Source organism: Lygodium microphyllum, chromosome 3 (genome assembly GCF_053477565.2).
Source record: "Lygodium microphyllum isolate KBCC chromosome 3, Lygodium_microphyllum_v1.1.10, whole genome shotgun sequence".
Lineage (NCBI taxonomy): Eukaryota > Viridiplantae > Streptophyta > Polypodiopsida > Schizaeales > Lygodiaceae > Lygodium > Lygodium microphyllum.
The window spans coordinates 72,087,557-72,231,735 of record NC_141137.1 but is presented as its reverse complement, the minus strand read 5'-3'; the positions used below and the strand labels follow the sequence as shown (position 1 = coordinate 72,231,735).

General features: G+C 40.4%; 2 protein-coding genes across 3 annotated transcripts; one reads left to right on the top strand and one right to left on the bottom strand.

The window, feature by feature from the left end:
- Window positions 1-11,477: 11,477 nt before the first annotated feature.
- On the top strand, window positions 11,478-12,391 carry LOC148038495 (Small nuclear ribonucleoprotein family protein). Its single transcript, XM_087672801.1, has one exon. It carries the CDS (start codon window positions 11,572-11,574, stop codon window positions 11,971-11,973), a length of 402 nt encoding a protein of 133 aa, XP_087528927.1. The 5' UTR covers window positions 11,478-11,571; the 3' UTR covers window positions 11,974-12,391.
- Window positions 12,392-71,278: 58,887 nt separating this feature from the next.
- On the bottom strand, window positions 71,279-133,487 carry LOC148038494 (Cysteine proteinases superfamily protein). 2 transcript variants are annotated; one of them, XM_087672789.1, is made up of 11 exons: window positions 133,088-133,487; window positions 132,758-133,001; window positions 108,759-108,832; window positions 108,579-108,633; window positions 108,379-108,453; window positions 105,535-105,608; window positions 83,819-83,867; window positions 83,634-83,718; window positions 72,481-72,546; window positions 72,141-72,366; window positions 71,279-72,005 (listed from the first exon to the last, which is right to left on the bottom strand). In XM_087672789.1, exons 2-10 carry the CDS (start codon window positions 132,947-132,949, stop codon window positions 72,314-72,316), a joined length of 723 nt encoding a protein of 240 aa, XP_087528915.1. In that variant the 5' UTR covers window positions 132,950-133,001; window positions 133,088-133,487; the 3' UTR covers window positions 71,279-72,005; window positions 72,141-72,313. The 2 variants fall into 2 exon arrangements, with proteins under 2 accessions (XP_087528915.1, XP_087528908.1); XM_087672782.1 differs by having other exon boundaries at window positions 71,281-72,002.
- Window positions 133,488-144,179: the final 10,692 nt, after the last annotated feature.

Genomic DNA, 144,179 nt, shown 5'->3' with positions numbered 1-144,179 from the left:
ACACCGCCCATGAATAATAGCTAGATGATAGCTATCCTTATCTACTCTAGTTCGTGGCTCAGTTCGTATGCCACCTTATTTAGTTGAGTTTGGTTTGAGACCCATATATAGGGTTCTTCTATTTCTTTGTACTAGAGTTCTTTTTTGGCTTACACAACTAAGAAGAGGAAAATTGTTTTCAGCCTCCACCTGTGTGTGTATTCCCCCATTGTGCAAGCAAGAAAGCTACAAGTGAGACTCCTTCCTTCTCTCCCACAATCTTGACAGGCTTAGCCTAGCCAGGGACGACACCAGTCCTAAGGACAAAATCACCATCTGATCTACATCCACCAGGGGAGAGTACCTCTTCTAGCGAAGACGGGGAGTTCGACTCTTAGTCGGAGGTTAGTTCGGACAGTGATCTAGAAATCCCTAGGCCGCCCACGACTAGACGCACAAAGGGGAACCTACCCGTCCACCTGAGGCGCAGATGGTTAAGGCAGGAAAAGGCAAAACAACCCAGGGATATGCGAATGGAAGAACAGCGAAAACCGCAGGACCTCCCTAAGCGCTTCACGAAATTCAAAAAAGGGAATAGGATAGTAGTTATGTTAGGTGCCAAACGTCAAGGACAAACCAATGAACCAATTGAGGGACTAGCCAAGGTCAAGGAGGTGAATCTGGGCCAGGAAGGGGAAACACCCTGACCAGTCTTCATTACTGACGACTTGACTGAGGAAGAAGAAACTAGTCTTGTCGCTCTCTTGTGAGAGTACATAGACGTATTCGCCTGGTCCTTGGAAGAGCTTAAGGGGGTAGATCCGAGTGTCGTGACTCACAACATACCCATGACGCTAGACGCAACACCGCCTAGGAGTCGACGCCCCTATCCTCATACGACCAAAAACTCTAAACCTAGGAGGCCAAGACACAGTCACAGAAAGCGCTACATGATCAAGCAAAGATGGGTCCCTAAAGCCCTCTTACGTGCGCAAGGCTACTACAAGGGAAATACCTGGCTGTGGATCCCTAAGGCCCACACGGCCAAGGGAACCATTCATACACCGCCCTCAAGCTTGATCAAACCACGTTCCATCAACCCTCAAAACCACAAGCCGCAGTGCTCTCCTGAACCATAACCATCCGCCTCATCCACGCCTAGGCCCAAGAGAGTCCCACAAGCCTATCGGCCCAAACCGCAAGCTCCATCACAAGAGTCATCACTTGCCGAAGTCAATCGGCCTCCCCAACTCCAACTTGAATGCAGCAGCCCATCCGTCGTGGCTGCTCCTAATCCACTCAACATCCAAGCGGCCCAACCACAAACTCACGAACCCTCCCAATTGCCCATCTTCGCTGTCAAAAGCTCTTGTTCTGTCAAACCTCAACCACCTGTCGGCCTTACGCCCTCCTATGAACGAAAATCCTTTTTAGCACTAGCCGCTGACCTCGCTGAGGACACCGGGGATGACGTGGTGGATTGTATCAAAAGACTAGATGACACTTTTGTGTCGCTCGCGCTAAGCTACGACCGCTTGGACTTAGGTCTATTAGAAGAACCCTTTGCAACTGAAGTGCAAAATATGCCTTGCTCTTGGGAAACCTTTGAATTCGCGTTCGCAAAAGCTTCTCGCTTCGCAGCTGAGTTGCTTAACAGTGAAATCTCTAAGGAGCAAGCCATCAAATAGCACCTTATCACGTCATACGATCCACAAACCACTTCTGCCTATCACTGACCAAGAAATCGCAGAGTTATCACAACTCGCTGATACTGGCTCACCCTTCTTGAGGCAATGGTACGCTCTTAGGTTGCAATGGGAAGTTAATGGATGTCGCATAATGACCAACGCTGAGCAACGCGGTGCCATCAAAACAGCAGAGTATGATCCCACTTATGTCGCGCCCACCTCATATAGAGTGTTAACCACTCTTCGGGGCTGACCCATGGAAGAACACCTCAAAGGACACCCCTACCTCGATCGCTTGTTGACTGAGGAAGAGCTACACATTACTAGCCGTATCGACTCTGGTGACTTCCTCACAGATGTTCTCACATACATCACGCACGTGGGAATTCGACCCTTTGATTTGGACTGCGAAGCTCAATTGGAGTACAATTCAAATTTCTATACTTGGCTCCTTCACAAGTAACTCCTACACCAACATGCCGAAAGCCCTTAACCTTTTGACCCTCAATCCTAGGAAGGATTCTTCTCAAGATGGAAGGGGAGGGGGTAAGGTGAAATGAATCAGATGAGAAATGAATCAAAGGGGGTAAATCAAAGCAAAATTAGTGAAAAACATAAACATATATTATGAAAAAACGGATGGGGTAGGAAAATGGGCATGAAAAGGAAAATGGGCATGAAAACTTTGAAGTAAAGGGCAAAAAGTCCAAGTCTAAAAAGGAAAATCTACATTACTTCTTAATGAATTCATCCAAAAAGCATAGAGTTTTTCTTTTCTAGCAATCAGCAAACTAATATGTGGAAAGCACTAATGAAAGTTACGATTTATGGCAGGAACATAAAATGTCGCAGCAAGACCGCGCCCACCGACTCCCGTTCACAGACGAGGAAAGGGAGCAATACCGCATCCACCTAGATAACCGCGCCTTCAATCAGCTTAAATTTCGAACCATCCACAACATAGAAGTTGTGGTGGCCAAGGAGGAAGCAGCTAGGAGGGTGGTTGAACAATGCAACCTCATGAAGTATCTTGAAAAGTTCTCACAGGAGCCGGACCACCTGCAGTGCGTGGAGTTCCTCAAAACGTACAACCCAGATCAAGAATGTGGCACTGTGACAGTGGGCAGAGGAGAAAATGCAAAGCAGGTACATGTCCGCTTAGACCCAGCCTTGGTGGAGAAGGCTTTGGGGTTGGTGCCAAAGACGGAGAGGAAATAGAAAAGGGATGTTTATGCCATGCTTAAAATGAAGAAGGAAGATGTGCTCACAATTGACGGCATAAGCATCCAAGATATCCCCAACGCGGAAGCCAGGATGCAAGCCAAGCTGATACATGTGCTCTTCTCCAGCCAGTGCTACAATTCATTGATGCATCGAATTAGCGTACCTGTGCTAGAGAATGTAGCAGCCCGTACCCTAGATGAAGTGGACTGGAACGGGTATGTGCGAAAAACGATCGACCAGGTAGCCAAAGCATTGGCCCTAGGAAGTGTGCCAGTAGGAGGAGAATCTCCAGCCTCTAAAGCTACAGAAAGAAAGAAAGCCTCCTCCAAAGCCTCCTTCATCGGGTATGGAGATGTCTTGACTGCGCTCATCTAGGAGACAGTGAAGGAAGCACATGATGTAGAAGAAGGAGAAGGAGAAACGCTAGAAAGGTCGCCTCCTCACCAGGACAAGGATAGGTCCACCGATAGAACTGAGACAAAAGAAGAAGGGGAAGGACAGACAAGCAAAAAGACAACCAAGAAGCCCAAGAAGAAGACAACGCAGAGAAAGAAGAAGGATGACGAAGGCAGAAAGAAGGAGAGAGAAGACTTGGAAAGGGCAAAGAAAGAGTCCCTAAAAGAGGCCAAGGAGAGAGAGAGGAAGAAGAGATAGGAGGAAGAGAAGGAAAAAAAAGAATTACAGAAACAAAGAAGGCATCGAAACAGGAAGCAGAGGAGAAGAAAAGAAAGGAAAAAGAAGAAAAAGAGAAAAAGAAGGAAGAGCAGAGAAAAGCAGAGGAGGAAAGGAGAAGAAAGGCGGATGAGGAAGAGGAAGAACTAAGAAGGAAGGAGGAAGAGGATCTGGCTGAAGCCACACGCTGGTCCATCAAGCAACAAAGCTGAGCTGATGAATTGGGGAACTGGAGCCCACATAGAGAAGAAAGGCCAGGGTCTAGCACTCAGGTGCCGGAGATCCTGCCACCTGCAGTCACTGAGGGCAAGGGCAAAGCCCCAATTCATCCAATTCCTACCCTCCTTGTGCCTTCCACTGAACCCACCACCATCACCCCTAGCATCCCGACCAGTGCTGACGTGTCAAATTTCGTGGCATGGATGCAATACTTCATCAACAAAGAGATGGCCCAGGGACAGAGCACAGGACCCATGGCCACAGGACAAAAGAGGCCAGCTACTGATGCGGAATCCAGGCAAGATCCTAAAAGGCAGAAGGTAGAAGCCTCAACCTCACCCATCCACACAACGATGACGCCATCGACTAACTACGACGAGTACGTCGTCGAGCTGCTCTCCCAATTGGAGAAAGCTAAGGAGGAACCCAAGATAGCTGGCTGAGTTGGCATCAATAGCTGCCTTCCAGCTGGATAAAACGAGGATGATAGCCATGCAGTAAAGGGAGATCGCAGATCTCAAGCAAGAAATGAAGGCTAAGGATGACAGGGAGGAGCACTGGAGACAGCAGCTTGAAAATGAAACATAAGAGCTAGTGAAGATGCAAAGAGAGCACAAGCTCCTGATAGTATAATACCAGGAGCTCGTTACGAAATCTGCTCAGGTTGATGCGCTTGTGGCCGAGCTGAATGCTAGAGATGAGGAGAGAAAACAAGACATAGAGGAGCAGCAAGAGGAGATTGAGCGCCTGACAGATCAACTAAACTCTGAAAAAGAAGAGCAAGAGAGGCTGGTCAGGGAGTTGGAGGACCAAGAGCAGAAACTCATGATACTAACCCTAAAGCAAGGAGAGAGCTTGGAAGAAATGAATAAAAGAGCAGAGGAGTGGGCTGTGCACAATGAAAAGAGGATGAAGACACTGGCACGGCACCTTGCTCTAGTAGAGAAGGAGAAAATCATTGCAAAGAGCAAGGCAGAAGCCGCCCAAGTGGCCTTCGGTGCCCAACAAAAAGCCTTCCTCGACACCATCATGGACACCACCCGCTCAGCACAAGGAGAGTTGTTGGAGGTGACGCAAAGAAAGCTCAACATCGCACACAAAGCCTTACTTGCTGGATTGCAGATGCCACCCCTACCTACGGAGGTTAGGCTGAGCTTGGACGAGCAACGAAAATACCTATTGCTGGCCGGCCTAACCCCCCAGGAAATCAACGCCCTTGGATTCGAAGAGGAAGCACCACAGGGAGAATGGCAGGGGGAGGAAGCAGAACTTGAAATTGACATGAACTGATTCAGGGAGAATGTAGTCCCACAACCCCCCTCGCCGCAGTCTCAAGAGCCACCACAAGAGGACCCATCTGCGGAAAGACAAGCCGCATCTAGGAAAGACACAGAAAGCTAGTAGAGGAAGCCAGGAAACAGCTGAGAGCCAAACCAGCCGTGCTGCCGTCCCACCTTGCCCTGATGATATCCTCACGGGATTCCACGCAGAACTGGTGCTGTGGGAGATACAAGAACAAGGAAGGGATCCATTCACCTTTAGTTTTCTCCTACCCAACAGTCTGCGAAGGTTCTTGCCGCTCAAGGTGATGGATGAGGTGATCGCGATCGGTTGCCGGTTGGGGCAAAGATGGCTAGAAGAGCAAGAAAAAACCCCAACCTCTTAGGGCACAAAAGCAGCTGATTACTAGCAGAACTAAGTTTTTGAAGTCCCACACACTGTACAGGGCTACAAAAGCCAACCCCTGTGGAGGAGGCGAGTATGCGATATCAATATGCTATCCTGGATGGCATTTTGTAACACCCTGCCATTCGAGCGGAACAACCCCACCTACATGGCATACCCTCGAAGGGTAGGTGTGGATTTTGATGCCACCCTCCACGGGCGGTACGACTTCCCTATTATTTATAACTCTAATGTAGTATCCTTCGAGCATGCCCTTCTCTTTACCTCCGAAAGCCTAGATGATTCTATGACACACTTTCTTGCGGATTTCTCCTCATGCCCTGACCCTGCCTTTGTAACAACTTGTAATTATCTTAGGTTACTTAAGCTACTCCTAAGCAGAACCCGACTCCACAAGAGTGCGGCCTACCTCCCCTCTTCTTTGACCATAATGCTATTGACAGCTGCACCATGGCTCGTCTTATGATGAGGGCTAGTCTCCTCCCCTCTTTTTGCCTAGCCCTCCTAGAAGATATGAATGACAGGCAATTCACTAGGTGCAATCACCCTTTCCTCTCCACCACTTCTCTCCACATCCGCATGAATCTGAAAGGATACATGCAAAGCCACCCGTTTTTGAGCAAATCCATCCGACCCCCTTCCCCTCCTTATTCAAATGAAGACAATTAGGCCTGGCTGTCATTCCACAACTGTTAAAAAAAAAAAATCAAAGCAAAGAAAAGAATATTTGAAAGGAAAAGCACACAAGCACTCACTTGTTGCAGAAGCACTTAAACACCACATCGAGCACTATCACTGCACCTAAGGGTTCTCAAGTTAGGCGTGCTTGATGGCTTCGGTCGGCCGGCTCCGCTCCTAACCCCCTAGCCAAACATCAGTTTCCACATGCACCTGAATCTACATGTGGCCCTTCTCTTTACACCACCATTGCCCAAGTGCCTACCACCTTACAACAACACAGAAGTGCCATGGGGCTGGCACCCGTCTCGGAGGGGGGTAATGTTAACCCCAAGTTGAGATGGCGGAAAATGGCGGAAAATGAAGGAAAAAGCGAAAAAAGCATGGAAGAATAGCAAAGACACGCAGGCGACAGCCGAGACCAAAGGCGCAATTTTAAATGAAAGGCGCCTCAAAAAACTTGGAAAACTCTTATAAAAGAGCGCCAGGCTCCCTCCTGTGCCAATTGTAAAATATTAGATGGGCATAGGCTAGAGACCTAAGGCTAGAAGAGGGAAATGGAAAAAAGACCTTGCCACAATGGCCGGTCATGTAAAAAAGGGGATGGGTGTCCATGGGATTTTAGGGTTTGTATATAAAGTTCAAAAAGTGAATGGAAGCTTATTCTTTGGTGTGTGGCTACAAGAGCTCTCTTCTTCTTCTCTTCTTCTTCTTGCTTGTGTGTGCTCTTGAGAGAGGGAGTGTGAGAGTGTGAGGGAGTGAGTGTGTGGGAGTGAGGGATCAAGAGGGTGAAGCTCTTCACCATCTCCTCTTCTCTTCTTTCTCTTCTCTTCACTCGTGCGCACGGCTATGGAGGATGGAGCTTGGAGACGGAGGAGGCTTGAGGATGCTTGAGCTAGCATCAAGAATCGTGGAGCTACCGAGGTGTGTGGGGGAGGAGGCTACTCACATTGGTATCAAGGTAAGCTCATTACACTCGTAGGATCGACGGCGCGTTGGCTAGGTGAGAGATAGCCATTAGAGCTTGCTTGAAACGCTTGAAGCAATAAGCGGTCCGTGAGTCTTGGCGGTTGAGCGTGAGCTCCCACTACAACTCTATCATGAATGTTCTATCTCTTTAGTAGAAACTCTTTCAAAGCAGTTGCATGAAGGAGAATGGCTGTAGATTGAAAAATATTTGAGTACCTTGACAAGAAGGGAAGGATAGTCAAATGATGAGTTCAAGAGGATCAAAAGAAATACATATGGCTACTCTCTAAATAATGGCTTCTTTAGAAACACCTAAAGTATAAAAGAGGTATCTCACTGAGTGATGTGCGACATGGATACTTAGCTATACTTTATATGAGAGTTTCATGAGAGCTTATGGGCTAGTTATAGAGGACTTTGGGCTATATTCGAAAAGATAAAAGAGAGATATTAGTGAAAAGTGATGTACAAGGATGTCTTACACTTTGTTGAGACTTGTAGTATATGTCAGATGTATTCTTCTATGAGACACAATGATGGTTTACATCCTACTTACCCTCTCCCTATGTATTACAAGTGGGTTGTGAATTTAGTGATCATGCCAATGGGATTATGGAGGATCAGATATATTGTACTTGCATGAGAGGATCTTACAAATAAAATTGAAGGCTGAGGACAAAAGATAAGAGTGTTGTATGTAGGTTCTTCTTGTAAGATGTGATATATTGTTGAATTTTTTTCTTTGATCTACCTTGAATTTGTGTTTGAAAATTGCTCTTGGCTGTCTCGAATAGAGGGATATTGAAGATTGTTTTGATGTTTCTTGGCCTACAACTATAGCAAGTTGAAAGACATAATATTTGGTCTAAAAGAATGATATTTCGAAGCTCCAAAGTAGGGTATTATAGGTCTACATGGGTTGCATAGGTGCCAGACTATTCTAATGCATGTATGGTGTCACGTAGTTCCATGTCTATGTATAGGAATCTTATATGATGATTGTTGGTGACTAGATTTCACATGTGAGCCAATGGGACTAGTCTATCAATGTATATGCTGAAATTTACCTTGACTATGGTTAGATTTCAGTTTGATTGAAGTCAATTTACACCTAAATGTTCATTACCAAGTGATAGGACCTTTTTGAACAAGTGATCATATCCAATAACCCTAGACAAAGTTTAGTGTCACTTGGATGTGGCAAGAGCACCCTATAGGGTAGCCCCATAAAATGTGATGCAAAAAGTGGGCTTGAACTAGGAACCTTCAGCTTGAGTAAGATCATTAGGAAAAGAATTAGTTTTTTTGTGGAAGATAACTAAAGAAAACATGGCATAACTAAATGTGATCAAGGCAAGACTAATTGTGGATGGTTGATGCATGTAGAAGGATTGATATGGGATTTTTTGAACTACTATGGATTGCTCTATTTAGAGATTTCAAGCTATTCATTGATATTCACTACTTAGTTCATTGTGATTCAGGATGATTCTATTGTATGTTATACTCTTGATTGAGGGCTTTCGTGGAAAATATCGAGTTTTTTTTTTCCCACTACCATAGGTAAATGAAAACAAGGATTCTATGCTGAAAATAGGGAATCTTTTGAAGGGAAGAATAGGATATTTTGACAAATGATGGCTCCAATGGTTCAGGTCTAATTTATGCATGTCTGAAGCCTTTTGGGATAGATATACATTGTTTTGAGCTTGGATTAATGTATAGCAAACTATAGATCTTTTAGGTTGAATTAAGTTAGGTTCCTTTGAGCTACCATCTCACATCAATCATCTGTAAGAGATTTTATATGTTGTATTGAATTCAAGCCAAAGCTTGAATATCATAAGTATAGATTACAATTGAGATCTTGATAATTCCTTATGTTTCAATTATTTCAATTGTTTCTTGTCTTGTTCTTTTGTGGATTTTCTTGCTTTCCTTTTGTGAACTCTTCTTGCCAGAACCCCAATGGATTAGGCTGATCACATTTATTCTCTCAACATCTTTGGTGAACTTGATGGGAAAGCTTGCATAAGATTTTAGCAAGATGGGTGATGCTTTAAGTTCTACAAATGACGTTATGTTAGGTGATTCTTGTAGACTTTTATTGCCTATTTGTAGCAAAAATTGGATTTTGTTTCCAAGCATATATCTATTGTCATTAAAACTTGCAGGTTGTGGAAAGCTAGCTGAAATTGTTTGATGGCAAAAATGTTTCCAATTATCTGAAGGTCTATGCAAAAGATATGGATTTTATGGGATTGCTCCACACATATGAGCCAATACTTTCTACAACTTGAAGTGCATGAACTAAAGGCACACATAAATGAAATTTATGTGAAAGATGCCAATTGGGATGGGTTCAAGAAAGCTTTAAAAGTTTAGTTTTTTATTGAAGACAGAGGTTTGGTGACTCAAATGACTTTTAGGGAGTGGGTTATGGAACTCAATAAAGGACTTATAGCTCTACAGAGCTTTTATGGGAATTTGAGTGTAGATTTGGATGGTTGGATACATAAAGTAGCAAGCTCTTGAAATTAAGAAGACAAAGTTGTTATTACATACATGTTGCAGATTTCGCTTTGCAGTTAAGCTTAGAAGAACTTTTGGAAGACGAGACTACTAAAAAGGGCTTAAAGATTGGTTGACATGAAGTTAAGGATGATGTCTCTATGCTAGTTAAGAGATAAAGGAGATGAGCTCCACATGTTGGGCCTATGTTTATGGCCACTAGTAAGGTTATAGACCTTGCTAGAAAGTAATTTGTTTCTATGACTACTCCAATCAAGGAGGATGTTATGGATGAATTGGTTAAGCACATGTGCAACCTATAGTTGAAATTTGCAAACATAAAAGAAAAGGGTTGGTGTGTTGCATCAAGATCCTTAGTGCAAGAGGGATTTGTATGTCGATGTATTTTGTGTGATAGTATAGAATAGGAGCATAGGGATTACAAAAATTTCAAGGATGCACGGGAAAAAAACTTGATTTTCTTTAAAGATGGTAAGATCCACTTTTCATGAGGCTTGTCTACCACTTACTTTTCAAAATTTGGGAAGGGTGGGATGAAAAAGTTAGTGGATTTGCTAAGAAAAGCCAAAACTTGGTCTCATACAATGCATGCAATAGAAAGGAAAAAACCCATAGGATTGAATTAAATGATGTAGGAAAACGTATCCATGAGATGACTAGTTAAGATACACTGGTAGACTCTTTCTCTATTTATGTATATCTTTCTAGATCATCATATATTGATCTAATTGTAGAATAGAAAAGAAAGTGGGATGATGGTAATCCCGGTACTTCTAAAAGGGTTACCAAAGGGAATGGTAGGTCTAATTCATCCACCTCCTACACTTTCTTGCATGTATGGAAGATATTACAAAAGAGAAAAAGCAGGAAAATGTGATCCCTAATAGGAAATAGCTAGGATACAAATTGCAATCAAATATTGAAACTCCAGCAAATCTGAAAAAGGTACTTGAGGAGCTCATCCTAAATAGCAAAGTTGAATTTACCCTTGTTGAGATTATTAGCATTGCCAAGAGGGATACCAAATCACAAGGCTCTTTTAGGAAAAGGAAAACTATAGCTTCAAGAAAGACATCACTAAAACCATGTGCCGCAAGTTGGTATGATATATACAAATCGACTTGGGAAATCAAATGTGTAAGCATCATTGGCACACTCACAATATGCACAACTTATAGAGTAATTGCAATGAAAACATTAGGACACCATTTCAAAAAGGAGTGATAAATGTACATACAAATGCACATTATGATTGCTATGTCGAGTACAATCCTTATCCTTGCATGTTAGTGCCATAGGATCGATGTTATAATAACAAAATGTGGATCATGCCATGCAAATAACGAGCAGAGCAAGCATATGGTCGTCTTATTACCAAACTATAAAAAAGAAAAGAAACTCCTCTACATCACTCAAAAACAACCACTTACACGGAAAAAAAGACTACTATGTAAGTTTGGATGCATGTGTATAGGGTAAGGGGGCCAATAAGGTAGCGGCCCCCATAAAGACTACCTTTTGCGTTCACTTTCTAGTCCTTGTGGGCAACCCAGAATTTTTGAATGGGAGACCTTTGATTCCTTCCACCATTTTTCAAAGGAAAATTTTTGCTACTTCTCTCATGTTTAGGGATTGTATTTTGCGCCGAAATCTAGTTACATCTTGCAATGAAGAAGATCGAAGAGGTCATTGTTTCGTGACACTATTCTGGCTCCTTTATCGTACCTAGTTTTTTTTTGTTATAGCAATACCACTTACCCATTTCACAATTGCCCCTTACCCTATTCCACTTACCCCTTCCACAATCGCCCTCTACCCTATACAATAAGAGGGGCACCCCGGTAAAGATATCATACCTCGAGACTCTGCAATCTGACTCGTTTAACCCCCGTACTTAAAACTGATTATAACGACAGAGCAAAACATGGGAATGGCCGAGGAGCTTGCGAATCTGGCCATGGCGGCCTTGGACGACATGGCCGTGGACGCGCCTGCAGCTCCTCCTCCCCCTCCCCTTAAGCCACTTGTCAGGCGGTGCCACCTCCTCCTGCACCGCCGCATGCGAGTCGGTGTCTCCGATGGCCGCATCTTCATTGGCAAGTTCCATTGCCTCGACAAGCAAGGCAACATCATCCTCTACGATGCGATCGAGTACAGGGACACGGATTCCCCTCCTCCGTCGTCATCCTCGGTTCCTTTGCCGCCTCCATCCGACCAGCAGCGCAGCCTTGGCCTTGTCCTGATACCCTTGCGATGCCGCACATCCTGCTTAGTCGAAGGAACTTTGGACGAGCAGCTTTCTTTACTGTCCTTGCAGCAAGATTGAGATGCTGGCAGGTACTTCCTCGAGGATTTATGCTACAGGCTTTTACCTTCATGTGAGTCTTTAATACCGTGATCATCTTGCGCGGAAGTTCAGTGTTACTTAAACGTGCAGTTCCCGCTTTACTCTCAAGCCAAAGGTATGTACCCAAGACATGTCAATAGATGTAGTTCTATTCCAGGGCGAACATGCTGAAATCCTACACTGCGTTGTCAGATCCATGATAAGGCCACTGGAATCTGATGTTTGTCTCCTTGATATGGTCTTACTTTCAAAGGTTGTACTTAGTGATCGTGAATCATGTTATCGTTGAGATACGTCCAGTTCTCTCATTTTGTATCTATTTTAGCGCAAAATGATTCTTGTTATATTCTGTTCTTGTCAAGTACCACATTTTGATACAGGTGTTTCATTTTACTAATCTGATCATCTGCTAAGAATGATCATGATTGATACCGGTTCGTCAAGCTGGTTGCCATGTTGTATGATAATTGCTGTAGTCAATATGATGTATTTCTGAATGTGTATCTGTCTTATAGGGAATTGTGTCTTGGGAACTGCAGAAGCTTCTAATTTTTAGCAATATATTTTGCCTTTCCCCATTGTCTTTTTGCACTTTGTAGATGTATTGTATTTGTCTCTATGGTGGAAGCTTTGATTTTTCAAGTCAAGCTGTTATTTGGCATGATACCTGCGATCCTTCCTCGCATTCCTGCTAGCAGTCAACGTGTTTCTGCTGTGATCTCCTGGTTATGAGCTCTGTCAGAGTTTGATGGAGCTGTCAGATATGGGCACCAGCTCTTGGGATGCAAGTGTGGCTCGTATGCTGCTGGTCCCAGGCTAGGTGTGAGCTTGTTTGGCTGCACAGTTCGAAGGTGAGTTTGATTCTCCATTTGCTTATGGTTCACACATTGCTGGCATGGCTTGTTTATTGATGGGTCATTGCTATCAAAGTGGCAACGTGCTCTCTAGTGCAAGATTCAATGACATGCACAAAACCTTCCTTGCTCAAAGGACCATGATGGTCTGTGTTCTCATAGGTACGCTTTTGTCTCAAATAGTGTGGTATGGGATGCTACTAGCAAGATGGGTGAACATGGGAGGCATGTGTTGCATGTGGTAGATGTGATGAGAAGTTGTTCTTGTCTGGTACTCATGCTGGGGATGATGTGAATGGTCTTTTTTTTGTCTTAAGTTCTTGGACATGTTATGTGTATTAGCAATTGGGGCTTGAGGAGTTACAGCCCCATGGCCACAGCATAACATTGTCAAGAGTTGAGGACCCTCTTGAACAGATAAGTGTTAAAAAGTTTAATTCTTTTACATTTTTAGTGATTGTGATGTTGAGTAGAAAGGTCATGTCGAAGTAAAAAAATGATGTTGATGTTGGTGAAAGAAGGGCATGTCGAGGAGAGAATATTTTGAAGAGAGAAGAAAAATGTGTTGAAAGAGTTCATCGACGGGAGCTTGCAAATGTAGATAGACTAGGCAGGTAGTGTTGAAATGATCAAAAAATGCCTAAATAACTTAGTAATCCTTGGCAGATCCCAGACTCACACATGAGCTGACTGCAAAAACAGGGAAGAGAGATGGATTACAGCCAACAAACAGTGTTAAAGGCTGGATACTGCTGTCGCTCAGCTTGCAAGGCATTAAATGCAGTAAAGGCAGTAGCTGTACAGAAAAACACAGACTTGTTAGCTGAACCAAAAATGCAGCCAGCAGAGGGTAGGGGACAAGGCGTTTGTCAGCAGATAGGTGTTGTCCGGCTGTAAGGAGGTGGCAACAGTTAGGGGAAATCAGTGGTCAGCAGAAAACAGCACTAAGAACAGAGATTCTGAAATTTGATACCGTGTCAGAAGTGGATGCAGCATGGAAGCATGAAAGAATGCTGGAATAAACTGCTGAACACAAGACAGAAGAGAGGAGAGAACACTCAAGAACATTGCAAAAGAGAACTCAGAGATGTGCTCGGGAAATGGAATTCATATACCAAACACGAGACAAAACGTCAACAGTGAGTTATTGGCTGTGTGGGCATTGGCATTGGTTCCCTCTCTCCAATAGAGCATGCATTGGAATCTGCAAGTGATAATTGACTGACTGTGTTGGAGGGAGCAAACACATATAGTAGAAAAGAATGCCAAAAATGGCATCAGGTCAGCCAGCATAAAATGCTAAAAGAATCACTAAGAAGAAATTTGATACCGTGTCAGAAGTGGATGCAGCATGGAAGCATGAAAGAATGCTGGAATAAACTGCTGAACACAAGACAGAAGAGAGGAGAGAACACACAAGAACATTGCAAAAGAGAACTCAGAGATGTGCTCGGGAAATGGAATTCATATACCAAACACGAGACAAAACGTCAACAGTGAGTTATTGGCTGTGTGGGCATTGGCATTGGTTCCCTCTCTCCAATAGAGCATGCATTGGAATCTGCAAGTGATAATTGACTGACTGTGTTGGAGGGAGCAAACACATATAGTAGAAAAGAATGCCAAAAATGGCATCAGGTCAGCCAGCATAAAATGCTAAAAGAATCACCTGAATGACCACTAAAAAATACCTAAATAGCTCAATAATGCCTGGCACATTCCAGACTCACACATGAGCTGACTATACTGCTAACATATGAAAGGGGAGATTGGAACCTGGGTTTGTGGGAAAAGTAACACTCATGAGTCACGAGCATGATCCATGCATGTACATATGCATACATATGTATTATGTACACAAATTTATGTATATACATATATTATTATTAAAAGGTGACAAGATAGCCTTGCTCAAAACATAAGAGGTGACAAATTCTGAAGGTGACAAGATCTGGAGTAACAAGCTTCCCTCAAAACATATCCTTCTTCAAGTCTGTAAATAAAAGTGAGGGTGATAATCGTGTTCGTCAAGCATCTTATCAGGACCAGGCCAGCATGTTCCAAGTGTTCTGATGGAATATGTTCTGATTTCTAATAGGGCATAAGGTCTGAAATACTAAGAATATTCATCTAATTGATGGTAATTCTTTAAGTCTTTTTTGGGAAGGGGTGTGCTTGTTCTACATTGAGGTGTGACAGCTCAGTCATTTATCATTGATCAACTGTGTGAATTGAGACATGGCGTTTTTCAATGGGATTTCAGCTGTTTGTTGGCTGGTCAAAAGCAAGTCAGCCAAATCATATGTTTCCAACTGTTCTGTAACAGCAACCAATGACCAATAACAGCCCTGATGAGGAGCAGCCTCATACAATTGTTTATCTCAAAATAGCGTTAGCATTTTCTGACTGAAATTTGGTTCCAGGTTTGCTTGGCATGGGTTATGTGCTACCTCCCTACAAAACTGGGCATAGATTCTTAGATTTGGAAATCAGATATACTGGCAACCGTTAACAATGAGTAGTAGGGATATGATCCTAAACGTGGGAGCAGAAAGCATGATGGTGATCCAGACAAAAAACTGTATATGTATATATTCCTTTGGAGCAGAGGGCTTGATGGGTATGTTAGATGTCTGTACAAACAGCTTGTTGGCCTGCACATTGAAGTTGGTTAGCAAGAACTGTTACTTAGCATACTGGCACCTTCCAAGTTTGGGTAGTAGAAGTCCATTGTTCGAGTCAGCTTTTGACTTCTGCAAAGGTGGTTTTAAGTTAAATAGTTGGTTTGTCGATTTTATTGCCACACTGAACTGATGTTTTGAACAGCAACTCTTTGCTAATCTATAGTGCATATTCGTACCTCTTAGATTAAAAATAATGGTAGTTTTCTGTTTCTAGAAGGTATGGTTTGGGTAAATACACGGGTTACTCTCCAAGATAAGACGGTAGCAGCACATATATGTCTCTAAGCTGTAGTATAGACTCTCCTGACTTATTTTACCTTTTACATTTTTCGGAGATGTGTGTTGGATTATAGAACGAGACTAAGTCTCTCGATGATCTAACTTATTTCCCAGCTTGGATGGTTAGTTTGTATTTTGTACAATAGTACTCTGTGTGTAGTGGGTTTTATAGGGACGTTTAAAGATTATATTTGGGTGCAGTACTAGGGGCTATGCCACATCTAGGTGGAGAGCTTAACTAGGCATGGTGTAGACCGAAGGAGAGATGCCACATGGGAGTTAAATGATTGTGGTGAAACAGGTTCCCAAATCCTTGGAAGGATGTCACCCAAGCCCTCGCCGTTTTGGGGTAGAGGTGGTTCACACTACTATCCTAGTAGTCTTTGTTTGGTAGTACCCATAGAGAAACGATCCCACTTGTATCATATATCCAAAAGAAGAAGGGAATAAAGAAATCTACTATAGTTTACGAGTTTTGGTAAATAGTATTTTGCAGCCGTAAGAGTGTTATTGAATCAAACTCTAATGAACATCTAAGCGCAAATGGTGTCATTAGCATCAACCAATATTAGAACCATGTATGGTGGTGTCATTCATGTTGGTTTTACTCTTTCTTGGAATGGAACCTCCCCTATGCCATTTCCTATTCCTAGTGGCTATGGTTGTAAGTTGCCTAGGAGATGTATATTATTACACACACCCAACCCTCTTGATTGTCCTCGGTATTAAGGAAAGTTATTAACCTTCCTTAAAACGGTTCGGAGCTGAAATAAAACCCTGTAGATGTTGCAAAAACGTGCCTCCAGTTGAAGTCTACCATCAAGTAAGGCAAACCGCTGCTTTAAAACTTGATCCACGCATAGTATTAACTGTTTTAAGCCTCTGTGTTCCGAAGGGAAAAGCTTATCCCTCCTCCCTCAAGAAAAGACGGTTGTACGGATAAACATCGCGATTCCCTTTAACTCTCAACTCCACAACACACACAATCTGACCTTAAATTAGAGATGCAAGAAAGGAGCACCTTGCTAGGTGTTGGTTGCGAGAGGAAAGTGAGACGAGGATGCTCCTACGATCAGTGAGTCCACTTTCATCTTGCTACATTGCCTCCCCATCGAAACTACTGTCATCTTTTATTGGTTGGGTAGTAACCTTAGATTAGTGTTGGATTGCTTTTAGATGAGGTGACCATCCAACTTTTTCCATATTGAGTACGACTGTTCAACTAACTCTATCATTCCTTGAAGGGGGGTTGGATGATGTTGCTCATGGAACTAGGAGATTAGCGTGACCACAAAATAGCTCCTGCAAGGATACAATGAGGTGTACCTTATGTATGGTATCAAAGCTAAAAAAATCAAAGCAAGCAATGGGTTAATAGAAGGCTATGAGAAATCAAGAGCTGGAAAAAATTCAAAATATCCATAGAATTATTTGAGACTATTAGTTTATTGACACTTCGATTTTACATGCCTATATGATCTAGATATTGAGTACCAAAAAACCATGGTGTTCCTAGTTATGCATTGGAATGCTTGTTGCTCTTCTGATAATGGATTTAGAGAAATGATATTAGGGATAATGGACAAGATATATCTCCCATGTGTGCACCAAGTGGTGCTTCTCTAAGCATGACATGGCATTGATTGACTACATATGCTTACATTATCCAAGTTGGATTGAGTATATAAAACTCGACCTTAAAAGACAAACATTGATTGGGGAAACTTGTGTGATTTTTACTCTCTCAAAGGATTTTTCAAAACCACAAAATGGGCAAATAGAATTAAATAATTACTTGGATGTATTAGCAAGTTATTATGGTGATCCATGTAGATAGGCTAGTTGTGTCTAGAAAATTGAAGAGACACCATTATGAACTTATGAATTTCTTGTGTTGCCAAACAAATATGGGAACTCTTGATACCTTTCCATTCCAATCATATTTATTGATATTCTTGTTGAGAATCATGATCATTAGATGCAATAAGATTTTATACTCATGGTAACTTCTTGTCTTAGTTGAGGCTTTTGTAATTCTTATATTTCACAAATAAAAGTTTTTTAAATCCATGGGTGTGTATCAAATGTTAGATTCACCTAATTGATAAGTCAAGGCTTTTGTAATCCTTACATCCCACGGATAATTTTTTTGTGTGGAGATTATTAGTATCAAATTCTAGATTCACCTAACTTAATAATTGTGTATATGCCAGCATGAAGTGAGATACTAGTATAAGAATTTTATAGTTTTTTGAGATCGTGTATCATATTCCATGCAAATCTTTGCTAGGAGATTTCTTGTGAATATGAAAAAAATCCTAGAGGGCATGATGGATCACCATCCCTCATATATCTAAAGTGGATGGTCTAGGGATATTTCCATGGAGGGGTATGTACTCCTATTTCTACAAGGGATTTTTTCCATGGAGGGGTATGTACTCCTATTTCTACATTGATACACAAGAAGTTAACCTCACTATGGATCTCAAGAGAATTTGATGGGTTGAAAGAGTTATAAAGTTGGTAGAGCTTTTTCTCTTCAATGGCCTTAACACTAATGTGACAGTCACAATTTGAGGAGAAACTATGTTATTGCATCGTTGACTATACAACCAAGTGATGAGTATCATACTTGCTAATAGGATTGTGTTCACGGGAAGGAAGCGCAACGACTATCACTTAAAAGGTTATCTAGATCGTTCCTCATATGCCCTAGTGTTGGACATTGATAAGAAATTGCCTTAGATTTCTCAGAAAGATCATAGAGGAAGCTTTTGGGTGGGGTGAATATCCATATATTCTAAGGTCATTCAATCTTATTGTAGAAAAAGATAGAATTATTATTAATGGAAAAGCTGAAATGAGGACTTGGTTTACAAGTTGTAGAGATATCTATCTCACCAATCCAATTAAGCCAAGATAAGTTTCCTTAGTTAAATAAGACTTGTATTGTATGCAATCTAAATATTATCTATGATTTTTTCACAAACTAATGCTATGATTTTTTGACAAACTAATACCTTCTATATGGAGATTCAAGAGAAGAAGCTGCTTCTCAAGTTGATGTAGGCACCTTCCTTTAATGGGGAAGGATCCAATGTAGAAAAAAAATGTGGAAGTTGGCTAGATGCCATAAATGCTAATTTTTCCACCATAACTAGCTTTATGACCAATAAATCCATGCTTGCTAGATTTCACCTTACATGTGATGCAAAGCTCTAGTAGAAACAATGTTACAAGGATGATGGCATAATGAAAGATTCTCAGACTTAGGAGGATATAAAGATAGTGGTAAGGGGATGCTACCTTCCACTTCTCACCAATCAATCAAGATGAACAAATTTTTATCTTAAAGAAAAATAGGTTATCATTGGAACATTACTATCCAAGTTATAACCTTAAGGTAGTATGTACCCATCTTGACGTTGAACAAGAAGTGGCTTGGTTTTGTCAAGGCCTCAACGCACCCTTGGGTACTTGCTTGGAGACAATATGCCCCTCTTTCCTTCAAGATGCTCTTATTATGACTAAACCTCTTTGTCTCCAGAGAGGTGCAAATTCAATCGAGAAGAGAGAGAGAGGTGGAAATTCAATTGAGAAGAGAGGCAACCTTGAGATATCTTCCAAGTGCGAGTATTTTATGAAGCAATATTATGGAAACCAAGGCAAGGTTGTGAGAAGGGTAGGAAGGCTCCCTAGCTTTCATGTTTATTATTGCATTGCTTAGGATAAAATAAAGGTCCTTCATGGGCAATGAATCTAGACACTACACAACAAATTGTTTGAAGCTTAATGTGAGATTACCACCTACGTGCTTTAATCCTAGCGAAGCATGAAACCTCAAGAATAACTGCCCAAGGCTCAAGACTCTTTTCCAAGAAAACTCAAGAGGAGGGTATGGAAATGGAGGTTGACCAAATGTTAATAATGGAGGATATCGATGATGTAATGTAGTTGTTGCCCCATGCGAAAGCAAAACCAAAAAAGGTATTACCCTTTCACCATGCTTATAAGCTTTGGCAAAGGGAGCAAGTGTTCCTTCTTGACTTCTTTGAATTGAGTATCTAAGATTCATTATTTCCAAGGATTATACATCAATAGATCATGTTAAGGTTAAAGCTATAGTACAATTGCTAGTAACTAAGATTACCAAGGAAGTTCCTATGATATTGAATTTTCATTCAAGTCCATGCCCTTATAGTAGTACCATTGACTAGAACTTTTAAAGAAAATAACAAGATAATATGGACATCATTGCAATAGGCCAACTCTGATAAGCTCAATTGTATTCTCACCAAGGCAGTGCTTCTTAAATTCGTTGACTTTATTAAAGGTTTAGAGTCGTTTGTGATGCAAGTAAGCTTGTGCTTGGTGGTATCCTAGTGCAAGCGAGGAGACTAGTAGCCTATGCCTCTTGTAAGTTAAAGTCATATGAAGTGAATTATGCTACTCATGACTTGGAATTAGTAGTGGTGTGCACTATTTCTAGTTATGGAGACATTTCACCTCCAAATTTTGAAAATTCCCTATTCCAAGTGATAGGGATACAATTTTGCTATAGTACCACCTATCATCCTCAAAAGGATAGACAAATAGAGTGGGTGAACCATGTCACTGAGGATATACTTAGGGCTTACTATGAAAGAGAATTGCAAAGATTGGATTTAATGCTTATCTTGGTGGAATTTTCCTCCTTTGCCATAGCATAATAATATCATTGTTCAAGGCATTATATGTTAGGAATGCTTATCCCCTTTAAACTTCTCTATCTCTATCATTAGGGTGGAGGTTTGTAAATCTATACTTGAAGAACTAGAGTAGACAAGGGCTATCATCCAATATAATGTGGCCTTGCAGGATTTCTAGATGTACTATGACGATTCATAGAGATTCGAAAGGGTTTTCAAGGAGGGACACATGGTTTTCCTTCGTGCACTGCTTAATAAGGGTTCTTTACTACTTGGAAAGAACAAGAAGTGTGCCCTTGATATTGTGAACATTACAAGATTGTCAAATGTTTAGGGACCCATGTCTATAAGTTGGTGCTTTCATCCTATATAATGATTCATAATGTATTCCATTTAAGCTTATTGAAGCCATATATACCTAATGCTAATCACATCTAGATGATCAAGAAGTAGTAATATCCAAGTAAGGAGTTCTTGAAATGCAATCCAATAGGTCCTTAGACTCCAAGAGCAAATATCTTTGCAATTGTACCATCACCAAATAGTTTTGGAGCAATGGAAGGACCACTTAGAAGAGGAGGCACCATGTGTTGATAAAACCTCCCTTGCATAAGAATACCCCCAATTCCTATTGAGATGAGTTCATATCAAGTTCTTCAAGGGGAGTGGGATATGATATTCCCATTTTCTCTCAATGAGATGTTGCAGTTGTGAATCACCCTTAAGTGCCTAAAAGTTAAACCAATTCAAAGCTAAAATAGACATTGTCGATGTTGTAGAGGCACATTATAGGATCAAGGGTGACATTGCCATAAATACCATCAAATTTGAGAGCTCATGAATCAATCAAACTCAAAAGCACATCGCTTTATGCATCAAGACATCTGAAGTTCTTCAAGGGGAGTGGATATAATATTTCCATTTCCTTTCAATGAAATGTTGCAACTTGTGAATCACCTCAAAGTTGAAATAAACATCATTGATGTTGCAAGATCAATGGATGATATTGCTACAAATATTGTCAAATCTAAGAGCTCACAAATAAGTCAAAATCAAAAGCACAACATTGCTTTATGCATCAATTTTAGGCTTAAAAATTGAAAATATTAATAAATAAGAAAAAGCAAAATACTATCAAATACATGAATCCTACTCGAATGCCATCAAGTAAAGAAAAACATTGCTTTTAAAACATAGATGATATTAATAATAAATAGTATGCTTAGCTTGTTAAAATAGTCATTGATCAAAACATAACCATTACTTTGCAGATGTTTGTATTGAAAAAGAAAAATCTTATCCCCTCCCTTCTCCTCCCTTGAAATTTTCCTTAGCATGTGGGCTCTAAGAGCCATTTAAAACACCCCATGATTCGCTAGGACACAACTCACAACCCCATAACAACACATAACATACAACACATGCAACTCACCTCCACTTAAGCATGAGAGGCACAAGAACGAGAGGAGCACCTTGACTAGAACTATCATGATAGGAGATGGAGATAAGGACACTCCTACAACGAGCAAAACAAGAATTGCCCACTCTTGCCCTGTTACACTATCTCCTTAGTCAAAACTCTTTATGGAGTGAGGAGTCTAATCTCTAGATGTACCACTAATGCTAGCTAAACTCAACAACTAGTGACTTCATGGTTCTAAAATATTGTTCAAATGTTGTCACCATCATTGCTCTAGATGCAAGTAACAATACATATACAAACTTGAGTGAAGAGATGACAATTATGGCTTTTTGTTTGGCAAGAAAATTCTCATGCCTCAAAACCAAATTATTATAGGTCAAGTTTATATTATTTGTTGCGATTAAATATTAATCAATAAATTACTTATTATTTAGAAAAGGATGGTTTCATATGTGATGGTTTCATATGTCAAAAGATACATAAACTTGGCTAGCATGCTGAAGCTGTGGTGAAAATTTGTATTGTTATTATTATTTAAACTAAATTCCTTCATCATGCTTGTGTAATGTAGGAAGGCCCATCATAGAAGCATGGAACAATGGGGCAATACAATATTTACTTCAAGGATTTATGGCTGCTTCTAATAGCGTGATCTCTAGTTGACAGTCATTATGATATTCAAGTTTTGTTGGCTTTAGTTCACGAATGCAACAAGAATCATATTTGCTAAAAAATCTAATATGTAAACACATTTAAGATGCTTCTACAAATATTATTAATGCCTCCATTTCTTCTCTAGACAACACATGAAATCCCCTATATATACAATCACAACATTGTTGATAAGTAATGTAAGGTATCCCTCATTGAAACCTTAGAGGGACCCTTAGTACCATGAGCAACACTATCTAGTACCCCTTTTGGGAACAACAAACTTTGTTGAATGTGAAAGTTATGGCTCTACTCCATAAGAAAAATGAAAGGAGAGAAGGATCGAAGCTTGGACTCGAGGGCTATGGCGGGAGAGCAAGAGCAAATAAGAGAGAGACAAGAAATGGGAACTCCAACAGTCACAATGTGTGACCGGGCCTTCCTTTATTTAAATTGTCATTAAAAGAATAAAGAATAAAGTGAACGTGATCGGCGTCCGCCACCTGCAGTGTGCAGTGGCGGTGATTGTCAGTGTAGTAATACACGGGCGGCTAGGCAGAGGCGCCTTTACTCCCAACAACCTCCCACTTAAAGGCGAATCTGCCCTAGTGAGGAGTGAAAAGAAAAAGAAAAAGACATTACAACATGTACACATGTACAACAGGATGAGGAAAGATGTCATCTCATCCCACGCCCGTCAACCTCTTGAGGAAGGCAAAGCGCTCTGTAGAGAGGCTTTTTGTGAGCAGATCTGTAGGATTCTGGTTAGTCGAGATCTTGACAAGATCAACAGACTTGTCCTCAACGACCCCACGTATGAAGTGATACCTCACCTCAATGTGTTTCGTCTTCGCATGGAAGACTGGATTCTTGGCTAACTAAATAGCACTCATAGAATTTGAATGCAGTGTAGGGATAGCATCAATACAAAGGTCAGCAACCAAACAACCCAACCAAATGGCCTCCTTGCAAGCCTCAGTGGTTGCAACATACTTGGCCTCTGTAGTAGAAAGGGCCGTGCATTTCTGTACCCTGGACATCCAAGAAACAGCACCTCCAGCATAGGTGAATACATAGTCAGAAGTGGACTTTCTACTATTTGCATGTCTTGCATAATCAGAGTCAGTGTACCCCACGACTCCTGTATCCTGGCTGCCATAGCATATGCACATATCTGCAGTGCCCTTTAGGTACCTCATGATACCCTTCACGGCATCCCAATGCTTCTTGCCAGGTGTAGCCATATAGCGTGCCACAACTGCAAAGGCAATATCTGGACGAGTGGCTATCATGGCATACATAAGACTGCCCACTGCGGATGCATAGGGAATCTTGGCCATCTCGGCTCTCTGCTCATCTGTCTGCGGACAATCAGTTTGTGATACCTTCACATAAGAAGGCAATGGACAGCTAATAGGCTTTACGTCCTGTATGTGGAAACACTGAAGGACTTTATGAATGCACTCCCTCTGTGACAAGTAGAAGAGTCCTTGATGCCTGTCACATCTAATGCGCATACCAAGTATGTGAGCAGCTTGTCCCAGATTTTTCATCTCAAAGCTCTTCTTGAGCTGAGCCTTAAGAGCATCTAGCTTATCATGAGCTTTTCCTGCTATTAGCATATAACTGTCATAGCATGCGACACACGAGAGGCATCCAAATTCTTACGGTTAACCTCTTCCTGCAGAAGAGCACTCTCAACATCAGATAATTTCAAGGTAGCAGTAGAGGCACATAATGCAGTGCGGAATACATCCCATGACTCATTAAGAGTACCAAGCAAGAAAAGAGGAGTGATATCCTCTGCAAAAGTGATGTCCTGCGAAGTCAAGTTCTTGAGTATAGCATGGAACTGGCTCAAGTGAGCAGACATGGTCACATTCTCCTTCATGCGGCGCAGATCCATAAGTTGCTTCAGCCAGTACATCTGAGTCGCTGGACTTTTCTTGTCATAGAGATTCTTGATTTTATCCCACAACTGCCAAGCACTCTGTTCTTCCTCAAATACATTGTAGTGAACCTGTTTTGTGAGAGATAATACAATAGTGGACTTGCATAACTCATCAAGCTCAAGCCATTCCTCATGTGGCATAGTTGCAGGCGGATGCCCGCTCAACCTCAAAGGTTTGATCTGCTATTTCTGCACCAACACTTGTCAAATCTGGCTCTTCCAATAAGAGTAATTCGTATCATTAAGCTTAGTGATGTTGAAAATAGCATGATCAGTGGACGAACTCGCCATAATGCAGGTTGGAAGAGTGTAGACAGTTCAAAACTGCTTGATGTTTACTGCAGAAAATGACAAAAAAATCACTAAAATCGAGAGAAAATGGCGAGAAAAGTGTAACCAAAGTTGCTGTCCACCAAGTACTAGTGAAAGTATATCATTTCAGAATATTTTAGCATGAAAAATTCATGTCAGTCCATACATATATGCTTGCTGTAATAAATTACAGATTTCAGTAAATGAGAGCTAACAATGCCAAAATCGGATCCCAAGGCAATCAGATACTGCCAAGATCAAAGTCGGTATCATGCGGGCATAACATAAGCATATGACGGTCAATAAGCATGAATCCAACACCCAAGTATGTTATACAAACATCTGCCAGTGAATAGGCACACCCCCCAGTCAACCAGGCAAAGTGTTCCTGTCACTACCAAAACTTGACACAAGTAGGTGTCAGCTCACAAAGAGGATCCAAATCTGAGACTCAGCTCATAAGCATACAGTGAACCAAGACATATAATGTATCATCCCAAAGGGTAAGAAATCCCAAAGCCTCAAGTGTCTATAACTGCTCAATGCATAAAAGCACCAGCTGCTCAATGTCTGATAAGCATTTAAGAATGCTCCCACTGGTACAAAAGCCATATGTACGAGCTCAAGAGCTCAAACCAAGGCAAGAAACAGTGCCAATGATATAAGTCCAAGACAATACATCAATAGTACATCCCGAACATGTAGGTGGTAGAGCATCCGTATGTAGCATCCATAAGGATGTAAGACATCAAATACATCCCAATCTAAACTCTAACAAGCCAAGTAATATCCAAGGCAACTCCAGATAATCCAAAATGCATCCAAGGTAGAGCTTCAATGAGCACTCAAGCTCAACGTATGCATAGGGTAATCAATTGGGACATGAGCATCAAGCCGTAGGCAACGGTTATGCATAAATCCAAGGAGCATCACTGTCAAAGCATATACCACTGTCAAGCATGAACCATGTCAATGAGTGCGTAATGTCAAAGCTCTTCCAAAAGCATCCGGAATGAAATCCAAGCTCGAAGTCGTACCCCGAAGATCAATACTTCATGGCATATATCCAAGACATAGGCCTGAACCAATAGGCATAACCCAAGGCATGTGTAATAGCTTCAGCCCATTTTATTACATCAGTGATTCATTACTCAAAACTGAGTATTTGTAGACCCAAATGAGTGCCAAACTGATGGCAAACCATCAACATAGCATCCACCAACAATATGTAGGCATCCAATGGCATACATAGGCATGAGATGCAGGTTGGCTGCTCTGTATTACAGCAGGTATACCTGTAAACAGTGTGAAGCTCAGCCAAGATCTGAATGTAGGGAGCTTAAAGCTCAATGCCAAGTGAAGGGGGGCCCACACAAGGAGTCAAAGGGTAAAGCCCAATAGATAGAAGGCTACCCAAGAGCCTACAACAAAGCCAAGGGCTGAAAACATGCTGTGGGAATGGCCTGGACTGGTGGCGCAAACTATTCAGCCAGCGTGGGCAGATTTACAGGCCCTCTTGGGCTCAAGGGGCCGGTAGGGTGGGCCTCAAGGGGCCCAAAGGGGCTAATGAAGGGCTTGAATCAAGCCTAAGTGGTAGAGAGAGCTTCAACTCCAATGAGAGGCTCAACCAATGGCTGCCCTTTTCTTGCTGTCCATTGTTTGACTTGTGAACTCAATGAAACCCTGAAGAAAATGAAGCAATACCTCTGATGTAATGCCCTAAAGGTGCCCAACAATGGGGAAGAAGCTCAGGAAGCCGGGGAGTGACGGGAGCTCGAGAGAGTCGGCTATGGCTGTCGGAAAGGAGACCCAATGTTGTAGGTATTCGAATGAATGCGAATGGAGTCACGAACCAAGTCGGAATGCAAAAGCACCCATGCTCTAATACCAGTTGAAAGGAGAGAATGATCGAAGATTGGACTCGAGAGCTATGGCGGGAGAGCAAGAGCAAGTAAGAGAGAGACAAGAAATGGGAACTCCAATAGTCATAATGTGTGACCGGGCCTTCCTTTATTCAAACTGTCACACTAAAAGAATAAAGAATAAAGTGATAGTGACGGGCGCCCGCCACCTGCAGTGTGCAGTGTCAGTGACTGTTAGTGTAGTAATACACGAGCGGCTAGGCAGAGGCGCCTTTACCCCCAACAAAAAACATCGACGATGATCACCTAATAGCAATCTAACACCTATCTAAGGTCACTTTTGAACTGATAAAAAATGAGAGTAGCTAACACTAGACTTAGTTCAACATTGGTAGTCTTTTACACTTCCATAGCTTCAAGGACTAGTACTCTACCACATTATTCCCTTAAAACAATGTTAGCTTGGATTCTAGCCTTTTACACAGGTAGTCACAATCATTTGGCTTTAATCCTAAAAATAATGTAGAAAACCATCTCTTAATCAAGTGCACTTGTCCATAGGATAGAGTAATCATGACCTCCATCCTCTTGCTTTCCACCCACTCACTCACCATTCTTTAGTTATTTGAGTATAATTAGACCATGTTTAATATATGCATTCCTTCATCGTAAACTTAGCATTAAAGCAATACCCTTAATTCAAAAAATATATAGAAAAAATGAATGTTTTATTATCACAATAATCTTTTATAAGATAATCATTGGTCAAAACAAAACTATTGGTAACCTAGGATGTGACCTACTAGTCCATCAACTAGCCTTTTAGCCCACAACTAGGAATGCCCTAAGGGACCACACATCTCATCCTAGGAAATTGGTAAGATGATGAGCTAGCTTGTAACTCACCCCATCAAATCTAACACTCAACCCTTCTAGACAACTGAGGGGTGTCACACTCCAAGGCTAGGCTTTATTATTACCTATCTCAAGCTCATGATGCTAGGCTATTTTTTTTATACACGACTTAGTGACCAGTGGTGGCTACATGGTCCATCCACCCATGGAAATCCTACCCCAAGGCTAGATATACACCTTGAGTACATCACAATCAACTTAGTGGGGCCACCTCACAATCGGAAATTGGAAGTTAGTTTTGCATATGCAATCAATTAGTGAATAATAATAGGGCTACCATTATGACCAATATATTCATAATGAATTGATATAATCCAAACAACATAATAGTATCATGAAAATCTGAAGGGTAAGCCTATCATATGACAACGACTAATCAGTTCGTATGGTAGACCTATTGATTTTAGGTGCTTACATACAACATGAGAATGCATAAGTGAATGTGGCTATAGCTCTATAAAATGTACATGTACTTTGATCATAATAGCATCTTAGTTATTAGTCATTAGCTATGACATAAGGAGTAAGCCTCATGAGTAAAGTATCATGGTGTATTTGATGATGTAGGAACACTTAGGTGCTTTAACATGTGCACAAGGATTAATTTGTTAATTTTTTATCTACACACTTATAATATTGATTATACTAATGTTTTAGGACCTTATATTACTAATTATACTAATGTTACAAGGCCTTTGTACATCTTACACCACTTGAACAATAGACTTGCATGACTTAACATAGCTCATATTGCCAATAATATGGTGGAGATAGAGTGTAGTACAGACCTGTATGTGTTGATTGAAATAACTAGTATGATTAGACACCATCATATGTGCCTTTTCTCATTATTTCAAAATGGACTTTAATGTGATTAAAGTTCTTTAAAGCTTCCATTACTAGGGAGAAAGACACATTATAATTTTGAGGAAGAAATTACGGATGTCGCTTGAGCAACATTTTAGTCATATTTCCAATAACAAGGTGGAGATAGAGTTCAGTACAGCCCTATATGTGTTGATTAAAATAACTAGTAAGATTAGTCACCATCACATGAGTCTTTTTTTCATTATTTCAAAAAAGGCTTTAATGCGATTCAAGTTCTTCAACGTTTTTATACTGGGGAGCAAGAAACATTATGACACTAATTTTGAGGAAAAAATTATGCGTGTTTGGTTCCACATCTGATCCTCAAACTACGTCATTTGTTGCAAAGGGCCAAAATGATCTCAAAACAGATAATGGTATCTACCTCAATTAGTGTAACGATATTGTACATTGATAGATCTAATGCTGTGTAGTCTCTACCTCTCTATCGCAAATTTGGCATATGAGGTCCGCTATCTCCATACCCTCCCATGTGGTAGTAAGCATCCATATAAGGGGAGCAATCCAAGTCCTTCATGTATCTAGTCTCAATATGTTTGCTCTAATGACATTGGTTTAGCTCATATTGGCTAAGCTTAAGTGTAGGGTAGTTCAAGCTATAATTATAGGGGGCTAATCTATCAATTTGCAAAGCATGCAGACTCATCCACGTACCCATCTAGGCCTACCAACAATGTTTGTCACCCTTCGTAGCTAACTATCTAGATGAAGCCAATGCTAGCTATGGGTATCTATCCTAGGGAAGTGGTGGGCATCTATCCTAAGGAGGGAACCCATAATCTATAAGAAAGTCACTACTTGGACTAGATCCTCAACCACCATATGTGTTGTCCCCATCTCTACTTGATGATCTTGTGTGTGGTTGAGCTCTTTGCTTGTATCATATTGAGAAAGTCACTACCTAGACTAGATTTTCAACCACCATATGTGCTATCCCTATCTCTACTTTGATGATCTCGTGTGGGGTTGAGCTCTTTGCTCATATCATATTGTGATATTATCATGAAAAATAGTCCCTCCATATGTTCCCATCCATCATAAAACTCCCTCTTTGGTCCATCATAATCTACCTACGGTTGTCTCCTTATATCATAAAGGCTTGGGCCCCAAATGGATACCCCATGGTGAGTCAAGGATTTCAAGCTCGAAGGACTAGGAAAAAAAATAAAAATGGTGCTTATACAAGATACATGTATGCACTTAGAACTCCACAAAATTGGCCCATTGACATGCCATGCCATAGACAAAATTGTAAGTTTATTGAAATATTTCAATAGGCTTCAAACTAGGTTTTATGTTTTAGGAATTTGCTAAATTTTATCTATGTTTGCAAATATATATCAAACCTTGAAGATTGGCAACCTATTGAAAGCATAGTTGAAATCTTAGATTGGATACCAAACCAATTTGAATTTTACTATAGAATGTTTGGATCAACTGCCTTGCTCATCTAGATGATGGTGACCCATTCTAGCTTTGTATCTTTCACAATTTGGCACTCATCAAGCTTGAGTATAGATTTTAGGACACCATCACATTCATCTAGAGTTACGTTAAATAATTGAACAGAGTATGACAATAATGCTCCAAGTTGTAAAATATATTTTTTATAAACCATAGCCTCCCATGTTGCTCCATAGTATGGATATTTGATATGAAATGGAGCTCTTAGACCTATAGAACTTCATAATTTAATTGTTTTTGCATTCTTTTGAGTGATTTTGGGTCTGGCAATAATGATATGTACAACTTAGATTTCTTCATCTTTGATTGAATGGATTTGTAAATAGCTATATATCCCTTGATGTATATACATGCCTCATTCAACAAGACCTGTAAATCACTTGAGTTAAGTTGGTTTCCTTTTAAGAAGGCCTCAATCTCTTATTTTGTAAGCCTTTGATAATTTGGATTCTTTGGGATGGTTTTGATAGCTTCCTTATTGAGAAGCACTTTAATGTGTGTAATTCATACCTCCATGCTTAAATCATTTTCTTCATTGGGTTGTAGGATGTCTCTGTATTCAAAATTAAAAATTTAGTTATCATAAAATACATGACAAATACTTTAAGAGATGGAGAACGAAGTAACAAACAACTTATTTACTTCAATACGTGTATCCTTTTCTTAATGCCATTGCAATTTTGAGCATTTGGCACTTAATTCCAAGTACTGACCTCTAGAATTTTAATTAGGGCTAATTAATGACTTAAAGGCTACATGCTGATTTGTGTATTTTGAAAAAGAGGAGAAAACTTTGAAATTGTTTACTTTTTGTCATTTTTGATGATTTTTGAATTATCTCTCTCTACGCTAAGGCGAATTTTCTTACAAAGCCCAAACTTAAGTTCGAATCTCCCCTAATGCACGTACTCTACCTATCACCTCTCACATAGAGCATAGGTACCTCCTCACAAGCATATATATATATATATATATATATAGAGAGAGAGAGAGAGCTTATGTTACCTAGCTAACAATTAGTCCCTTCACCACCACCTCGAAGTCACTTTCATCACATCCTAGACATTTCCTTTGATGACCACCATGTCTCTATCTATTGCCTTGCCACCTCCTTGACTCTTGGATTATCATGTAGATTTACTACCTCCTTGGCTCATAGGAAATTGGTAGCTATAATGCAACTTCCACAATTGCCATCCCATCCTTGACGATTTCTTTAACCTCAATGGACACTCTTATCACCCAAGAAGTCCAGGTGTACCCTTTCATCCTTAAGTGTTTAATAAAGTTCAATAGTAGACTTTCTAGTATAGTATAGAAATTCAAATTTGATTACCAAGGACATGTAACTTCTCTTGGAGGGGTGTTTCTTGATGAAAAGTGAACTTTTGAAAGGTTCTTATGAAAATGAACCAATTTCTAGCCACTAGGAAGCCTCACGGTTAAAGAGCAAGAATAATTAAGAGTATGATTAAGGATGAAATTCCCAAGTGAAAAGTGGTTTAAACCAATCCTTGTGGACACACTTGAGATAAAAATAAATAAGTCTTTCGAAGGATTTTTAGCCATCACAATGTCAATTCCGTTCGATGCATCCAAGCCAAGGAATCACCCACACAAGTTCTAATGTGGATTGTTTGCAAGATTAGATATGTTTCAAGGTTGAAAAGAGATCCAAGTTTCCCAAGAGAGGATAACAAAAAAATTGAGCTTTTTGAGAGCTTTTCAAGGGGTCATTTGAAAGCTTAACACTTTTTTTTGTTAGAGGTAGTCTCTACTAGATAAAAGCTTAATGTCATGAGGTTGAACTTGCTTTGGAAGAGGTGTTTAGAGCCCAAGACCATGGAACATATCATCGAGGGAAAATATGTCGAGGGTAATCCTTTAAGGAAAATGATTATTTTTTGAGCGAAACACAAGAGTCAACTTGAGGGTAATTCTTTAAGGAAAATGAGTATTTCTTGAGAGCAACATAAGAGTCAGCTTCTACTCAAGGTTTTAGCTTGTCTCTAATGATCCACCTATGAGGTGGACTTACATGGGGGCTCAAAAATCCAAAATTCCTACTTTATGGCTCAAGGAATGGCACCAAGATCTCATGCCCAAAATTCAAAGTAAAATAAGATCTAATTAGAAAGATACATCCACATGAGACTCATCTAGAAAGTAAGAGAATACTCGATAATCTAAGTGCATGTCTAAGTGCCTACTAGGTACTCATTCCAAGTACTTTCAATCAATCTCTAAACATTCAAAATAGGTGGTCTTAGACTTCAGGAGTAGGTCATGAGTATGTTTCGACTCTAAAAACCATAACCAACTCCATTTAAGCCCACAAACTTAGATATGATTATCCTACTAAAAGCCATAACTAGTAAAATTCTAGAACATTGTCAATGTATTCAAATATAAAAACTAATCAATAATTTATATTAAGAGGAAAAAAATAAAAAATTATAGGTTTTTGAGGCTCTTGAGGTCATTTGTAATAAAATTTTCCAAAATTCAAGCTTCTTATGTACTCTATTGGTAAGACACAACTTGGAGAAGAAGAAGCTTGAGAAAGCACAATACAATGTTAATTAAGAGCGTATCAATTGAGAAGGTTTGCAAGATTAAGTACACCCTAAAGTGAATAGGCATATATACAAGGCTTGAGTAAAAAAAAAAACCATCTAGAGAGGAAAAAAGTACCCCAAACTATTCTAAGTATAAACCTCACAGTCATGTATGGAAAAGTACCAATTTTAGTGGAGCTTAATCAATCCACAAGGAGGAGTAAGTCCAAAGCTTTACAAGGAGGAGTAAGTCCAAAAGGAGACTAAATTTATATAGTAATATCTAAACATACTTTGTTTAACACAAAGCACCACCTCCATCATACTACTTAACTTGAATGCCCAAATTTGACAGTGCAAAAGCTAAATTCAATCCAGCCTTAAGATCAACAATATATGTCTCATTAGGACCCATGTATAGCATGTCATTGACATAAACCACAATACTTAGAGGTATGACACCGTCATGTCTAACATATCAAGTGCTCTCAGTTGAACTATTCTAAAATCCACATGTGATCATCTAGAAATGAATCATTCACATTTGCATTAGAAATTTGTTAATTTATGAAATCATGAGCGGCCTAAATAGGCTAAAAACTAGTCTCATTTGGTACTAGATTTGAAAATACACACCAGTCAAAGGAGGCAACAAAGTGTAGTTACCTTGTAAGCATACCTCTTTGGTACATGAATGTAAAGGCTGAATAGCATCTTCCACAAGGATAACATCTCGATAGACCAAAATATGCTTAATGTGTGGATGGGATAACTTATATAACCTTTACTTTTAGTATTGTAATTTAAAAAATTGTATTTCACAATCTTATCTTCCAATTTTCTACATTATTATGTTGATACCAAATTATAAGCCAAGAAAACGAAATACACAAGTGAGAAATTGGAGCTCTCTAGAGAACATCATAGAAACATGTTAAGTATTGCAAGAAAATCTATCTTGTCACACCAACAAGCTGTTCTTCATACTTTCAAGAAACCACATGAAGGAAAAGAATACTAGGAACAACAAATATTCATGCATAATCATATGTAATATCTCCCATGGATTTATCATAATAAGACTTAACATATTCAATCTTGAATGGAATTGATCACATAATATTCATATTTCATAGTCTTTATAATCTTTTTCTCAATCTCTCTCATATAGATACAAGGTTTCTCCATAGAAATTGGCTATCTTCCATACACGTTCTCTCTCACATATTCTCTCTCTCAATAGTACATGAGAATAAAAAAGAATAACTCTCAATAATTCTCTCTTGGTTGTGGATACACCTCCCAAGAGGTATGCTTGATATGAAGAGGCATTAGGGCCACCACGATGACCCTTCAAAGCTCATCAATGTCATTATCACTTCATTCTTCACTTCAAGTCTTCAACAACTACTTTTTCCACTTGAACTAGCTAATTTGAGCTTATACTCTTCCCCTTCCAAGATTAGAAAACATCCCCAAGGTAAACATTTGTTCAACATGACACATACATAAGCAAACAGAAGACAATAGAAGGCATATAGAAGCTTACCAAAACACTACAAAAGGTCAAGAGAAAGCATAAAAAGCATAGAGCTCATAATAAAACCCATCCAATTCATTAAAAAACCATCCAACACACTCTTAATCATTCTTTAAACCACTTGTCTACTATCTCAATCTCTCAAACAAAAAAGAAACAAATCAAAACAAAGAAGAAAAAAATAGACCTAACAACACCAACTAGACACAACTACATAACCAATCAGAACATCATAACTCAACTAAAAAGCATCATAAGCTTCTCAAACCTACTCAACCCATCCACAAGCACTCCAAAACACTTTCAAAATCATAAAAAATAATCAATTGACCACAAAGCCAACCATTTAGTATTAAAAAAACACAAAAAATAGCCCAAAAAACCTAGTCACTTTAGCCCTCGACATATCTCCACACTTAGATAGGGAGCCTCCTTACGAGCTTGGAAAAGGAATAATACTAAGCTCAAAATCTAGCTAAATACTTTGATCTACAACATCAATCAATCAGCATACATGAACCAACCTTGACCCCATTAGGCTTCAAAATAACCTGGATCTCTTAAAAAGGCCGATGAAAGGAAAACATCTTGAATCTTGAACCAATTTTTATCTTGCAAAAGATAATAAAAAAAACTAGTAAAGGATAGAAGAGGCTCTTCAATTCCATTGTAGTTTTTCAAAACTTTGGCCATATTAAAAAATTAGTGTCTTTGAATCTCATTAGCTCGCTAGAACCATGTCTTCATAGGGATACAATTAAACAGACCCACTCACAAAAACCTAACATATAAGTCTAAATGACACCCCAATAAGGGAGAATGAAAAGAGATTTTGTTAAAGATTATCCACTAAACACATCTAAGAAAAAACCATCAATGAAGATGTTCTCTTTTAAATGCTTGATGATTTCTAAACCTATCCAAGGAATATGCCTCATCAACAAATGTCCTAGGATGGTTTTGCAAAAGCTACAAACAACACATTCTCTCTAGAAGTACAATGTAATGGCTAGCAAAAGAATGAGCATGAAAATACAAAATATCCAATTGTTAAAATTCAATATCAACATTGGGATTAAGGTATAGCTGTGGCATTGGCTTTGGATCATTATGAGAGTGTTTATGCATAAAAGCCAAATATTACGAAAAATGAGCAATTGCATGAAGAACTGAAGGATCTATTGATTGGCAATGCGTCTTGGAAAATTGAACATAATTATGAAATGCTTTTGAAGGAACATCCAATTCTCTTGGAATCACATGCCCATTAATTTAACCGATTAAACAATCTTTCTGACTCCATTGTATTCTTCCAGACACTTGTGAATCAAACATGGAGTATCCACTAAACAATTGAGGTGGATCTTAACAAGAGAAGTGGAGGAAGGAATGGGAACAAGAGTCAATGGATGAAGGAGAGGATAAGCAAAGTCATAGAAGGAAGGAAGTGATAGAGATAGTGTTTTAGGGAAACAAACAGAATTTGACAAAAATTGAGTAAGAGCATAAGATGGAAAGGTAGAAAGGACAAAAGTAGAAGATGACTGAAAGGAATGAGTGGGAGAAAACATACAATCAATAATGTACAGAAAATGTGTAAAGATAGGAATATGAGGATTAAAAGAGGGTTGAAATAAAAGAGAGGAAATAATAGAAGATGGATGACAAGGGAAGGATTTGAATTTATGGGAGAATTGTTGATAGCACATTAAGGAGGGAACGAAAGGTCCTAAAGCTAAACGATGGGAATAAGTATCAAAGAAAGAAGTTTTGAAAGGTAGATTTTGGGCAATGTAGGAAATAAGATCCGACCTCAATTTATTAGTATTTTGTACCAAAGTAGGGTGGTTGGAGCTTACAATAAACCACCAAGACCCTCAGATTGCTTATTCATTTAAGCATTTCAAGCGAGCACTAATGGCTACCTCTCACATAGCCAACACGCTCTCTCTCTCTCTCTACGAGTGTAGTGAGATTACCTCGATGCTGGAATGAGTTTCCTCCTCCCTCAAGCACACTGATAGCTCCATGACTCTTGATGCGAGCTCAAGCATCCTCAAGCCTCCACCTCCAAGATCTATCCTCCATAGCCACACATAAGACAAGAAAATAGAAGAGAAGAGAAGAAGAAGAGAGGAGATGGTGGAGAGCTTCACCTCCTTGATCCCTCACCCTCACACACTCACTCCCTCACTGTCTCACACTCCCTCTCTCAAGCACACATAAGCAAGTAGGAGGAGAGGAGAAGAGAAGAAGAAGAGTCTCTTGTTGCTATACACCAAAGAATGAGCTCTCATTCACTTTTTGAACTTTATATACATGCCCTAAGATCCCATGGGCACCCATCCCCCTTTTTTTTTACATGATTGGCCAGCCATTCCCTTCTACTTGGCCTATTTCTTTAGTTTATGCCCATCTATCCTTTTACAATTGCACAGGAGGAGGGAGCTTGGTGCTCTTTTACAAAAGTTTTGGGGCGCCTTTCACTTAAAAATGCACTTTTGCCTTTAATTTGATTTTAGAGGCCATCCTTGGGTCTTTTCTTGTTCTTTGTGTCTTGCTTCTTTCCTTGCCTTTGTATTTTACTCCTTTTCTTCCATCTCGAGTTGGGGTTAACATTACCCCCCTCCTAGCTTAGTGCCAATCCCATGGCACTAATGTGGAGTGGTTGGTAGGAGGGATGGGTGTAGCCGGGTGGCTGTTTTGAGTTGGTATACAAGCTCATGCAAGGGTTGGGTGGACCAACCCTTGAAATTGAAGATGAAGTTGGGGTGGGTTCTTTTTTGCTGCTGGTGTTGAGGGGACATGTTGTTTGAAATTGAATATCGTGTTGAACGGATCCCTGTGTGGAGAGAGGTTGATGGGCGGATCCATTTTCAAAATTGAAGATGGTTTTAGATGGATTCGTCTTTTGGTCCTCCACAGTTGCCTTCTCCTGCACTGTTCCAAATGAGCTTCTTCATTCCCTTTTTGACTGGGGCTACCTCAGTCTGTCTCTGTTTTGTTTCACCTACATGGTGATATTCTTGCAGAAGATGGCCTCATTTGTAAGAGGGTGTTGGTTCAAGGACACTTGCCTTTTTGAGTTGGCGAGGGATCGATGAGAAAGTGTGGATGTGTAAGTCGATGTTGATGGGGGTCCCAGGGGAATTGGGCTTGGGAAGAATGGATTACCTAGTGAAGGTGGTGGGGGTCATGGGCATATTGCATGGATGATGGGATTTTCAGAGCTAATGGTTGGGGCCTTTGTTTGTACTTGAAAAGAAAAGAAGGTGCACTACCTGGGGGTATGCTCAGTTTTCCGTGTGTGGTGCATTGTGCTCATGCTAGTGGGACTAGGAGCAAGCCTAGGTGCTGTCCCTCACTTGAGGACTTAGTTTGTGTATAAGAGAGGTGCAGTGTGTGTAGCTTAGGGTGACAGGTCTAACCATAGGCGAGTGCTACCTCCCTTGATATGTCCTACCCTTGATGTGCCCTAAGCATATGTAGTGGGGAATCAAGAAGGGCCATGGGGTTAGACATGGAGACGGCCAACCGAGGCCACTGGACTTGCATGACTTAAGAACCCCAAGGTACAGTGACTGTGATCTATGTGCAGCTTGCTGTGTCTTTGGGTGGTTTATCTTCCCCTTTTTTTTTGTAAGTTACATAGTCATGATAGACGTTAGTCTTTGTCATTTGAGTGAGGTGGAGAAGAGGGCTTAATAGATTTGTTAAGGAATTGGTGGCTTTGGAGATATCCCTTGAGGTTTAGGCAGACTCGAAGGGTGGTGGTGGAGAGGAATGGATGATTGCAACGGGTGAAGCGACTATCATTCATATCCTCTAGAAGAGCTAAGCAAAATAAAGGTAGTAAAGCAGCTACTATCTATAGCATTAGGATCAAAATGGAGGACTGGTAGGCTGCACTCTTGTGGAGCGGGGTCTTGCCTAATGAGTATCCTAAGCAATCTAAGGTAATTACAAGTGGTAATAAAGGTAGGGTCAGGGCATGAAGAGAATTTGTTGGTGAAGTGGATTAGGATATCATACAAATTTTCTGATGTGTAGATGAGGGCATCTTCATATGTAGTACAATGTGGATTATAATTAATTGGGAAATCATAGTGTTCGTGGACACTGGAGTCAAAATCCACTCCCACCCTTCGAGGGTAGGTTATAAAAGTTGGGTCACTCCGCTCGAAGGGTTGAGTGTTGCAAAAGGCCATCCAAGTGTCCATGTTGGCGCCGCAGACCCTTCTTCTCCATGTAGGTTGGCATTCGTAGCCAGGCATAGACCTTGGCACTTCAAAAACTTTATTTTATTAAAATTTTGCATCTTCAGTGCCCCATAGTGTGGGGTTCTGCTATCTCTCCTTCAGCCACTTCTGTCCAAGCCTGCCTCCGATGTTAATCACCTCCTCCACCACTTTGATGGGCAAAACTCTAGGTAGGGCGGTGGGGAATTGAAAACTAAAGTCGAAGGGGTTCCTTACCATTTCTTACCTCTCCCAGATTACAAGGTCGGCGTGGAAGCTTGCTGGGGAATTATCCTCACATTGTGGGATAGGTGCCTGGGGTGCCCTCACTCCTTTGGCATTCCATTTTCTTCTTGTTTCCTCCACCAATTGTTTTCTTCTTTTCCTCAATGCCGCCTTTCTTTTTGTGGAGATATCTACATATTGCTGCTCATTAGACCGCGGGGAAGGAGGTGGTGAGACAAGCTCTTCCTCGTGCGGCCCCATTTCAAGGTTCATGTCCACCTCCTCCTCCTCCTTCCTTGGCTCCTGGTGTTCTTCTTCAGTGAATCCAAGCATGTCCACTTCTTGTGGGGTTAGGCCTACCGACAGGAGATAGTGACGTTGCTTTTCTAGGCTTGGGCCAACTCCCCCAGGTTGTGGCGGCACCTGCAAGCCTGTTCTCAGGGCCTTGTGTACCATTCCCACCTTCTTCTTGATGGCTTTCACACACTCTCCCTCCTCTGCTTGGGTGATGTCCAATAGGGTATTCAGGCCCAGGCGCATTGCTATGTTTGGAAGCTCACATGGGCGGCCTCTGCCTTGCTCTCAGCAAGTATTTTGTCTTTCTCCACTTGATTCGGATAGCGTGCCAAGGTTCTCACCCTCCTCTCATTGCGGGTTGCCCACTCTTCGACTCTCTTTGTCATCTCCTCGGTGGTCTCCCCCTGTCTTTGTATTAGGGTTGTTACGATCACTCTTGTTTTTTCCCCTTGTAGGTGAGCCCCTCCTCTTTTTCCAAGTGTTCAATTTCTCTCTCTAGCATCTTCTGTTCATCTATTTCTAGGAACACCATGACTACGAGGTCTTCAACCTCTTGGTGATGCTTCTCCTGTTCCTGCTTCCTTTCTGCTTCTCTTTCAGCAAGCTCTTCCATGCCCGATTGGACTCTTTGTCGTTGAACTTCCACGTTCTGGCATTGCAGGATCAAGATTTTGTATTCGCATTGTAGCGCAACCAGCTCCTGGTTCTTGTCTTTGAGCTACTACCTCTAGGCTTTCTCATTTTCTTCATTGGCATTGAGCTTGGTCTTTAGCTCACTAATTTCTTTTTGACACATGGCCACCTGCTAAGTTTTTTCCAGCTATGGAAGGCCGCCACCGACTCTTTGTCGGCTTCCAATTCAGCCATCACCCACCGCTACTCTCTTTTCCTTGGCCTTCTCCAATTGAGAAAGTAGCTTTGCAACATAATCGTCGTAGTTAGTGGGTGGCATCATAGTTGTGGGGATGGGAGTCGTGGAGGCTCCCACCTTTTGCCACTTAGGGTCCTCCCTTGACTCGGCATCTCTTGCTTCCGCCAATCTTTTTTGGTCCCACAATTGGGGTTTCCATGATCTTTGCTTGAGCCAGTTCCTTGTTGATGAAATATTGCACCTAGAACATAAGATCGGGGTGCTCTGGGTGGGTGTTCTTGTTGCGGGGGTAGGCTCCATGAGGGGTGGAATGGGATGGATGGGAGCTTTGCCCTTGCCCTCCTGCGATGTGGTTGGTGTGCCTTCAAGTACCTGAGTGCTTGAACCCAAGTCCTCCTCTCTTCTCGGGCTCAAGGTGTCCATCTCACCTTGTTCATCTTGTTGCTCCATTGACATGCGTTTGGCCAGCTCAATGTCTTCCTCTTCTTCTTCCTCAACTCCTCCTCATATTCAATGGCCTTTCTCCTCCTCTCTTCCTCGGCTCTGTGTGACTTCGTCTTGGCTTTCTGTAGGTCCGCTTCCTTCTTTTTCTTCCTTTCTTCCTCTGTTTTTTCTGTGTCGTCTTCTTCTTAGGTGTCCTTGCTTTCCTTTTGCTGGATTGAGATGCTTGCTCTCCTCCTTCTCACTAATTGTCCTCTCACTTGATTGTTCTTGGTCGTGAAAAAGGGATGACCTATCTGGTGTTTCATCCACTCCCTCTTCTCCGTCTTGTGCCTCTTTTATCGCCGCTTGGATAAGGGCGGTCAAAATTGCTCCATACCCTATAATTAAGGCTTTGGCTGAAGGCTTCTTACTATCGGTTCCTTTCGATGCTGAGGACTCTCTAACTGTTGTTCTGCTTCCAAGGGCTAGTGCTTTAGCAGATTAGTCTATGTTATTCTGCATGTAGCCATTCCAATCTACCTCATCTAGCGAATGAGATGCCATGCTCTCCAGCGTGGGCACATTGATCCTATGCATGAGTGAGTTGTACATTTGGCTGGAGAAGAGGGAGTGGATCACCTTGACTTGCAATCTGACTTCCGCATCAGGAATGTCCAAGATGCTTAGGCCATCATTCGTTAAGACACTCTCCTTTCTCATCCCCAGCATGGCATAGACGTCTCTTCTCTGCCTCTTCTCCACCTTCGGTTCCAATCCCAACACCTTTTCCACCAAGGCCCTACTGAGCGGGACCTGCACCTACTTGATTCCTTCTATGCTTCCCACGGATACTGTCCCACACTCCTTGTCAGGGTTATATGTCCTCAAGAATTCCACGCATTTAGTGTGGTTAGAACTTTTTGATGTACTTGGTGAGGTTGCACTGGTCTACGATCCTCCTAACAGCCTCCTCACTGGTCACCACCTCTTCGATGTTGTGAATGCTCCTAAATCTGAGTTGGCTATATGCCTGGTTTTAAAGGGAGAGGCCATACTTTGCTCTTTCCTCTTCTGTGAAGGTAAGGTGATGGTCTCAGTCTTGCTGCGACATCTTCAGCTTCTATCATAAGCCATGGTTTGTCATTATTGCTTTTCAAAATACTCACTAGTTGGAAGAAAAAATTTCATGCTTGGCAAATTAAAGTGTTTTTAGTACATAATTAAACTTTTTCCTCCAAGTAGTCTATTGATTTCAAATTTTATCAGCATTTTTCTCAATCATGAGTTGTTTCATCCTACCATTGAGGTCCCTTATGTGCGCTTTTCCTTTATTTTTTTCCTTCTATGTTTGGTTTGATTAATCTTACCGCCTCCCCCTTTTGAAATGAGAAGAATCCTTCCTAGGATTAAAGGTTTAGATGATGAAGGGCCTTTATCACATAATCTTAGTGTTTTACTATTGCATGAGCCAAGCATAGAAATTCGGGTTATATTCTAAAGTAGCATAGCTGTCCATGTCCAAAGGGCAAATGCCTAGATGCATAATGCAAGTGAGAACATGAAGCAAGAAGTTGTTGGAGTCCACTCAACTAGCAACATGCAGCTCCTCCTCATAGTGAGGATGCGATCTAAATAAGGATGTCCCTCAATGTGTTCTTTGAGAGAAGTTGATTACGGAGGGTAGTCAACACCCTATATGAAGTTGGAACTACATATGTTGGGTCGTATTCCGATGCCTTGATTGCGTGCTGCTGCTCAATGTTTGTCATTATTTGGCATCCCTCTAGTTCCCATTGCAATCGAAGAGAGTACCATTTTCACAAGAAAGAGGAGTCGTTGTTAGCAAGCTGTTTTAACTTCTTGATTTCTCGGTCTATGGCCATGATCGTGTTCTTGATATACAATGTAATGAGATGCTGTTTGATTGCCTATTCCTTGGATATCTTAGTTGCAACTAACTCCTCATCTGATTTGAAAGCCTTAATGAATACAAATTCCGACTCCTCCCAAGAGCAAGGGAGTGTTTGCACTTTTGTTGCTACAGGTTCCTCCAAGAGGCCTAAGTCTAGTCGAGATCATAGCTTTTAGCTAGTGCCATGAAAGTCGCATCTAAGTATCTAAGGCAAGAAACCAAGTCATCCTTTATATTTTTAGCTAAGTCTGTGGCCAAGGTTAGAATTGATCGCCACTCATAAGAGGGTCTAAGGCCGGTATAGGTGGTCGAGGTTTTATAGAGCTAGAGAGTTTAGCAACTAATGGTTGTTGCTTGGTTTGCTTCTGAGGCTATAGCTTGGCCTCATGTTCGATGGGTTTGGTTGTAGCTATAGTTGTCACGCTATTAGATGCTTCTAAAGTCTGAAGGACACCATCGGTGCTAGATTTGGGCGGTTTGTTAGTAGGCAGACTGCGGTTTTGTGCAATAGATTGGTTTAGGCCCTGCTGATCTAGGCTTTGGAGGTACTATGGACTCAGTGGCCTAATTCTCTTGTGGCTTGAGTGTCTTTGGCTTAATGTTTCGTGTGGTCAAGCTTAAGGGTGGTGTTTGAGTAGGGACTTTGGTTATTTTGGCTTTAGGTAGCCAAATCCAAGTGTTACCTTCATAGTAGCCTTGCGCTTGCAATAAAGTCTTGGGGACCCATTGACCTTACGTCGATATTTATAGTTTCATCATGGCCTTCTAGGTTTTGAGTGTGGGTCATTAGCCTTGTACGACTGTGGGTTTTTGTTTCTAGGTGTGGCAGTCCTTGATGTTTAGGTACCCATTTGAACTGGGGTTCATGGGCTTCAACGTTGGGTTCAGTGGTTTGCTGGCATTGAGGCTTGGAGGGTTGTGATGAGTCACGACCCCCCTCCTTAGATTTGATGGTGGGTTTCTTTACCAGTGGCTTTGTAGACTTAGAAGGATTCATGCCACCCTTGCTGAAAGTTGTAACTATGCGGATGTTGCCCATGGCTAGGTGGATACGCTGTGACTCGTAGTCGACATTGCAATGAACTTGCTTCTTAAAGGTTCATCCTAATAGTGACTCTGTACCTGCATCTTTAGTGTCAGGCAACACATAGAAGATCATTGGCATGCTTTCAGACTCGATAGAAACTGCATCTTGGCACTTTCCTAAGAGTGCATATGATCGGGCCCCATACGGGCTAAGCTTAACGTTAGTGGGCTGTAATTGCGGTTTGCCAATTTGGGTCCAATGATCATGAGTTAATACATTAAAGTCAACTCCCTCATTGATCAATGCATTGATGGTGCATGTGTGCTTAGAAATGATCATTATGCTTAGATAAGCTGGTTCTACAATGTCCTCATCCTCATCATCCATCTTAATGATAGTGGCTACTCGTACTTTGACAGGGGGCGCTAGCATTGGAGGCTTGTGCAGTGGGTGCGTGGGAGGAATGTACTTCTTTATGCGGATGTCATTGAAGAAACCTATGCCCTCACCTTCTAGGGTTTCAAGTCCTACGTTACTAGTTTGGCTAATGGTTTGGACTTTGAAAGGGCCTAGCCCCTGAAACTTCATTTTCTGTTTATATCCCTTGACTGAATACATGAGTACTAAGTTGCCATGTTCAAGAGTCTCGATGCTTGACATGCTTGTCAAACTAGCTTTTGCGTCTTGCCTTTTCACATATTAGCGCATTGTCATGATGTTATGAGGATACAGTGTAAAAAAATATGGAATGCATCATCATCCGACTTCTCTATTGATCTAGAGAGTCAATGTGATCTGAGCCATTAGTACTAGTGTGAGTTGCATGGATTATCTGAAAATACTAGATTTTTGGATAATTTTAGTCTATTTTTGATATTATTTATTGTAAAAATCTGACAAAGTTAGAAAAACATTCTAGATTAGGATGGCATGAAAAAAGTTAGTTGCTTTTTCAGCCAATTAGGAGATTTTTCATAAAAAGGACAAATTGACGAAATCGTGCGCATCGCGATTGCTATAAATAGGCTGAAAACTGCAGATTGAACTGAAAGAAGGAGTGATCTGGGAGATCCGTAACCAAGTGTCCTAGGTGTCCTACGGTTTTACCTCCCTTTCGGATCCAATAGAGCCATCAGATTTGGGTTCCAGGTAGTAGAGAAAGAGCTGATTTTTCTGATCCACGTTTTTTGTCTACGAAGGAGCTCTAGGAGAACTAATGCTTGAAGATTGCTTCTGAGTAGTGCGAAGATTCCAGGTTCTTTCAATACATATTGATTCAAACATTGTGATTTGTTTTTGTCGTGTTTACCACTTGGGTAGTCTCTATCTTCTCTTCCATCTCCTATCTCTACTTCCTTCTACTTCTGATCCTCAGTGGATTCAACCTTTCGACAAAAACCCCTCCGACAGTGTGAGGGACTAGAAGCCGAGTTTTCGATAAGTGTTCGAGCTTAACTGGGCATTCCATCCATGCCTCCTTCCCATCCCATCATTCTTGAAGGGCTATCCTCACCAGGCTAGGAATGAAGAACTCTAAGGGTAGAACTGCCTCAGTTCCATAGGTCAACCTAAAAGGGAGTCTAATCCATAGCCGTTCTATAAGCTATGCAGTAGGTCCATAAGGTCACCATCAACTTGTTATCCCAGTCGCTACGCGAAGCAAAGACTACCTTAGTCAAGACATTTACCAAGATTTTATTTGTGGATTTAGCTTGGCCGTTTGCATGAGGGTAATAAGGTGAAGAATTCCGATGGATAATTAAGAAGGTGGATAAGAGATGAGCTATCACTTTGTTGATAAAGTGTGTGCCTTGGTCACTAACAAGTTCAATGAGGCAATTGAATCGAGAGATCACTTGCTCCCATAAGAACTTGGCAGTAGTCCAAGCGTCATTTTTTCTCGTAGCATCTGCTTCTGCCCATTTTGTTAGATAATCGATGGTGACAATGATGTATTTATCTTGTGAATACTGTGTGGCAGGACTAATAGGTCTGATGAAGTCAATTTTCCATTTCTCGAAGGGTTGTTGTGCAATGATGGGGGTTAGCTCCATGTGATCCTTATGAATAGGGACCTTAGTTTGTTGGCACTTGCATCTCAAAAAAGAGTGGACCACCACAGTTGGGATTGCAATACCTTGTGGGCTGTCATGTCTCCATTGAAGTGTCCTCCTGCAATTCCACTGTGTGCCTCTGTGAGTATGTCATGCATTTCATGCTCACACACACATCTTTGCAGTAACCCATCTTGCCCCAACCTATAGAGTTGGCATGCTATCAGCTGATAGGGTTGGATCTTCAGGATGAGCCGCCTAAGTCGGTGGGCCTTTTCTATCGGTCATTTCGGTAGTCCCCGTGCTCAAGTACTTGGACTATGTCATCTGCCCAATACAGCATCATGTCGATCCTAAACAAATCTTTTTCACTGGATAAGCGGAATAGATGCACGTCTGGTAGTTTGTCCACAATGCCTTGTCCAGTAGCTTCTCCCATGGGAATCTGAGACATATGGTCAGCCACCATGTAGTGTTGCTTTCCTTTACGTACCACCATGGAGAAGTCAAATTCTAAAAGCAAAAGTAGCCATCGAGTAGGCTTTCCTGCTCATAGTCAATTGTGCCTATGTGCTCCAACCAGGTTTGGTCATAGTCCATGTGCATGACTCCTCTGCCTTTCGTGAAGGCGTTCTGCTTGCATGGTCTGGAGTCAACTCATATTTGTTCGATTATACATCCCCCACTGTCATATTCTATAGTATCTATTTTCCCTTCTCTCTCATCACTGAAGGAGCAACAGTCTGCATATTCGTCGTCAAAGCTGTCTTTGTCCCCAAGTCCTAATATGTCTCTTCTAGTTGGTTGGGGACTAAAGCCCAATTGTACCTCAAGTTCAAATCATTCACCTTGGACCATTGCCATTCACGCTCGTCCAAGAGATCTTGGAGTGGCTTGAGATGTGTTGCTGGATTGCTAGCCAACTTGTCGGTCAGATATCCTCGGATCTCTAGGAGCTCTCGTTTAGTGTTTGGGACTTGGAATGTAATAGGGTTGGGTCTTCCACGTAGGTTTCCAGCCATCATACAGATTGGTACTGAGGGTGCATCCTTGGGATTTCCAATTGTCTTTATGGCTTGTTTATACTCCTCATTGTCCGCCGAGAATGGCAGGTCAATGGTAGCAAGAACATGCATCTAGTCTGGCTCATCCTCAGGGCATGGGATATACTTGGTTAAGGCCCCATAGAATTTCCTAATCTGGCCGCCACCCTTTAGCATGGTGGAGATGGCATCTAGGTCAACTAGCATAGCCTTCCAAGTGTCCATCTCTACTCTTATAGCCTTCATTCGATTGCCTAAGGAGATGAGACCGTTGCCCCAGTCTTCTATGACTCTGGCATTGTGTATCTAGGGCTGGCCTAGCATGATGTCATAGTCCACTCCCTTCATGACTATAACTTCAACAGAGAACTGGACTCATGCAATCTTTACTGGCCAATTCTTTAACACACTGAATGGTTTTACCTTCATTCCGTTAGCTAGTGTAATGTTGAACCTAGCAGCCTCGACCAGTGGATTACCCCAAGTTTAGAGCATCGCATGGCTTAGCACACTAACTCTCACTTCCGTGTCCATGATTCCCTTTCTTGTGACATCTCCAAGAGCTAAGACTGGTAGGACTACATGCATCTCTGTGCCTTCCCAAAAGGAATTCATGTGCAAGGACTTAGGTATGGAGTGCAGCGTTGGGCTAGGTATTTTTGTTTTCATATCGTGCTCATGCAAATATGTGGAAGCTCATTCATTTGATTCTTCAACCCATTGTTTTAGCTCTTACAATAGCATTGCATGCTGCCTAAGCAAGTTTCCTAAGCTTAGAGTCACAGGGGTGGTCACCAATGTATTAAGAAGGTTGTTAGTTGCTTGTCTCTCTCCTGACCCCATGGTGTCTGGCCAATGGCCTTGACTAATTCGCTGGTCCGTAGCATTTAGACTTTGACTAAGCAACACTTCTTGTGGTGCCGTCACATCCCTTGATTTTGGTTGTGGGGGTGAGATTGCCATACTCATGCTTGAGAGATCATCGATCTCGTCTTCTAGTATGGGGTTAGCGTCTTTTGGGTGCTCCTGGGCTTCATTCACCCACTCTTTCACCTTCTCGATGGCTTCAAGCTGGCACTTTGGGTTGGGATACTCCCCGACCCTAGCACTTCCCATCGCAGCTGTCTTTGGAGTTGAAGTTTCTACCTTTGTGCCAGTGACCTTCTATTTGACAAATAGGGTGGTGGCACTTTTCATTTTGAGCGTGACCTTAGCGTTCGATCTCTTCTTCCTCCATCTTTGACTCTTCCTTTTGATTGAGGTTGCATCGAGGTTGCTAGGCCCTGGCAATGATATGCCGGATTGCTTTGTCTATGTGAGGGTCATGACATGCAATGGGATAGGCATGGCCTCCCCATTGAGCATCTTGACATCGAACAACCCCAATGGAATTGATAGCTCGTTTGCTGAACTAGAGGATGGTTTCTATCTAGGACAATCAACAAAGAGATGAGTGATTCCACACTCAACACATCTTAAGTCAGCCTTGTCTCTATTAGCTTGCTCATTCTCGAGGCAATCCAAATAAACATGTCATGAGACTGCAAGTCTAACACACAATTGGCTCTTGTGTTTGCCCTCCTAGGCCTTTGCCTCTCCCTCTCCCTCTACCTAATGCCATCACCGCCCGGTATTGGTCGATAGTCCATAAGGACTTCATTGCCTTCTTTATCATACGATAGATAAGGGTTTACATAAGGCTTATCGCTGTTTGGCTCCTCCATGTAGTGGACTGGAGTATCACTTGGTGGATGGGTTACGTAGGTTCTAGGGGTCTAGGGATATCTGTAGGGTTTATCTCCATCCTAGGGATGGTCAGCTTAGCATCATTAGGTGCCGGGAGGATCAGTGGGGCTCCCCTTCCAAAGAAGTTCGGTAGCCTATTCACAAGGTAGGGTTGACCGTAAGGCTGCAAGTATGGGAGTCTCCAAGGCAGTCGACAATGCATGGCATCATGGCCGAACCTACCACAATTAGTGTAAGGTCGTGACCTAGGGACTTGACACTCAATTGACACTCGACCGTCAGTGGTTTCTACCACAATGCACGCATTGGACATGTGGGTGCATTGGTCGTCTCATCATCTCCTGCAATTTGGCTATTTCCATCTTCATCTCTGCTGGCTTTCGTCTTGAATAAGTGCCCTTCCCTTTATCCTAAGCACTTGGGCCTGATCTCTCACTCGGTGTTGATGCCCTCTCAGAATTCGTGGCACTGTACTCTTCTCAATTTGAGCACCTAGAGCTTCTCTCCTTGAGCTGGTCATCCACTCTAATAGCTTCTTTAAAGACCCTTGTCAATGCGTCTCACTGCACGCAGGAGTTTTCAACCAAGGCTTTGTAGAGCTCTTCACTTCGTATTTCGTTAATGAATACCATGGATACTGCTTTCTCGGTTGGTCTCTCGCCCATAGGGATTCTCTTGAAGAGGCTCCTCACATGGATCACATAATCTCGGATGTCCTCTTTCTCTCTCTGTTTGACGTTCATAAGTCGCACTAGTAGGTTATCCAGGTTCAAAAAATCTCTTAATAAAGAGATTTTTCAGGCCATTGAAATTGGCACGCTTCGCAACAGACCAAAAGCTTGTGAGTGTTGAGTAGGATCAGTGAGGCTGTTGGCCTCACAGACATGCTCAAAATACTCCACAAAGCTGTACCGGTCGTCATTTGCTTAGTATTTATCCCCTTGCTTCCTTACTACCACGGGAATTTTTGATTGGCTCTTAGAGCCTGGGTTGACTCCTAACCCTGCCAGTAGCGATGTTGCTAATGCTACAACGCTCTGCTCCATTGTGTGTTATCTAACAGTTGCTTCATCAGAAGCTTACTTAGCGTAAGGTCTCATTCTAGCGCTCTCTGTCCAATTTTTGCTGCCTGCTAGGGCTAGCACTCTCTGCATCTCTTGCATTTCCATGCTTTGGCGTAAACTCCTAGTTTGTTGATCTTGGTTGTATGCGACTATGGCTTGCAGAACCTTACGTGCTAGCTTCCTCTCCTCCTCAAGATTTGCTATGATGTCCTTTACAGGTTTGCCGTGGTGGTCAAGTTCTTCATTGCTTTTATGGCCTGAGCTAACCTCTTCCATGTCTAAGACTTCCTGTTCTACCAAGTTGTCAATCAGATTGATGAGGTCGGTTAGATCCACTTCCTCGATAGTGTCGATCCTTGCTATGTTCGGCTTTTTAGTTGTGTCCTTCTCTTGGTCCTAATGTTTAGGGATTCGATCACCCGTCTAAGTCTTGGGATCTTCTCTTACTAGTGGGTTTCTTCAAGTTTTTTATGTCTAAGTGAATTCCTTGTTAGTTACAAACAGTCCTCGACTTACCCTCACTGTGTGTGTGTGTGTATGTCTTCTTTTCTGTGCACTATGCGCAATTAGGATTTTAGCTTTTCGAGTGCTGGAAATTAGAGCGAGTGGAAAAGCAAAGTATCTAAGTAGCTCTTGCACTCTCGCTTATGGGTTTGGCTTGATAGGCTTGTATGTTCATTTTTTGGCCATCCTCGTCAGTTTATAAGGTTTTTGCTACACTTCCCACTTAGTCAAGATTCATTTAGGGTCTATGACTCCACTTAATGCTACTAATGCACTAGGTTGCTAGATAGTTGACTAGCGTTGCTCTTACGTTTGTGTTTCACTAGTTTCCCTATTTCTTACGTCAAAAACATGTTTCAAATGTTTGTGTCCTTCTGAGGTTCGCACGGCCGATGTTTATGTGGGTTTGGTCCAAATTTTAAAAATTTTGGAAAAATTCAGGTTCGACCCAATAGGTCCGAATTGTAGGGGCCGAGTGACTGACTCGGATATGTTGAGCGGTTGAGGGCCGAGTGAAATTGGGCCGAATGGCCAAGGGCCGATTGCCTAGTCTAGGCAAGTGGATGACTCGGACTGGAATGGGCCAACTGAATACGTGTTCGAATGTACCAGGATGACTCGAACGGGCCAAATGTCGAAGACAAGTGGGCCGAGGGCCGATTCTGGGACTCAGTCTAGTGTCGAGTGACTCAGACGGTGGGCTGAACGCAGTGCGTTTTTTTTGAACGACGAAAAATTTGTGGCGCCGAGTGATTTTGAGCTTCACACTTGCCAAGCACTTCCAGATCCTATCTATGTATGAAGGAGAAGGTGTGGGTATACTTGTAGTGGGCAACAAACTTGTCGGTGGCAAAATCGAAGTGGATCCATGCAATGGGGCTCTCTTTCTCTCTCTCTCTCTCTCTCTCTCTCTCTCTCTCTCTCTCTCTCTCTCTCTCTCTCTCTCTCTCTCTCTCTCTCTCTCTCAACCAAGGTTTCAAATGAGCTCTCCCTTGGCCTCTTGGCTATTAAACCCCTTCCTAGAAAAGTTCTTGCCACTCCTGCTCCCTCACTCGTCAACCTTAATCCCCTTGAGCACTCTTTCTTCTTTCCTGTTTTTCTTGATTTGTGCCCTGTTCGGGCCTGTTTTATAACAGCAAATCTCTTAATATTAACCTACTCTAAATGCAACAAGAATCAAAAGCAAAGTACTGAATTGATTTCTCCTATTCTCATATTCATCTAACAATCAAAATAACCAAACTACTTACTTGTTGTGAAGATTAAAAAAACCCTAAACTTCCTACCTATCTCAAGCTTCAGTTCAAGGATGAAACCCTTACTTTGGCACTCGATTTGAAGTGCAAAAGTGCTCAAGATTGAATCCATTGGTCCTGGCAATAAAACCAAAATATTGAGAGCTCACGCTCAACCGCCAAGACCCTTAGGCCGCTTATTCATTCAAGCATTTCAAGCGAGCACTAATAGCTACCTCTTACATAGCCAACACACACACTCTCTCTCTACAAGTGTATTGAGCTTACCTCGATGCTCGAATGAGTTGCCTCCTCCCTCAACCACACCAATAGCTTCATGACTCTTGATGCAAGCTCAAGCATTCTCAAGCCTCCACCTCCAAGATCTATCCTCCATAGCCACACATAAGACAAGAAAATAGAAGAGAAGCGAAGAAGAAGAGAGGAGATGGTGGAGAGCTTCACCTCCTTGATCCCTCACCCTCACACACTCACTCCCTCACTCTCTCACACTCCCTCTCTCATGCACAAACAAGAAAAGAGAAGAGAAGAGAAGAAGAAGAGAGGAGATGGTGGAGAGTTTCACCTCCTTGATCCCTCACCCTCACACACTCACTCTCTCACTTTCTCACACTCCCTCTCTCAAGCACACACAAACAAGCAAGAGGAGAGGAGAAGAGAAGAAGAAGAGTCTCTTGTTGCCACACACCAATGAATGAGCTCTCATTCACTGTTGGGGTTCCTTTCACTTAAAAATGCACATTTGCATTTAGCTTGATTTTAGAGGCTATCCTTGCACCTTTGCTTGTTCTCCTACTTCTTCCCTTGCCTTTGTATTTTGCTTCTTTTTCTTCCGTCTCGAGCCAAGGTTAACATAGGGACTTTCATTCGTGTCTGATTTAAGACAATGGAGTTCATTGTAGAATGCCAAGAAGTCTCAAAACATTTGGTCACTTTAGATGGGTATCCCTGAAAAGCTTCATCCATCTTAATCTCAAGGGAATGAACATATAAAGTTGCATGAAGGACTACATCCCATACATACCAAGAGGGATTCTCATCATTCGTGATCAATAGATCACCTCTAATATACATGTAGGACATCAACATGGTGTCATGTGTCACATGATAATATTACCATATATTAGCTCAAACTATCATTTTCTCAATGTACTTACTACTATCATATGTTTAGAAGTTATTATATTGGCTCAAACAACTATCTTTTTTTCTAAAATAATTGATATTAGAGGTGTCTACAAATATATCATTACTATACTTAGACACCTTAAGAAATGCTAATCATAATAAGTTTTCACTTAAAGTATCTCAAGTTGTCTTTATCTTCAAGACCGCTTCATCCTAGTAAATTAATGGCCCATAACCTTTAAGTCTTATTGAGTCTTTGGCATTGTTTAAAAAGTTTTTGGGTCAATGGACCCTGTGATGCGCTAGATGGCAATGTGGAAGTATGAGATTACCTTTTAGTGTGCCATAGGTTCTGACCATTTTTTGTAGTGTTTTCCATTATCCTTGTATAAAATATCATTCTAGATGCTCAAAAAATTTTTGATGACACTTTTGATATCTTTAAGCATAAAGATGATTTTCAAAGAGTTTATTATGTCATAATATCCTATCATGAGGGGTAAGATTTTTCAATAAGTACATGCTAAATAGTATATGTTGTTAAATTATTTAAATTCTTTTGCTAGCATGAACTTGGTTGTCTATGGAGATCTTACTAGAGTGTTGTTGTTGTAATATTTCCGTGCAAATATAAGTTAGCAAAGTCAATTAGTTAGCAAGTAAGTTAGTTAGTTTATACATTAGTTAGTAAGGTTAATAATTAGTAAGTTATATAGCTTATATATATTATAGTTACTAACATTTAAAAAATTAACGTTTCAAAAAGATAAAAAAAGAGAATCAAACTGATCGCCGTCGGAAAGAAGGACACCTCGTCGAATAGGCCGCGGGCCTTGTGATCATCATCATCATCATCATCATCATCATCTTCTTCTTCTTCTTCTTCTTCTTCTTCTTTATCACAAAAAATGGCATCGACAGCCTGATGACCTTCATTTCATTAAATGGTACAATAACTACTTGCTAAATTGCATGGATAGTATTCATATACAAATTAATTACATAAAATATTAGTTTTCATATTTTCACTTACACAAAATGATAGCTTTTATCTAGAGAGCGTAATTAATACAAGCATAAACTGTTAATTGTTATCTATAATTTGTAGTTAGATTAATCGAGATTATAATTTGTAGAATTATGATAGAAATAATTATAAGTGGATGTTGTACGAAATAAGTAAAGGATTATATACGCATGCAAGATTAGTTAAATAAAATAACTCGATATATCTACTATCAAACGTGACAAGGTTAAGTATTGATTAATGCTTGCAAAGGTCTATTTAAAAGCCCTATAAATCATCTCATAGCCATATTTTTACTAGGAAATTCACTATATTTAGGACAGATCAATGCTAAGAAGATATGGGACAGAATCTAAAAATGTGAAGAACAACTTAGACCCTCCCAGTCTATTGTATTACCCACAAGCTCTCAAAAATTGAAATAGAAGGATATCTCATATTCTTCATAAATAGTTTGTGCAATGGTATCGCTTATGGTGGGTGAGTTAGCCTAAATGAGAAGTTCATGACTTTCCTAACAAAGTTGAAAGAATTATACTCATTGCTTCTTTCTGGGGAGGAGGATACTTATTAGATTGTAAGGTTACCTTAGGTTAAGGATTGACCTTGGCTATGTGAAGCTATGAGCTGCACGATGGTCTGATTGTCATTGCATTATTATATATTTGAAAGGATTTTTTGTGTTTGCTAGGATCTAGATCTCTAATTAAGAACATTGACAAATAGGATAAAAGGAAAAATCGGACTAAGCTACCTCCAAGCTTGTTGCAAGACCCTACTCCAAGGGGGTCATGGTTATCACTTCGAGAGGCTTAGACCGACTCTGTAGCGGAAAGGTCTGTCCCTAGGGATAGTCTCGAGCGAGCAGAAGGAGATGTGGATGCCGGGGGGGCTCTGGCTATAAATTTCACATTACTCCTAGAATCTGACGAGCCTCTTCGTTACCTAGGATGGGATCATGGATCCCTAATACTACTTACAAGGGAGGAATTTGTGGGTAGAATTCTCTTGTGGAATTTTGTATATTTTTTGTAGGATAAAAAAGATGAAAATTATAATAAACTTCCAATATAATAAAGAATTTTTTTAAACTCAAGGTTTGTTTGAATTATATGCGTGTTCGTGAGATAAATTACGTGAAGGAACGTGTGATTTAATGGACTAATTAAAGAAGCTGGTTGTATATGTTTTAATAAATGTATTGTGGGTAATTAAAAAACTAAAGATGACACCATCATGAAAGGAAAGGGGGTGGGCATGACCCTCGACGGGTCCGTTGTAGGGTGGTTCTAGCTAGCTGGGGGCTTTTTCAAATCGGTGATAGAAATAGGAAGACGATAAATTGACCAACTAGTCGCTAGGTAGAACAATTGACAAACATTGTTTTAGGGGGTCGGAATGGGATTTTGTCTTATGGGTAGGAGGGTTGACGTACCACACTCCCCTTCGTCTCCTATTCTCTTTGAACCAAGTGCAATGACAAGTCCGCTTCAGTTCGAGTGATCCTGTAGGAAGTGGGAACTCGAAATTACAAACACTAGATGGCTATTAGGAGACCCTATGATTTTAGAAACTCGAAAATTCAAGTCAATCCTAGTGGGTTTAGTTGAAACTCTTCTGTTGCGATGTAGACTTAGTAGGGTCTAAGTGACAAACCTCGTGATTCTCCAAGGGAGCGCTGGCATGCATCATTTGGAAAACTTATTGATAGACTACAAAAAGGTGTGCCTTGGAGTGAGCCTGATCAATACCTCATAATTGGTATCAGAGCGCTCGTTAGTATAGAATACGACGTAAGCTTAAGATTTATTTATTTTTTGGATTGTAAATATAGCCTAGAACATATTTTCTTCTCTTCGTTAATGCATGTTTTTGAATTATAGCAGAGTAACGAATCTTGAAAATAATTCTTGATCTTTTGACTAATGTTTATGACATCTATGCATTCATCTAGTCTTGCATGGAGGAATCAGACCATACAGATATTAGATCAATTGTATAACCCCTCACCTCTATATCGCAAAAGACGGTGGATGATTAACAGAGGATACTGCTATATCGATGCAAGCCGTCTAGCTTATCTTCAGAATAATCTGAAAAGGGTGAAATGGATGGAAGATCTTACAGTTGTCAAGATCTATCTATTTTGTGAAGCTAGTGTAAACTCAACCTTGTATACTAGGGGCAAGAAGATCAAACTAAACTCGTATATCGATGAGGAAGTTACAAAGATTCTTCCAGCCGACAGAATAAAAGTCATAGGTCACTCTAGCTGCCACAACTACGAAAATGACAGATTTCTTGCTCCCTAAAAAATATAGATTCCTAGATATCTGCTCTCAGAATCCAAGTTACTTCATAAAGGATATATCATAGTATCATGCTTAGATTGTAGTAGGGAATCCTTTTCTGAAAAAAAAAAGATGAGCATGTGAGCTATCTGAATAATGTATTTCTTTTCATTTGATTACCTTGTACATCCATTGTAATAAAGATTGATTGATACTTTATCAATAAGAGAAATAATGGATCCCTACTTTTCCCTTGGAACCTTTGAAATTGTAGGTTAACTTTAGCAATGGGAAAATAGTTTTATTTGAAAATTTTTCAATAAATTAAGTGATAAATAATTTGAGTATCAAAATCTAATATTAATGCTATATAAATTTCGTAAAGTTTAACTTAGGAATTGTTGAAAATTTTCCAAAATCTCGTGTCCACAATAATTTCCAATGAAGCCTGGGAAAAAAGGAATCTTTTGAAGCAAGTTAGACCTTCAAAATTTGATGGGAGAGGCAAGAATGTAGAAGCTGATGCAAAAATTTGGATTGAATCCATGGAAGATTATTTTATTGGTGCTGGAATTGTCACAGCCAACCAAGCCATGATAGTAAGCTAAAATTATTAGCAAAGCTCGACTCTGGTGGAAGCAATGGTGCCGAGATCAAGGTGTCCCTAAAAATACAATTACTTAGGATTTACTGAAAGAAGCTGTAAGAGGAAGGTATTTACCTCTAGCTTATCACGCCCAGAAGATGAATGAGTTCTTTAATTTGAAGCAAATGGGACTAACCTTAGAGGTATATTACTCCAAGTTTGTTTCACTTCTTAAATATGCACTCTCCATGGATATTTCTCAACAAGTGTCCAAGTTTTGCAATTGACTAAATTCTTCTCTGAACACTTGTTTGGAATCAATGCGCCCAACAGACCTTCAAGATGCTTTGATTAGGGCTACTTCTATTGTGCAGGAAGTACAATCAAAACCTAAAAATAATAAGTTCTCGAGCTACAATAGCCAAAACAAAGGAGGATTCAAAGGTCAAGCAAAAAGAACCCAAGGTCAATTTCACCAAGGTTAGAAGAAAAATGCAAAATCCAATGCACTTGGAAATTTTGTTCCTACCTAGGGAAACAGGGATGGTCTTAGGTACTTCCACTGTAATGAGCCAGGACATTTCAGGAGATAATATCCAAAGCTTGGTGAAAACCATTGTCAAGGCCAATTTCGAGGTCAAGGCAAAGCTGCCTAAGGCCGTGGTCAACTAACTATGGCAAGAGGAAGAACATCAAATATTACCCTTAAAGAGATTAATAAGGAGGAAGACCTACTATGGAAAAAGATATTGAAAAAGCAACTGTTCGTGTTGCATTCCACAAGAAGGATCAAAAGCATCAATATTTGATAATAGAGACACTAGCTAGTCACCGTGGTAAATTATTTAAAGTTTTTATTGATTGCGGAAGTACACACTTGTTTATTTCACCCAAGTGTGCTAAGAAGTTAGGAATAGGTATAGTAAATGCATTAAAATTGCTTGTTGAATTAGCAAATGGAAAGGAAATACTTTCTACACAACAAACTGCCAAGGTAGTGTTTAACCTAGGAGGAAACCTTTCAAGTATGAGGTTCAGATTAATGAACTTAGGAGCTTATGAATGCTTATTGGGAATGTATAGGCTAATTCCCAATGATGCTCATATCCATTGTGGAAAAGGTAAAGTCACATTTCAGGATTTGAACGGTGAAATAGTAACTACACAAGGTGAAACAGGGAAACCTAAGGTTCAATTAGCAAAAGCTTCTCGAATTGTGAAAGGCCTAAAGAAAGGATTACATGTTTACTTGATCAAGCTTAACAAGGTAAATTAAGATGGTCAGACAAAAGAACCAACCTAGTTAAAAGAATACGCTGACATATTTCGTGAAGAGCTAACTGAGTTACCTCTGAAAGAGAAGTCAATCAAGAGATCAAACTTGTTCTAGGAGTTGCCCCAGTTGTAAAAAGACCTTACAAAATGTCTATTTCTAAAGCCATCGAACTAAAAGAGCAACTCAAACAATTGCTAGAACAAGGGTATATTCGACCAAGTAGTTCACCATGGGGAGCCCGAGTATTATTCCAAAAGAAGAAAGATGAAACTCTCCATATTTTTATTAACTATCGAGGGCTAAATGAGGTAACAGTGAATAATAAGTACTCGATCCCGAGGATAGATGAGCTTCTTGATCGTTTACAAGGAGCAAGGATCTTTTCTAAGATCAATCTTTGGACATGATATTATTTGATCAGAATCAAGAATGAAGATATTCCTAAAACCACCTTCAACACAAGATACAACCATTTCGAATTCATTGTGATATCATTTGGGTTGACAAATGCCCTAGCCACCTTCAACAGATTGATGCAAGACATTTTTAGGCCTCATCTCAATAATTTTGTTCTTGTATTCTTTGATGGTGTCCTAACTTATTCTAAGGAGGAAGAAGATCATGAACCATATCTTCACATTGTCCTAGAGACAATGAGAACACACAAATTGTATACCAAGAAGAAGAAGTGCGCCTTCTTCAAAAGGAAGATTGAATACTTGGGATTCATAGTGTTTGTTGAAGGTATATCAATAGATGTTGCCAAGGTCAAAGATGTTCAAGATTGGGCACCCCCAACCACTATCAAGGATATGAGAAGTTTTCTAGGTCTAACAAGATGGGATATGATATTCATCAGAAACTATGCCCAAATTGCAACACCTCTTATAGACTACTCGAAAAGCAAGTTGCTATTATCTGGATGATGCCAATTGAACAATCTAGCTTTGAGCAACTAAAGCATAGTTTGATAACTGCTCCTATCTTAAGGCTACCTAACTTAAGCAAGGAATTTGAAGTTGTCACAGATGCCAACTCTCTTGCATTGGGATGTGCACTAATGCAGGAAGGTCATCCTCTGTAGAGCTTACTCTTCGAGAAAGTTGAAAGCCCATGAAAAGAGTTATGCTACTCATGACCTGGAGTTGTTAGCTGTGATTCACGCTCTCAAATTATGGAGACATTACTTGCTTGGAAATAAGTTTTCCTTAGTCACACATAATAAAAGTCTTAAGTGGATTTTTACTCAGCGTGATCTTAATATGAGGCAACAATGGTGGATTGAAATTTTGCAGGAGTACAACTTTGAAATTAACTTTAAACCTAGTAAAGAAAATGTAGTAGCAGATGCCTTTATTCATAAAGCCTTCCTTAATGCTCTTATCGCGCGGAAGAACCATCTAGGGCAGAAACTCTAGCTACAATGGTATCAATGCCGACTAATCCTATCATCAAGTTGACTAAGGATGAAGCAAATAAGGACCCAGACTATCAACAATTGTTTTGGAAAGTTCAAAATAAGAAACAAGATCCCAAATTGAAGACTAAGTATCAATAATTCTCTATAGATGAAGAAGAAGGACTTGTTTATTTCAAAATGAGATTATTCATTCCTTCAAGTCAAACTCTTAAGAGAAGAATACTTTGGGAAGCACATGACTCTCCTTTTTCAGGACATGCGGGGTATGCAAAAACTCTTAATGCTGTCAGGAAAAGCTATTACTAGCAAAGACTCAAGGGTGATGTACTTAAGTATGTCACTGAATGTCTAAATTGCCAAATGGTAAAATCTGAACGTGTCAAGTTACTAGGAAAACTCTAGCCACTTGACATTTCCCAGATGAAATGGGAGCTTATTAGCATGGACTTTGTAGTTTGAATCCATTGAAACCCAACTTTGTTTCAGCTTTGCTTATCATCCACAAATTGATGGGCAAACAGAACGAGTTAACCAGGTGATTGAGGATATTCTGTGCGCATATTGTAGCAAGGAACTTAAAAGGTGGATTTAGTATCTACCCTTAGTGGAAATTACTTATAATGCCTCCCATCATCGAAGTATTCAAATGATTCCATTTCAGGCACTATATGGTCAAGATTGCTGTATGACACTTAATTTTTCTGATCCTACTCTAAGGGTAGAAGCTTCGAGAAAAATAATAGAAGAAATGGATGATCAAATCAAGAATATCAGACAAGATATTCAAGCAGCCAAGGACTGACAAAAGGTATATGCTGATCTTGGAAGCCAAGAATGAATCTTCAAAGGAGACATGGTCTTCGTTCGTGTCCATCCAAAGAAGAGTACCTTGTCTTTAGGAGAATTTAAGAAGCTAAGTCCAAAATATTCTGGACCCTACAAGGTTCTCAAGTGCTTAGGACCAAGCGCTTACAAAATACAACTCCCTAAGAATTAAAAAATCCACAATGTGTTTCATGTTAGCTTATTGAAAGCATATGTAGCTAACCGTAACCATATCCTTGATGATCAACAAGTCGTAATACCTAGCCAAGGAGTCCTTGAGCTACAACTCGATAGAGTAATTGATATAAGAGAGAAAAAATTGAGAAGTAGAACCCTTAGAGAATACCTTGTATTGTGGAAAGATTATCTTGAAGAAGATACTACATGGATAGATGAGAATGTTCTTTATCAACAATACCCATAGTTTCTCTCAAGATGAGGACATCTCGATTCCTCTAAGGGGAGGATGATGTAATATTTCTGTGCAAATATAAGTTAGTAAAGTCAATTAGTTAGTAAGTTAGGTAGTTAGTTTATCCATTAGTTAGTAAGATCAATAGTTAGTAAGCTATGCAGCTTATATATATATTATAGTTACTAATGTTAAAAAAATTAACGTTTCAAAAAAGATAATCAAACCGATTGCCGCTAGAAAGAAGGGACGCCTCGTCGAACAGGCTATGGGTCTTATGATCATCGTTATCATCATCATCATCATTGGCATTTTCATCTTCTTCATCGTCATCATCATCATCATAATCATCTTCTTTATCACCAAAAACAACATCGATAGTCTCACGATCTCCTTTTTTTAAATTAATTAAATAAAAAATAAAATAATAAAGAAAGAGATAGAAGCTCTCACTTTGAGTGAATGAGCTATCTTAACACAAAGAGAGGAGAAAGAGAGGGGAAGGGAGAGGCAGCATGCACTCCATTCTGCCTATATAAAGGCATGTCCTCTACTCAGTTTAGGGGTGGGATATCGCCCCCATCCCCCCCTCCCCAAGAGGCTACGAACAAGAGGAAGCTAGAGAGAGAGAGAGAGAGAGAGAGAGAGAGAGAGAGAGAGAGAGAGAGAAAGAGAGAGAGAGAGAGAGAGAGAGAGAGAGATACCCCGAGAGGTTGCAAGGAAGGGAATTAGAGAGAGGGTTGGAGAGGGAAAGAGTTAACTCAACCCCCCTGTCTCGCTCTTCAACTAGGCAATCTTCTCTTACACTCTCATATCCCGAATGCATTCCTCATTCTCTATCTCTCGAACTCACTTGCGAACAATGGCTCAAAAGCAAGAGGCGCAAAGACCATGAGATCCATTGCAAACGGTCAAAGAACGGTTATTACCAAATATACGGAAGTCCCCGAGGTTATCATAGTTGCCACTACCATGGAACATCGGGTGTGGCGAACGCAAGTGGAAGCAAAGATGGAATTCCCAATGCAGTCATACCAAACCAGGTTATTCACAACTTAGAACTAGGTTATTATTTTCATATCACCACATAAAATAATAAGGTTTTTGTTGAATTTTTTCATAAAATATTAGTTTTTACTTTTAATGGTACAAGAAATACTTGTTAAATTGCATGGGCATCATCTATGTAAAAATTAAGTACATAAAATATTAGTTTCTATATTTTCACTTACACGAAATGACAGCTTTCATTTAGAGAGAGTAATTAATACAAGCATAAAATGTTAATTGTTATCTATAATTTTTAGTTAGATTAATCGAGATTATAATCTATAGAATTATGATGGAAATAATTGTAAGTGGATGTTGCATGAAATAAGTAAAGGATTATATATGCATGCAAGATTAGATAAATAAAATAACTCGATATATCTACTATCAAACACAACAAGGTTAAGTATTGATTAACACTTGTGAAGGTCTATTTAAAAGCTGTGTAAATCATCTTCATAGCTATATTTTTAATAAGAAATTTACTATATTTAGGATATATCAATGTAAATAAGATAAATAGTTTGTGCAATGGTATCGCTTATGGTGGGTAAGTTAGATAGAAAATTCATGTCTTGCTTAACAAAGTTGAAAGAATTGTACTCATCACTTCTTTATGGGGAGGAGAATACTCATTAGATTGTAAGGTTACCTTAGGTTAAGGATCGACCTTGGCTATGTGAAGCTGTGAGCTGCACGATGGTGTGATTGTCACTACATCATTATATGTTTGAAAGGATTATTTGTGTTTGCTAGAATCTAGATCTCTGATTAAAAACATTGACAAATAGAATAAAAGGAAAGATCACACTAAGCTACCCCCAAGCTAGCTGCGAGACCCTACTCCAAGGGGGTCATGGTTATCACTTCGAGAGGCTTAGACCGGCTTCGCAGTGCAAAGGTCTATCCGTAGGGATAGTCTCAAGCAGTAGGAGATGTGGATGCCATGGGGGGGACTCTGGTCGTAAATTCCACATTACTCTTAGAATCTGATGAGCCCCTTCGTGACCTAGGATGGGATCTTGGAATCCTAATACTAGTTACAAGGAAGGAATCTTGGTGGGCAGAATACCCTCGTGGAATTTTGTATATCTTTTGTAGGATCAAGAGATGGAAATTGTAATAAAATTCCAATATAATAAATATTTTTTTAAACTCAAGGTTTGTTTGAATTGTATGCGTATTCGGGAGATAAATTACGTGAAGGAACCTATGATTTAATGGACTAATTAAAGAAGTTGGTTATATATGTTTTAAAAAATGTGTTGTGGGTAATTAAAAAACTAAAGATGATACCATAATGAAAGGAAAGTGGGTGGGCGTGACCACTAACGGGTCCGTCGTGGTGCCACTTAGCTCTGGGAACTTTTCTAAATCGTCAATAGAAATAGGAAGACGATAAATTGACCAACTAGTCACTAGGTAGAATCAACTTGCATTGTTTTAGGGGGTTGGAATGGGATTTTGCCTTATGGGCAGGAGGGTCGACATACCACACTCCCCTTCGTCTCCCATTCTCTTTGAACCAAGTGTAATGGCAAGTCTGCTTCAGTTTGAGTAATCATGTAGGAAGTGGGAACTCAAAATTACTGACACTAGCTGGTTGTTAGGAGACCCATTTGATTTTAGGAACTCAAAAATTTAGGTCGATCCTGGTGGGTTCAACTGGAACTCTTCCGTTGTGATATAGACTCATTAGGGCTTAAGTGATAAACCCTGTGATAGTCCAAGGGAGCACCGGGTGGGCGTCATTTGGAAACCTACTAATGGACTACAAAAATGTGCGCCTTGGAATGAGCCTGGCGGACGCCTCAGAGTTGTACTTAATCTCTAATTTAGTTAGATTTCATGGAGATGTCAAAATGTGAGTGCACATTCTTTTTAGAACAATGTAAGATATCTTAAATTCTATGGATCCCAGTAAATTTCTAAACAGGTTTCAAGAGGAGTGTATGCTATATATAAGAGAAGCCTTGTTTAGAATGAAATAAAGAAATAATTTTGTACACTCTCCAAGTTTTTTCACCAAGCAGACAAAAATACTTGTGGATGGAGTAATAGCAAATGCTTGGAAGTTTCTAAAAGTAAAGTTATGCTTATAAAGAAGAGGATGATTGTAAATGATTTGTCTAGTTTTTGGGATTTTATTCTCATCATCCTTAATGTCCATGGTGTCATCTATATGGTTTATATTATAGTAGTGCAAAGGAGAAGCTTGTAGGAAAATCTTCCCGGAAGGTCACCGATCCCGGTAGTGTTGTCACCCAAGTGCACTTAACTACCAAGTGACTATCCACTAGGCTAGTTCTTTTTGTTGTTCTATACTACAAACATAGTTTTAATAAGCTAATCTTGGGAGGGTCTCCCAAGTCTTTCTTCCATGAGATGGCATATAATACCTCATTAATAATAATTATTTTCATAATGAGAGTCAGTTTTATAATTAGAGCTAGTTTTTTTTAATGTGCAACATAAATCAATTTTCTTTGGAATGTATATGCACATTAAAATAAACTAAGTAATGTGGACATTAGATTATTAGTTAGAATAATAATACATTACTAAATATTATAGATTATGGTTATATATTAATGTAGTATATATGTAAAATAATCTATTTATTAATTATAATGTACATATATTATATATTATCTATTAATATTTTATTAATATATTAATATATTAATATATAATATATGTACATTAATATTTACTTATATAATATATATATTATTTATATGATGTATAGTATAAAAATATATATAATTATTATAATACGCATATTATAATTATGATTGATTTCAATTTATGATAATTATATACAATAAGTAAGTGTTAATATATAATATAATATTAGTTATACAGATACAAATTGAGTATAGCTGAAGTAGAATATGCATAATATCATTTAATAGTAAAATAATAAATATGTAATCAAGGTGTATGTGTTTGTATGTGTGTATATGCATGTGTGAGCACACACACATATATGTGTGTGCATATGTATATGTATATGTATATATGTATATGTATGTATGTATGTATGTATGTATGTATGTATGTATGTATGTATGTATGTATGTACACACACACCACACACACATTTTTTCTTTTGTCTCTTCTTTTAGAGTATTACATATTACATGCACATATTGTTTAATCATTAAAATATCATATCATTTTATATGCCTAATTAAAAAAGAAATCTCTCTTTCTCTCTCTCACTCTCTTTAAGCCACATACAATTCAGAGGTTTGCCTTGGGGATCTCAACTAGAAGGCTCCGAAGTCCATCGTGTGGCATAATGAGGAGAAGTTTGCTATTCAAGAAATAAGTAGTGCTTTCTTTAAAGGTTGAGTGGAGGTTATAATTTTTTTCTATTATCTCTCTCTCAATTGAACACACGTACACACATATTCTCTCTCTCACATTGAATATATGATACAATCATGAAAAGGGGAAAGGTGAGGCTTTGAAAAGTTGTATGTGGTTCTTTCTTTCTCTCCTCCTTTTCCTATATATAGAGAGAGAGAGAGAGATGTTTTTTTTTTGAATCAGACATATGACATGATATGATATTTTAATGGTTGAACATATACATGCAATATGCATGTACTCTAAAAACATCCACAAATCCACATATGCAATGAGATAATAATTTCAATTGTTAGATATATTCATGCAATGTATACATACTCTAAAACTACACACAAATGCACATACACTATAAAAATACATAAATAATACATGCACATATATGCATTTATGTGTGCAAGAGAGAAAAAAGAGAGAGGAGAGTAAGCTTATGAGAGCACACAAATGGACACACATGTATAAGATACATACACACTCACACACATCTAAATATGTATATGAAAGAGAAAAATAGCTGAGGAGAGAGAGAATGAATATACACTTACAAACATGCATACACCCATATATGTAAACACCCACATCCACACACAAATATATACATGTACATACACATACAATGCATACATATATGTGCTCGCATGCACACGCGTGCGCGCGCACGCACGCACACACACACACACACGTACGTGCGTACATAACATGCACACATATGAGATGAAGAAACATGAGATATAAGAAAGAAAAAAAAAAAGGGGAGAAAAAAAGGGACACACATTTACTCTCGAGACCACACAAATAGATGCACAAGTATTAAATACACACATATACATATATGTATACACACACACACACACACACACACACACACACACACACACACACACACACACATGCTCGCATAGAAAGAGAGAGCATATTTTAAAAAAAAGAGAAAAAAGGAAAAACGTATGTATATGTGTGTGTGTGTAATTCATTTATACATATATATACACATATGAAGATGTATGTATTATCTACTCACATACATACACACAAATTAAAATGTATTATAATATTATCTATAAAATATATATTAAAAATAAATATATTTTTAATTATTTGTTGCTATATTTAATGTGTACAATATTAAATAGTATTGGTGATATATATGATATAAGTGTACGTTAATTTAATAATATACAAATTATTTATAGTTACTAATGCATTAATATTATGTATTAGTTATTAACTATTGATATGTGAATTAATTGTTAATAAAATATGTATGGCATATATGTATATAACAATTAATAGCTATATTAATATATATAAGTGTTACGAATCATGTGTATATATTAATAGGTAATTTTAATCTATAATATTAAATAATATATTATTATTTTAATTCATTATTATTATATTTAATTATCCTTGATGTATTATTTGTATTGATGATAATTATGATATATGTATTATAATTATTTATACCTTAATATACTTGATTGTGTGTATAATAATTAAAATATATCATGATACAATAAGGTAATTGATTAGGTATTGATTACTATTTATTAATAAATCAATTAATTATCAATAAAATATATATAGTTATATTTTAATTAACATATTGTATATATATACTTGTGTATATATGTTATTAATGATTAATTATGAGAGAGAGAGAGAGAGAGAGAGAGAGAGGGGGAGAGAGAGGGGGAGAGAGAGAGAGAGAGAGAGAGAGAGAGAGAGAGAGAGAGAGAGAGAGAGAGAGAGAGAGAGAGAGAGAGAGAGAGAGAGAGAGAGAGAGAATATAAATCTACTCACCCTTCAATAAATAACTCTCTTTATACGAATAAATCTTCTCCTTGTGCCACATAGGCTCGGGAGTCTTTTGGTTAGTTCGAGAATCCCAAGGCAAAGTTCTAAATAATATATAGAATAGATATGTACCTTCTATCATAATCAATGGTTTTGGGAAGGTTGTGAGCTTTGCCCAAGAGTCAAATGGAACCTTGTATGGGTGTTGCTTTGTAAGCAAAGGGCTATTATCAATTGGTTCCAAAGAGATAGAAGTGCAATCTAACAACCTTTCATTTATGCTTACCTAGCAATAATTTATTTAATCTATTTGTGAAGATATTGACCTTAGAATAGTCCCCTTACAAGGTTCTCTATTCTGACAAGGTTATAGTAGCGATAGAGCTTTAGGCCTTATAGAAGCTACATTCCAATAATAATGCACGTAAAGGCCACTCACTACTCACGACTGCTACTTTCTAGTGCATAGCACTAGTTGTGATTGAGAAACAAATGCAGAATGATTAGATATGCCACAATGAGGTCAAATAGGGATGCAATGGAGGGAAGAATGCAATGTGAGCTCCAATCACATCCTCCCCCTCACATATCAAACAAAGGTATGTAGATTTCACTTTTTGTGGCATATATATGTTTTTTATGGTGAGGGCATCTTGGGAAGAAGAATATATTCCAACATGATGAGTGCCAAGTGTGCATCACATTCCTGGGTTTATTGGTGACGAACAACAAGAAAGTCCTCAACTTGAGGGTTTACATATATCACACATTTCTACCCACTGTCATACAGATATGTAAGTAGTATAGATGCCCATAGTTACTCTTTAAAAAGTGGCAATTGTAGGTGGCCAAAGCTCAAAATTTATGGAAAGACATTGAGTGTTAGGCCCCTTAGAGGCAGGCATACATGGATGGGTTCCTTCAAAGGAGGGGGAGAAAGAGTGAGTGTCTTAGATGCAACAAGAGAGAATAATAAGATGCGAAAGGTAGCATTCCTAAGCAACCAAGCGATTGAGTTTGGTTGGTAGAATCCTCTCCTCTCCTCTCAGCTGGATCATGGGTTCAACACCACCCATGTTGATGGGAAGGGATGGCCAATACTTGTTTTCATGTACTTGCTCCCTGTACTCTTTTATGTTTTCATATATATGGATTCTCACAAAGCTTACGCTCGTATCAACCAACATCTTACTCTGAAGTCATGGGTTTGGGAGAAGAATCAAGATACATAAGGATGACCCAAACTCTCCTCTACAACACCAATGCAATCGTGGTTGTCAAAGGTCTACCTATGCTTGAAGCCCCTCCCTTGCACCGTCCAATAATAAGGCAAGGCTACCCACTTGCACCAGTATTGTTCCCTTTAATGGTTGATCCAAACTTGAGAAAGGATGTCAACAAATTATAACAAGGGGTAATTCAAATATACATGAGGTGGAGAGAGCTATGTGAGAAACCTAGTAGAAGTCTAAGATCATTTTTTGGAGATTTCATGCTAGATAATCAATAAGTGCAAGACTAAATTGATCCTCATGAGGTGGAAGGTCCCCTAGATCGTGGAAAGATATTAGACAGGTTTAATATTATTAGAGCATGCTAGGTCTTGGATACCCTATTGGCATAGGAGTTATAATGAACCAACGAGTTGCTTGGCTCATAGAGAAGCTACTGGGAAAGATTAAGAAGTGGAGCAATACCAACAAAACTTTATAGGAAGACTAGTAGTCTTGAAGACAACTTTGATGTCCACAATCATCTACCTTGCCATGGTGCTAGGATTCAATGGTACAATTTTGGAACATAATAGAGAGGAAATTGGGGGACTTTCATGTGGAGGCTTGGCAATAGCAAGGGATGGTGGACCATGCAATGGCCGGCCACTCATCACAACAACAAAGGATGAGGGCAAACTTGAGATCCCTAAGCTCAAGCAAAACTCATTGATCTTTACTTTTGGCCTCTTGAAACAAATAGGCCAACTATAGCCTTAAACAATCCTAACCAAGGAATGGTTAATGAAGGTGAAAATAAAGAGGGAAGTTATGGAATGAGTAGGATGGATGTTCTTTGCCCATAGCAAAAGATCAAGATTGCAGAATCCCACGTGTTACAAGCAATAATGTTTAGGTGGCAAGAGTTGTTGGGAAATGTGGAGTAGGTAGGCATATCAAATAGGCAAGGGGGCTCATTATCTGTAGATTCATATGAACCTTTAAACAAGCATATGATCCCCATTCAGACTACTTCAAGAAGATGCTAGGATGGTGAAGAAACTTGTTAGTAAAGGAGTCTCGAGATGGAGAGATCTCTAGGATTGGCAAGAAGATCCTAGGATGGTGAAGAAACTTGTTTGTAAAGGAGTCTTGAGATGGAGAGATCTCTAGGATTGGAAAGTGTCATCATTGATGACAATGGATCATGTCAAGCAAGCCTTTAGACGTAATGAGGATGAGAGAAAATGGCAACAACAAGTCTTAGAGAAAAATGAGGATTGGACAACCGCTACTCCAGTAAGTTGTTTGAGGAACATCACCAAGTACATGATTGCCTAACATGCACACTTTTATAGAAGTGCAAGAGAAGGAACATTTTATGAAGATAACTTTCTTTTAAAACAAGTAATACCCCAAGCCTAGAATAAAAGCATGGAAGAGGAGACTTAGAGCAATCTGGAGGGTTACCTCATCACACAAGCTCAACCTTATGTTGCAGGGAGCCATGAATAAGCTCTCTACCAAGGACAAACTAGGAAAGTCTTTGAATGTCTCTCCATTTTGTGCCTTTGTGCAAGAGGGAGGAGGAGAATATGTCATCTTTTTGGCAATGCAAAGAAGTCAAAGCAATATGGAGATTGGCCCAAGATTGGGTGAAAAAATTAGGCCTCAAGGATAACATCAACCATCAGTTTATTCTTTTTAGAGACTAAGGAAGCCTAAATGAAAAGTACTAAGCTTTGAGATTTGCATAGGGTCGTCCTAATGGAGTGCATATGGATGCATGTGGAAAATGAGGAAGAACAAGCTATTTAGTAGAAGCAAGTAGCATTTTGTGCTTAGAGAATTTTGGCCTCAAGCCTAAAAGCAAGTTGTGTTAGCCTTTTCTCCTTTAGAAAGATATTAACCACTTATTGGATGGTTCATAGGATGATTCCTTTTAAAGGTATGCCTTTTTTTTTTTTGAAAAGCATCAATGTGGTGTGGTGTAAATATCTATTCTTATTAATATACTCACCACAACAAAATAATAGTGTGTAGACATGAGTTGTTCCTTGTAGTGATCAAGGGATATAAGGTAGAATAAAGTTGAATTCAATGTTTTTTTGAGAATTGATAACAAGAACTTACACAACTATGGTGTTGCAAAAGACCTATGCATCAAATATAGGTTTTTGTGTGTGTTGTGTGTGCATGCTCGCTAATAGTTATATGATTCAACTGTATGATTACATATTACAATGAAATTAGACATTTGATGCATCAACAAACCATATGCTTTTAAACCTTCCTCATCCACACAAGATCTATTCACTTGTCAAAGAAAACAACTAGATCTAATGATAAATCAATTGCCATGTTCATTGATTAGTAAATCCAAATTTCATCACCTAGGTTAATGAAGAGCAAGAAATTCACTTCCTCCAACATTGTGCATCGTGTTAATTCCCTTAAGTTACAAAATAAGTTTGTCAAGTCTCATCAAGCACCAAAGGCAATTCAAAAGGTGAAAACAAAGAATGTTCTCCTTGCTCCATATTTGCCCATTTCATGAGGCCTACCAAACCATTGAAGGTAATGAACAAAATGATTATAACAAGCTATTCACCTCAACAGTGAAGCGGCTCACCACCTATAGGTCCAAATAAAATTTCAAGAAAGCTTTTCACTTCCCAAATGTGCAAGAGTTAACAACACAAGGAAACTATCATAAGTATTTCTTGTATAGCAAGAAAGCATGTAACATTGTAGCCTTTCTTGTAGTAACATGATAGTTTGTGTTTGAAATATTGAAGTAATATCCAATTTTAGGAACATAAAGTCTTGAAGAAAATTGGTAACTTTCAATCATTTTGTTTTCTAGCACATTCCATTCTTTAAGACGTGAAGACATCTATTTGCAATTTTGAGCACATTAGCAAAGGCAAAAAAAACTATTTGCATACAACTAGGATAAATTGAATAAGACTATATTAGTTTTAATAATAATTTTAATTTTGTCCATCACTCAATCAATGGCAACATGCTTGGGAAACATGCAACACTTATGAATATCTATGCTACCAGAGAAGTGCACCCCAAGGTTTGAACTCTCACACCCATGAAACTCAATCTATACTCGAACCAACAAAGTTCCCATTGGTATGCTTGTAAAAGATTCAAACCCAATAGTCACACAACCCTGACAAGAATAAATCTCAACCTAATATACTCTCCGAATAAATGCAATACTCAACATCAAGACTTGTAGATCTTATTATGTTCTTAGTAAGAAAATAGTCACTCACATATCCTTGCACAATCAAAGTTTTCTTCATTTCGGACAGAATAAAGTACAATATTGAGAGGGCATCTTTGGCACATTAACCTATCCAATAACCATGAATCACACAAATCACTTTAAACATTTGGCTAAGCTTTACATACCTATAATATCACATTTTGCTTTCTTTTTGAAATGTAAGCTTAGCCATGACAATTACAATATAGTCTTAAATATTTGTGATTTTTGTCATATCCATCTTAACAAAAGATCTTGCTTTGTGTATGTTACATAATATCCACAAACCCCACATACTTTGTAGACATTTTGTTGTTAAGGCACAAGACCATGTTGCATCAAAGTGCAAATATTTATGCAAAATGTTCTAAGCCTTTGTGAAATCATTGAAGTAATCTCATTTGTAATTGACTAGCATAAGAGTAGACAAAAACCTTCAATGGATTAGAATTACCCTTCAAGCCTTTCTTGAAAGGAATGCATTGTACAAGACAAAATTAATGTTTGTGGGCAATTGCAATCTTTGTCAGCAAATCAAAATACAACCCCATCCAAATTGGGGGTTGACCCAATGGCTGCATAGAATGTCTAAGACTATATCAGTGATGCTATGAACCTTTGTAATCCATGGATGCATTATGACACAAAAGAGATCCCCACTTATTCTCATATTCAAAAGAATTACTAAAAAGTCTCCATAGATAATTATATTTTCCCACCAATGATTTCTTAAGAAGCTCTATGAGCAGACACTGTTTGAGTACCCACAGAAGCAATGATCTTTACCATTAAGAAAGCCTTGCATAATAATGAATGTCCATGAGGATCATTGTATGCAACCACTACAGCTGTAAATCATATCACACTCAATAGATGTACCTTAAAAACCTTGTTGCCTGCATAACATATAATATGTATTAAGGAAACCTTGCAAACAAGCCAAATCATGTAGATTGTGCTCTTGCAAAAACAAACCATGAGACTAAATTTCATCTACATAATTGAAACCAATCTTCATCTCTTTGGATTGCTGGATCCCTAAAATTCTTGTACACGTGTTAAAACACATTCATGAATACAATCGACAGAGTTAAGAATTCGTCCCCTTGCTAACATGTCGTGCGATGAACCAAGGGATCTAAATGATTTGACTCCATGTACAGATGCATGCCTACGGGATGTGTGCTGGAAGGCTGATTAGCCACCGCTTCAGGAATCAACCCATGTTTTGAATTATGATAATTGGTTCTGCATGCTTTGGTTTGATCAATTTCTTATCTCTCTGCTTTCAATCAAGTGGCTACCCTAGTGGTAAGCCAGTTGTTATTTATTGTTCCACTGACCCGGGTTCAATTCTCCCTTTTTGTAACACTTATATTAAATGACCTTGTGGGATGTAGACTGTATCTGGCAATGCATTGGTTAACTAGCCCAAGTTGCTGCTCAACCACCACCAGTAGGTGAGCTGGAGACATGGCTTGTTTTGTACTCCTGTCTTAAATTCATGAAGCAGGGATCAAACTGTTTTGGTATGATGGCCAACTGGCAGCTTTAATTTAAAAGGTTTTCTTTTGGGCAGATACTTGAGTTAGAGAGACCTGCTGGCAAGAAAAAGAAATATTAGGCTGCTAGCTCTATGCTGTGCAAAGTCAAGGTCTGAAGTTTGTCTTCAGATTAACTATCAAACAGCGTCATTAACTCAACAGAAAAGAAAGCAAGTTTGTTAACTTCATTACCTTAACCATCAAGTTTCTGGAGGAGTCATGATGCATTCAAAGGCTTCATGAATACAGAATATTATGTATTGTGGTGTAATCCGATAATTAGAGCTATGACATGGTCACATCTACAGTTTATTTGTACAAATGTTTCTCGTTATGTCCCTGAAGGAGGACATTATTGGCCATCATTAAAACAACCAATGATTTCTCTTTGGCTTTGTCTGTGTGACTGCAGGTAGTTCTGTCCAATGCAAACATGAATGAATGAAAATCTCTTCTCAGTTTTAGAAACAAAAAAGAGAGAACATTACATGAAATAGGAGAAGAAATGATGACTCCGAATATGTTAACTTACCAGAAGTTAAAAAGAGCGAGTTGTAATGAACTTCTGACCAGAAACTTAAGTATATATTTGGGAAGGCTGTTTTCACAAAAGCTCATTAGACATATTTGGGCTTACCTGCTGTCTCATAAACCATCTTACAAGATCAGATTCGTGTTTTTTTTCCTCAAAAGAAATATCACATTTGTATTTGTAGTGACAAAAGAGGAAAATATGATTATACAAGAAGGTTATGTTAAGTTCACATGATATAGGTCAGGTAAACCCTTGTATACTAAAAATATTTTCCATTTTGCATGTTTATCAGGACTAACATATCAACAAATCAAGCATTTAAATATATCTTATCTCATTTTGTCCAGTTTTTCTGGATATTAAAAAGACAAAAAACTGAGCACTATCCCCAAATAATCCTATAATGCCATCTAGAAAACAGATAGTAGTCCTAGGATCTCTAGATCCAAATATTGACATTGGAAATCTGTATTACCTTGAAGAACTGCACCATTAAAATTTTTACCGTAAGAAGTGTGTTTATAGCTGTCCTCATTGCCATAAAACGAGCCAAATTACAGAACCTATTCACAATTATCAATCCTATTCAAATTCTTTGGCAACTCAATGATGGAGGAAGAAGTCTATGAGGAGCAGCCTCTTGGATATCCTTTTTCCGGACTGTAAAGACAAGGCCTTCATTTGCAAAAACCTCATTATGGATTGAAGCAAGCACCGCATTCCTAGTTCCATAGGATGGATGAGTTCCTTAGGACTCATGGCTTTCATTCTACCCCTTATGACCCAAACTTATGTATAGAAACCACTACAAAGGGGGGGTCAGCTACATTCTTTATATGTTGATGATTTATTCACAGGCTCAAATTCTGCTACCATAGCGAATATAAAGACCTAGGTTTGTTCTACATTCGAGATGATTCACCTTGGTCAATTGTTCTATTTTTTGGGGATGGAGGTAGTTTATTCTGTTGAGCTAAAACATGCTTTACAGCTGATTAGCATTTTTAAACAGCCCCAAAACACGCTCGCTTAATAAAAAAATGCAAATTTGGTACATGGTTTGAGAGAGTTTTAGTGGTCCCCCAAAACCCTAATTTTTTGGGGCACCCTTCTACATCTATAAATAGATAGGATGCCCACCATTCAGCCTCATCCTTTTGTGCAAGCTTCTCACTCTACCGTGCAGATTTCAGCCATCAACCACCTACCATCTACTGTCAAGCCATCATGACTACAGCCCATCACTATCCAGCCCTGGGCGGCTTGTTTTCAGCCATTGCCTTGTTGTTTGAAGGTCTCCATCTGATGCGTATATGTTGGATTTAACCATCCCTTTATTTTCCCCTAGAGGCATAGATCACTCAATAGGACAAACATTAATTGAAAACCTATACCTAATGCTACATCAAATCAAAGTTAAAAGCCCTTTCCAAAAAGAAAAAAGAGAGAGCAAAGTCTGCTATGGTTCTATCCACCTTCACAAGTCCTAATAGGTCACTTAAGCAGCCAATATGCACCCCTTTGTTTGATGACTTTGCCTCTTTGGTGTGATGACTTGGGCTCCCTTAGCGAGATAACTATTGCCTCTATAGTCTTGGTAGGTCATTGTGTAGCCAACATGCACCCTTTGTCCAATCCCTAGCTAAGCTTCTTTATTGCTAGAGAGAATAGTGATTTGTAGCAGTATATTCCAAATATAGGCCTTAGTTTTCAACTAAACAGCATTGGGACACCTTGGGCAAAAGGAAAATATATGGGCTTCAGCTAGCACAATCTCTTTCTAGTTCTAGGTTTTGGGCTTGAGAGGGGGTGATGGGTGATGAGCTGAAAATGCATTACATGCTAATTAGCCACTCAAAATAGCCCCAAAACAAGCTTAATTGATCGAAGTACCAAAACTCTCATTAAAATAAAAGCGATTCTAGAGAGTGTTTGTATCCTAGAAGGCAAACCCTAATTTGGGAGGACCCGATCATTTATAAATAGATAGGCTACCCATCATTCAGCCCAATCTTGCTTTTACAGCTTGTAAGTGCTTCCTCTTTGTTGCCCACACCCTGTTCGCAAAAGATATCTTAGTTCAAGCTACTATCCACTACTACCTATCATCAAGTGCTTGTTGTTGAGCCAATCTGTTGCTATTCGTGAGTGTTTCCAACCTTCCAGCTTGTTATCCAGCCAAGGGACTGTAATTTGTACCCAAGGTTGTCTATGTTTGACAAGTAGGTTGATCAATCCAATCCATCCCGTCTAGTACAATCCATCCAACCCATTCGACGGGTTCCTTGCTTGCACGTTCGCCCAGCCAACTATGTTTTGCCTGGTCAAAGTGCGCGTTTTCTCTCACATGTTAATAAGACATGACACAAATTACAATTATCAATGTGATGAATTACAATGCATTATGCAGCTACCCTCTCTCTCTCAACATCCCCACACACACAGTCTTATTTCAACTCTCTTTTGTAGTTACTTTTGAGTAAAATCTCTAAATTTATGATTAAAGTCCAAACATCAAGTATAGACTTTAAATTATATGCAAAAAATTTTCATCAGACATAGCATCGAACGTAGGTCCAAGATTTATTAGTCCCATTAGTATGGTAGTAGTATCGGACAGTACTAATCGAACGCCATCGGACATGAGTCTATAGGGTTCTCTATGTTCGACGAACAAGCCAATCTATCCAGTCCATCCAATCCTGTACAATTTGTCCACCTGTCCAAACTTGTCCATGACAAGTTTCCTGCCTGCACATCCATCGTGTCAACTGTGTGCCTGCCTGATCAAGGTGCCCATTTTTTTGCGCGTCTTCTTGCCCATTTTTCTGCAACAGCTTCTTCAATAGCTCTATCCTATTCTCTCTCTCTTTCTCTACCCCCCTTCTCTCTCACACATGATGTGACATGACACAAATTACAATCATCAATGTGACGAATTATAATGCATTATGCACCCACCCTCTCTCTCTCAACATCCACACAGTCTTATTTCAACTCTCTTTTGTACTTTTGAGTAAAGTCTCTAAATCTATGCTTTATGTCCAAACATTGCGTATAGACTTTATATTATATGTTTAAAAAAATTTCATTGGACATAGCATCGGATGTAGGTCCAAGATTTCTTAGTCCCATTAGTACCGTACTAGTATCAGACAATACTAATCGAACACCGTTGGATGTGGCAACCTTGTCTGTACCTTCTCTGGCTGCCACCTGCTGCCACATGGCCTCATTCCTGCATTTGCTGCATTGTACAACAAGCATGATCTGCATTTTGCTGTTCCTGGAACCACCGAACTTGCCAAGTCATCATAAACATCTTCATTTACTGTTTTTGGAGTCGCTTGATCTCCCTGTCATCAACAAGGCTGCGTTTTTCAGATTTTCTGTATCACTAAGCTGCCATATCATCAATAGTTGCTGTGTTTGCTATTCACCTTCCCTAACTACTCATCAATCATTACTACTATAACTACTTGTCTGCTGTCACTGATCCGGCCATTATTGAGCTGCGTTTGCTGCTGTTGCCAGACATCTTTGGAGGCTACCTACTGCGTTTCAAGATGTATCAGAGTACGACACACTTTTCCACCCATATTCTCTGCCCCGGTCCTCCAAACACGAGTTTAAGGGTCAGTTTTTCACCTTGCATAGTGTGTTTGTTGCATTGAGCATTGTTCCTATTCATTCATAATTCAAATTTGATTATCTTTTATGTTCATTGTCTTTGTATTAACCCTAACCCTAACTCTGTTTCTTTATCAGTCTGTATGTTTGTCGTATGATTGTGTTGATATTCTGTAGACAAACTTTACAGTTCTTACTACATGAAATACATCCATAGATTTTGAAATAGCATCTCCATTGCATGCTATGCAAAAGAAAGATGTGCCATTTAAGTGAACAACAATGGAAATTTCATCTTTCGACAACTTTAAAAAAAAAGATGACTTCAAATCATGTGCTTGTATTGCTTGATCTAAGGAAGTCGTTCGTTATTTAGTGTGATGCATGTGAAAATAGCATTGGGGCTGTTTTAATTTAGGTGGCCTACAAGAGCCATATTCTCCATAGTGCAAAGAAGAATTTGTAGGTCTATGAGAAGGAATTGCTAGCTATAATTCATGCACGTTTAATATGGAAACACCATCTTTTGGGAGTTGATGCCCTCGTGGTCGCATGCACTGTGCGCAACATGCTATACAACTAGAGTCTAGTACATACATGGATAATGGATACAATGATAGTAGATACAAAAAAGAGTGTCTCTCTTTTTTGTATCTACTATCATTGTATCCACATGCCACTATGATGAGGCAGATCTGAGTGCTGATCAAGAGAGTTTGAAGATGACTCCTCGGCGTCAAATGATGAGACACTCTCATACTCATTCTCACTGATGAATTTACCATCATCATCAAATGATGGCTCTCTAGGCACTAACTATGTGGGGGGGGGATGTCATCATGAGGCACGGGATGGGTGCTACTAGAGCCTCACCTCACATATATCTGCAAGCCACTCAAATCACCCCTCCTTCATGTCAAAGAGCGTTGAATGACCATGCCCCGGCTATCACCTACTCGAACTCCTCGTCCACGGGCACGTTGACTGTGAGTGTCATATGAGTATCTGCTCCTATACGCTCTCTATAGAGCTTTGCAAAGATCATCTCCTCCTCATCCATCTCCTGACGTACACTCGGAAAAGTGTTGATTGTCAACTTGAATGTATCAATATTCTCATATAACTTCACCGCTCGCCGTCGTGTCGCTTACTACCCCTGCCCCCTGACTATTCCCTCACGCCCGCGCTCGACCTGCCTATCGCCTTGGCTGGTGCCTCCCCGTTCTTGGCCTGCGGCCCCCGCCTAGCCCCCTGCTTGTAACCCGTCACCATGTCCCCGCCCTATTCGTGCCTCGCTCCACCTTGTCGCCCCGTCCCCGCCCTGTTCGTCGCCCACGCGACTGGCCACACTCGACTGCCCACACCCAAAGACCCCTTCCCACCCGCCTAGCCTCCCATTCTACCTGCCGCCTTGCCCATCCCGCCCCCGCATTTTGCGCCCACCCCCCCCCAGACTATCCTCTGCTCCAGATCCCCCCCCCCGGGCGCACTTCCCCCGTCCACAACCTTGGACCCATCCGTAGCAAACACAGCAGTGTTCCCCCCTCTTGCCATTGATCCCCCCACCCTCCAGTTGCTCCCTCCATCTACAGCAACTCCCCCCCTAGGTAGCACTGCAACGTGATTGGTAGTCCTCTCAGGAGGAACGCGCAATGGAAACCTTTGGTCAGATACCGGCGCACTCAACGAGTGTCCCCTAGTCAAACACCTTGCGTGTAGTCCTCTCTGAGGAACAACTCTTAGCCGTCCGAGCTAAGGAGCTGGAGCTAATGGAAACAACGATTTATGGTTAGGTAGTGGGACATTCCCCAGCCAGGGCCCAGCTTCGGGACTGGCTACACTCCACGCTGCACATCGGGTTGGCGCAAATTGAGGAGGCGGTCCTATTGTGCCAAGGGATCTTCATGGTCCGGCTTAGCTCGGCGAACGCAGCTCGCGAGTTACTCGCCAGTTTACCATATGCGTCCACGAAGGGGATCATACACATGGTCCCCTGGTACAAGGGCTTTACTGGAGGTGTTTGCACTCCACAACAGGTTTCTTCGGCACCCAGTCACCCTTCTTTTCCCCGGCCTGGAGATTGAGTATCGCCAATTGGTGGAAGACTTTGAACGGCTTTTCGGCACTATCCTTCCCGCATCCTTCGCGGATGCAGTGACAGTTGTTGCAGGAGTCCCAAAGGTACGGGTGGCAATGAAAGAGGTCAAGAATATCCCACAATTCCTAGAGATTGAGGCGGACGGGTACTCCTTTAGACAGCAGGTCATTGTGACAGGGCAGCCAGGGCAGTGCTTGTGTTGCCACGACTTTGGGCATCAAGCAGTAGGTTGCACGCGTTTTGGAGCCAAGGTGGCTCCACCAACAGGCCCGCAGGTGGACGCTGATGGCTTCACACGGGTCCAGAGACGACAAAGAGGGAGACGGCAAAGGGGGTGCAGCTACCATCTCAGACCCAGCCTTGGCAGCAGGGAGTAGGTGAGTATGTGAAGCCCCCTCGGCAAAGCACTCCACAGCCCCCCCCTGTCCGCCCCACCCGGCAAGACTGCAACCCCCCACATCCACCACCCGTGCCACGGACTACCTCTCCTGAGTCTCCACAGCCCCCACACCCACCGCCCTCCACATCCCATGCACCCCCCCCACTAACCCTGGCCCGCAGCCCCCCACTTCCAGGACCACCAGTCCCCCCCCCCCCATACCCGCCATGTACTTTCATCCATCCCATTATCCCTCGATCATCCTTCCCCCCACCACCTCCCATCTCGAGCACTCCCCCTGATCCGCACTTGGTTCAAGCAATCCCCCCTAGACCCATCCCCCCTCCTCCCACAGGAGGTGATAAGTCACACAAGCCTACATCCTCTTCGCACCAGCAATCCTCCCCCTCCCATACAGCCACCAGTTCATCCACCCCTGCCGCCCGTCACACTTTCCCGAGATAGGTACACTTGTTGCCACAAGAGTTCTTCCGCAGTGGCCCATGGTCCTACTTGAGAGTTGCGGAGCACGGAGAGTTCCCACTACCTCTAGAGGTGGGGATCTTTGTGATTTGTAAGTCAAGGAGGGGGCAAGGTCCATCTACTAGCACCACCCGATGGACTAAACTATGCTTGTTTTCCTCAGTCCTCTCACTCAGGGAAGTAGACGACGACACAGATAGAGGAAGAGTTGAAGAGTCAGGTGGCGGACCACACCTCCCAGTGGATGGGAGAAGGACTAGCATTGTTTGCACAGCAGTGGCTTGGTTGCATGATGGATATTAACTGGTGGGCTGGTGCCGAGGTCCCTCACTTGAGCATTATTTTTCGAGCCCCTCCACAATGGAGGGCTCCAAGGGATGTGATCGAGTGGCCCCTGGCAAAGGCGGCCCGTTTCTACCAGTGCACAGAGTCTGGACTCTCGGCCTGGCTGATAGATGCATTGATAGTACCACCTGGAACTTCGATCACCCCTATGGTCCGGCCGAGGGCCACCATGGGGGAATGGAGCTCGCTGTCCAGACCGACGGTAAAGCGTACCTGCATGCCTCATAGCTCCTCCTCGCCATCAGCAGCCTCCACACCGAACAGATGCCTATTCGGGCAGTCATAGGTTTCCCCATGAGCTTACACCTTGCATCCTGGAATGTGAATAGCCTCCACTACAGTGGGGCACGTGGTTCCAAGAAATTGATTGTTCGGTAGGAGTTGCAGCCTGCCCTTGCCGGATGGATCGACATCTTACTTCTACGGGAGCACAAGCTCACCCCCACCCAGGCCCAGCGGGTAGGGAAGGTACTCCCAGGCAGCTCGCACACTTACTGGGAGCACGCCATAGGTGCCCACGGTAGGAGTGGAGGCGTGTGCACCTCTATTGGTTAGAGTCTTACCGCTTGTGTTCGAGACCACGGAACGATAGTGGCAAGGAGGGTGCTATGGATCAGATTGGATATTGGTGACTCGTGCCTTGGAGTCCTTAATATCTATGCCCCTACGGAGGTTAGGATACGCAACAAGTTTTGGGTGGAGATCGCGAAAGGACTCCCAGAGGTGGACTCCTGGATTGTTGGAGGAGACTTCAACAACCTGGAGGCTTTGGAGGACCAGCAGGGCAGAGGGAGAAACTATCAGGGCATGGCCAAGGAGGAGCAGGAGGCATGGGAGGTGTTTCTACTGGCAGTAGGAGCACGCGATGCTGCCTGGAGAGACCTTGCCTTCCACAGGAGGGAGAGGTCGCTGGAGTTCTCTTAGGGATACAAGCGGCTAGATGCAGTCCTGCTGGAGCGGTTGGTAGATTATGATCATCAAAGGTTGGTTACCACTTGGTTTATAGTGGATGATCATTAGTTATCAATAGTATTCAGCTGGTTTTTTTGACAAGCTACAGCAATGTATTGCATGATGCCATCAATAGTTCAGCTATGGTCCATGCTCAGTCTATGATTTACTATGGTTCTTTGGTCATTACTTCTGTGATATTTTGGTAATGGGAGCATTCCATGAGGTTCCAGCAGTAGTTTTGCACTCTTTTTGTGTATTATGTTTTGGTGATGCTGGCTGAAAATTTTCAGCAAGTGTTTAGAAGTAGCATGGTTAAACAATAGTACCTAATGTTGTTTTACTATGATACCTTCTAGAAATTCTAGTGCAGTATCTTTGGCTTTTGGCACATTGCAATGCAATCAGGGGACGATTGCAAGGATTTCAAAGGGGACGTTTGTCATCATGGGGACATTTATTTTTAATGCTGCATTTGGCTTAGACATTAATCAAGGGTGCACTTTCAAGTGTGGATGCGTACTTCGAAATTTTTGGGCAAGGACAGAATTTAATCAAATTTCAGAATTGCATTCTGGAAATTAGTTAAAATGGCTGAAACATCCAATTAGAAGGCTACCACTTGGAAAAACCTTTCAATGCAAGAGAGAAGAGGCTGGTGGGAGGCTAGAGAGACCATATTGGGCAAAGGGAGGAAGGAGAAGCTGTCAGATTAGCTCTGAAACATACAACGGTTTATTGTGCAACTTGATTTTCTCTCTTATTCTTTAACATAGGTAGCCAATAGAAGTATTTGTTGCTATAAACCCTAATTTACAACAAAAATTAGGGTTACCAACCACCTTAGGTCCCATGCCAGAAGATTGAAGGCATAGTACTTGAAAATTTGAGGAATTTCAAAGATTTCAAGAGGGCTATCCCATCCCAATTGAATTTGGGATTCATTTTGACTAACCAAGGGTCAAGAGGAGGCTAATCCCCTACTAGATTAGGGGGCAAACTAGACTGAAGGCTTCTTGATTGTTTTTCACAGCAAGTAGCATTCGACTTCAAAGGAGATTGGAGCAATCTCAGTGTACTTCGACAATTGCAATACAAGTTAAAGAAATACCACACGGGGCACCAGTTTTGGGGCCAATCAAGAGTTAGCAGTCCAAGATTAATAGGTAACATCTGTACTTCAGTTTATTTGAATTTATTTCTTTTTCTATAATTAGTATATAATCAAGTCAATTACCACCCTTTTGGAGGAGGCAAGCTGGTTTCAATTTGAATATTCCACAAAATTGGATATCCATGTTTGCTCCCCATAAGTCTATACGTTTCTTGGAAAAGTCAATTGTGTTTCTATCGAATGAAATTCTTTGTAGAAGGATTATCAATCTTGCTGTTTGTATTGCATATTTGTACTCATTGGTTAGAATGCCAAGTTATATGAGCACTATGTCCAGATTTATTTGACTATTTTATATGTTCAAAATATATTTGACTATTTTCTACTATTTGCTCTAGATATTGCTGAAATTGCTTTCATGTTCTTTGGAATTGTTACTTGATTCTTTTGTAAGATCTAATACAATTGTGGTATTGTGTGGAAATGTTGGAAAGATGATTCCAAAGCTTGCTACCTTTCTGCTACATTTATGAGAATGGATATATCTCTGCAATAATGTGCAATGAATGTAACTCTTTGTCTAAGGTTTTTTGTTGATAAGATGTGTGTATCAATGAGATCATAGACATCTGTTTAATTGTTACCTTTCTGTAAGTAGATCTCCTTCAATCTCAAATGACCCCCCCAAAAAAAAGAACAAAAAACAAAAACGAAAACATGTCATGTTTTGAGTCTTGATCAAAGATTCACATCACACTATCCATCCAGAGTAATTGAAAAAGTGGAAGGGTCTTCCTGAGATAGAGCCTGCTTGGTAATCAGTTCCAAGTTTGAAGAGCAGGTTTCCCACCTTTATAGCTGAGGACATTGTTGAAGAGACAATGGTACATAAGGGAAAGGGTTATAGGTTATGACAGCATAACCAGGTTTAGGCATCCATCATTACAGTTGGCAGCCAATTTGACAATATCAGTATACTCCTGGGCAGTGCCCAAGTGTTAAACAATAGGGAGGCCTTTAGAATGGAATCTTGAAGTCTTTTTCTTCACTACAAAAAGGGGCCTTACAATGAAAGCAAAACTTTGATACAACATTGTTAAGACTAAAGGTTTAGTGGGCCACCCCATTATTTACAAGGTTGCTTCTTACAAGAGCTTTCATTTGTCAAAGCCCCATCGAACATTTAACAAAACCAATTAGTAGCAACTCGTAAGGCTCTGTCCTAAATCTGAAACTGGGGTTTAGCCATGAGATTTGAATTTGAGTTATGCCTTCGGTTTGAGTTTTTTGGTTAAAACCTATCAAGCATGCTGGATGGACAGTATAAGCTTGGTGAGGGGGAGAGTAGGTGACAATTTATTTCCTCAAAAATTTTCAGTTCTTTTTCTATAAGGGAAAAAGACAGTCCTTTTCTCTCAGCCTTTTCCTGCTTTTTAACAAACCTCACCCTAAAGAAACCCTGATGTTATAAGAAATTGGTCTGCCTCCCACACTAGTTGCTGAAAATGAACGATTCCATGACTTGAAAACTGTTGATTTTAATCCATAATAAAGCAGTCCAAAATAAAGTATGTCAGGACTATTGTCTAGATAAGTATGACTTTGACAGCAGAGGGAGAACCGAGAATGTGCCATTTTTCTGTTTATCCCTTTCTGTTTCGTTCCCTGAACAAGCCAGTCTTGCAACTTTTCTCTCGTTCAAACAGCCACTCATGCAACTTTTCTCTGCTGCAAACACAGTCTCACTCCTTTTCTATGTTTCATCTGACCAATGACCCCTATGCTCATTTAGTGGCATCTAGAACACACAAATCTACCGTGCATAATTATATACATGTGATTGTGCATACCAAACAGCTAGCAGCTCTGCAAACTTATGCACACACACGCGCACACACACTTATACTGTAACCTCACAAACCTGAGGAGAAAAATGGATATTTTGGTTTGTTGTTATACTTCAAAACTAAATGCTTTGAATATCAACCTGCAACTGCATGCATCACTGTAGACAACTGCTAATGTGCAGAAATTACTATAATGCAGCCTTCCGTACTTCCGTACCATAATTTTCTGGAGCTAGAAACAATATTCATATATCGACAGAGGACTAATCACATTTCAAATGTCTAAAAAGGTGAGATCCTTACCAGATGTTTGCTTTGATAATTTTGGAATAATCTCTATATAGCAAGTGTCTTTGAAGGATGTAACAAGCCCTATTCTCACTCCGAACTATAAACAGCATTTAAAGAGTGCCAATCAGCATAAATGACTAGATTTTTACTACAGGATCTAAAAAGTGAACTTTTACTGCATAAAAGAGGTTACTTACATGATCTGCAGCAGCCTGAAGTGTCACATGATCACCCCATTCTCCAAGCCTGACCAATGTTCACATGAGAGCAGATGCAACCAAGGCAATTCGCCAAATGCTTTCTTTTTAAAGATTGCAGACATTACATGCAGTACACACATCCAAGACAGATGGCAAATGATACATAACATGGCAGGTAACTCTAGAACATTTCAAAGTGGAACCTGTCTGAAAAGGAACTTAAGCCTTATTTTCCTTCAGCATGTTACACACCAAGACTGTATGTCTATGCAACAAACATCTTTTAAAACTCACCTTTTCTGGACAGATTGAATTAAGAAAAAGAAGGTTCAGAAGCTTATTACTAAAGACTGGACACAAGAGGAAAACACGCTATATTTGTCTTTCTCCCTCAACTTGGCACGCTTAGTAATACTCATCTTCTGGATTGTGTGCTCTTGAGCTTGATGTCCTTCTTGTATGTGTATGTATGTATTCTTGCAAACCTAACCCTAAATCTAAAAGATAGTATTAGAGCAATCTTTTGTATTGATAGAAGCAGCAGCTGCAGCATATAGGAAAGGTTTCCTCTTCTTCATCTTGAAAAATTGCCATAAGAGAAGCAAGTTCTTAATATAGCATTTTGGGGGCTTTTCACGTGCAACAAGGTTACCTCGATTTTTTTGGATGTAGTCGACCATCATTGTTGTCACCTAAAGGAAGCTAAGAAGAAAGAGGCAAATATGGCTGCTATAGATGCCTCACCATCACATGTAGAATCCGTCAATCTTCCATAAGATGCAAAATGGGCATTTTAACACGCAATGCTGCTATGACCCATATTTGCATGATGTATGCATGTGAATTGCAATATGTTTAACACTTTGATGGTGGTGGTAGCAAGCACGTCATTTCTCAGTGAGAGTTCTCATCAATGAAAGCAGTTCCTGTAGGAAATATTGCACGTGTGCCATTAACACCTCTTATCCTCTTCAAGGAGTTCCAGATAATGCTCTTGTTGTTCCTAATGATACTACAAACACTTTCAAATATATTATATGTACTAGGATCAAGAAGAGCTTGCTATCAGTTTCAACAATTATTGAGATTAGTTTAATAGTCAAGCTTGTAGATGATGATATACTTTCATGATCTGCCATTATTGCATTTGATTCATTATGACATGTTTTGTATAGACTCAGTGCATATGGGAAGATTATTGATGATGCAACATATCAGTTTCAGATATGCATGCAAAATTTGATACAAAGCTTCAACATGCACTTTTAGTCATCTAAATTTTAGAAGTTTAGTGTGTCTACATAAACATGATATGGTGTCAGGTCATGGAGATGTATGCGCTCCTATGAGCACACTACATTTGTTAACTATTTGTATCAGTAACTTTTACTGATGACCACTATAGATCTATATGGGTATATCCATTGAAAGAAAAAAGTTGATGTTTTAATGTACTTCAGAAATTCGTTGCTATGGCTGAAATGTATTAGGATGTAAAATGGGCATCCTCTGTTTTGATTGAGGGGTGAGTATAGCCCTAAATAGTTCAATGCATTTCTGGATGGATGTGAGATACCTATTTTTTCATGTCCCATCTAAGAATAGGGCCCGCCATTCTTATCACATTCCCTGTTCACATCCCTAGTTTCCTGTTCTCCAGTCCTGGTACCTATGGATAAAACACCAATGCATAGTGCCATATACATCTAGCAAAGTGGTGTAACTAACAGAAAACAACAAGTCTCCAATCAAGACGACACGATGTTGTGAGAAATTAGTTAGTTCATGTATGAGTGTGTGTGTATCAATGGGTTGGGCACATGATTTTCCAGCTTTCGTGTGGCCTATTATTTAGGCACCAATTTTATTGGCATTTATTTGTGCTGGCCAACCAACCTGATTATTATAGTATTATTTTGGCTGGCCAACTTTTTCATGGGTAGAGCCTATTTATAGGCTGGGGCTTCCTCCTCAATTGTCTCAGCATAGTGTAACATCTACAGTTCATGCCAGACAAAGAAAGCCAGTGCCAATGCTCACTCGACCGGTGACTCACTCTTGTATTTGACTGTATCATGTTTTGGTATATCGATTCCATTTCCTGAGCATTCTTCTGAGTTCTCTTTGCAGTGTTCTCTTTCTTTGCAGTCTCTCTTTCCTCTCTTGTGTCATGCAGTCTATTACAACAAACTCTCACACTTCCATCACTGCACCCACTTCTAACATGGTATCACATGTCTGTATTTGGGATCTTGGTGCTGCTTTCTGCTGCTGCCAGTCTGCCCTCACACTGTTGCCTTGCTGATCAGTCCCTTGACTGCTGCCGCCCAGGTGACCAGTTTCTGCTGCAAATCGGCCACTTTTCAGTCCTCAAAACCCGGCATTTTGACATCAGCAACCTGTGTTTTGCTCACAGCTGCTTCCATTTTGCTTCAGTAGGGCTTCCCTCACCTGTTTCTTACTGTTCTGCTGCATTTATTGCCTAAACCGTCTGTGTTTTTTTTGTTCAGCACCTGCACTTTCAAAATACCCCTTGTTTGCAAGCTGGGCAACAGTTATTTGCAGGCTTCCAGCAGTGTTTTCTGGGCATAAGCAGTCCTTCTAACCCTCTGTTGGCTGCATTTTGATCAGATTTTCCCTGTTAACAGCTGTCATTTTGTGATCAGCTCTCCTATTCATTGCATGTGAACTTGTGCTAACTGTAGTTTGTGTTGGGTTGGGCTGTACTCTCTCTGTATCTTTTATTTTCATCGTGTTCACTTATTATCCCCTCCAATGGCACCTCCCTGCTGCTCAACTGATGATAAGCTCCATAGCCCTGATTATCTAACCTAGAGTGCCATTATGAAAGCATGGTTTGTGCAAAAGCACTTGAGGTATGTGGTTTCAGGAGCTATTATGCATCCCAAGATGCCAAATCCTATTCTAGATGATCAGGTTTCGGGTTCATGACAACTACAAGGAAGCAGTTCATACGTGGGAGTTGGATGACACTCGTGCTTATTCTGCACTTCTTTGGTGCATCTCTAAAGAGGTCTCAGGTCCTTCCGGTGGTTTGTCTCCTGTCGGGTAGCTCCAAATGCGTAGGAGAAGTTACAGATGTTATATGAGACTCCATTGACCATGCAAGTTGTAACCCTCTATGGTCATCTCCACCAAATGAAGTTCAAACTGAAGGACACCATCCAATCATTCCTACTTCATGTTACACAGGTGCAGGATCAGCTTTCACACATGCAGTCCGTGCTTCCAAAGGCTCATCTCATGGGGACTGTACTCTATAAGCTCCCCAACAATTTGATGGAGTTGTCAATGCTCTTCGGGCCTAGACATCATCGACACCAATGAGCTTTACACATATTTCATCCATGTTGCTTGAGCATGAGGTATCCTTGAGGTTACAAGGGAGGCTTCCATCTCTATATTGTGGCCATGATGAGGCATTTGCAACTTTGGAGAGGAGTGACATGAAGAAAAGCTAAGAGCTGACAACTCCTTGCTCATTCCTTCACCCCATGGCAAAACACTCCATCTAGTAGCCATTGTCTCTATAGGCATGATCAGCTTTTGTCCATATGTAAGCTTTGTTGGCATGCATCCTATGCTCCTCCTCTAGAAGCAAACTGACTAACTGAAGAAAAGTGATTGGCTGTGCGGCAATCCTCATGGTGAGGTTTAAGGCCGTATGAAAAGCCAAACACGAAGGAGGTAATGAGTTCAAAGTAGTGGATATCATCTGTGCATCCGAATAGTACTCATCAACATTCATGAGTTGTTCTCGCAAGTCCTGAATTGTGTTTAAGTGATCCTGAATAAAATCACCTTCATCCATTTCAATGTCTCTAGCTCTTTCTTTAAGAAAGAGATGCGAGTCTCATTTTTGCCAACAAACATCTGCTCCAAAGTTAGCCAAGCTTCCTGTGAAGAAGCTGCTGAACGAATATGGGAAATGATTGACCACTGAATTGCCAATGCAATCAATGACAAAACCTGTGCATCCCGTGTATCCCATGCTTTTTGAGCTATTGTTCTTTGGGGAAGTGGCTGAAGTGGAGCAGGCTGAGATGCCCGTGATGCACATCCTCCTGGAGGAGTAGCTGGAGCCACAACTCCAAGTTGAGCTTCTTCTCCACTGACATAATCCCAAAGATTTTTGGCCACAAGTACAGTCTTCATCATGAAGGATCAAAGTGAATAGTTATTTCCATCCAATCTGTCCTCTTTGGATACATAGGTGAAAACATCTCCTCCCTGATTTGCCATGATTTTTCAATTACCAAAAAATGCAAAAGAGCAATGTCGAAATAAAACTTCACTGGAAATCTGAAAATTTCTAGAAATTGCAAGAAATAACTTTCTGCAATTAATGTACAGAGGTGCACTCTGTCAAAATTGTCTGTTATGCACGCAGTCCAACGTGCAATCAGTGTTCAGCAACACTGTACCAGCAAAATCCCCAAAATTTCCTTGCCTCGGGTTTGTCAAAACAGTCTGTCAGTGACTGTAACTGCAGTGCGTATGCCAATGTTCCCGAAAAACATAAAAGCCCAATAGGTTCTGATAAATGTACCCAAAAATTTGCATCAACCGTGTCCTTGACACGTATCCTAAACTCTGTGCCTGTGCCATGGAAACCCTCTCTTCCAAAAATTAATTCTAGAAGAAAAAATGTAAAAAATTTTAAAAATTTTACCTTGGAAACGATGAATCGTCGCTGATGACAGGTGGGTATGGGAGTGGTTAACGTTGCTGACGTCGGAGGCTGGAGTTGGCGGCGCTTATCACGTGTTGTCGGGCAGCAGATGTCAGACGGACTGTCGCGTTCTTCATGGCACAGTCGACGGGTCAGACGAGTGGCGAGCTTGACGGCACAGTCGGCAGGTGATGAGTAGCGAGGTTGACGTCTTGAAACACGAACGGTGTGCATGCAAGGGCGGCGCTAGGCGGGCGAAGCGACTGACGGCAGAGGACAGGGATAAGGGCACAGACAACTTGACGTCTGGTGGCGCTTCAGACTGGGCTAGCAAGGCAGCTGACGTGGCGTGCACTTAGGGACAGACAGGACAGCACAACCCAGGCGGAAGGGCGCAGACAAGGGCTACGCAACCTGGGCTGGTTCGTTGCAGGTGGAGCTAGCGCTGGTGGACTTGCTGAACGACAGGGCGCTGGTCGCAACAGGACTGGTGGCGGGGCACTGTCAAGGCGAGAAGCTGTAGGAGATGGGCAGAGACAAGGCAAAGTTGAACTGAGCAAGAAGCTCCCGGAGGCTGAGCGGAGCTGGGCAGAACCGGAGCTAAGCAGAGCAAATCCAATGCTCTGATACCAAATGTGAGGGAGGACAAGATCGAAGCTCAGCACAGAAAACCAGTAGACAGTAGAGAGTGAAGCACGACACCCAATGCAATAGACTGAAAAAGTGTCAACTGAAAGTACAAGGTACAACCCTTAAACCTTAGGGTTGTAGAGGGGTGTTCACACCCGAACACGGTAAGTGCCCGTAAGCGTGTGTCATAAGCACATACGAAATAATACCATAAGTCTGGGGGAAAAACCTCTCCTACCGAGAGTAAAAAGTACCCCAGTGTCCTACTAATCACCGATACTCCAATGTGAGTGTAGGCGTAAGTGAGGCGTGAGTGAAATACCCAACAGCCTCCTCAAGGCCTCCTCTAATGGAGAAGCCTAATAAAACATCATGGGGTCTCAAGAAGAAGGTGATTGAGACATTGTGATTCGGTTACGAGTTGTTCGTGTGTCTCGCACAACCTAGCACTCCACAATATCCACAAGATACTCTTTACAAGAGCACCAGCTCTGATACCATATGAAGAAAATTGTGGAGCACCTATTAGGGTATGCACTAAGGAAACACAAAGTGTACAACGATGATAGAAATACAACAATAAAGACACAAATGTGCAAAACTCAAACCCTAAAAGTAAAACTCAAAACTCAAACACAGAAACAAACACAAGCAGAAGGAGAGAGAAAGAAAACAACTTTGAAGTGAATGAAAACTATAAATGAATGAAGAGTGTAAACAGTGCCCAAGGGCAAAGCAGTAGTGTCGAAGAGTAACATCCACCAAAGATAGATCCCAAGTACTGTGACCACCAGGGCAGAGCAGTAGTGTCGAAGAGTAACATCCACCAAAGATAGATCCCAAGTACTGTGACCACCAGTCGGAGATGAGAGTGCGGAATACTAAAGGGGAACAAGCTGGTCACAAAACATAGCAGTCGGAGGCTGAAATTTGGTAGACGCAGCAATGTACCACCACAGAAGGCTGGAAACTGATCGCCCGAGGCAAAGAATTGTTAGGTGACAACAAAAGAGGTGTTTGCTGATGTAGGCGGCCTACTGGACAGCAAAAACCTAGGTACTGCAGCAGTTGCCTAGTGGGAGAGATGGCAGCAGCCTGTTGCTTGGCACCGGATGCTAAGCGCACATTGATCAGGTGCTACCAGACACAACAAATAGAGACATCCAAATAGCAAGGTGATGGCTGAAAACAGATCGCCGAGGGCTGGATGGTGATGGGCTGCGATGGCTAGACGGTAAATGGTAGGTAGCTGATGGCTGAAATCTACACAAAGAGTGAGAAACCTGCACAAAAGGATGAAGACTAAATGGGGGCAACTTGTCTATTTATAGATGTGGATGGAACTTCCCAAATTAGGGTTTCACAGAAAAACTCTCGAATTGCACACCATTTTTGTACTTTTCATTAAATAAGCATGTTTTGGGGTTATTTAAGAGGCTAATCAACATGTAATGCATTTCTTAGCTCAACAAACGTTTGGTCAAGAGCCGCATCACATATATCTCGGCTTGAGATTATCATGTGTGTCACTTGTATACTTGACCACACATGAGGATGCCCTCTATGTAAAGAGGAATGGTGATGAATTCTCGCATTTTTGTATTTTTCATTAAATAAGCATGTTTTGGGGCTATTTAAGAGGCTAATCAACATGTAATGCATTTCTTAGCTCAACAAACGTATGGTCAAGAGCCGCATCACATGTATCTCGGCTTGAGATTATCATGTGTGTCACTTGTATACTTGACCGCACATGAGGATACCCTCTACGTAAAGAGAAATGGTGATGAATTCTTGGTCACTGTCTTGTATGTTGATGAAAAGCTGGATTACTCGGTCAAATGGAAGATATATTATAAACTTCAAGGCTGAATTGAACTCAGCCTGTGAAATGTCAGATTTCAGCTTGGGCATTCAGTTTTGCAAGCTTGCAACAATATATATCTGCATAGAGTACCTATGAAGATAGGTTAACATCTGAGTATTCATGAATCATGATGTGGGGGATTACTTCGAGGTTGTTCTCTATTTGCAAGCTGTGAAAGCCTCACCTATGTATGAATTATGAGCCTGACATCCAATTTGCAGTTCCATGATACATAGGTTCATGCATAGCCTAGGTAGAAAGCATTGGCAAGTAGTTAAAATAATTTTTCACTATTTGAAGTGACACTAGGCACTTTGAATTTATTTTTTTTCTTAAGGGCAGATCATTGGTGCCAAAACTTGTGTGCCTTTTCAGATTCATATTGGGCTAGTTCTTATGACATCTAGTGTCTAGTAGTTGCTTTTGACCATCTTGGTTACTATGTGTCTCATGGCTTAACAAGGATTGTGCCCACATCTAGTTGTTAAGGTGAATATAGGGTATAACATTCTTTGCAAGGAAGATGAGCTTGCCTTGTCTGCCAATACGGGACAATGGTGCAGACCTTTTCACATTGGCTTTTCCCTATCAAAAGTTGAAGCTTTTCGCAAAGCCTTACACTTATTCCCCTTTGTAGATTGATCACAATCCAGAGTTGGGCACTTACCCTGTAAATCTCATGCAAGCTCACATGTTTACCTCATCATTCCTAGGGAGAATTTGTTCCCATGTTATAGTAGTGATATGTGTGGACACACTTACGACCACCATGTATTGTCTCTCTTTAGGAAATATTTTCCCCCATGCATGTATATGTGCCCAGCTAGGGTTACTTTATCTTTTAAAAGTAGCACACTTGGTGATACTCATTTTCATAATTGCATGCTTTTGAGTTTCTTGTTCCTATCATATTTGTGTGTGCTCACTTGCATTGTCAAATGTTAAAAGTTTACTGAGGAACAAACGACCATCTCCCAAAATCTAAGTAACCCTCCAGAGCCCATCCGTGGTTGGAAAGGTGTGATACCCCTATTGAGAGAAGCTTGTGAACAGCTCCATCTCTAAGAAAGGTCAAAGAAGAAGCTTTCAAAAAAAGTTGCTATTGTGCTGCAAAACTTTTTCTTTATACTCTTTGAGTAAAATGCTTGTCTTAAAAGAGATCATCCGGTATGGAAACACACCATGCCTTTGTCCATGGACTTGTAACTTTGACACCTGTAATTTGCTCTACTTCATATGATCTCTCAAGGACCCCTTGCTCATTTGATTCTTTGTTCTAGCCCAAACAAAGGCAACATCATGGAATTGAAAGTCATCCCACATTGCTTATACAGTTCTTAGGGTTTCCCTTTGCATAGCTCTCAAAAGTTGCTAATTAGACAACATGGCATACATCAAGGCACGCTCCTTGATCTCATCAAGAAGCTAATACCCGGTTGTTAGTGCTCCTCTACATCCATCTTGATCACATGACATGTGTGCTGCTGATCAATAGTCTTGATGCAGCTTGCTGTCCACATGGCAGATGTACCAATAATTCATGAAATTCACCTCAATTTGTGGCAGTTCCTGCAATACGCTCCATTTTGGTGAAATCTGGAGTGTGGATGACTCATGCTGAAGTATGAAGTACAAGCGAAACCAGCCTTTCTTAGAGAGGGTGGTAATAACTTGATTAGGCACTAATTACAACAAGCCTAAAATTCACATAAATTGAAATGCACACTGTACCACTTTAATCTTGGACAATGGACAACTTGTTGCCCCTAAAAATGGCGCCCCTTGCAGAATTCCTTTAGCTTTTATTGCAAATGGATAGAGTATAACTAAGATTCTATGATTTCCTCTCCTAATCCAAGTGCCTCTTGCTGTCATAAATGACCAGCAAACCTTCAAACCAATTTGCCCCTTGGTTCGGATTGGCCTTCACCCTACTTCCTGAAAAATAAATTAAGCCTGAAATCTAATATGGGTTGGCTGACCTCTTGAATCTCCCTGAAATTCTTTAATTTCAACCATTGGAATTCAAGTCCTAGGCCTTTAATTCTAAGCACACATCTCGAGGTGGTTATCAAACTCTAATTTATGTTGTAAATTAGGGTTTACAACAGAGATTTTCCAATATCTCCAAAGACCTCTGATAACTCAAATGGTTGGATTTTGGTGAAATGACTTCAGAGATGGCTGTAGGATGAGAGAGAATGCTATAGAAAGAAATTTCAGAGTTTCATCGCAACAAAGGCTGAAAATTTGCTACTACCCTACTCAAACAGATATGGAAGCTGTCACCTACAACTTAGAACCACCACAAAGGCTACTAGCCCCTCCTGTATTCTATCACCTACACTAGAAGGGCCTTGGGTTGTAGTCATCTACACCTTGAGGGCTCCAAACTACTATCACCTACTATAGGACTTGTCTCTGGTGGCTGCAAATCACATCACTAGCATCTCCTTACTCTCTAACAGCCTCCTTCTCTCTCACAATGGGGCTGAAATAGGCTTCCACCAACCCCCAAAAACGTTTTTTCCACTTGCAAAGGCAAGTTCTACCAAGTGGCAGCCTTCTAATCCCATTTTCCAGTATTATCAAGCTTACTAAATCAATTTTCATAACATTAATTCTGAAAATTGTTTCAATAATTATTCTAGCGCTCAAAAATTTAATTTTACCAACCAATAATTAAATTGGCTAGGCCAATTTATCTTCCAAGTATCCCTGAGTAGTTATTAGCCCTTAGACTGGCATTAATAAATTAATTAATGTCTAGTCTCTGATATCACCTTTGACATAAGGGGCCAATAAATTGGTCTACGCCCAAATTTGACATCGGGTACCACCTAGTACTTGTCAAATATAACGTATTACAACTGTTGCCTTTGGTAGCAACTTGTATTTTGGAGTCCTAGGTTCCCATATTGTAAAATAATTGACTTATACCTCACATGTACAAGTCACCTTAGCACAGTTGATTAACTTTTAATCAAAAGCTAAGAAAAGCAATAAAATTTCATGTCCTCGTGACAATAAGAGATGCTCCCTTGAAAATTTTCATATCCACATGTTCATCCTATTTGTAGTTCATGCCATAATAGCCCAAGTCGCTATCATCTATCCTTGCATGCCCTGAAAGAACAATCTAAGAATTCTTCTCCAAATCTCCTATGCTCCAGGGCAATCCCAAATGAAGTATATCTAAGTCTCCTCAATCATTCCGCATCTCCCACATGCACCCAAAACTCTTCCAAAGTCAAACCAAAAATATGCTATGAGATTCCTCCGTGCTACAATCCAAAGAAAGAATCTAAATCTTTCTTGTTCTAAAGTTCTCCTCAGATCTCCTCCCAAATGCCAAGAAAGGTTGAGTGATACCCTATCTGTACCAACGTTGCACAGTAGTTGGGGTCGCACTGATTTGATCATCTGAATTTTGCTCCCTTAATCTAGCCATGTATGCAAGGAATGGAATGTTTGGAAACCTGTCCAGAATGGATCTTTCCTCTCCTACTCTCCTAAATCTCAGTCAAGTCTCTGCAAAGGTCTCCTCTGATAAGCCCAACACCTCCACCCCACTTGAGTAAAAGTCATCAGACCTAGATCAATGTTCAGGTGACCACATGGCTTGCAAGTTGCAAAGCTTGGCTTACACTCTACTCTATGAATTTCATGGTTATGGCACTCTTACTTCACCAAGATGGGAGATTTCCAATCTCACAGATTGACACATTTCATTACTCTACACCCACCCATCTTGCAAATACAATGTATCGCACGGTGCACCTAGCTAGACCTTGTCCACTCTCTAGGGCGCACCCAAAGAGGCTACAAGGATCACTGAATACAGCAGCATGCAACCCAAGGGTAAGCACTAAAACTCAAGAGAGAAACCATGACTCCCCAACACAACTTCCATTATTCCTGCACGCCTAAAATTGGCCTTCAATAGGCATTGATAACTCCACAACAAAGATGAGTGCAGCAAGAGGTGCCTTTGCCAATGCATAACCCTCCACAAATAGTACACCAACCATGAGCAATGTGAGATGGACACCTACTCTTGATTCTTGAATGAGAGATGGATGTCACGATGATACATCTGTCCACAGGATGCTCCACTGTAGGTAGCACAAAGAGCACCTCATGAGAAAGACTTGAAGCCAATGTAGGTAAAGAGCTTGAGGAGCACAAACAGCCTCTCCATGGTGAACGATCCTCCATGCCTTGAACAAGTTGGATGGTGTGCCTAAAATCAAACTGAAGAAATCCTTGTGCAAAAACCAAGAAGTTAATAAATTGCCAATGGCGATTCCCAAACAGTGGATCAAGATCAAGAGGAATGAAAATTATGTGTGCCATAAATGGGATGCAAAGCCAACCACTCAAAATATTGAAGAGGGTCACTCTAACTCAAGTTAATGCAACATAAAGTCAATAAACTAACTCTTTTATTGTGTTTGTGCCTATGTAAGGTAACATTTTTGCTTGCATTTAAAATGAAGTAGAAAAAGAGGTTAATTGTGACCCCTAAAGGTCAATGGCAGAAGCATTGTACACTGACGGTCAAACACAGCTGACACCAGGCTCACAATGTGAGAAGTCATCCACATCAATGAGGCCAACATGGCAGAGCAATGTGATCAAGGTGATGAAGGAGCAATCGAGTGATGCACTAGTTCTGACATAGAATGCTCAATTGCCAGCCACACCAAGCCCAAATGGCAGCTCAGAGGTTGTACCAAATGCAAGCACCACTGGTACAGACCCTTTGTTCACATGCCACATGATCGAGCACATCATTTCCGAGAATGTACATCTATGGCTGCCAGTGCGAGTTTTGATCCAAAGACCTGCATTAAGACTCCACAAAGGTTCACGACACATGAGAGCTTGGGCACTGATACTCAAAATGCAAGTATGACCAAAACCCAAGTCTATGAGCCAAAACACGATAGTCTCAAGATAAGAAACACAAATTTTGGCAAATAATAGCTTATGCACAACGAGGAAACACAAATCCAAAAACAACACACATGAATGCATGAAACAATGATGAGCCAAAACACAATACATCAACTCTGATCTTGCCCGTGTTAGGAATCAAGAGCCTAAAGCTCTGATACTATGTTGAAAGTGTCGTGGGCTCAAGAGAGGTTGTCACAACTCTATAGAAACAGAATTTGTATCCTTTTTCATTAATTTGTCTATATAATGATTTATTAAATTTATTTCCTTTGCACTAATTAGATATAAAGAAAAGTGCATTGGAGCTGGCCACTGATGAGTGGTCACAGGTTATGGTGGACCCACGCGGTGGGTTAGAGAAAAGATAGTTCACACTTCCACCTATATGACCCGATTGGGCGCCTGTGACTAGAACTCACGCATATCAGGGTTAGACTCGCACACAGAAAGGATTGATGCCTTGAAGTGTGGGCTAGATCCACCAGAACAGACAGTTACAATCAACAAGATGGCATGATCATGAAATGCTTGTATAATGTGCATGTGTGGGCTGAAAGCTTGAAATGCACATTTCTTTGCATAGGAAAGTCAAATGAAGATTCGGATACCATTTTTGCGATGTACACGGAAAAAGCTTTCATATGATACCCATATTGGGGGGGTCCCTAAATTTTAGGAGATCCCTAAATTTTAGGAGGTCCCTAAATTTTAGGAGCCTCGAATTAGCCTAAAAATGCTAGTCCTAAAAAATAGGGATGTCATTCTAAAAATAGTAAGTTCTGTACTCTGACTGTGCTTACTAAATTTGGTTGTTTCTATTCTTGACAGTATTCAACCCAAAAAGGAAGGCCATAGAGAAGAGACAAGTGTCAAGACACTTGTCACACAAGTTTCCAAGTGTCCCACCACTTGTCACATCTCATGACATGTGGCTGGACACTTGTCTTGTGCTACTCCACTTTCCCCTTTTGTACTAGCTCTCCCCTCTCCTATAAATAAGAGCTCGTTTTTCTTCATTGATCATCATTTTTCTTTGCTGTAAACTCATGTACAGCACCCACAGATAGCCAGAAACTGGCCCCATCCATCCCCATCATCATCCCCCACTTCCCCATTATCAAATTCCTCCATATTCCCTCTTCTATCACTGCTGTTTTACAAGACAGCAAGCCTGTAAATTCATTACAGCACCTCCTTCTCGAGCTCTTTCTTCCATTTTAGCTACAAGAAGCAAGCCCTATCCATGTACTGCTGATCAACGATGGAGAAAGGCTGATTTCCCCTTTTTCTTCTCTCATATTGTAAAGAAATCAGTTCTTATCATTGCATAATAGATAATGCATGTGTGTTTGTACATCTTTGCATGATCTTGTGAGAGTGAGAATTACCTTTTTCTCACTCTCAGGTTGATTGTAACTGAGCTCTTCCCTAAGGGACTTGGGTTGAGCAGAAATACATTCCTTCGGGGGGGGTTGCCCATCTTCAACCCTCAATTTTGTCTCCATTACTTTTACATTTTCATGGCTGTAATTTTGTGAGCAATTTTCATTTTCAGCTTTAAGTGTTCATTCTCTTTTATATTAAATCTTGAAAACAAGCGAATATCATAATTGTTAAGCATACTACGTTGTTCGGGGCGTTTACAGTGGTATCAGAGCTTTGGCTCGGTCCTCACCCCCAACACTGGTAGTGCTTACAACTATAAGTTTGTTTGTTTTCAGCCCTTGCATTGAGTGCTTGAGCATATTTTTTTTCTTTAGTCTCAATGGATCAATCGAGTGCTATCATTCAAGCCATTCAAAGTCTTAGAGAGGAGAATCAGCAAATTCGTGAGCAACTTCTCAAACTAGAAAAAGTTGAGAATCCCAAAGAATTCAAGGAAAGAAGCCCATCTACTTCAAGGAAACAAAGCCATACCAATGAAAGGAGCCGATCAAGAAGTCCAACTACTTCTAAGAGGCAGTCCCATTCTACTTCAAGAAAGAGATCGCGTCGAAGCTCATCCTCTTCTTCAAAGTCATCTGGCGCCTATTCTGATGGATCCTCTTCTAGTAATGAAGAGTCACACCCTTCTCGTGGAAGACCTCATCATCGTCAAAGGCGTCGACATTCTTCACCCTCGTCTCCATCTTCATCCCCATCAAGCACTTCATCATCTTCAACCTCAAGATCCGAGCATGGACGAAGGCATAAGAAGAAGAAGAAGACTAAGTCACTATCTCAACTTGAAAAGAAGATCAAGTTCAGTATGTATGATGGTTCCCGAAATCCTGATCTTCTTCTGAAGTTTATTCGTCAATTTCAAATTTTGTATGGTCGTGACAAGTATAAAGAAAAAGAAAAGATTAAGTTTGCAGCTTTACATTTAACCGACTTAGCCCATACTTGGTGGACGGGGTTGGAATATGATCATGCTGCTCCAAAATCATGGCGGTCCTTTGTTTGCCTGATACAAAGCCAATTTCTTCCTGTTCATTTCAAAAGAGATGTAAAAATGAAATGGGATCGGCTTTGGCAAAGGAAAAATGAGTCACTTGGTGACTATACCAAGAGATTTTGGGAGCTACTTTTGAAGGTCCAACATTTCAAGAAGATTAGCAGTTCGGAAAAGCTTAGGAAGTTTCAAGGAGGTTTGCATTTTAAACTTCGTACTGCTCTTAATCATTATCATTGTTCTAGTCTCAGGGAACTCATTGCCCATGCTGAGACATGGGAAATGGAGCACAATGGCAACAAATCATTCCAAAAGAATGATAAGAAGAGAGTAGCTGATGATGAGGAGTATTCAGCCCCAAATGAAGGACAAAAACAGTGGCAAAAGCAGCCATCAAATCAAAAGAAGATGAAGCCCTATGCACCTCCTAATGCTCCTCAATTTCGCTCCAATCTATACCCACAAGCAAAGCAACTTTCCGAAGAAGAAAAGCAATACTTCATGAAAGAAGGGAAGTGCTTTAAATGTGGACAAACAGGCCACATAGCGAAGCAATGTCCAAACAAGGGACAAAGCAAGGTTTCTGACAACAAGCCTAAGTCGCCAGTGAAAATCAATGCTATCAGTGATGTAGTTGCAAACACAACTCACACTCCAGAGACGCGCAAATTATTAAAAGCTTGGGGACAGTTGCAAGGTAAGCAAGCACTATTCTTGATAGATCTTAGGGCAAATGAAAATATCATTTCCTTGCAATTAGCTAAAGAGCTTGGATTAAAGAATGAAGAGATGGACACTCCGGCAGAAGTTCGCCAAGCTTTAAATGCTGATGAAGGTGACACAGTGAAGACTGTGATACCCTACATTGGCAAGCTCAAGTTTCAAATTCAAGGCTACAGTGACGAAGATACCTTCTGTATCGGAGACCTTGATGGTTGCGATGTGATTCTTGGCATGCCCTGGAATCATAGAGTAGATTCAACCATCTTCTCTCAGAAAAAGAAGGTAGAACTCACCAACAAAGGCAAGAAGTACGAGATCCAAGCTGGAGTTTCTGGAGACACCATACCTATGGTAAGCCATATGCAAGTCTCTAGAGCAATTAAGGATTGTGTTCAATGTTGTCTGCTTTATGTCACTGATGTAAAAGATAATATGAATGCTGAAAACCAAGAGCAACTTCAGCTCTTGGAAAAGTATAAAGATTGTTTTTCGGAAGATCTTCCTTATCAGCTTCCCCCAGAAAGGCCAGAAGACCATCATATTGATATTATCCCGGGCAGTTCTCCTAATATAGCACCATACCGTGTGAGCCATCCTCAACAAGAAGAAATCAGAAAGCAAGTCGAAGACCTACTCAACCGTGGGCTAATTAGGCCAAGTAGCTCACCATTTTGTTCACCAGTTCTTCTTGTTCAAAAGAAAGATGGCACATTCAGGATGTGCATTGATTATCGAGCCCTCAACAAAATCACTGTGAAGAATCGGTTTCCTATTCCCAGAATTGATGACATTTTGGATCGTCTAGGAGGCTCAAAGGTTTTCAGCCGCATTGATCTAAAGAGTGGTTATCATCAAATTAGGGTAATACCACAAGATGTACACAAAACTGCTTTCCGCACTTCATACGGTCTTTATGAATTCTTGGTGGTTCCTTTCGGATTAACCAATGCACCAGCCACCTTTAATCGAATGATGGAGCGCATCTTTAGAGAGCATCGACAATATGTCGGTACTTTCTTTGATGATATTCTTGTCTTTAGTAAGAATGAAGAGGAGCATCATCAACACTTGGAAATTGTTCTACAATTACTACAACAAAATCAACTCTTGGTAAATGGTAAAAAGAGTGAATTTTTCATGCATAAAATAAATTACCTTGGGCATGTCATCTCTTCTGAAGGGATTCAGATGGATCCTGAAAAGATCAGGATAATCCAAGAATGGCCTCATCTTCGTGATGTACATGAGGTGCAATCGTTTCTTGGCTTATGTTCTTATTACCGCCGCTTCATCAAGCATTTTGCACATATGGCTTCTCCACTTCGAAGAAGATCTCTTTCCAATGGAAGGAAAAAAGAGAAGGCAGCCTTCACAAGGCTGAAAACAGCTCTTACTTCTGGACCTGTTCTTATCATTCCAGATCTGGTAAAACCATTTGTGGTGGAAGCAGATGCTTGCGGTGATTGTATTGGTGCAGTGCTAAATCAAGAAGGCCATGCCGTAGCCTTTGAAAGCCGCCGTCTAAATGATGTGGAGAAAAGGTATGACATTTATGAAAAGGAGCTCTTAGCAGTGGTTCATGCTTTAAAGATATGGAAACATTATCTTTTAGGCAATGAATTCCTTATTAAAACCGATCATCAAAGCTTGAAGTATTTCAAGACTCAAAAGCATTTGCAGGAGAAACATGCAAGATGGGAAAATTTCTTGTCTATGTTTCATTTTCAAATTATGTACACTCCAGGGAAACAAAATGTAGTTGCTGATGCACTTTCTAGAGTGCCTCGCATTGCAACTATTACAGTGGCTCATCATGAAGATTTTCAAACGATGAAGAATACTTATGATAAAGATACTGATTTTGCAGCAATTTGGTCAAATTTACAGCAAGGAGGTTCTCATCCAGATTATTCCATCAAAGACGGTTACCTTCTCATGAACAATCGCCTTTGTGTCACTCTTCCTGTTCGACAAAAGGTGCTTAAAGAAAGTCATGAACCCCCTTATGCAGGGCATAGAGGGAGGGTAGCCACTCTAAGTGCAATTGAGCGCTACTTTTATTGGCCAACATTACGAAAAGATACACATAATTTCATTGAGGCTTGTCTGGTATGCCAAAAATCCAAATATGATAGGCAGAAGATTCCAGGATTGTTGCAACCTCTTCCAGTGCCCAAAGATCTATGGGAATCTATCACAATGGATTTCATCTCAGGTATTCCAAGAACACCTCAAGGTCATGATATGATTTGGGTTATAATTGATAGATTCAGCAAACAATCACATTTTATTCCATGTCATAAAACATTGAAATCCGCACAAGCTGCAAGACTTTTCATTCAACATATCTTCAGATTACATGGTATGCCTTCTGAGATCATTTCAGATAGAGACTCCAAATTCAAAAGTAACTTTTGGCGTGCTTTATTTGAGAATTTGGGAACCACTTTAAAGTTCTCCTCAGCTTTTCATCCTCAAACTGACGGCCAAACAGAGGTGATGAATCTCACTCTTTTGGATATGTTGAAAGCTTATGTTAGTGAACATAAGTCACAATGGGAGAAATATCTTCCATTATTGGAGTTTGCTTACAACAATACAGTGCACTCATCCACAGGGAAAGCTCCAAATGAAATAGTACAGGGTAAAGTGATTCCTCCTCCAATTATTCGCACTAAAGATAAGATTTTTGCTGCTGATGAGTTTACTTCAGATTTAAAAACCGCAATGGATCAAGTTCGAGCCACTATCAAAGTTGCCCAAGAGCGACAAAAGAAGCAAGCAGATAAACGAAGAAGACATTTGGCTTTTGAAAAAGGTCAATATGTCTTGCTAAAGTTTGATAAAAGCAGGCTCAAACAAGGTTCTGGTCAAAATTCATCTTTTCCAAAGCTCTCCAGTAGATACTTTGGACCCTTCAAAGTGATTGAGAAAATAAATGAAGTTTCTTATCGACTTGAGCTTCCTACTCATTGGAAAATACACAATGCTTTTCATGTAAGTTTGCTAAAACCTTACATAGGACCAGAACCAAAGGAACCCATTACTGAAGATCCCCCAGAAGTTGAAGAAACAGAGCAACTCTTGGAACCTGAAAAGATTTTGTTTCTCAAGGATCGAACCACGAGAAGTGGCCTTGTGACACGAAAATTCTTACTAAAATTCAAGAATCTACCCACAACAGATGCACAGTGGGTAGATGAAAAATTCATGAAGGATTACCCAAATATTCTACAGCAATATCAAGAAGCTTTTCAGCTGAGGACAGCTGAATAAAAGCCAGAGGGCTGTCACAACTCTATAGAAACAGAATTTGTATCCTTTTTCATTAATTTGTCTATATAATGATTTATTAAATTTATTTCCTTTGCACTAATTAGATATAAAGAAAAGTGCATTGGAGCTGGCCACTGATGAGTGGTCACAGGTTATGGTGGACCCACGCGGTGGGTTAGAGAAAAGATAGTTCACACTTCCACCTATATGACCCGATTGGGCGCCTGTGACTAGAACTCACGCATATCAGGGTTAGACTCGCACACAGAAAGGATTGATGCCTTGAAGTGTGGGCTAGATCCACCAGAACAGACAGTTACAATCAACAAGATGGCATGATCATGAAATGCTTGTATAATGTGCATGTGTGGGCTGAAAGCTTGAAATGCACATTTCTTTGCATAGGAAAGTCACATGAAGATTCGGATACCATTTTTGCGATGTACACGGAAAAAGCTTTCATATGATACCCATATTGGGGGGGTCCCTAAATTTTAGGAGATCCCTAAATTTTAGGAGGTCCCTAAATTTTAGGAGCCTCGAATTAGCCTAAAAATGCTAGTCCTAAAAAATAGGGATGTCATTCTAAAAATAGTAAGTTCTGTACTCTGACTGTGCTTACTAAATTTGGTTGTTTCTATTCTTGACAGTATTCAACCCAAAAAGGAAGGCCATAGAGAAGAGAAGTGTCAAGACACTTGTCACACAAGTTTCCAAGTGTCCCACCACTTGTCACATCTCATGACATGTGGCTGGACACTTGTCTTGTGCTACTCCACTTTCCCCTTTTGTACTAGCTCTCCCCTCTCCTATAAATAAGAGCTCGTTTTTCTTCATTGATCATCATTTTTCTTTGCTGTAAACTCATGTACAGCACCCACAGATAGCCAGAAACTGGCCCCATCCATCCCCATCATCATCCCCCACTTCCCCATTATCAAATTCCTCCATATTCCCTCTTCTATCACTGCTGTTTTACAAGACAGCAAGCCTGTAAATTCATTACAGCACCTCCTTCTCGAGCTCTTTCTTCCATTTTAGCTACAAGAAGCAAGCCCTATCCATGTACTGCTGATCAACGATGGAGAAAGGCTGATTTCCCCTTTTTCTTCTCTCATATTGTAAAGAAATCAGTTCTTATCATTGCATAATAGATAATGCATGTGTGTTTGTACATCTTTGCATGATCTTGTGAGAGTGAGAATTACCTTTTTCTCACTCTCAGGTTGATTGTAACTGAGCTCTTCCCTAAGGGACTTGGGTTGAGCAGAAATACATTCCTTCGGGGGGGGTTGCCCATCTTCAACCCTCAATTTTGTCTCCATTACTTTTACATTTTCATGGCTGTAATTTTGTGAGCAATTTTCATTTTCAGCTTTAAGTGTTCATTCTCTTTTATATTAAATCTTGAAAACAAGCGAATATCATAATTGTTAAGCATACTACGTTGTTCGGGGCGTTTACAGAGGTTGAGAGGGAAAGAGAGTGTATTTTTACAACACTGCAAGATCATACACTTAGTAACAAGACAATGTAAAGCATAAACAAAAGTAATGAGGACAAATGGACAGCAACTCAATAATGATGAAGATCACACACAAATTACCCCAAAGTGCACCACAGAGAACGCTCACAGCAAGCTGAAGCCAAGAGTGACGCCCATTAAGAGCAAGTGGACAATGAGTGCAGCACACCATCTGGGATGCCAAATAGGGTTGTCTTTATGTAGGATACAAGTGGGACAAGACTCAAGAGTTACATGGACAAGAGCCACAAGAGAGACCCCAATAGCACTTTATAGAGTAGCATACATATTTATAATAGATATGTCACATTCCCTTGTCGATCATATCCCATCTGGTTGCCACTCTGCTTGTTCCAAAGTGACTATGAGAACTGTTAAGTCTCTAGAAACTCTGATAACTATGCTGCCAGGATTATCCTCATAACCTAAGGCTGGTCCAGAAGTAGACAGATACACAACTGGTCTCAAAAACAAAGTCTTTGAATTTCCAAATGCTATCCACAAACAATCTGGCATGGAATATGGCCTCTTGCTAGCCCCTCTATGGACAATCAGGATAAAAAGAAAAGGTAGAGCTTGCACCAAAACCTCCATAGAAAATGTATGTAAAGGTTTTACCTCCTCCAATGCTCAGCAAAGCATCTAATGGAAGGAATGGCTCCCTTCAAAACCACTCTTTCCAACCTCACTGAAATCTGCGAAACCCTACCTCCACATCTAGTGCCTGCCTCTACATTGTCTCCACCAAGAAGGAGACCTTTCTACACCCTTGTCTATGAATGAAGCATACAAACCATATATCATGTATAGACTCCAACCTAAGTCATCTCTTAAGGTCATGGAGGGATAGCTTGTTCAATGTCTGCTTTGATTAGACATGCACTCTAATACCTTGCTACTCTCTCACCATAAACCTGAGGGAGGGAGCTGTAACCCAAGATTTAGCTAGGCTAGAGTTGAGGGGTATCCAAAAAGTGTGTGAAAAACAATTGTGGCCTAGGCATTCAAGATGAGAGGCTGTCTCAGAACCTCCTTATCCAGGTGGGGACAAGTTCGGAAAAAAGAGGAGTAAACACTCTTCCAGCTCTAAAAATGGCTGGTGCAATAGTAGTAACCCTAGAATCTCATGATCCCCTAATATAGGAGTGCATCTCTATGGTCGATGCACTTAAATAAGGGGTGTTGAACTCTACTTCATATTCGTACATTTTAGTTTGTATTATATTTTTATCTTGTCCAATTGGAGTGTGTTGTCTTGTTCTCTAAAAATCACCCTCAAGGTTTTGATAGTGTGGCCATGTTTACAAGTCCAAGTTTTGCTAATTTCAAAGCTACCTGTTAAGGTATTGTGCGTGAATATCCCAAGCCAAGCTGATGTACGGATTGTCAATCTCTGTGCATCTTTATAATGGATGTCCATGTAGTCATAAACATGATACTTCTCAAAAAAATGTATTCATGTGAAATGAGGCATAATAAAAGGCATAGTATGCATGCATGCTGCTGAAAAGAAAAGACATTATTTACTCTGATACAGTACACTCCTTGCTCTTGAAAGCTTTGTATCTTTCGCCGTTAAACATATGGGAGATGCAAAACATACCTCCTCATTTTTTGCACATAATCATTGTACTCCATTGGCACATAGCCTTCATAGAGTTCCTTGTATTCTTTCAACTGAAATGCACATTGTTAAAAGAAAAGGTCATCATCAAGCTTCATACTGCAATGGATAACCGAATTTTAATATTGTCATAGACATTAAAATTTTCCCAGAACCCCAGCAGGGTGTTAACAAATGTTTACTGTTACATAGCACCCTCATTCCTTCCATGACATGAGAGCTCAATTGAATAGAGTGTTTGGAAGGATGACCTTCTTCATTTACATGCTTGAAAATACTCAACACCATCAAACATTCTGAACAAAGAGGACTCAAAGATCAGAAAGAAAGGATGTTCATATTAATTCAATGCCACTGCAGACACCATAAGTCAAAGGGACCTCAAGATCACGGAGTTAATGTATGCTACTTGTTTCCAAACAAAAAAAAAAAAAAAAAAAGAATACAAAGCCATCTCTTACTTCTAACAAAGAGAACTCAGAGATCACAAAGAAATTGCTCACATACAATTCAATGCCATACCAGATGCCAGATACCATGAGTCAAACAAAAATCAAGATCATGGAGTTGATTTTTATGCATTTATTTCAATTAAAAAGAAAACAAGCATTTAACTAGTAAAGTATACTCACACAATACTCATTGTCGAATCTTAAGATCAATAGATCTAATATAAAATTTTCCTAGAGTATTGCTGGATAGAATTTGTTACAATGCCAGGCCAGTCAGAATTTTCAAAATGAGAAGAGAGAAAGAAAATGAGAAGAGAGAAGAGAGAAAGAAAAGAATGATATACATTGTATAGTGTGAAACATATGGCAAAAGTCAGGATAGATTAACTTTATATCTCACAAGTATTTTGGCTTAACCCTGTTTGTGACTGACACTTCCCATACTCCTGACCACCTTTCAAAATGATCACCTAGGACCCCTCTTAAGAGATGATGGATCACATTAGTGAAGGCTGGCAACTATTTTGCCATGATGGCTGCTCTATAATCACATTAGTAAGGAGACAGACCTCTCACAAGAACACTCCTGAAGTCCACAAAAACAAGCAAAAGCATAATGTATCACTGAGAAAGATAAAGAATAGCCACACAAATTTTCTGTACATGAAGTTACAAGGCAGAAGGGTGTCAGCTGAGGTGGTAGAAGCAAGCACTGAGATAGGTCAATGATATACAAGATCAGATAAAAAGAAGAAAGGTCCAGTACATCCAAATCTCTTACGAAACACCCCCCTAAATAGCCAGAAAGAGCCAACTTGAAGGATGGGCTGATTGGATAGTCCAACCAACCACCCAACCTAAAGTAGGTCAGCAGGCTGGCCCGACCTGTTAGCTAACCTGTAGCACACATCATCTGCAGCTTCAAATCTCTTCTGATATCAACAGAAGCTGCTGAACACTCCATTTCTGAAATCTTCTAACTCATCTCCTGCTATTATTGATAATTGTTCATAAGGGCCCAAGAAACAAAATTAAATCCAACCTGCCCTTCAATCTTAAGAAAATACTCATGTATTGACTGGCCTAATCAGCTAACTGCAGAGCGTGAACTTGCCTTCAAGAGCATCAAAAATCTTCACGAATGATAAGGGATGGGAGGAAACTCCATAGATGCAAATTACCAAACTCTCATCTTCAATTGCCAATTCACTTGAAAAGTCAAATTGATTACATAAGTCATGCAAGTCATCATAGCCAAAATCATGTTAGCCATGTTGGTCAACAGACATGTAACTTTGCTAAGTGGGCTCACTTTTGTGCTCTCTTTTGCCCAGATAGGTCGATGATAAACAAGATCAGACGAAAAGAAGAAAGGTCCAGTACATCCCAATCTCTTGGGAACCCGACTTGAACTTGCCTTCAAGTACATCACAAATCTTCATGAATGGTAAGGGAATGGAGGAAACTCTGTAGATGCAAATTGCCAAACTGCCACTATCAACTTTTGCCACATCACTTTCAAAGTCAAAGTGATCACGTAAGTCATGCAAAGTCATCATAGCTGAAAGTATGTTAGTCATGCTGGTCACAGTCCCCTAAGTGAAAACTCACAGACAAAGGTCCCCTGCTTGTGCTACAAGGATCAAGTTTCTCCTTCTACTTTACTATGAGGTGATCAAGAAACCTGAGTTTTCAGAGTTGAATGGAGTGAACCAGCTAGCATCAACCAATTGGTTCATTTGGATAGCTAGATACATACAAATGAGAGACCAGCAAACCACTCCAGCCTCAGCCTCAGAGACCCTATCTTATATATAGAGAGAGATTATCCACTCTCTCGGAGGTGGATGGCAAAGCTTCCAAGGAAACTGGGATCATGCATAGAACAGGAGAGAGGGTTTCTTAGTTATCTAGGATATTGTCACCTTCTTCTAATGGAGGCCTCAGTTGATTTGGTGGTAAATCCCACCCAATATGACTCTTTATCTGTCCGTTTAAAGGATATCACCCCTTGAGAGCAGCCAGCCATGAGGAAATGTCTCCTTTGGTTATCCACATTGTATCTTCATTGTTCAGCTTAGCTGTAATTAATAACTTTTCTTTTCTTGGAAAAAAGCACAAGTAAAACAAGAAAATTTCCATTAGAAAACCCTGAACAGTGACATTATAACCATTATGTGAAGGCAAATCTCATTGTTAAAGCTGGACTTTCAATTACAAATGCAAGTCCAAGAACTTCGAAAGATTTTACTCTATTTGTAAGTTTCTGCATCATAGTCTCACAATATCTGAAATTCTAGAGCCCGCTAGGCCAAATTGATGATTTATGATGATGTGTGCATCCTAGTTAATGACACCAAACATAAATTACCTGCTGAACTACTTGCTTCCGCACAAACTTATGCTTTTCAGGAGTTGCATAAAGCTGGTCTGAAATGGCACGAAACTGAGGCACACAAAGCATGACATCTACATACATTAGAACAGGCAGACAAAGGATCACAATAAAATTTCTAGCAAATACATTTTTATTATTTCAATTCCCTTTCACAATGATGAACGTGATGTCACCTGACAGTTACCATCTCCTGTCATTTTTCGTTCTTGCAGGCCAAATTCGTGTAACCTAGCCATTTCAACAACTGAACACAATGAACAAAATGTGTGTTTGCCTATCTTGCATCAGGCATCTCTCTGCTTGCATTTCAAGTACAAGATCTTTGGAGCATCCTTGGAACTGTGAACTACTACCTCTCCAGCAACGTCTGATGATCAAGATCGGCATCATTGCATGTTGGAATGGAGCTGTTTATGCGTGGAACATGCTGATAAAGAAAAAATGGTCTAAGTATCATGGTATGACTTCCAAAAAGTAGACCAAGATTCAAATCCGCTCAAACTCACACGATTCACCCAACCTACTGCATAATCAATTGAGTACCAATAATCTTGTTGGCTGTCAACAAGAAAAAATGAGTTGAATACAGAACAGATGCTTTCTTCTTAACTGTCTTTATATAAACCGGTTGTTTTCTAACGGCAGGTAGTCTTGAACATGTGCTAAGCAAGAAAACTTCCCAGTCAAAATGGAAGCAGAAAACTTTGATTTTGCAGCTCATTCAAGCTTAGAACCATAGTTTTAAAGCTTATCAGTGTATTGCAATGCAAATCCTATGATAATTGAGACTCTCTCGTTAATGTGTCTATTGAGGGGTTCAATGCCCACCATGATCCACATGACCTTATCACATGATGGAATTGAGGGATGTGTTAAGGGCACACATTAATGTAAGTGGCCAGAGATAAGGCACATGCATGCATGCATCTGTGCATTCCAGTAAATATTCATTTGATTTGAGCTTTAAAATTGCCTTTGTAATTCTTTCTAAGCCTCACAAGGCTAGGAGACGCTGAAATTTGGGTTTACACTATCAGAAAGCATTTACTTTAAGTTTGAACCATTTCAAATGATCTTGATCATCTGCATGAAGATAATGGTAAGCTTTGATGCTTGCTTGGATAGGAGAGCATGCTAATCAGCTTTAGAATATGGATACCGATTATGGAAAAAAAAACAATCTGGATACCATAGCCGAACAGTGGAATCAACCTTGGAAAACATTTGCAGAATTAAGTTATTCTAAGATAGCTAGTTTTACTAAGGAGATACGTTCAGGAGTGCTTCATGTTGGGATGACTTTGGTGATAGAAAACTAGCACCAGTCAATTACCCTAATGTCCTCAATGGTGGAAACAGTAGAGAATCTACTTTGGGCTTGCCTTGACACTAGAGGATATTTGTCAAAACTTTCTGCTTTGCTGCACCTCAAATTTCCTAGAAAGTCTTTCCATGGATACTTCTGGATATTTGATGCAACAAAGACAAAAAGATCATGACTCCTTGCTCTGGTAAGGGCTATAGTCTCCCAGAAGGTGACATGTTATCCAAGATGTAGCACTTTTAAACAAGTCCCAAAGGATGCCACCCCCAAGGGGGTGTGGTGGTTGCTAAGGGTTTAAGCAAGAGCATGATGTTGCCTTTGATGAACTCTTTTCTCTTTTAGTCCATATGACTACCCTACAATTGATTTTGACCTTGGTTGCACAATTAGATATGGACCTTTATTAGATAGATGTGAAAATGGATTTTCTACATGGGGACTTGCATGAGGATATCTATATGCAACATAAAGGGCTTTATGGAAAAGGATAGGAAGGACCTAGTATGCAAGTTGTGCCACCAATTTTGCATTCAATGGAGACTATTTTTGCAGCACCCTCCTATTCCACAAGTTCATAATCTCTCATCTCTCCTTTCTCAAATACTTTGTGCTCACACACTCATCGTCTAAATTTGTATCCTTTTAATTACTTCATATATTTAATTATTTATTGAATTTGTTTCCTTTGTTAGATATCCAGAAAAGTGTATTAGAGCTGGCCACTAATAAGTGATCACAAGTTATGGTGGACCCACGCAGTGGGTTAGAGAAAAGATAGTACACACTTCCACCCATATGACCTGATTGGGCATTTGCAACCAAACTCAAGCATATTAGGGTCAGATTCAAAACAAAAAGGATTAATGCCCTGAAGTGTAGGCTAGATCTACCAAAATAGATAGTTACAATTAGCAATATGGCAATGATCATGAAATGATTATACAATGTGCATGTGTAAGCTGAAAGTTACAATTAGCAATATGGCAATGATCATGAAATGATTATACAATGTGCATGTGTAAGCTGAAAGTTTAAAATGTATATATCTTTACATACAAAAGTCATATGAAGATTCCAACACTATGTTATGATGAAAATGAATATATCTTTGCATAGAAAAGTCATAAGAAGATTCCAACACTATTTTGTGATGTACTCGGAAAGAGTTTTCACATGATACCCATATTGGGGGATTTCTAAATTTTAGGAGCCTTGGATTGGCCTAAAAATGAGTCCTAAAAAATAAAAATAACATTCTCAAAATAGTAAGTTCTAAGTTCTGGCAATGCTTACTAAATGTTTCTATTCTTAATAATTTTCAAACCAAAAAGAAGGCCATAGAGAAGGACAAGTGTTAGGACACTTATCACACAGGCTTCCAAGTATTCTGCTACTTATTATACCTCATAACATATGGTTGGACACGCATCTTATGCTGCTCCACTTTCTCTTTTTGAACTAACTCTCCAAGTATTCTACATTAAATTTCTTGACTGTAAACTCATCTAGAACAACTGAAGTTAGCCTAAATTTAGCTCCATCCATCTTCATCATTATTCTTCACTCCTCCATCATTGAATGCCTCCATATTCCCTCTTCTTTCCCTACTGTTTTACAAGAGAATAGACTATTAAATTCATTACAGCACCGCCCTCGTAAGCTCTTCTTCCATTTCAAACACAAGAAGAAAGGCATATCGATGTATTGCTGTTAGATAACAGATAAAGGCTAATCCTTCCTCTTTTTTCTCTCATTTTGTAAAGAAATTAGTTGTTTTTATTGCATAGTAAGTGATGTATGTGTACATATATATCTTTCACATGATATTGTGTGTGTGTGTGTGTGTGTGTGTGTGAGAGAGAGAGAGAGAGAGATACTTCTCACTCTCAAGTTTTTTTTTTTTTTTTGGGTGCGGCAGGGGGGGATTGGTGGTGGCCCACATTCAATCCTCAATCTGTCTCCATTACTCTCATGACTACAATTTTATAAATAATTGTCATATTCAACCTCAAGTATTCGTCCTTTCTATTTTCTCGAATGGTTCAACCTCGAAAATAAGCAAATATTATAATTGTCAAGCATACTACATTGTTCGGGGCATTTACACTCAATCACACAATAATCCCTCACTTTCTCTACCCTCTCTAACCTTCTTCACTCTCCACACTTTACTGTTGCTTTAGCATGGTCTCTCACGACATGCCTCACTTCGATGCACCAACCATAAGCAAACCTCAACACATGGAGGATGTCCAACCAGCTTCTCTTGATCCTAGGGCGCAAATACACACATAGGCATCATCATGAGAGATTATCTTCCCTAATGTTAGATGCACTAAAATTGACTTCAAAGGAATAGTAAACATTGTGGAAGCTCCATGTATATCTTTTGAATTTTCAGCAAAGGATTGCTTTGTTAATGTGAGTAGTTGCAAGGGTTGTTTTATAAATAAGATTGTATGTGACTTGCACAACCTTTTGAGAGTTATTGGTAATATTAACAGCCAAATGTCTACAATATTATTTGACAACGGCTCTACTCACAATTTTCTTTCTTGAAGCAAAGACTTTGACTCCACATGGCACTAACTTGATCGAGAATATGAAGTTCAATATGCAAAGGGCCCAACTATGGTTCATTGGTATACCATAGTTCTTTGTTAGATCTTTCTCATTGTATACAAAGTATAAATCTTATGTAATTTTTTTTGAACTTGATGGTTGATTTCATATGATCAAGGGCTGTCCACCTGGCATCCTCTACAATCACCAAATCTAATATGCATATGATAGTAGCCATGGAACTCAATAAATGTCTTCATGATTCTGATGTTAATATATAAGTTAATGAAAAAGTTCAATCATCAATGGTACTATGTAATTTTCTTTCTTTTAGTAATATTATTATTATAACAAGTATATAGATTTAATATTACATGAATTCGTTGATATCTTTCCATAATGGACTTCCATTGTCTTGCGGTATATTAGATCACACAATCGGGACATTGTCCGGTAGCCATACCATCTCTCAACAACCATATAGGTTTAGCTTAAAAGAGAAAGACGAGATAGCTAGGCAACTTTACGATTACCTAGCAAAAGAGTTTTTTTAACCCAATAATAAGACACCCCTATCCTTCTCACAATAAGAGAGGATGGTTGTTATATCCCTGGACATCTGGATGGACACTAGTAGCATTGGTCATGCTAGTTACGAAGTGACTTAGTGCGAGTGCACTAAGGGCAATTCGGGGTTAGAGCAGCAGAGTCCTATAAATAGGACTCAAAGGCCCTATTGTGCACATTCACTGTATGATTACTACTCTTAAGACTCTTAGCTTGTTGAACGACACATCTATACACCGTGAAGGTGTGGGCTAGACATTTCATTGGTATCAGAGCATCAACCTTCAATTGGACACGAGTTCTAATGACATGCACAAAACCACTTTTGCTCACGAAACTGTGATGATTCACGCCTGATAGGTACACCTTTATCTTGTTAAGGGTGGTATGGATCATTGCTGCTGGGAGAGGCATACACAAGGGGCACGTGTTGCGGGTGGTGGATAGGAAAGCAAGGTTTTTTTTTTAATCCCTTTCATACCTGTGCTCAAGTTTTGTGTTGAAGCGATACTTATGCACAAGAATTTTTAGAGGTGTTTCATAACCGAGGTCCAAGGAGTTGTCACTCCAAGGCTATGGGTAACCATCGTCCAAGGCCGAAACCTTGTAGCCTAGATAGACATCAGAGTATTATGTTTCTGGACATCCGGATGGACGCTAGTATCATTGGTCACAGTGGTTACGAAGTGAATTAGTGCGAATGCACTAAGGACACTATGGGGTTGGAGTAGCCAAGTCCTATAAATAGAACTCAAGGCCCTATTGTGCACATTCACTGTGTGATCACCACTCTTGGACTCTTGGCCTGTTGGCTAACACATCCGTACACCGGGATGGGATGGACTAGTGGTATGGGACGCCAACCCTTGGGATGTGGTCGTGGCCTAGAGTGCTGCTAACTCCCAGACTCGCAGGTCAGGCCATTTGGCTCTACAACTAGAAGGTGAGTTTTATGTCCAGCCCCTTTTATGGTGAATTTGGCTTGCGTCATGTCTCATGTGCAGGTTGGATCCTAGGGGGACGTTTCAATGGCATAATGTGCTTCTACATGGATTACAAGAGTCTCAACAAAGCAACTATCAAGAATAGATTTCCATTACCTCATATGAATGGATCTTATAGATCAACTCTATGGTGCACGTTACTTCACCAAGATTGATCTTAGATACGAATACCATCAAATATGAATAGCTCTTAAGGATACCCCAAAGATAGCAATTTATACGCAACATAGACACTGTCAATTTTTTGTTCTACCTTTTGGATTAACAAATGCTCTCGCTACTTTCCAACAAATGATGAATGATATGTTTCATCTGTATCTTGAAAAGTGGATAGTCATTTTCCTTGACGATTCATTTATAGTAAGTCATTGCAGGAGCATCCAAACCACCTATGTATTGTCCTATATCTCTGAAGGCATAAACACTCATTTACAAAGCTATCAAAGAGTGAATGTTTCATATGGAGCTTTTATATCTCAATTAATAGCATCCGAATTGTGTTAGTGGATATTGTCAATTCGTGTGTGAATCTATGCATGTCCCAATGGGCTGGCCATATTTCATTTCTTCATGATGTGGTGGCTGCATTTTTTGGCACTTGATATGATGACCGACCAATCATTTATTATGGCCAACCTACATATTATTGCCCTTTATTTGCTAGCTAACTAGTTCATGTTGAGAGCCTATTTATAGGCCAAGTGAACCCTCTCCTTTCAATCATCACCTTGCATATTTCCATAGTAGGATCTATTCGGAGAGGGAGCCAGTGTCAATGCCCACACAACCAATGACTCACATTGTTCTTATTTTCTTCAGAGTGTTTCTCTTTTCTCTTCGCTCTTGTGTTGTGCAGTCTATTACAGGAGATTTACACGCTTCCACCACTACACCCACTTCTAAAAGTTCTAGCATGGTATCACACATCTGTGTTAGTTCATGTGGTGCTGATTCATTTCTACTACAGATCTGTGTTCTACATTGTTTGCTGCTGATTGGATCTATCTTGACTCGAGAGCCCCAAGAGGGCAAGTGGGTTTACCTTAAAAGTCCTGAAGGAATCTAAATTAACAAATATTGGTAAGTGTCAAAGTGCAATGGTGCAGAAATGTATGACCAAGACTGAGAGATAGAGTGAACACAGAGAGCACGGGGCGGGGGGCGGGGAGCGGGGGAGGGGGGGGGAGGGAAAGAGAGAGAGAGAGAGAAGAACACACAAAAACTGCAAATGATGAATGCTAAAGAAAGAATGCAGATATGTACACACGCATAGTGCATATATCTATGTATCTCCTCCTTGACGATCTCATCGGCTATGAGTCTCGAAGTCTGTGTAGCAATCTCCGCAATCAGCAACCTGGAAATCTGCAATCAGAACGATGACCAAGTGTGTGGGCTGGGCTAACATAAATAGCCCCAAGAAATAGGACAAGTCGGCCCAATTGCCTAACTGCACACTTGGCACTTGTCCCCGACTACTTTTGCACATGCGGATCTGCCCTATGCTGCCATGTAGCACCTTTCCACCTGCCCACGACTTATGGGAACCCCCCCAACCGCCACACAAAAGGACCAAACTGCAAGCAATTACTCTAGAATGCTTGTCCATGGGATAACCATAGCTCTAACACCTCCTCTGAGATCCTGGACGAGGCATGAGGCTGACGGATCTAGAATGATACCGAAGTAAAACCTGTGGAAGCGCCTTTATAAACAAGTCTGCAAGATCAATGGTCTCGTCCAAGAGCTTCTTCCGAATGAAATGGTACTCGATCTCAATGTGCTTCGTCCTACCATAGAACACAGGGTTCCGTGCCAAAGCAATGCAACTGTCATTGTCACACCGAAGTGTAGTGGGACCTGCCTGTAGCTAGCTAAGCTTCCCCAATAACCTCTAAAGCCACACGTTCTCACATGTGGTAGAAGACACCACTTGATACTCCGCCTCAGTCGAAGATAGGCTAACCATGGGCTGCTTCTTGCTGCTCCATGAAATAGCACCCACAATCAAGGTAAAGCAATAACCCATCGTGGACCTCCTGTGATCCACATCTCCAACCCACAATCTGAATCACTCCAACCTATAAGCACAAGATCTAAACCATCTACACCTGTTGGATAATAGATCCCTAGATCGGTGGTCCCCCTTAGGAACCGCAAAATCCGCTGAGTAGCCTACCAATGCACCAACTTGGGTTCACTCATGAACCCGGCCAGCAAACCTATGGCAAAACACAAGTCAACACAAGTGTTGAGGAGCCCTATCAAGGACCCAATCAACTACCAATAAAGCAGGTAGCATCCGCCAAAGGAGAATCTGTATGGGCCGTAGCCTTCTAGTTCATATCCATGGCAGTAGAAATGGCCTTACAACCCTCCATCTCAAACATAGTCAAAAGCTCCTGCACATACTACTACTGGGAGATGAAAATCCCCCTCGGAGTCTGGTAAATCTCATGGCTTAAAAAGAAGTGGAGAATGCCCATATCCATCATCTCGAACACCTCGTGTAGTGCTGCCTTAGTCTCCTTGACCTTCAGGGCTAGTCATCTATAAAAATTAGATCATCCACATAAAGCACAAACAACAAGTGCCCTTTAGCTGAGGTGTGGACATATAACTGGGAATCGGAAGACAAATGTCGATACCCCAACTTCCCTTGGAGGAGCAAGTCAATCTTCTCATTCCAAGCATCACAATGAAATTGGCTCAATTGAGCAAAATTTCACTTGTATAAGAAAAAACCCAAAATTTTGAAGCAAATGCACACAATGTTTACAATTTCTAGGTCAGATGTCACTATTCTACATGAGCAGCATCAAATTTGGGAAAAGCCCAAATTTTCAGGCATAAATCTGCACAGATCTGAGCACTGTGCTTACGCGCGCGAACCCCCATTAATGAATAGGGGCAAACTACAAGAAAATAATTAAAAACCATCAAAAATTTTGCTGAAAATTTTCGAACAGCCCAGCCGTTGACCTATCGACTGCCTGCGTATCATCGCTGTTGTCACATGATGTTCGTGGCCTGCACCTAATGTTCGTGCCGTCAACTAGCCACGTTGACTGCTAGAATGCGCCGCCCGCTGCTATTCAGGCCCTGTAACTGTTGTTGCCTTTTGCCTGGCTGTCACCTGCAGAACCTGTTTGTCGCTTGCCTACCTATCGCCTACAAAAACACAACCAACAATCACACCAGCTATCGTCTGGTCAAACTGACCACCGACTGATCTCGACTGCCTATCGGCTCACACTCACACGCAGAGACTAACCCACACGGCTCTTGGAAAGTGCGCACATTCTTGCCGAAGCTCTAATACAAGTTTGAAGGATGTGAGAGAAGTACTCAAGTAGTGTGCATGTCAAACGAGGTGTATTCCGCAGCAAAGAGTGAAGAGAGAGAGTGGAGATTCGAGAGATGGGTCTATACTAGTGTGGTACACACAAAGAATAAAAGAATGTATTTATACTTAGGGTATAGTACACTTACACCCACAAGGGTGTGTTCACATATACAAGTAAATATATACACGAGAGTAGCAAAAGGGCCTTTACACCCAACAGCCAATTTTCAGCCTTCCTCTGGTGGTACATTGCTGCATTGTGTGGTACACACAAAGAATAAAAGAATGTATTTATACTTAGGGTACAACACACTTACATCCGCAAGGGTGTGTTTACATGTACAAGTAAATATATACATGGGAGTAGCGAAAGGGCCTTTACACCCAACAATCAGTTTTCAGCCTTCCTCCAGTGGTACACTGCTGCATTTACTAGATTTCAACCTCCGTTTGCTATGTTTTGGTGACCAGCCTACTATTCACCCTCTCATCTCCAACTAGTGGTTACTGCACTTGGGATCTGTCTCCAATGGACATCACTCTCCGACACTACATTGCTCTGCCCTTGGGCATTCTGTACACTCTTACATTCATTTACAGCATTCATTCACTTCAGAGTTTCTTCTCTTTGTGTTTGTCTCTATGTTTGAGTTTTGAGTTTTTCCGTTTTGCGTTTAGGGTTTGAGTTTTTCTTGTCTCTATCTAAGTCTGTGTATTTCAATCTTAGTCGTACATGCTGTGTTTCCTCGGTGCAAACCCTAGCATATCTTCACATGGTATTAGAGTCACACCTTCACCTTTACAATCTTCTTCTTCTCATTTTGGTCATGTTACATATGAAGAGTTTGAGGAGTACTTGCGCATCACGTACAATTCGGTTTACACCCCTCCAACAAGTGCTACTATTCCATTTGGACTGATTGGTGAGACTGGCCATCTCCCTGATCTTGGAGGGGCCACAATATTTGGCACGTCTAGTGATCCATCTCCTTCATCACAACCAAATCTTGGAGGAACCACAACATTTGGCGCGTCTGGCAATCCATCTCCTTCATCATAGCCACACCTTGTGTCAGGTTCATATAACCTTTTTGAGTCATATGAGCCAAAACCCTCTCATGTTTCTTCTTTTGTTGTGCAAGATCCGGATGGTTTTCAATATCTTAACTTTAATAGAGGGGACTCTCGAAGCAAATACCCTTCATCGAGTATATCTTTGCCATGTGTTTCATTTAAGCAAGTAAACCACACTTATCAACTCCCTCCCATCCCAACACTATCTTCTCCACATTTTGATCTACTCACATCTTCAATCCAAAATCTTGGATTACATTCCACTTCCACTCAAAGCACACTAGGGGTTGGATATTCCATCTCTGCTCCTAACACTTTCTCTTTCTCCATCCCACATGAAGTGAGCAATATGCAACGAAGATGCAATGGTTAGCGATGGCAATGGCAGATAGAGAGAAAAACGTGAGCAGCAGTAGAGCAATAGAGAGTGGAAGAGATGCACGATGTGTAGATGTAATAGAATGTACCTTTTAGGTTTTTGAGATAGATATATAAAAGCACAAATGCTAAGGGTGCATTCACACCCATACACATATAAAAGGTACGATGGCCCTTTATTCCCAACAACCTCCTATCTAAAGGCAGCATGCCTTAAGGTTGAGGAAAAGAATCAACTAAGTCTAAATATGTACAAAGCCAAAATACATATACTATCCAACTCCCATCATTTGTTGGCAATGAGCAAACCACTCTGCTGGAAGACCCTTTGTGAGAAGATCTGCAGGGTTATCATCTATATGTATCTTGACAAGCTTAATGCTTTTGGTGTCAATTATATCCCTGATAAAGTGATACTTCACATATATGTGCTTCGTCTTTGCATGAAAGATGGGGTTCTATGCTAGCATGATAGCACTCTAACTATCACAATGGAGGACAGGGATCTCGGTAATGCCAAGCTCTCCCACTAGATGTGAATCTCCAATGTACTAATAACCAAAGAAAGAGTGAAATCTTTCTAGGTCTAAAGCTGTCCTCCAAACTCCTCCAGATTTCTGCTAGAAAAGGCTATGATATACCCTGGATAGTCCAATGCTCACTTGCAGCTAGCACCACTCTAGTCCTACTCATATGTATTCTCCTCTCCACCTAGTGGTATAGCAAAAGGGGACATCCTAAGGCGTCTCTACAAATGGATCTCTCCATACCCACTCCCCAAGATCCCATTGAAGCCTCTGTAGCAGCCTCCTCCTATATTCCCAATGTCTCCATCTATCTTCCATACCAATCTAAGGATCTACGTCTAAGTACTAAGTCCTATCACAATGAGCCACAACTCTAATCCTTTGTCGAGAGCATCTTGTGAACTCTAATTGATCCAAATCCTCTCACCTAAGTTTGCCATCCATCTCTATAGAAAAAGTAAACACACTGTCTCCATTGGTGGCTACCACTACAAGAAGTATCCTCCTCTAGTAAAGAGCCCTATCCATGTCTAATATGTCACTGTGTCATTCTTCCATTCAAGGGGTACCACCTCCATGATACTCTCCATTATGACTCTAGTCCCCCCTAATACCTTGAAGTCTCTATCTCAATACGAGCTGGCAGCTCCAAAAAGGTAAACCACTGTTGAGTGTGCAGATAGAGGAAGCGTGAAGATTTGCAGCAGAAGTGTGCAGGTGAGTGAGAGCGACAGAGAGAGAGTATGATCTGATTTGGGTGTACCAACAATGTGTTGGTACACAAAGAATAAAATGTATTTATACTTGGGGCTCGTAAGGGTGCATTCACATGTACAAAATAATAATACATGTGTACAATACACGGAGGTGAATAAAGGACCTTTACATCCGAACAACCTCCCACTTAATGGTCCAAAGTGAACCTTTAACTAACTCCCACTAGTCATATGCAATGCTCATGCTGAGCCTTGCTTAAACTTTTAGTGAGAACATCTGCAAGGTTGTCTTGTGTTTTGAGCTTGGTTAATGTGATTAGACCATCTTTCAAAATCTGTTTGATAAAGTGATATCGCACATCTATATGCTTTGTGCGTAAATGATACATGGCATTCTTAGCCAGATACACAACACTCTAGCTATCACATCCCAACGCTGGAGTACTCATAGACATGCCGAGATCCTCTGCAAGTCTGCTCAACCATATAGCTTCCTTAGAAGCTTCAGAGCTGATATGTATTCAGCTTCAATAGTACTCAGTGCTACGATGTTTTGCAACCTAGAGCACCAAGAGATGGCCCCGCTAGCAACTATAAAGGCATACCCGCTAGTGGACCTACGAGTGTCCAAGTCACTTGCCATGTCTGCATTACAATAACCCTACAAACTAAGTGCACCCTGCCCATAGCAAATACACTTTCTTTGTGTACCCTTTAAATATCTAAGAATGCACTTGACAGCCTCCCAATGTGGTTTGCCAGGATTTGACATAAACCTACTAACAACTCCCATTGCATGAGCAATGTCTAGACGAGTAGCGACCATAGCATACATAAGAGAGCCACAAGCTGATGCATAAGGGACTCCCTTCATAGCATCGACTTCTATGTCATCTTTTGGGTTGTTGGCTTTACTAAGCTTAAGATATGGAGGTAAGGGCACCCCAAGAGGCTTAGCTTCAACCATGTTAAATCTGTCCAGTACCTTTTCAATGTACTTCTCTTGAGATGAGAACAGCAATTTCTGCATTCTATCCCTGCGAATCCTCATGCCCAATATATGCTTCGCATTCCCCAAATCTTTCATGGAGAAAGCTGATTTCAGCTGATCTTTGAGAGCATCCAAGCTAGTCTTTCTTTTCCCAGCTAGCAACATATCATCCACATACAAAACAAGTATGATGGGGTTGCCATCTGTATCCTTTTTCATGTACAAATAATGATCTGCATGGCTGCGTGTAAACCCATGAGAGAGCATAAAAGTATCAAACTTTTTGTACCACTACCGTGGTACTTGCCTCAGTCCATACAAGCTGCATTTTAGTTTACATACCAACTGCTCTTTTCCAAGAACTACAAAGCCCTCGGGCTGTTTCATGTAGATTTCCTCCCCAACGTCACCATGCAAAAAAGTTATTTTCACATAAATCCAATACAGCAGTGAGAGCAAAAAGGACACGTAGAGTAGTCATCTTCACAATAGGTGAGAAGACCTCTTGGAAGTCAATCCCTTCCTTCTGTGTATACCCTTTGGCAACTAGTCTTGAGAGAGGGAGGGAGAGAGGAGAATGAATGGATAAAAAACAAAGAGAGGGTAAGTTATTGTTATTTAATTTCTTTTTTTCTTGTTTGTAGTAGTAGCAGTGGTAGTGGTAGTGGTAGTGGTAGTGGTAGTGGTAGTGGTAGTGGTAGTGGGGCATATTGTAATTTCTAAAATATGTGGCTGAAGTGATCATCTAACAAGAAAGACTCTTGAAGCTCTTCAACCCAATCACTGTGCGATTCAAAGATAGAGGATACTCTGTATGCCCATATTCGAGACAAAGACCCTAGCTAGCATGTCCTTTTGCAGGTTTGAGTTGCCTATACCAAGGCCTTGTTATACTTGGGTTTCCCATCAACTGTCTTTACTTTATAAACCCATTTGTTTGGAAGAGGCTTTCTTCCTTTGGGCAACGACACAACATCCCAAGTATCATTAGCATATAGAGATTTAATCTCTTCTTGCATAGCTAGCTCCCACTGTTGAATTTGCATTACTTGGCCTCTTTATATGTAAAATGCTCACCCTCATCTGTAAAAATCACGTAGTGCAAAGAGGGGTCATACCTATGTGGTTGCCTTCTTAAACGTGTAGACCTACGTATCCAATGATCTATATTCTCAAGAATCGGGTCTACATTTGGAGACATGTTATTTTCAGCATTTATTGGCTGCTGTAAGCCATTTTCAGAATGTTGTTCATGATGTACAACACCTTCATTTTCATTTTCAGCACCTGCATTTTCATAATCAACAAGTATATCTTGCTATTCATGACCTCCTTGTGCTTCTATTTGCTGTCCATCATCATCTAGCTCAAAAATATCCGGCTGATCATCAGTTTCAGCCTGTGGTACAGCATCATGAGGCTCATCATTTGAAGTAATAGATGGCTGCAAATTCTGAAATTTAACATTTTTCATGTCTTCATCAGAGGCTGAAGTACTTTTCAGCAACTTTGCCTCATTAAACACAACATTACGGCCGCGAACAATTTTCTTGGACTGTCATAACCACACTCTATAGCCACATTCACCCTCATCACCATAGCCCATGAAAATGCCTTTGGTGGATTTCAAGTCAAGTTTACTCCTCAACTCATCTCTAATATGCACAAAAGCATCACAACCGAATATCCGTAAATGGTCATATAAGGCCAATTTGCCAGAACAAACCTCCTCAAGGATGCCATTATTTAAGGACCTGTTTGGACAGCGGTTGCAAATGTGAACCGTGGTTTTAAGTGCCTCTCCCCAAAATTCATGAGGGAGATTAGCAATGGACAACATGCACCACACTCTCTCACATAAAGTCCTATTATATCTTTCAACCACACCATTTGAAGAAGCGCTGTAAGGAGTTGTAAGCTCCCTCTTGATTCCATGCAAGCCACAAAAAGACTTAAACTCAGTAAATGTGAACTCACCCCCATATCAATTCTCAAGCATTTCAACTTTCTACCTGTCTGAGTGGTCACAAATGAATAAAAAGTTTTAAAAACAGCAAACACTTCACTTTTCATTTTCAATAGATAAACCCAAATCTTCCTGGAACAATCATCAATAAAAGAGACAACCACCCAACGATTTTACGAACATACTACATACATCAAAATGCACTAAGTCCAAGACATTGGACTTACAGGAGACACCAGAGTAAAAGGAATTTTTCATTTGCTTTCCAAACTGACAATCATTACAAAAAACAAGTTTAGAGCCTTTTCCATCAACCCTCTTCAAAGAGGTAAGGACATCAAGTCCTTTCTGGCTCATATGGCCTAATCTCTTGTGCCATAACTCCAAATGACAGCCAATTTCAGCAACTGAGTGACACCATCATCAACTGACAAAAGTGCATCAATCACATCAGCCTTGGTAATCTATATATCCTACATGTGACATACAAGGGCATCATAATCTATTGCACATAGTACATCAGCCTCTACATCTGAGAGCTCCTCTATGACTACACTGGAGGCCACACTGGCCTTTTCCTTGCCTTTGGTTGCCTCAGATGCGTCTGCCTTATCCTCTTTCTTCTTTTTGTCTCCTACATTCTACTTTCTCTCTTGTTCCTTCTTGTAGTACCTGCAATCAGGCTTCTTGTGGCCCTTCCGACCACATTGATAGCAAGTAACATCACTCTTTTCCTTTCCTTTGCTCTTGCTTCTGCTTCTCTCTCCAGCATTTGCATTTTTCTTTTCAATCCTACCTCTAACATTGTAAGCTGAGTTGTTGCCTTCTCCACTAGACTTACGTCTAATTTTTTCATTCAAGATTGAACCCCTCACACCATCATATGAGAGATTAGGGTTAATACTGAGAGAAACTACCAAGGTCTCCTAGGAATCACGCAGTGTCATGATCAGAAAGATCGCCCTAAACTTATCATCAAAATCCAAATTAGCATCCTTGAGCTGATTTAAAATACCAGTAAATGCACTCAAGTGCTCAGCTTGCAGGCTTGGACTCATCCAGTCGTATATTCACCAACTTGCGCATTAAATGCACCCGATTAACAGGTGTGGTGATCTCATAGGTAGTTTTCAACTTCTCCCATATTGCATGACCTATTAATATCTAAGCCCTTAATGTCTGTCAAAATGTCATCATGGACACCCATCTTATATAAGCCACAGCCTTTTGTTGACTTTGGTCCAATGTGCATCAGACATTTGTGCAGGTTTATCTTCCTGCAAAGCATCCTCACAGTCCTTTAAGAACAATATGCCTTGCATACGGTCTTTCCAAAGGTCAAAACCTTGACCATCAAACCATTTGATTTCCATCAAACTCTTAATGTTAAAACTGGAAGAAGTTGCAGCGATTTTTATCACAAACTCAAGTGTAAATGCACTAAACTGCAAGAGCACAAGCTAAACCAGCAAATACATTGCTGTTCTTGCCCAACCAGCAATAAACCTATGCTCTTTTTACATAAACCAGCCACCACACGGGCAAATACTGCAGAAATTTACCAAAATCTACACAAAATCCCAAATTTCCAGGTCCAACAGTGTGTAAATGTCAGCCAATCTGACCCAACTGAGCAAAATTTCATCAATACATGAAAAGCCCCAATTTTTCCAGGTCCAATGTCAAGAACTTTTACTTGGATGAGTAAAATTCCAACAAATTTGGCAAAATCCCCAATTTAACTAAGGTCAACATGCACAATGTCTGCAATTTTTGGCACAAATGTCACTACCAAGCATAAAAAGCATCAAATCTGGAAAAAGCCCCAAGCAGATTTGCACAAATTTGTGTTCTATGGTGCTTACATGCGCGAACAGCTGAGAGCAGGAAATAAGAAGGATTGAAAAATTTCTGATTTATCAAAGGGGGGGGGGGGGGGGCTGGCTCGTCATGCGTCACGAGCAGTCAGCCTCGCGCTGACCTGGAGTCACCATCGACTGCCATCCCCACTGGACCCCATCAACTGGTCGCCCAGTCGCGAGCAGGTCCAGTCTTCGCGCTGACCTGGAGCTCAAGCGCCGTTAACCTTCGCGAGCAGGTCCAGTCCTTCAAGCCTGTTGTTGGCTGCCTGGTCACGCCTAGCTGCTTGGACCAGGTCCAGTCCTTCAGCCCTGTTGCTGGCTGCCTGGTCACACCTAGCTGCTTGGACCGTAATGCTACCTATCGGTTGCCTACTACCTGCTGGTCTCGAGAAGCGTGCACAACATGTGCTCTGATACCAATTGTGAGTGCGCGAATAGAGGAAGCGTGAAGATTTGCAACAAAAGTGTGCAGATGAGTGAGAGCGACAAAGAGAGAGAGTACGATCTGATTTGGGTGTACCAACAATGTGTTGGTACACAAAGAATAAAATGTATTTATACTTAGGGCTCGTAAGGGTGCATTCACATGTACAACATAATAATACACGTGTACAATACACGGAGGTGAATAAAGGGCCTTTACATCCCAACAACCACTCCCCCACTCTAGAAGCTACCTATGCAGAGAATCTCCCCCAAGACAGGAGGGTCCTCTCTCCAATGGGGTGGCCTCTCCCTATCTTGAGTAGCTGATTAAAAAGAAGTGGCTGCCTCAACTTCTCTTCAACACTCACTAGGTCAATAGGATGAAGTCCTATAGATACAGCAAATCTGACCTCAAAACTGCAAGTCCTATAGCTTGGATATGTTGAAATAGCATGTGTGCGCGCTAGGCTGCCACAGCCCCCATGAGCAAGAACAACCTCCCTAATCTCCATAATAGTAGTTTCTTCCATAGCTCCTCACCCGAAAGAAAACCCCTCACAATGAGCTTTACCATCAGTGCTCTACTCTGACTATCTCGGTCAATAACCCCCAAACCACCCCTAGATCTAGGCTAGATAATAACATCCCAAGCTACCTTAGCCCTTGCAAAACTACCATCTCCGCTTGACCAAATGAAATTCTTGATGAGCCGTTTCACTTAGCCAATGCATGATCTAGAGAAGGCCCAACAAGAAGTTATGTACCACATGCTTACAAAACCTGATTTGCAACTATCATCCTGCCTGCTAGTGATAGTCTTGCTATGCTCCAATATAGTAGCTTTTGTCTTATACTAAGGGTGCCAGCTGCTGCTCTGAAGAAATATCAATGCCTACATGGCAGCTGAGGTATCTCATACAAGGGACCCAAGTGAAACTCTCAGGTGGTCTCTATCTACCAAGTCTTGCAAACCCAAAATCCATAGGATTTGTATCAATGCCTACATGGCAACTGAGGTATCTCATACAAGTGCCACAAGGGACCCAAGTGAAACTCTCATGTGGTTTCCAGTCTATCTGCCAAGTATCACAAACCCAAAATCCATAGGATTTGTGCTAGTTAATAAGAGCTCGTGAGACTCTAGAGAAGATCCCCATCACACCTCTACAAGGGCCCATAGTTGTCTCCATACATCGTACAGTACTATTTGTACTATACGATCCGTACCGTACTGTATCATATGTATCCATACGGATTCGTACGATTAAACAGGGTCACTTTTGCCACTACTGCGCATCCTCCCGCGTTCAATTGCCTTTAATCCGGTGCATTACGCCTGCCTGCATGGCACTTTTTGGGGGGGTGGCAAGCCTTGGAGTCCCATTGGATAGAGCCATTTCCCTTTGCCGAGCACAACCACCCCGTCTACCAGGACCACGTCCGAGGAGGCCACACCACAGTCGGATTAGAGCCATTATCACGAGACACCGAAGACTCACCACCAAGCATATCAATGAAGCATCTAGGGACCGCATCATAGCTGAGATCATGTGCAGATCTTGAGATTAGCTACAGCCCATAGTCTCCACCACACTTTTGTACATGGCTCTATCAGATCTGGTTCTCCTTTCCTTTCCTTTTCTTTTCGATGTCAAGCATCCCCGAGTCCATGACATCCAGGAGATAAGAAATCCCACAGCTCCATACAATGGAGAAATCCAAGAATGCTTATGAAGCCTTTATTTTGGTGGAAAACTTTGGATACGCATTGGAGACCCTTCACCCCTTAGCCATGAGGGTCCTTGCCTAGGATTCCTCTTCGGATGCATGTGAGGGAAACTAGATTGCCTATTCTCTCATTCACACAAAGATTCGCAACTGACTTAGCACTCGACAGTTAGAGCAGCTAGGCTATTGCTGCACTAACTTACACATGATGAGGGCTATGATGAGCATGGATAGTCCGAAGGAAATAAAGTTTAAACACTTAACCATAAAATTTAAAATTTGTTGTTTTAAGCTTTTAACTTTGAAGTTTATACTTTACAATTTAGACTTTAGCATTTACAATCTTATGTGCATCACTACATTGTGTAGGTGACACTCTTCCGAGTGTACATCAAGAAATGGACGAGGAGATGATTTTTGTAGAGCTCTATAGAGAGCTTATAGCAGTAAATACTTGTGACACTCGCAGTCAACGTGTTCGTGGGCGAGGAGTTCAAGTAGATGGTAGCAGGGGCATGGTCATTCGACGCCCTCCAATATCAAGGAGGGGTGGTTTGAGTGGCTTGTAGACATATGTAAGGCGAGGCTCTAGTAGCTCGCATCCTGTGCCTCATGATGACATCCCCCCCTTGCCTACATAGCCACTGCCTAGGGAGCCATCATTTGATGATGATAGCAACCTCATCAGTGAGAATGAGTATGAGTGTGTCTCATCATCCGATGCCGAGGAGTCATTTTCAAACTCTCTTGATGAGATGGTTCTAATGATGATGATGATGATAGTGATGCCTCCTCATAGATTCATAGGTCTCTCTCTTTTTTGTATCTACTATCATTGTATGCACATGCATGATGCCACTATGACACACTAGAGTCTGGACTATAGTTATATAGCATATTTTGTGCATCCCATGCGACCACGATGGTCACCCTCATGTATTCATCTTATTTTATAATGAAATGGCTATTTCCACTTTAAACATATTTTCTATCATTTAATGATTTATGGTTTTTTTTAATCATGTTAAATTTTCTTTCGTACTAATAGCGTACTGTACCTTATAAAATCATAAGGTACCACCAGTACCATATTTTATCGTACCATACCGTATCGTACCTTTCGTTTTGTGGTGTCATTGATTCTTCCTTCAACATCCCTCTGCTTCTTGTGCATCCATTTATTGTACCTCACTTGTGCTTTCGTTTCATCCAAGGTAACCAGGAAATGTTTCATCATTGAACCATTTCAACCCCAAGATGTTGCATTCCAACATTTCACCCTTGGTAGATCCCAACTGAAATACCACATGAAATGGCAAAGTAACACTTAAAACATATATATTCAATAATATTTTGATGGAAATTGTTTGTTTTTCCTTTGTACTGAAATGGATAGCCAAAACGTTGAATACTGAAATGTTTTATCAGTGAAATGCATTTCATGGTTGCCATGATTTCATTGCTCTTGGCATACATTTGTCAATTGTGTTGGTCATCCTCTTCATGCACTCTAGTAGCCCTCTTGTTCTCAAATACAGTGCTAGATCTTCACATGGTATAAGAGCTAAGTGATCTCAACACCTAAGTTAACGTGAACACTTGGGCTGCAAGCTAAGACTGATGTCTCAGTTTCTCCCATCACATAGAATAAGTTACAATCCTCTACCTCATCGAAGAGGTCATTAGTTCTCCAGACATTAGTTCTCCTGGAGCTCCTTCGTAGACCAAAAACGTGGATCAGAAAAATCAGCTCTTTCTCTGCTGCCCGGAACCCGAATCTGATGGCTCCGTTGGCTCCGAAAACGGGGTAAAACCCCGGGACACCTGATCACGGATCTCCCAGATTACTCCTTCTTCTTCTTTCAGTTCAATCTGCAGTTTTCAACCTGTTTACAGCAATCGCGACCCACACGATTTCGTCAATCTGTCTTTTTTATAAAAAATCTCCTACTTGGCTAAAAAAGCAACTTGCTTTTTGCATGCCATTCTAATCTAGAAGCTTTTTTAACTTTTTCGGATTTTTTACAATAAATAATATCAAATATAGGCTAAAATTATTCAAAAATCTAGTATTTTCGAATAATCCATGCAACTCACACTAGTACTAATGGCTCAGATCACATTGACTCTCTAGATCAATAGAGAAGTCGGATGATGATACATTCCATACTTTTTCACACTGTGTCCTCATAACATCACGACATCCATCCCCCCAAGCACCTCTCCCAAGGTAAATTCCACCGGAGTGTTTAAGATCCGTTCTTCAAGAACCTTCTTAAGATCTGTGGCTGTCTCAATGTCAGATTGCAACTTATATCCTAGCTGCTTGTCCTTCTTTTTGCCTTCTTGTTTATTATCCTGTTTTTGCTCCTAACTGACCTCTTCCATAACATGCTCGGGAGGTGGCTGATTTGCAGCTTTAGGCTGATCCACACTTCTTCTTGTCATTCTTTTAGATGTCCCTGCAATATCTTCATATCTTTTTCGTTTTTCTTCTACAAGTACATCCGTATTTTGTACCTTCGCTAAATATGCATACACTGAATATGCATCTACTGGTGATTCCCAACCAGTTATGCCACGAATGTCTTGCCCTACATGAGACATTTCACTATCAGTGACCTTTCTCTTTTCAGCTGCATGTAAAGCATGTGTCCATATTTCAGCCTTTGGACCAACCATCACTTTGCCATGCATTCGATCCAACTGTAGACCAAAAGTAGAAGCATGTACCACCGCATAAGCATTTTGGACAGCCAAGTCTTCCAACAACTTCTGCATACCTCCCTTTCCAAAATTCAAAGCAAGAGGCAATCCCGTTTCTTGTGCATGGATCTTGCCATCTTTCCAAAAGATAAGCTGTCGTGCCAAGGCCTCCTGATAGGCAGCACAATCCTTTCTCTCGTGCTGCAAACTGTCACACCACATACATCGTTTTCCAGGCTTAGGGGCTATTGTCCGTCCCCTTTCCTCTTGTCCTTTTTCATCCAATTTTGCAACCTTCAATTGAAAATCCCGCATCCCTTTAACCAATTCATCTAAGACATCTTCCCTAACAGGGGGAACAATAGCAGGTACAGCCATAGGGTTAGCCACAAAAGCGGATGACTTACTGAATACTTCAACTGTCTTACCCATAACAGTGGGCAAGCTAGAGACATGCAATCTTTCTCTTCTTCTATGCTTCTTCACAAGCGCAGTAACAGCTTCCTTGACATGTCTCCACTCTGTTTTCAAACCTGTCTCTATAGTCTGATCCTCCAACAAATCATCAAGTTTCTCTTGAAGCTCAGGATCAGCTGCCTATAGAAACAATTCAATTTTCTAACTTGCAAGAGCTTACTGTTCTGCAAGATCCAACTGCTCAAATCTACTTTCAAATTCTCTTAACAATTCTGTAGCCACAAGACCCTTATTGGGTTGTATAACCCACTCCTGAAAAGTCTTGCGCGTAATCAAACTGGTGTCCTCAATGTAAAATTCTTCCTTGAGTGTCTTCTTGAAGGCTACCCAGTCAGCATCCTGCAAGTATAATTCAGTAATCCGTGCTTTCAGTTCATGAACAGTAACACGTACAAAATACTGGCTCCATGCAGATTGAGCCACTCCAAAGAATTCCATCTTCTGAGCATAGGTATGTACATATACAGATTCATTCCTGCCATTGAATAACTTCACCTCATGCTCAATTGCTTGCAAAGCATTCATCACAACACTTTCTGTTTGAGCTGAAGCTTGCATCACCTGTTGTTGTTGTACCTGCATAAGCATATTCATATTTTACACCAACTGTTGCAAAACATCATTGGAGATTGTATTCGAAGGTTCTCCCATATTATCTTTCCTTCTTCTGTGACGACCTTTCACGTCGGGTTCACCAATGTCGGAGGGGTTTTTGTCGAAAGGTCGAATCCACCGGGGATCAGAAGTAGAAGGAAGTAGAGATAGGAGGTGGAAGAGAAGATAGAGAATACCCAAGTGGCAAGCACGATAAAAACAAATCACAATGAATTGATTCAATATGTATTGAAAGAACCTAGAATCTTTGCATTACTCAGAAGCAATCTCCAGGCATTAGTTCTCCTGGAGCTCCTTCGTAGATCAAAAACGTGGACTAGAAAAATCAGCTCTTTCTCTGCTGCCCAGAACCTGAATCTGATGGCTCCATTGGCTCCCAAAGGGGGGTAAAACCCCACGACACCACGACACCTGCTCACGGATCTCCCAGATCACTCCTTCTTCTTTCAGTTCAATCTGCAGTTTTTAGTCTGTTTACAGCGATCGCAATTTCATCAATCTGTCTTTTTTATGAAAAATCTCCTACTTGGCTGAAAAAGCAACTTGCTTTTTGCATGCCATCCTAATCTAGAAGCTTTTTTAACTTTTTCAGATTTTTTACAATAAATAATATCAAATATAGGCTAAAATTATCCAAAAATCTAGTATTTTCGGATAATCCATGCAACTCACACTAGTACTAATGGCTCAGATCACATTGACTCTCTAGATCAATAGAGAAGTCAAATGATGATGCATTCCATACTTTTTCACACTATGTCCTCATAACATCACAACACCGTCCATCATCATTAAATATAAATCCATCTTCACCATTCATTCAATCCATGCAAGAGTGGTCTTGGCAATCATCTTAATTGATGTTCTGCAAAATATATTCCTCCATTTTCTTCGGTCCAATTCCCCCATGTTACCGTCACTACCAAAACACTTGAATCACTTTGGAGGGAGGTGCATCCCAGCCAAGGCAACCAGCTGGCAAGGACAGACAACTTTCAGCTAGGGCAAAATATACCATGAAGGAAATAAGTGGCAATCCATTGTCATTTCATTACATTTGTCGGTCATGTTGTTTGTACTCTCTTATCCCTCTTGTTCTCACATACGGTGTCCAGTCCTCACAGCCATTAATTGGGTGCTTCAAAGAATATTAGGAACCATCAACTTGGCCGCTACATCTTCACAGTTCAAACTCTCTCGGTAGCATACATACAGTTTTTCCTACCTTCTAGAATGCATGGTGGGTTGAATGTAGTACACAGAATCACATACTTTCAAGAAAGGCTACAGTGTTGCATATTTTTCTGATGTAATAAAAGCCATGGACTGTTACCACTGCATGTGTCTTGATTTTCAAAACGACTGCTTTAGCAAGTGGTAGCTTCCTCATTGGGGGATTCTACTTGGCCATACAAAATACCAAGCTTGTCCTTACACAAACAGCCTCCTAGCTGATTGAAAAGAGATACTCCAACGTCTTCAATGGTCTGGTAGATCACTTGAGTAGGTAATTCTTTGAGACAAGAATACATACTGCAGTCAAGCTTTAGAGTTGCCTTTGGCCCTTTGTGACCTCACCGAGCCCTATTTCTATCAAAAGGAAATTAACATCATACATGTTGTTGTTTCAGTATTAGGGACTGTTTTAACTTTTCTGCCAGCTAGGATAAGATGGAATTTGGCTTTACAATGTTGCCAAGCATGGCACTTGATTCACCTTCATATTGAACCGTTCCATACATCTTGAGTGATCATCTTCAAGATAGACCACAAAATTAGAAGTGAGTCCGGGGTTCCTACAAGGTTGCCTTTACAAGATACATTAGCACCCGATATTTACCTTAATTAATCCTAGACCTAACATAGCAAAGCATCCTAATCAGCTTCGGAATATAGACAAGACAGCCAAATGGTGGAAGCAGAACTTGAAAAATATCCGGAAGAAATGAGACACCTCTATAAGAAGTGTTTAAACTTTAAATAAACAATCTGCTATGTGTGAGATGAATCAGATCAGAGTGTGCCCTATATGTGGCTTTGTTAACAAACACGAGATGATTAAAAGCATGTCAAAGACACTAACCGGAATGGAATTTAAACGTGCCAATCGTCTCCTCACTTCACCATCTCCATCAGAGGGCTCCTCCGACAACACCTGTGCTATGATATGGTCATCTTTGGTGTCTTCTGTGATGCTTCCTCTGGAGCTTGAGCTTGCCGAATCATTGGCAATCCCTTCGCTACCTTTCTGTTCCTCGTGCTGCCCTCTCTTCATCAAATATAGCCCAAAAAGCCTTTTAAAAACTAGACAAATGAGAGAAGGCTACCTGAAAATTAGATGGATTAGAACGAATGAAATCTAGTTCTTTTCAGCTAGATAGATCAAACAGAGATGGTAGTTCTGGCAATATACCCTTGGGTTAGGATGGAGAGTCAGTCGGTCTTATTTGAGCGGTTTCAATCTCTTGGGTGGATGGTGATAAGTCGATGGTTGATGAAACGTCTTCTTACTATCTCCTCGAAGCCAATACACTTGAGAGACTGCAAGCGACCGTTGAGATAGATCGCCAGAGACAAACTGATGAGGAAGGATTGGCTTGCGCCCAAATCAACGCTATTACGAGAATCCATGCTTCTCACTCAACCACCCAATAATTAAAAAAGGCCTGATAGCAGACAGCAACCTTTCATTGAAGTGCACTACCATAAACTGGCAATGCATACAAAGAATTAGTATTAAATTACTGTATCCTTTCAGCCGCCGCCGTCTGTCTGTCTCTCTCTCTATACAATTATTTAAATCTAACGTGTACACTCGTCAAAATCAACGTATGAGGTGGAAGGAAAGGATATACTCTACATCCACCTTTCGGACGCCAACATACACCATCAAATTTGTCCTTTTCTATCCAATAAGACGATAGGGTGTGCATGAACAAGGTGAGAAATTAGCCAAGCATGCCAAGGAGGCACAACTAATGGAAATGAACAATGCAAAAGTGATTACATAGAGAGCAAATAGGGGCTCATGGTCAATGCATTTTATTAAATGGTGGAAGTAGCATGGTTTGTAATGCGGGATGGAGAGGACCAAAGACACACGTGTTAAAAGCCATTTACTCTCATTTACCAAAACAAACATGTGTACAAGTGGCACTATCGCTTACTTCATGAATCTAAGGGTGTTGATCAAAGAGACACCGAGTTGAGGCACTAGTCAAAGCTATGGAGGAGCACCAAAGGAGTCAAAGCGATACAATGGAGGTGGATTACACAAATGCAATTTGGATTTACAAGATCAACATACAAGAAATGGAATATGAACTTAGGGAGGACCTCAAAGCCCTCTTTGATAGAAAAAATAAGACTATGTAGGAGGAAGCTAAGAAGGTGGTCCCTTAGTGGTCCACACAACTAAGGCTTTTTAACTAGGGCGACCTAAATAGAGGTATTCCTCGTAGGCTCTACTAGTATTTTCTTATATTACACAGCAAAAGGTCCAACTTTCAACTAAGAGGGATTTTTAAAGATCGTTTGAGAACACCTTTGTTGCAAAAGCCTCCCTCATCAATATCACTTTTTTATTGGAAAGGGCTCCTTCTTTGCCCTTCTCTAGTCCTTAGTAAAAAGAAAGCTTATCCTTCACATTGTGGTTGGCTACAAGCACGACATGGTATATATCTTACTATGTGGCACACTTCGACACAAAGGAAATTCTCAAGCATGAATACTCAACCTATGTATAATCCCCAACACTACTTGAATACAAATCCAACATAATAACCCTACAAGAAGTAAAGCTTAATGGCCAAGATCTACAATCAAATTCCTTCAATACTTATGAGACGTTCAATGGCTTGAGAGTGCAAGAGAAGGGGAAAATGTATTGTTGATCATGCTTACATAGTCTTGTTATGAAAAGGAGGGTTAGCCACTCAACATCATGATGCACTACAAGATACACGCCTCATAATGACGTTCAAAGTGATGAAAATGTTCATTAAAAAAATTGCTCTCGTCATCGCTAAGCACGTCAGTATTAGCATCTCCATAGAACTGTCACTATTTACATCGTTATTTGCGATGCAAATATGATGCAAATAGCGACGGTTTGTGCCACAAATAACGACGCAAATAGCGACAATTTGCAATGCACATTGTAACGACAAATAGCGTGCATGTAATAAATTTGCGATGCTAATAGTGACGATTACAGACATATAGCACTATGTGATGTATTTGCATTCTACAAATGGATTACATGTAAAGTGTATAATGGTCGTCAAAATGAAGGCAAAATGTATTTGAACCCACAAGACTGATACATAAAATAAATACAATATCACTAAATGAAAGCTCATGGAATCATGGTAAGATACAAAGGATGATAATAACATAGTGCATAGAAAATGCCTATATAAATCATATAACCAAAAAGGAAGAGGATGTGTGCTCCACAAATCCAAGTGCGAGCTATAGATCCTCGCCATCCGAAAGCTTGTCCTGACGCAAAGGAGTATCGACCGGACTCTGCAAAAAAAAAAACTACACATAAGTCCACCATACATAATGCATTTTAATAAAAATAGTAATTACGGACAAGAAAGATAAGTGACTTATTGGGCTGCCATATGCATACAGTCTATCGATCAATGCACTGAGACCGTGTCTCTCTGCATATTGAGTCTCTAGGCTGGTGGGATCGCGGTTTGTAAAGGAGTGATGCAAAGAAAACAAAATATAAATATTAAAAACAAGATTGTTAGTAGAAGCGACATTGCAAAAAAATAAGTGAGAAGAACAAAAGAAAAACTTACAAAGTCCAGTCCTATAGCCACCACTCCCAAGATGATGGACCACCCCTGTCTCCAATCATGCTCTCGCTACCTCGCGCTGCTATCTCCAATGTCCTAGAAATTTTGTAGCCTCCTCCCTGAGTTTGTGCTGGTCATCTGCATCTAGCCACTCGCGCTTTGACATGGCACTCTTAAGTGATCGTATGTGTGGCATGTACACATGCATGCACTCCATCATCCAGCCTGTGAAAAATCTATATGCCATGGTGGGTACTAGAAACTCCTCATGCAAGGATGCTATTATGTAGTTCTTGCTCCCCTCAGGTATGTTCGAAAAACTTGTCGGCACAACTCTCTCATATGAGCCATCACCCTCCTCCCCTCATCATTCATGATCACGGCTCCTATCCTGTTATCTACAAGGTATTCATACCCCTCTGGGTTATGTCTAAGATGTGTCCTCTCCCACCTACAACTGTGCTTCTAGGCATAACCAGGAGACCCCTGCACATCTAGTTTGCCTAGGGGGTGGCATCTCTCTTTCTTTGTTGCCCTTCTCTTTGTTTTTCTCCACCCTCTCGTGTTTTCTCACTCATTCTCCTCTCTCCCTCCCTCTCTTTCTCTCTTTCCTCATTTCTTTGTTATCGTTCATGTTTATTCTCTCTCTCTCTCTCTCTCTCTCTCTCTCTCTCTCTCTCTCTCTCTCTCTCTCTCTCTCTCTCTCTCTCTCTCTCTCTCTCTCTCTCTCTCGTTCTGTCTTTCTTTTCCTTTCTTCTTCTCCCTCTCTCATTTCCTCTTTCTTCCTCAATGCATCTCATTCTAAAGAAAAAAAAAATGAAGAAAGGACAAGAACAAACCAAGAGAAGAATGGATTATTTATCTCCTCTTTGTGATAAACCCTCTCTTTGTTTGTCTCCCACCCCTCGTGTTTTCTCACTCATTCTCCTCTCCCCCCCCCCCCCCTCTCTCTCTCTCTCTCTCTCTCTCTCTCTCTCTCTCTCTCTCTCTCTCTCTCTCTCTCTCTCTCTCTCTCTCTCTCTCTCTCTCTAAATCGGCCAGAAATCATGGCTAGAAATCTATAAATCTAAACTTACTAATTTATAAACAAACCTAATAACTTACAAATCAATTATTTAAATAGATAATAATTTAAACAATACAAACCTCTCTCTCTCTCTCTCTTTCAATCATTGATAAAAAATCTAAACAATTTAAAGAAAAGTGTCTAACTAAATTAACTAACTAATAAATAAATCTATAAATCTATCACCCCCTCGTGTTTTCTCACTCATTCTCCTTTCTCTCTCCCTCTCCCTCTCTCTCTCTCTCTCTCTCTTTAAATCAGCTAAAAATTATGGCTAGAAATCTATAAATCTAAACTTACTAATTGTAAACAAATCTACTAACTTACTAATCAACTATTTAAATAGATAACAATTTAAACAATACAAACCATCTCTCTCTCTCTCTCTCTCTCTCTCTCTCTCTCTCTCTCTCTCTCTCTCTCTCTCTCTCTCTCTCTCTCTCTCTCTCTCTCTCTCTCTCTCTCTCTCTCTCTCTCAATGCAACTCATCCTAAAAACAAACGAACAAAAAAAGAAGAAAAAACAAGAACAAGCCAAGAGGAGGATGGATTGTTCATCTCATCTTCGCGACAAACCCTCTCTTTGTTTCTCTCCAACCCCTCGTGTTTTCTCACTCATTCTCATCTCTCTCTTTCTTACATTCTTTGTTGTCTTTCATGTTTATTTTCTCTCTCACTCTCGTGCTCTCTTCCTTTTCTTTTTTTCTTCTCCCTCTCTCATTTCTGCTCTTCTACCCTCAACGCACCTCATTCTCAACAAAAACAAACAAAATTAAAGAAGAAAGACCAATAACAAACTAAGAGGGGGCAATGTACTCACCGCAAAGGCGCGAGGATGGATTCTTCGTCTCCTCTTCGTGACGACCCCTCTTCTTCCTTTGTGTACTTCCTTTTCTTCTTCACGAACGGCGACAGTGGCGGCGGCGAGAAGCTCTCATTCTCTCTTTCTCTACCTCTCCCTCCCAAAGGTATGTTCTCTTTCACTCTTTGTGGCAAAATGCCATGCTCGGGTTTCACCTGCTTTTTTTTTTCTCTGAGTGCCGTCATTATTTGCGTTGCATTCGCAACGCCGCTAATATGCATTGCAACCACACACACACACACACACACAGAGTCCTCTTTAGTTATAAAGGAGAGAGGGATAAAAGTGGGGGCAAAGATATACAAAAAAGATGAGAAAAGGAGAAGGTTTTGGGGATTCTTAGCAACCATTGTCAGAGCTAACCCAAGGGTAGATGCCCAATAGGGGAAAGCCTTAGATACTTATCTAAGTATCCTAAAAGAACATGCATTTAATGAAGAGGCATTGGTTCTTGCCAAACCTTTCATTAGAAAGGAATTTGAAGGGACGGTTATGCAATTGAATAAAAGAAAATCATCTAGGCCTAATAGCATACAAGAGGAATTCTATTAGCACTACTAGATAGTCTATGCTGAGGACATGTGTGAAACACTCAATCACATTAAAATTATTGGAGTAATATCTACTTTGATTAATAAGAGCTAATGAAACTCATCCCAAAGAGTGATGATAGAAGCAAGCCATCTCAATGGCACCCATTAACAATGCTTAACACAATCTACAAGGTCTGGCCAAGACTTTGGTTGAAAAAATTAAGACCATATTTATCTTGGCCTACTCAACCAATAGGATTTAGCTTTTCCTTAAGTTAATCCTCAAATTTTCGCAATGATTAAGATCATATTCCTACAAACTAGAAATGACTACATCATTTATGGTATTCTATGATGTAGAAGTCTTGTGAAAGGGCTAATCTCAACAAAAAGCTTAGACAATTAGAACGAACTTAGTTGTGGCGAAAATTTGCAATCAACTGACCTTTGACAAACAATGGTTTTGGAGCAACTTTTTGAGGTAGCTCTGTCCCACAAAATACCCCAATTATAGCAAAGGAGTTATTGTTGTAAGAATATGAGCTTATGAATCTAAAGGAGGTCCTTCATGTCTCACCAAATTCATTACCATGTTCTAGATTGAGCATTAACTTTTCAACTTCTTATTCATATCCTAGACTACCCTAGCTAGACATAAAATTGAAATATTTAGCTTTTGATGCATAAATCAAAGCTCAGCACACATGCCCCTTTCAGATCAAGTCTAACTTGTGTGTAATCGAATGCAAAAGGACACTTCATATTAATATCTCACTATCACATCAATTTTTAATTTCTACATTATTGATGAAGGTTCGGTTTTTTCAAGAGTTCATGAGCATATAGAGGCTTCTCAGTTTGAAGAACAATGTCTATGTAGAGAACTATCTATGGGTTTAAAATCTATCTTTCAAGGTGTCCTGTCTTGGGTGAAGGGAAAGACCAATCAAAATAATCAAGACAGCTACGCTTGGATGTGAATAGACTTTTTATGCCATTGGAGAAATGTAACCTAGGGTTTGAACTCACATGCCATTGGACCCATACTCAAATCAGTTGTGTTGTGGCTCCATTGGCAAGATGGTTACATAAATAACTTATCCAAAACATTTAGTGTGAGGTACTTGATAGCTAGTATTATAATCTATAATTTATTATTGTTTAACGCTTGGTTTGGGTGTTTTCATTATTGCATTGTCAAGTGTTTTTTCGAAAACTAAATTTTTTTCATGCACGGATTTCCACCATGGCCTATACTGCTATGAAGGTTCAGTGCAACACATGCATGTGAATAGGCTTCCTTTTTAAACCTTTCAAGGATGTACTTTCTTTTTGTACAAAATTCTAGAGCACTATGGTGTGTGCATGACCTTGTCGATGAGGCAAATATTATGTGCAAGTTACATAACACTTACAAATAAGCTACAACAATAAAAGAAAATACAAAACAAAAATGAACAAGCAAAAGAAAAAACACCACATTCACAAAAAGTTTGATAAAGACTCATAAGAGAATTAAAACTAGTTTTTTTTTAAAAAGTGGTTGAAAGGGTAATGGTCACTCGAAGTGTGCTCTTTCTATTTTCCTTTTATGACTTATTTTTTGAGGCTTTGCTAGTTTTCTTTGTAAAAGTAGGATTACACACATTGGATAGGACACCTAATGTGATGGGGACATCAAAACATTCTGTTTCTACATGCAACAATTTCCATATCAACTACAACAACCTATAGGAGAGATCATGACACTATGTTTTGATGTGTTTCATATTTCTTTTTGTATGAAGACTTTATATAAGGCTTTCTAACTATGTAATCCATAATTCAGTATTGGAGGATGGTAAGCCAATGGCTTTTGTAATGGGGGAGGTTGTGGGCCCTATTGTGTGTTTCTGTTGTTTATTCATCACAATAATTCTACTATATTGGTTAAATCGCAATGCATTGTTCATGAATATGAACTAAAAACTATTTGAGATACAAAACAAGCATTTCCAAGCAAGAAAGCAAGCAAAATCAAGCTTCTTTAAGCACTCTATGAAAGGGGTGAAAAATAAAAGGGCAATGCTTTTGAGTGTGATAGTGTGCCCTTGTTCACTATCTAGATGGTTCTTCTTGATAGTGTGCCCTTGTTCATTATCTAGATGGATCTTCTTGATTATGTATAACACATGTATAAGTGGATTTCATAAATAGAGCTTTGTTGATAGTTCAATTGTTTTTAGATGGGCCTTAATTAAAATATTTATTTATTTGATATTCTCATTGATTTTTTTTCTTTTCTTTTGAAGTGTCCATGCTTTTATCATGTAACTAACCTTTTATGAAATTCAACATTTCACATGTGGGTCAAGCTAACCCTTGCAATACAAGTAGAGAAATGGAAAGCTAATATGGTCATTTGCTTTTGTATCCTTAGGGCATGTTTCGAGGTCACCATCATTTGAATCTCTTAATAGAGAGGTTGCATTATTAGGATAAGTTAGGAGATTATATAATCATATTAGATGTAGAGTTAACAATGAGGTTCTATTTATTATTGGATTATAGAGTTGGAGAATCCTTGAATATGAATAATCTCTCCATGATTATAAAGTAAGTGTAATGAATTTGGCATATACAAATCTCTGCAATTGTTGAAATAACCTTCTAATGACCTTTTACATATTATAACATGGTTTTTCAATTTGTATTTATATTTCTTTTATATGAAAATATGATGTAAAGATGTATACATCTATGTAACACAATATTTCTATAATGAAAGATGACAAACCATGGCTTTTGTCATGGGAGAGATTGGGTTTCATTGTGTGTTTCTCTATATTCTTATGTTTCCAATTTGTTGCCCTATATAATTTCTTTTAATTGTAATAAAGTTGTTTGTTTTAAGTCTTGGGATTTGCATCACCATGTGATTCAATTTGAAATACTACTTGTTTACCTTGCATAGGGGAATACTATTGCAAGTAACCCACTTTTTGCAAGGATTGACCATCTTTGCAATGCATGTTAGCCTTGATGCCCTAAATCTTCCTATTATCTCTAAGAAACATTGTGCTCCTTATTGGTTGAGAGGAGGCCCTTAATTTTTTTAAATTGTCTATCCATTGAATTCCCTATGTTCCCTCTACCTCTTAATCCCTTTCTTCTCAGGTTGCAAGGATAAGTTAGGATTGATAGTCATTAGAGACATATGATCATTGTAAGCCCACTCATTAACCTAGATTGACTACATTAAAGATGAGCTACCTTTTGATTTCATGGACCCTTTTACCTTGCTTTTTTTTTTTCTATGATGGGATGCCATGCTTGTAATGACATGGTTGATACCTTTATTGTTAGCTTCTCTACACCAAAGAGTCGATCTACTTATCCCAAATCCTTGAGTGCACGAGCTGAATTGTTGTTGTTTCAATCAAGTGCCTCATTATGATTGTTAAAGGTTGCAAACTTTCTAGATTTTTGGGCAAGTAGAGGGACATTGTTTGGGGACTATCTCTTAATGTTTCCAAAACTAGCTTGCCATCCTACTTGCAAGTAATTATGTATTCTTATTCCATCACCAACCATGCTTTTGCCGCACTTAAGCATCGTTAGAACTTTCTCATTCTCTACTCCAACTTCTCCTACCTTGACTTGGAAAATAGAAATATGGATGTCACCACCTATGACAATCAATATCTTTTATCGATGCAATAAGAATAGATAAAGTTCGATCATTGGCCTTTGAGGGCTTCCAAACTTGTATCTTCATGATACAAGATAATTGGTAAAGAGAGATCATTCGTCCATGGTTGATGGCTTGTAATTGTCTTTCCATGGGAGCTAGGAGAGGAAGGTTTTGAAAATAAACAAATGAATCCTCCATTCCAATAGCCTAGAAATTTTTTCCTCTAGAGATCAAATGACCATTGCTATAGATCTAAAGGCATAGCAGTTACTTGTTAGCATTGGACATTCCTATTCACCTTTAGGCATTGTGTTGTGAACTAGATATTAAAAATGTCCATGTAAATCGATGATAAAAACTAGTTATTGTAACTTATATCCAAGATGTCATCTAAACATGTGAATAGATCACACCTCCAGTGTGGCTAGCTCTAAGTTTAGGGGCAACCATTCACAAGGATAAATGGAGATTCGATGTGTGTGAAGAAGCTTTAAGGTAGAAAAAGCCTACAAGTTGAAGGAGAGAATAGGGTTTGAGTTGGGCGAGAGAGAGAGAGAGAGAGAGAGAGAGAGAGAGAGAGAGAGAGAGAGAGAGAGAGAGAGAGAGAGAGAGAGAGAGAGAGAGAGAGAGAGAGAGAGAGAGAGAGAGAGAGAGAGAGAGAGAGAGAGAGAGAGAGAGAGAGAGAGAGGCCCTACATGTGGAGAAGATGATAGCAAGGTTTTGTTGGCCCATGTGCAAGAGAAAGACCTCATCATATTTCTTAGATAACCTGAAAAAAGCAAGGTTTTGCTTAAAAAAGAAAAAATCAAACATGTTCAACATGAAACCACCTAATGCTCCCCCCTCCCCCCCCCCCCCCCCCCCCCAAAGGAGAAAAGATTTGCTTATATTAGCCTCATGTTAACTCACTTTACTTTTTAATTCAAAATCTTAAAAGCAAGCCACCTCACTCAAGTTAACTAGTGAGTAATTTTTTTTAGATAGGCACCACATTGTCCTTCCTGACAAACAACATCCATATTCTGCTTACCACAATTAGTTAGCATAGGTATCATAGAACCACCTAGAAGTTGAAATCACTTGCCTACATGTTAATAAATTAATCCCCTAAAAAGGACAGGTGTCCCCATCATCTTTCCACTAAAAAAAGAACCGTTTAAGACCATTATCCTTTTGAGAATGCGTGCTGGTATCAGGGGAGAACCATCTAAGGCCATCATCCCCTTGATGATGCACACAAGAGAGAACCATTTAAGGCCATCATCCCCTTATGTAGGTGCCTCTCTGGCAACAAGTGGAAGGACCTATAGGAGAGAAACCCAAGATGGGTTATAAAGGTAGCATATGATTGGAAGAAATGATTGCCACATGACTCCCTTGGTGCTTGCAATAAGTGTCTCTAGAAAGTGTGGCACTTGATGTCTTCTCTTAGGTTAAACTTACTATATGGTGTATTCTTGGCTAGAAAATTACCAACCAAGGATTGATTGTTTAAATTTAAATAAATTGATACGTCGTGCTACTTTTGTCAAGTTAATGAAGAGAAGGTAACTCATATCTTTTGGAGTTGCTAATAAAATTGTCTATTATGGAGGAAGACAATTAATGCTACGGGTAAAGTTGGATTGCACAACCTAGTAACCATGAAGCAAATAAAGTTGTCTATTATGGAGGAAGAGTTGCCAGTAAAATTTTCTACTATGGAGAAAGACAATTAATGCCATGGGTATAGTTGGATTACACACGCTACTAGCATGAAGCAAGCTCTTCCAGGTAACACAAGGAGAATGAATGGCGAGTCAAAAATATTGTGCAACCTCATAAAGGAAATGATGCTTAAACACATATGGGTACTAGGGATGTTGTAAGAGCAGGGAGAATCAAAGGAGCAAGAGGAGTTCTAACAAATAACTTTGATGGAATAATGGAATACCTTATGAGAAGACTTAGGAAGAGAGGTTATGTATGAGTTAGCATACACTCTCTTAAAGAGAGTTAGGTAGTGGGATTCAATTGGTTTTCCTTTTTGGAAGAAGTCAAAGTTATGAATAATTTGCCCATTTGAAAATCAATATAACTTTCAAGTTTTCACATATACAAAAAAGGCCAAAAGAATGTTGTCCACAAGATGTTGCTTTTGATGTGGATGGTGCTGGTTTCTCAAGTATATAGATGTCTTGGGTCTTTCTCTATCGACACAATTGTGTACAATAGTCCATGATATTTATTGCAATGTCCCTCCTTCCCACTCCCTCGGACAAGGCCAACAAAATTTGTCACCTTACTGGCACCCTTCATAGTCCCTAGGTTGGGGTCCCATAATGCAACCATCTCCACAACATCCATTATTCGAATAGGCTCTTCTTCAAGTGCAGCCCCCTCTAGAGCTTCCACTAGTTATGCAACCACCACATTGACCACCCCTCAACCAACATTACCTGCCTTGCCTACCCATCCAACTAGGCATTCTGTGGCCCTTGGCTCTCCTAGTTCTAGCCAAAAATAGGGGGACAAAGAGAAACAAAGGTCATCAGATGATGAAATGGAAAATGCAGCTG

Excerpts from the sequence above, each read along its gene's own strand:
- LOC148038495 (XM_087672801.1), top strand. The coding sequence starts at position 11,572 with ATGGGAATGGCCGAGGAGCTTGCGAATCTGGCCATGGCGGCCTTGGAC.
- LOC148038494 (XM_087672789.1), bottom strand. The coding sequence starts at position 132,949 with ATGAAGAGAGGGCAGCACGAGGAACAGAAAGGTAGCGAAGGGATTGCC. Across the intron at positions 83,868-105,534 it reads TATGTGCAAAAAATGAGGAG|GCTTGGAGAATGGGGTGATC; the intron begins GTATGTTTTGCA and ends AACATTGGTCAG. Across the intron at positions 72,547-83,633 it reads ATTATCAAAGCAAACATCTG|CCTTCCCAAATATATACTTA; the intron begins GTAAGGATCTCA and ends TTGTGAAAACAG.